At 50.9% G+C, this 131,725-nt stretch overlaps 3 protein-coding genes across 3 annotated transcripts; all 3 read left to right on the top strand.

Moving 5' to 3' along the window:
• The first annotated feature begins 6,705 nt into the window (after nucleotides 1–6,705).
• LOC144944371 (plasma membrane calcium-transporting ATPase 2-like) lies at nucleotides 6,706–36,280 on the top strand. The gene is made up of 21 exons (XM_078872481.1): nucleotides 6,706–7,131; nucleotides 11,054–11,254; nucleotides 12,313–12,567; nucleotides 15,417–15,542; nucleotides 16,562–16,690; nucleotides 19,602–19,637; nucleotides 19,776–19,994; nucleotides 20,504–20,718; nucleotides 21,339–21,461; nucleotides 21,655–21,780; nucleotides 22,855–23,096; nucleotides 23,930–24,164; nucleotides 25,307–25,486; nucleotides 26,020–26,107; nucleotides 26,722–26,828; nucleotides 27,378–27,569; nucleotides 28,335–28,548; nucleotides 29,343–29,554; nucleotides 32,135–32,242; nucleotides 32,871–33,098; nucleotides 34,522–36,280. Exons 1-21 carry the CDS (start codon nucleotides 6,930–6,932, stop codon nucleotides 34,840–34,842), a joined length of 3,759 nt encoding a protein of 1,252 aa, XP_078728607.1. The 5' UTR covers nucleotides 6,706–6,929; the 3' UTR covers nucleotides 34,843–36,280.
• Nucleotides 36,281–41,314: 5,034 nt separating this feature from the next.
• Nucleotides 41,315–111,266, top strand: LOC144944370 (laminin subunit beta-2-like). Its single transcript, XM_078872480.1, has 36 exons — nucleotides 41,315–41,605; nucleotides 52,438–52,522; nucleotides 58,513–58,691; nucleotides 67,618–67,741; nucleotides 69,291–69,364; nucleotides 70,945–71,133; nucleotides 71,555–71,618; nucleotides 72,265–72,473; nucleotides 74,008–74,128; nucleotides 75,220–75,408; nucleotides 75,945–76,127; nucleotides 77,260–77,372; nucleotides 78,423–78,502; nucleotides 79,767–79,929; nucleotides 80,454–80,531; nucleotides 81,492–81,653; nucleotides 82,184–82,305; nucleotides 82,704–82,824; nucleotides 87,020–87,206; nucleotides 90,514–90,657; nucleotides 91,821–92,052; nucleotides 94,098–94,261; nucleotides 95,196–95,420; nucleotides 96,988–97,208; nucleotides 97,577–97,673; nucleotides 98,369–98,595; nucleotides 99,324–99,460; nucleotides 100,138–100,322; nucleotides 100,633–100,889; nucleotides 101,363–101,566; nucleotides 102,553–102,697; nucleotides 103,600–103,807; nucleotides 104,352–104,493; nucleotides 105,080–105,256; nucleotides 105,592–105,748; nucleotides 106,781–111,266. Exons 2-36 carry the CDS (start codon nucleotides 52,489–52,491, stop codon nucleotides 106,918–106,920), a joined length of 5,454 nt encoding a protein of 1,817 aa, XP_078728606.1. The 5' UTR covers nucleotides 41,315–41,605; nucleotides 52,438–52,488; the 3' UTR covers nucleotides 106,921–111,266.
• Nucleotides 111,267–114,939: 3,673 nt separating this feature from the next.
• On the top strand, nucleotides 114,940–129,018 carry LOC144944369 (selenide, water dikinase 1-like). Its single transcript, XM_078872479.1, has 8 exons — nucleotides 114,940–115,679; nucleotides 119,351–119,454; nucleotides 120,495–120,602; nucleotides 121,073–121,227; nucleotides 121,647–121,737; nucleotides 122,386–122,485; nucleotides 124,683–124,895; nucleotides 127,392–129,018. Exons 1-8 carry the CDS (start codon nucleotides 115,481–115,483, stop codon nucleotides 127,619–127,621), a joined length of 1,200 nt encoding a protein of 399 aa, XP_078728605.1. The 5' UTR covers nucleotides 114,940–115,480; the 3' UTR covers nucleotides 127,622–129,018.
• Nucleotides 129,019–131,725: the final 2,707 nt, after the last annotated feature.

Raw genomic sequence — 131,725 nt, 5'->3', positions numbered from 1 at the left:
TCCTTAACTCCGGCATCTCTTCCACTTCAGTTAAGATTTTATTGCTGTGGTTGTCACACCTGATGATGATGATGATGATTGCTTGTGTTGCAATCAGAACGTCGTGATTTAATTTCTTTTTTTCACTTACGTGACTTCACCGAATAAACCAAAGAGTATAGGTTCGTATCACATTGTTGTTGTCGTTTAGTGTTTGTGCGAAGCCGCTCGTATTGAATAGCCACCACGGTCATGGTCTAAACCCGACTACTCGCGCATACGCGCTGGATTATGTGACACCGTAAATAAACACAGCATGCGGTATTTTATTCGGAAGTGCTTTCATTAGTAGAACGGAAGCCTTCGGGTAACTGTCCGGGCAAATCGCGATTGCATATTTGCAAATATAGTATTGTGCTGAAGTGCTCTTTGTTCTGGTTTAGTCTCCAAAGTTTCGCGCAAGACTTTAATCAATGTGGTCGGTGTTTTGTTCGGACCAATTCCTTATAGCAACGCAACTTTACGCTGCAGTTTAGAGCATTTTGGGTAATTTTCACTAAACCCAAACAATATTTTTACCGGGTAAGTCCCCACTGAGCAAAATGGCTTTTTTTTTTTCAAAAACGACATGGCCGTAAATGGTATCTCAACTTCGTGGCTTACGTGGAAATGTACAGCAGCCACATAGTCTAAACGCATGTTTATAAATGTGGAGGGGGGGGAAACCTGAGGACTTGGAGAAAAATCCACGCACATAGGGGAAGAACGTGCAGACTCCAAATATACAGGCGTCGGAGTCGGGATCGAACACACGACTTCCTGTATACCAGGCGTTGGAGTTAACATATTTCCACCTTGGCTCCCAACACACACAAACACAAACTGAAAAGCACAGAGAGATGATTGCTTGGCGTTGCATTCAGAGACAGCAATAAGAACGTGTGTATTTGAACTAACGACCTCCTATATACCAGGCGAAGGTGGTTAACATCTCGCCATATAAAACTTGCCCCAAACCTTGGTCTCTAGACCTGAAGGCAAAACCTCAGATCTGACAATAGACTACCCATGGCGTGGGTGGAGTCGTGAAATGGAGATTGAGCGGCTTGAGATGCAGCCACATCATCCCACATGTCTATGCCTATCATCATCAGCAGCACGAGCCATGATCTATCCACTGCCGGATGAGTGCACGCCACTTGTGGTGCTTTTTTATATTGCCCCCCCCCAATCTGGATTCAATAATCTCTATCAATATTTTCATTGTAATCATTAACCTTGTGCTTTTACCTGAGCTATATTAAATTACGATTTCCACTTTTTGCAACCGCTTGCCTGTGGTATATTTCCAATAACCCCGGTTTAGTTTCACCTGAACAGATGTATTTATACGGTAATGTAATTAAACTACTCCTTCGGATATTGTCGGGTTGATGTTGTGAAACCAGGTGAGAACACAAGAGACCAGGATCGAATCTCATTTGCAAGAGCGACCTTGGGGGTAGTCTGCCAGGGAGAGGACGATGATTGCTGCAGCTGAGTGTAGGGGCGCCACGGTGGCGAGATGTTAACTACCTCGCCTGGTATACAGGAGGTTGTGGATTCGATCCGGACCCTGGCGCCTGCTGTATATTTGGAGTTTACACGTTCTCCCCGTGGTTGCGTGAATTTTTCTCCGGGTCCTCCGGTTTTCCCCTCCACATTTTAGAAACATACATTTAGGGTATCTGGCTGCTATAAACTTCCACATAATAAGCCACTCCATTGAACTATCATTTGCGGTTGGGTCGCGTCTGAAAAAGAGCTACATAGCTCAGTGGGCCTTACCTGGTAGAAAAAATAACTAATAGTGTAAATAATCTCAATTGATTAAAGCCACGACACCCAACCATAGGTTATCCACTGCTTGATGAATTTCTCCCCACATTTTAGTTTTGACCTTTGTCCACCTTCAATGACTTGCCTCACCAAAAATGTCTAGAAACATATAAATTATATAAAAAAACACACACATTTATAAAACATGTAACAGTTTCCCTGAGATGCAATAAAATAAAAATAAAAATCTGAAGAGGAGCCAGGCAAGGAGATCGGGTCTCGCCAAACCTATACCACAGAGAGACTCGAATATAATTTCTTACAATTATATTTTAGAAATAAGGGCACACAGATAAACGTCACTAGCATGAGTAGTCCTCTCAGATTCGCTGATGGCAGCCATTATAATGAGCAATTTGTAATGAACTATGGGAAACGATTGAAGCACTTGATCGAGAAGGCTGCCTCGTGAGGCTACAGATAAAAACGACCAAAACAAGTCGTATACGAGTTGGTTGAACGAATGGGAAAAAAACTTTTGTCGGAGGGGCACAATCACTAAGCACAATTACTTTAGCTTAGTTTCCATTGACCTTGCTTATGTAACATCATCCAATGTCCTCTTGATAATTGGTGCTGAAATCTTCCTGGAAATTATTTTTTCCCTTCTGCTTTTTTGGTGTTGGAATATATTGACTTGCTTATCTTCTTAATTCTCTTATTCTGTATGATGGCAATGTGGAGGTCTGCTATGTATGTTTGTTAAACCCTTTTCGCACCGTATGTAGCCAACCGTGCTAATCAGAGGAGCGGGGAAATAACAGCTGAACACAAAACCACGACGAGAGGGCTACAGCAGAGAAAGTTCTCGTGGGTTTGCTGTTCCTCCATTGAAGGAGCGCAAACTACAAGGGGTTTAATGTTTGGGTTACATGACAGCAATCGCCTTTAATTATCCCCTTATTTCCCCATCAACTAACTGTGGCATACCGTTTATACTGCTGGGTTGACGGTGGAGGAGGTGGAGAGGATTTCAGAAACCTGTCCCCTTTTATTCACCGGTGGATCGATTTGAAGTGGCGATGCTTTTGGCTCCCCAACTCCAGAGCGCCGACTGACCATTCCACCGTGGCAGGTGTTACTAGACGTAATGCCTACGGAGGCTGGGTTGAGAGACACGTGCGCGAATGTGTGCTCTTCAGTTCGCGAGTTAATTTGTACCGAGATGCATTTTTTGTAGAGAGGGAGACCTGGCACACGGAGACCTGGGGTCTCTTGCAGCTTTGCAGGCCGGTGTCTGTTACTCATTTATTTGGCCAGGGATGAAAGTTTACGCTGAATCAGGGTGAGCAGGGGGGAGGGATTGTGGTTAGAACACAGGCTGCTCTATGGGTGAGAGAATGTGGTGGAAATAAAAGTGGGGGGGGGGGGTTGCACGGGTTCATCGGTTCATCGTGGTCGTTGCCTGCTCAGCAGATCGCTCGTGTGACTTAAATAGACGGAGCCCCGCCTGGCTTTGTTTTGATTCATTCTGGCTTGGATGTTGGCAAGGTGCAAATCGGGCAGCGGCTAACACAGTGGAGGTGACGGCACTGGCAGAGCACGGAGAGCAGAGCTGGCTTCTGCTCTGCTCGGCGTCGGTGCGACTGGTAATATACTTCGAGAATCGGGTGACGAAAATATTCCTCGCGACGCGTGTTTTTTGTGTTTTGATTTCATGTTCACCAGCGATGTGGATGAGAAACGTCAAACGTGACGGTGACTACGACTACTTGCGAAGCCCCAAAGCAAATCACGGCCGACTGATCGTAGAATCCTAAACCGGAGATCGGAGCACGAATGAGCTTGGCGAGACGAAACTAACGATTCTGAGTGAAGACTCGGACTGAGATCGTCCGGCTGAGTTCACTTATTTGACCGACCTGATAACATTGGATGTGGGGGGGGGCAAAGGTGGGGGATGAATCCCCCCACCTCCCCCCACCCACCTTGCAACAACATTAAATAACGGAGCAGACTTAATGCTTGACCGCTTTCGTCAACTAGTAAAAAAAATGACTAATCTCTCCACGTGCTGTCATCGACAAGGCACCGAAGCTCAGACCGGGCTCTTGGCCTTCATCGTAGAGCCGAGCGTCTCGTCTTTCTCGCCAGCGTTCTCATTGGTCTCGAGGGGAACATCGATCAATAAATGAGTCTGAGGCCAGTTCGTGTTTTCTCCACCACTGGCAAGCGGCGGAGGTGAGCACGGTGGTGTGGGGGTGGGGGGCAGTGGCTTGAGTTTGCGGTCACTGTGCTTGAGGGGCGGCCGAGCTGCTTGAAGGGTGATCTGCCACGTGGACCGCTCTGCTGATCGGGGTTTGGGATTGTTAACGAATTAAGTAAACCATTTCGGCGTGCAGGGAGATGCTGCCATGGTGTAACGGATGTTCCACTCGACTTGCAGTCGAGAGGTCGGCCCTGTTCCATCTGATCCCAGTGCCTCTTTCATTTTGAAGGTATAAGTCACGGCGAGTCTGGGTTTGTGCGTCCGATGGGCCATGTGGCTGACCATGGGAGGTCAATCGCTGGCCATGGCTAACATCGGTGCTAAGTGATATCTGAACCAGCCCTGTGTCTTCCTGTGGGTTGACTCGGCCTCAAATGAGTACCTGGCAGAGTGCAAATGTTGCCACTAGGGAGACAAAGGCGGCCGGCCGTGTTGCTGGCCATCTACCCTCTTGTTTGCCATGCTGACCTTCATAGGTGCTCACTAACAGCATTTACCCCAACAGTTTGTTAAGGCTATACGGGGGAATATTTCTCCTTTAGTGTGTACCTGCGTGTGTTATATCTGTGTGTAAAATAGTTTTGGAACCTGCTTTAAGTCTCCTTTCAGTTGACTCTGCCTTCATTGAGCACTTGGTATCGCGTGTGACCGTCAGCACTTGGGAGACGAAGGTGGCAAGACGTGGTTATTGGCCACGCCACCTCTCTCTCGTGTGCCATGCCAGCATGATTAGGCGCTTGCTGACAGCACTTGGCTTGGCTATGTGTCGGGGTCTGCTGGGGATTTGTGCATTTTGGGTCCAGCAAACGCAAACTCGGTCTGGAAAATGCCTGTCGCATGGACGCAACTGGGAAAAAACGCAGGAGGATGTTTGCACCTCGAGCGGTTATTGAAGCATGAATGGAGTCCAAAACGATGAGATAAAGAGGGGACTGCCAATCGTCAGGAACGGAGCTACGGAGTGGTGGCCAAACGGAGGGGGGTTAAGCACCAAAGCGGGGGGGGGGGGGAGATGCCTGTCGTGTAAATGGAACGATGAGATCGGCTCGGGTGCAGGCGCCGGGTGGATCGTTGTTGCATTGCGGGACTCGAGGATGGTGACATTGTGGAAACTTTCATCCGGGCAGTGGATTGCTCGTGGTTGTTGATGACAAATGATGACTTTGTCGCCCGAAAACGTTTGTATGTACGTTGTGCATCTCTCTGCTGCTTTGCACACGCATCGGTTTTTGTTCCATTTGCTACTTAGTTAATTGTACTTGGTTAATTGTAAATTGAGGCTAAGCATAGTGCATTTCGCCACTGTGGGCGCCACGATGGCAGGATGTTTAATACCTCGCCTGGAAAACAAGAAGTCGTGAGTTTGATCCTGACCCTGACTCCTGTATATTTGGAGTCTGCATGTTCTCCCCGTGGTTGCGTGGATTTTTTTCTTCCAGGATCACCAATTTTTCCCTCCACATTTAAAATAAACGTGCGTTTAGAGTATTTGGCTGCTATACATTTCTACATTATAAGCCACTTGGTTTAGCAATCGTTTGTGGCCAGGTCGCTTCTAAAAAAAGAGTCGTATTGCTCAGTGGGCTTTACCTGGTAAGTTATAGGTGGTTGTGTGGGCAGTGCTACAAAATAAATTGTTATACTTTATATGCTGCCTTGCCATTCCTGGCCACGGCCAACAAGAGTGGCTTGGATATCAGAAGTATCAGAACTGGACCTGGGCATTCGCCCCCACCCCCCAACCTGCACCAACTCGCATTGACCCAGCATGGTAAAATTGGGTCCAATAACCAGCACGGCGCAGAGACCCACTTGTCTAGCGTTTCATTGACAAAAGGGCTCTAGATGTACATACATACGTGTGCCTGTGTGCGTAAGGGGGAGCGGAGCGCCGGGCGGCTAAAACACAGCAAGTTGGCACGGCTTGTGCATCTGCCAGCCATCCCAGTCAGCCAACCCATGGCACCTGGGTCTGTCCCTATGACCTCCTACCAGCGGGCCTTTGACACTTCACGTGGCTTGAAAGTGCACGTCGCCTGGCACAAGCGCCCTGGTGACGTCACCGCCACTCAGTGGCGAATGGCTGTTGTTGAGAGAGCGTTAGGGGAGTGTGGTTACCACGCTGCGCTACAAACCCAGCGACTCGAGTTTGATTCCCACTCGCGGTCAACACCAGTGACAATTATCTGAACCACCCCAACCTTGGTCGACTCTGCCTCAAATGAGTACCTGGTGCAGTGTGCAAATATTGTCACTCGGGAGACAAATGCAGCCGGGCGTAGTGCTGGCCACACACCCCCTTCGTATGATGTGCCGGTCTTCATAGGTGCTCGCTCGCAACGCTTGCCTCCTACAATCTGTGATGGTTGCACGGGGGATCTTTGTCTTTGTGTGCCTGTGTCTCTCTCCTTTTGTGTCCACAGATCTTTCCCGTCGCCCAGCCTGGCTTAACTGGGAGTTGAGGAATTGACTGCAGGTCACACGGAGTTGACTCTGGGCTTTTCTCTGACACCAGACAGATGATCGCACTCCCACCAAACACAACCCAAACCTCATAGCACTTCAGGGTGCCCTATTAACACACAGGCACACAACACTATACAATACAATCGTACGCTACACCAGAGCTCGCCTAAACTCAACATTGATTCACATAGCCCAGTGTTCACATTATTTATGATCAAAGGCGCTCCAGTATAGCGATACTATATAAATACGATCAAGGTGCAGGCCTGCAATTCCTCGCTTGTGCCACTGCAGGCGGAACGGCCTCCACCAGAGGAAGTTCTGGAGAAGCCCCCCCCACCCTACCCCACCCCCCTCGAGTGTAATTAACTCTACTTGGACAATTGTAGGATCGATAATGAGTGACCCTCAGGATGGGTTCGGCTGCTCCCTGGCGGAGCTGCGCACTCTCATGGAGTTCCGCGGTGGGGACGCGGTGGGGCGCATCGTGAAGGAATACGGGCGGCACGAGGTGGGCCGCGGCGGCGGCGACGACGACGACACAGCGGTGCAGGGAGCGACGGAGCTGTGCCGACGGCTGCGGACGTCGCCCACGGACGGTGAGGTTGACGCGGGCGCGGACGGGGGGGTGGTCGCGAATGATTCCGCCACATGCTCGCCGCGATACACTCGCCACCACGAAAGACGGAGATCACCCGTGAAGCCTTTAACAGACTGTTGGGGGCAAGTGCTGTTCGTAAGGTAGCATCTATGAGAGTGCTGGCACGGTACACATGGGAGTGGGTGCCCAGAACCACGCCCGACCGCCTTTGTCTCCCGAGTTTGTCTTTTCTTGGATTTTCTGTTTGCACTTAGTCACATATTCACTTTAAAATGTTTTCTTGTTCATGTTTTTGTTTTTTGTTTGTTGCGGTTGCACCTGATTCAAGAGCTGAATGTCTCACAGGGTTATACCTAATAAATGAACTTGAACTTGAGTGGCGATGTTTACACATTGTACCAGGTAATTGATTTGAGGCGGCTGGTCGTCCTAGGGCAGGCGCAGGACCGATTCGGATAATTGTCACCGGTGTTGGCTTTGAGCAGGAATCGAACACTGGTCGGCGGGTTCGTTGCGCAGTGTGCTAACTACCGCTCACCACCACCACCACAAACACACGCGTGCACGTGTTGCTACACACATCAACACATGCACACCACCACTTTCCACTTGCGACCACACACCGAGTTTCACGCACGCACACATGCCATCGCTCTATATTCAAAAGACAAAGATCCCCCGTGTAGGTGCTTGTAAAGATGATCCCTGGAAAACCCCATCCGTGTGAGGGGGCAGCGCTCGGTCCCTTCACAGATAGGACAAACGATATTAATTCACATTTGCCGTGTCGCCCTTCTCCTGGCGAGCTAGAGTACGGCACCTCGACGGCCACATGGAGGGAGTTGGCAACATTCGTGCGATCCACCAGCCCTTGCCCCTACGGCGCTGGTTTGCGAGCGCGCGCAACCACCACCGTGTTTACTGGTCCCTCGGTCGCCATTTATTACCCTTTCGCGATTTTTTTCATTGGCACGTTGTGTTTTCCAGACTGCCAAATGGGGGCCAATATAAATTTACCGTTATCTCGGTGGCTGGGGGTAGACTGCTCAAGGCTGCGGTGGTCGGGGTACGTTATCCGGTGTGTGGACCCACCCAGCCGTTATGTTTATTTGAACAAACAAAAAAATTGTAATCGGATTGCATGTTTCATTGATGCCGTCGATAGCGAGGAGGCCCCGATGGCTCGGAGGTCGGAGCGTCAAGGCTGGCACCGCTGAGATCTTGCATTCCAATCCGGATTTTCGGCCAATTATTACTTTTTTTTTTTACACACCAGGCTTTGCAAGTGCAGTGATTTGATGTTCCCAGCCCGATCACCAATGATTGCATAGAAAAGTGTATGAACATTCTCCAACTTAATTTGGCTAAATACCGGGTAAGTGAGAAGGGAAATGATCTGATTGATGTTTTACACACCTTGGCTGTAGCAGGGTGAGTGGGGACGTACTGCCCCCCGACTGTGTGAGGACCCCAGGGGTCACTGAACACATCTCTGAGGTCGCTCTGCAGTATCCGCTTCCGTGGGCCGTTCCAACACTGCACTGCAAAGGATCGGAATGGACGCTTCGTCCCATGACATGACACCACTTGCAAAATCGGAATAACAGAAAGTTAGAAAAGAGAAAAGTGTTTTGTAAGTTTTTAAAAAATGTGCGTGATAAACACTGCTGGTGGTGCTTCCCTTCTGACGATGTCTATCCTGAAGTGTTGTTACTCCGACAACCACATGGTAATGTGGTCGTACAGAATTCCATTGTTGTGGAATCACCCCTAAGAATATCCATCCTTTATTCTAGTGACCGTTTCCTGCCCCAAGGGCACTTGTTTACAATGTTTCTCTAATCCACTCCCTATCTCTCGGGGTAATTTCAAGCACTCGCCGTCTCTCCACGCTGCTTAGTGCAGTTTTCAGCTTTCGATTTTATATTTTTCCATAACAAATCCACGTTTACTATCCGTGTGATCAGTCATTACTCTTTATGATTATGATTATTTTCTTCAATGCTTTACGAACTTTTTATTGTTGGCTGGCAGTTTGGCGATTTACTCAACTTGTGCTCGCACATCACTCCTAGCACAGTCTCTAAACTCTCTATTCTAATTTATTATAATTCTAAGGGTACCACGGTGGCGATATGTTAACTACCTGGCCTGGTATACCGGAGGTCGTGGTTTCGAATCCGACCCTTGACACCTGCTGTATATTTGGAGTTTGTATGTTCTCCGCGTGGTCGCGTGGATTTTTCTCCAGGTCCTCCCTCCATAATTAGAAACACGCATTTAGAGTTATTCGGCTGATATGAATCTCCACGTGATGAGCCACCATGTTGAGCTATCAGTTGTGGCCAGCTAAGGCCCACTGAGATGTATAGCTCGGTAAAATAAAAATAAAATATATATTTTAATTTGCATTGTGGATTACAAATCCTAAAAGTGACGTCCCGCTCAATTGAGCCTCGATGCTGGCGCTCATCTCCTCCAGGTTACAGCGTCAGTGGTCGTAAATTCCACATTTTCAATGTGGGGGCGATTCTATCCGTAGACCGCCACAACGTGTGCTCATTTTATCAACCCCAAAGGGATGTTGTCGTAACGTTCTGAGCTGCCCCGAATGGACGTCTGTGAAAAAGAGCTTCATAGCTCATCGGATTACTCCAGTATCAATAAATATTCTGATTCTGAATCACCAATCTTCACCTTGGTGAGCGGGGGGGGGGGGGTAGTGGCGAGCACCAAGTGATGCGATCTTCGGCCTTGGATTTTGCACCTTTTTCATAAAGTGTCACGTTTTCTTGGAAAATAATGCCTCGCGTGAAGATGAGAAGGAACAAAAAAACAAGTGGTTTATAAACTGGGCCATAAAAAAAACTTTATATGTTTTCCACTATCACGAGATGCGCGCAGATTGTACCGACTTCTTTAAAAAAGTTCTGTCGGCAGTTTGACTTTATTATTCTTGTTGATTGCATGAATGTTACTTTTTATCTACGCTTGTTAACCGAAAAAAACCTGTAATTATGGAGATAGTATGGGTCGGCAATTGTGTCAAAATTGCAATCTGCCTCCCTATGTGTGCGTTATAAAACTACCCCTGCTGTGATTGCTTGCTGTTTATGATTTTCTCCGGAGTTTGTATTGCTAGGCTCCCTGGCTTGCCATCTCTCTCTCTCTCTTTGTGTATGTATGATGAGAGCTCGGTAAAAAAACACAAAGGCATGGATTGAGAGCACGAAATGTGTGCTCCCCATTCGGTCTACTCACGGTGAAAACCGTCCACACGCCGATCGCGACTGCATCGATCGGCTTAAAATCGTCCCAGTTTTCTTGGAGCCCCACAGTTTAAGAAGTGTGATCTCCATCTACAACTCGGGCCCATCTATCTGCCCTCCCTCTTCCCGCTTCTGAAGAAGGGACATTGCCCAATGTACACTTGTGTGGGGAGTGGTAGTGCAGTGCTTGGCGAGCTGCACTACGAACCCGCCCAGCACTAGTGCCGGTTGTGGGCCTCCCCAAGGTCTACTCTGCCTCAAATGAATACCTGGCATGGTGTGCAAACGTCATCACTGGAGAGACAAAGGAGGCCGGGCGCGTTGCTGGCCGTTCCGGCCTTAATAGGTGCTTTCTAAGAGCACTTGCCCCAACAGTCTGTTCAGGCTTAACGGGGGAGATCTTTGTATGTACATTGAAATAATGTCACACCATACGTAGCCAACCATGCTAATTGGAGGTGTGGTGGGAACGGACGACAAACTAAACACAAAAAGCAATTTTTATTAAATGAGTTTTCCAATCTAGAATACATCAGCCCGTTGTGTACTTGTTTTGTATTAAGAGGTAGTGGTAACGGTGAGTGTGCAGAATTATTACTTTGAACTCGTTGACGAGCTACAGCCGATGACGACGATGATGATGACCGACAGGCCTTTCGGGGGATCCCGAGGACCTGGAGCGGAGGCGGACAACTTTTGGACGGAACCACATCCCGCCCAAGAAGCCAAAGTCGTTCCTGGCGCTGGTGTGGCACGCGCTGCAGGACGTGACGCTCATCATCCTGGAGGTGGCTGCGGTCGTCTCCCTCGGCCTCTCCTTCTACCGGCCACCCGAGGGCGAGAACACGGAACGTGAGAGGCCACCAAACATCTCCCGGATTGGCCACCAGCGGTCCCAAAACAGAATAGAATTTTGGGACCAATTTGCCAAGTACTCGAGCTTAGTAAACCTATACGTGATCCTCAATACACACCTGGAACGTCTGCTAAAATCTGCATAACGGCTTCGTGTCGTAAAAGGCGATCCGATTTTTGTCACTCGTCTTGTCGTTGACATTCTGTCGTTGGTTAGACTCAAAGTCGCTGGATCTAGTTGGGGGGGGGGGGGGGGGTAAATCCCCGAGTTAGCAACACCGCTCGCAAGACGGGAGAGTCAGACAACATGGCTTGGGCGTGTCCCTGGCTGTGCTGTCTGACACCGGGCGAGTCTATTTAGAGGACACTCGTAAATTTCGAGTGATTTTGAGATAAAAGCTGTTTATTTTAATATTGGGTTGCCGTTTTTTGTCCACTGGGATTGGCTAAGTAGCACGCGCACGTGTGTAGAGGATGAAGCTCGCGCGGTCGCCCACCCCTTGTTGAACGGCGACTCTCCGACTCTAATCTCCGACCCTTGACCTCGTTATATAGGTAGGGCATAAAACGTGCACAGTGATCTTGTTCTGGCTGAACTTTCCGATCCTCTAATCTCTGACCCTTGACCTCGTGGGTAGAGACTTAAGCTTGCACAACCCAACGATATCGGTTGTGACTTTCTGACCCTCTAAACTCTCAATGTTCTTTTCAACTGTGACTCTCTGATCCTGAAGGCTTACCCTTGAATCCTGCGCGAGGGACTTAAGCTCGCTTGGTTATCCTTTGTTGAATGTGACTCTCTGACCCCTGGTCTCATGTAGGTTCCTCGTACTTTTCAAAGGGCTTGACTTGACCATGCGTACTCGGTAATTTAAGCTTGCAAAGCCGTCTTGTTCAACGTGACTTCGACCCGATAATTTCTGAGCCTTGTGATGCTCCGTCATAGAGACTTAAGCTTGCAAAGCCGACCTCTTTGGACTCTGACACTTGACCTCGTGTTCCCCATCTGCCCCATGCCCTACCCCCCCCCCCCCCCGCCCACCCACACCCGCCAGTGTGCGGCGAGTCCTCGGGCAGCATCGAGGAGGCTGGTTCGGACACGGGCTGGATAGAGGGCACTGCCATCCTGCTCACAGTGGTCGTGGTGGTGCTTGTCACGGCGTTCAACGACTGGAGCAAGGAGCGCCAGTTCCGCGGCCTCCAGAGCCGCATTGAGCAGGAGCAGAAGTTCTCGGTGATCCGCAGCGGGCAGCTCGTGGAGGTGCACGTCGCTGAGCTGGTCGTGGGTGACGTGGCGCAGGTCAAGTACGGTGAGGGTTGCTCCTCTCACGCGCACACGCACGTACGCACTCTGGGGGGGAAGAGGGGGGCGGTAGGTGCCAGACATACGTCGTCACTGTTGTCGTCATCGGTAGCATCGTCATCAGCATCATTGTCGCTATTTTCATCATCATCATGGCAATGATGATGATGATGAGTTTTTTTAGACTTGCCCTCCTTTCTGCCCAAAGCGTCTCCAGAGCACTTTGCATCACATCTCATCCTCTATTTGAAAGGGCTCCCGCAATGGCAACTGTGTCCCTGTGCTATGAAATACTGTAGGTACAGTGAGGGAAAACATTTATTTGATCCCCTGCTGATTTTGTACGTTTGCCCACTGACAAAGAAATGATCAGTCTATAATTGTAATGGTAGGTTTATTTGAACAGTGAGAGACAGAATAACAACAACAAAATCCAGAAAAACGCATGTCAAAAATGTTATAAATTGATTTGCATTTTAATGAGGGAAATAAGTATTTGACTCCTCTGCAAAACATGACTTAGTACTTGGTGGCAAAACCCTTGTTGGCAATCGCAGAGGTCAGACGTTTCTTTTAGTTGGCCACCATGTTTGCACACATCTCAGGAGGGATTTTGTCCCACTCCTCTTTGCAGATCTTCTCCAAGTCATTAAGGTTTCGAGGCTGACGTTTGGCAACTTGAACCTTCAGCTCCCGCCACAGATTTTCTATGAGATTAGGGTCTGGAGACTGGCTAGGCCACTCCAGGACCTTAATGTGCTTCTTCTTGAGCCACTCCTTTGTTGCCTTGGCCGTGTGTTTTGGGTCATTGTCATGCTGGAATACCCATCCACGACCCAGGGAAGGAGGTTCTCACCTAAGATTTGATGGTACATGGCCCCGTCCATCGTCCCTTTGATGCGGTGAAGTTGTCCTGTCCCCTTAGCAGAAAAACACCCCCAAAGCATAATGTTTCCACCTCCATGTTTGACGGTGGGGATGGTGTTCTTGGGGTCATAGGCAGCATTCCTCCTCCTCCAAACACGGTGAGTTGAGTTTATGCCAAAGAGCTCCATTTTGGTCTCATTTGACCACACCACTTTCACCCAGTTGTCCTCTGAATCATTCAGATGTTCATTGGAAAACTTCAGACGGGCATGTATATGTGCTTTCTTGAGCAGGGGGTCCTTGCGGGCGCTGCAGGATTTCAGTCCTTCATGGCGTAGTGTGTTACCAACTGTTTTCTTGGTGACTATGGTCCCAGCTGCTTGAGATCATTGACAAGATCTTCCCGTGTAGTTCTGGGCTGATTCCTCGCCCTTCTCATGATCATTGCAACTCCACGAGGTGAGATCTTGCATGGAGCCCCAGGCCGAGGGAGATTGACAGTTCTTTTGTGTTTCTTCCATTTGCGAATAATCGCACCAACTATTGTCACCTTCTCACCAAGCTGCTTGGCGATGGTCTTATAGCCCATTCCAGCCTTGTGTAGGTCTACAATCTTGTCCCTGACATCCTTGGAGAGCTCTTTGGTCTTGGCCATGGTGGAGAGTTTGGAATCTGATTGATTGATTGCTTCTGTGAACAGGTGTCTTTTATACAGGTAAGGTAACAAGCTGAGATTATGAGCACTCCCTTTAAGAGTGCTCCTAATCTCCCTTTAAGAGTGCTCCTAATCTCAGCTCGTTACCTGTATAAAAGACACCTGGGAGCCAGAAATCTTTCTGATTGAGAGGGGGTAAAATACTTATTTCCCTCATTAAAATGCAAATCAATTTATAACATTTTTGACATGCGTTTTTCTGGATTTTGTTGCTGTTATTCTGTGTCTCAGTGTTCAAATAAACCTACCATTAAAATTATAGACTGATCATTTCTTTGTCAGTGGGCAAACGTACAAAATCAGCAGGATATCAAATACTTTTTTCCCTCGCTGTACATTACCCGACATGTCACCTTTTTCGAAACATATTCTTGCGTTTGAGGCAACATTGTTATTGGCGAACGTGGTGTTTTTTTCTGATCTCCTCGTAGTACACGTGTGTAATCGTGCGAGTAAGAATCAATTATTTGTTGCATTCCGTGATTTTGACATGTGTGTGAAACTGAATACGCCATCGCCACCATCCCAGCACGGATGAATACGTCCGAGGTACGCCCGCCCGACGCCGCCGCGCTATTTTACGAGCCTTATCGAGGAAAGTCCTGATTTACGGGACAAACTCTGTCTAGGCAAAACGCCACTTTGTGATACCACTGACGAACGATATCTCAAAAAGTCAGTGATTTTCTGCTCGAATGAGTATTGAGGCATTGGTGTTCACCCCCCATTGACAGCCCTATAGAGCCATAGGGGGAAATTTTACATTGCTATGGCAGGGGCGATATCTCTTTCTTATAGCATGACTGCTGCTGACATCCTCACAAAGTGGTCCTAATTTTATCGGCCCCGGAGGGATGATAACCCGAGTCAACCCCCCAACGAGGATTTGAACTCTCGACCTTCCGATTGCAAGCCGCTCGCTCGGAACGCGGAGCCACCGGGCTGGATTACAATCTGCGTAAACGCAGCGCACCTGCGGCTGGTTACGCGAGGAGTAATTAAACAAGCCACGAAAATGAGGATGTTGAATAGCCACAGTGCTCCATAAAACGCTAAAACGCTTTGCCATCTAATTATTGTGCTGTTATTGATCGATAAGATAAAATTTCCGAAATCGTGGAGGGACGCGCAGGTAAGAGCCTAACGAGGCAATCGGATGGATTGCCCCCTCTGTCGTCTGCTTCCCACAACGCAGATCGGCCTCCCAATTGGTTGGGGCGTGCATCCCCTGTGCCCAATTAAATCGATGGCCCCCTTGGTTGATCGTGCCACAGGGGATCTGCTGCCGGCGGACGGTGTGCTGCTGCAGGGGAACGAGCTGTCCGTGGACGAGAGCTCGCTCACGGGGGAGTCGGACCACTTGAGCAAGAGCCCCGACTGTGACCCCATGCTCCTGTCTGGTACGTGCCGCACACCCCATTCCGCACCGGTCGTGCTGAGTGGCTTTCCATGGGGTGTTTTTCGTTCATGTGCGTGCGTCTGTGTGTGTGCGCATCTATGTACATGTGCATGTTCAGTCCCATCGGTGAGCTCCTCCGACAGGCAAGGCTGCATTGGCTGGGTCATGTAGCCCGCATGTCCAGCCACCGCATGCACAAACCGCTTTTGTTTGGCTAAATGGCTAGAGAAGAGATGGAGGTGATGTGGCATAAGAGGATATGGAGCATGGTGGACATGCTGATGACTGAGTCCGATCTTGACACCAGCGGTTTCAGGATCGGACTCTGTAGAGGAGGCTCGTGAAGGACGCTGCTGGGCAATTGGTGGCAGTCGCCCTCCAACAACAACAAGCGCAGTGCCGGGCGGCTAAAACACAGGAAGTTGGCATAGGGGGCACAGGCAGTACATTGGCCAGTCATCTGTTGGTCAATGCATGACACCTGGGTCTGTCCCGTGATCTTCTGCCAACGAGCCTTCAAGCTTGCCACAAGCTCCATGGGGGCGTCACCGCCACTTGGTGGTGAATGGTGGTTGTTGTTGTGCCTGTTTGCATTTGTGTGGGAGCGGTCGTGCAGTAGTCAATGCACTTGCGCTGCAAATTCGGTTACCCGAGTTCAATTCCCACTCGTGACCAATAACAGTGGCAAATATTTGAACCAGACTTGGGCCTCCTGTAGGTCGACTCCATTCTAAATGGACACCTGGCACTTTGTGAAAACATCGGCACTGCGGAGACGATGAGGTTCGTGTGTGTCACGGCCACACCACCCCCTCGTGTGCCATGCCAGCCTTCACAGATGCTCGATTAGAGCACTTGCCCCAACGGTCTGTTAAAGCTATACGGATCGTTGTCTTTGTAATGTGAGAGAGTGGTAGCGCACGACACTAGAAACCCCCTGGTGATTCGCGTTCGATTTCTGCTCGCGGGCCACCAGGCAATCCTTTTTCTTGTTTTTTCTCGCATCTGCGCTGTGCCCAGGCACGCACGTGATGGAGGGATCGGGCCGTATGGTGGTGACCGCCGTGGGCATCAACTCTCAGAGCGGCATTATCTTCACACTGCTGGGGGCGACGTCCGGTGAAAGCCCCGACAAGAAGCGCAAGCGAAGTACGGCACCCACGCTTGCCTGCTCTTCCCACTCGTTCGCTCACTCGCCCGCCACACCGTCTGTGTGCGAGTGGATTTTAGCGCACGTCTTTAAGGAAAGGTCGTTCGGTGCATTTAACCGACGCTGTGCAATGGCAGTACGGTTTGTCTGGCTCTTGTATGTCTGTTGAACTTCTTTTGCACCGTACGTAACCAACTGCGCTAAGCTTAATGATAGGTTAATTATAAAACTGGGAAATATAAAGTTGGCAAATGCAGTTGTTAATTGACATGTATTGTAAAAAGTTGTCCATCTGGAGACTTTTAGTGGAACACCAATCCTCATTCTGTTCCTGAAGAAGGGCTATTGCTTGAAACATCAGCCAATTCTATACGGATCCATAATTTGTATTCGTCTTTTATCCCCCAGTTGTATCTGGGTTGTGCTACCATGTCACGTCAAGAGGCAACGTGTCCAATCGCAAAGCAACCCCCCTCCATGTCCGATAATAGCCCACTGAAGTGGTTATCACAGAGCTACCTCAGATTCTGCTGCAAGTGAGCTCTGGTCCACACAGCACTTTCCCATCCTGTTATGTCAGGGTGCATAACAATCAAACCAATATACCAAATAATTTTCATTCGCAGTTGGAATTTAGGCAAGTTAAGTGCAGAACAAAACATAATGCAATGGTTTGTTCATATGCGATCGTTTGTGACGTGGCCGACACCATCGGCGGATTACAATTTAGAGCCGGGTTTAATCGCAACTGACTGAAACCTGGATTCAAACCCAGGATCTTTGCGATGCCATATCGGTGCTCTGACCCCCCTCTGAGTCTTAAGGAACCGCAAACCACTGCCGCCCCCATTGGATGTACCCACAGTGCAATCAGACCAGGAATAAAGGACCCTGCTCTATACCCTTTGGTTCTTCGGTAAAGTCACATAGGTGCAAAATAAATAAAATCACGACGTTTTGGGCGCAACACAAGTGCCCGTCAGTTGTTTATTGCTGTGGTTTGCTTCAACCTGATGACGGGCACTTGTGTTGCGCCCGAAACGTCGTAATTTTATTTATTTTGCACCTACGTGACTTTACCGAAAGAACCAAAGAGTGTGGATTCCTGCAGTCACGAAAGCTTCAAATCTAGATTGGACCCTACTCTGTCATACCGCCACCTTGGACAGCCTGCCCTTTTCGGTATCATTCATGGCCGAAGGTGAAAAGTTTATTGTATTAGGTTGATGGATACAATTGCATCTGATTAATTGGAGTAGCAATAGGTGTATAAACACGAGTTTCTTGAATTGGAGGCTGTGTTTAGGCAAGTCGCATGGGTGGAGCAGTGGCACAGTGGTTTACGCACGACTGCACTATGAGCCAGGAAACCCGAGTTAAGTTCCAGGCCACGACAAACATCGATGGCAACTGATATCTGAACTCTGCTTGGACACAACCTTCCCCCCTGGCCACACCCCCCCCCCCCCTTCACCTACCCACACTGACCAGTGTGGTCAAATATGGTCAAACATCCCCATAACTTGCATGCCGTGAGGAGCTTCACCCAGCAATGGCGACGATATTTTTGTTGTAATTTCAGTTAACGAAATCCATAAAAAGGATACATTTTTTTATTTTACCCTATCAAAAAAACATTTACTCATCCTCGTTTGTCTTTTTTTCAAGTAAATGCGTTTTAGGACTCTGATGAAGAATAATTTTTGGTTAAAAAAATGTCTCCTGTACTACTTTGCACGGCCTGTACAACCAATTTGGATATTGGACGGTGACTATTTCCTTTGCCAGTTTCACCAAAGCTCTGACGTGACTCTAATAACCCTCCTTGTCTTTTCTCCCTTTTGCCCCATCGTTGCCGCGCGTCACCGTCACGTTGAACCCCGTGTGTAATGAACCACAAAACCCGCCTCTGGCTGTGCCCGTGGTAATTACTCTGAAACGACCCAAACCGTTTTTACCAAAATTCCTGCTCGCTCAGGAAAAAAAGCAGCCACTCCCAAGATCCCACGCACTCCCCCCAAATCTCCGCCCCCCACTTCTCCCATCCCTGGACAGGCCCCCCAAGAGATGTACGGTATGTACGCTGAAGATCTACCCCATGTCTCTGATCGTTTGAAATAGTTGCTTCAGAAACAAAATTCGAATCAGATTTCCTCCAATCTCTGACATTTGGTCCCAAATATAAATCTTATATCCATATGGTAATTTTCTTTAGAGGGCTCAAAGTGTTTGGATTTAACAAATTAAGTGTGATTATTTTGCTGGGGTCTTTGTGTTTTCATTTCATTACCTAATCGAATTAAGGTCTTTGCAAGGAAAAATTAAACATCTGTTGCCAATTTTTTTTCCTTATCCTAATGTTATTGGTTTTTTTCAAATCGGCATTATGTTTTGACTATTTACAGATAATGTTTTACACTCAATGACGTGTATTTGGTATATTGATGATTTGCTTGGTGGAGCTGTGGCGCAGTCGCTCTGTAATCGGAGGCCCGAGTTGGATTCCTAGCAACGGTGAATGTCAATGGCGAGTGATTTCTCAACCAATCCTGGGCCTCTTCTTCCCCAACCAGCATGGTGAAGTAGGATTAAACAACCCCCACGTGGCTTGGGGGGGGGGGCTTAATTTTGCAGTGGATTGACAAAGGGATGTAACTTTTTTCTATTTTTATAAAAACATTGTAATGTTAGGCTAATGGAGCGAACAAAATTGTACAAACGAGATGGGTGGGGAGGGATGAGAAACAAAATTAAACCATAAAAACAAGTCAAAGCAAATCCATCAATTAAAATCGACCGTGAATCGGGGGAGGTGAATTTCTACACGTCTGAAACTGTGATCGTTTCGGGCTGAGCAACGGCACCTGGTCCGTCGTCGTCGTGTCATTCGATCTCCGATCTTTCCCGCAGGGATGACTGGAGCCGTCGCCAACGACACCCCCCAGGGTGAGCATGTCCCGGCACCCGGAAGGTGGCGGCGGCGGCAGCGCCGGCAACTGCTCCCGACGGCAACCGTGACCACCGCCACGCTGGGGCCGGCGCTCACGTCCGCGCTGTGTCTTGTGCTGGCGCTCGTCTGCGCAGGAGCCCGGAACATTGAGATGTGGCCGCTCGCTGAAGACGGCACCGGCGCCGACGCCACCGGTGCCGGCAGAGTGGACTCGCCGCTAGGCGGAGAGAGGACCAAGATGGAGGGGGAGGAGAAGAAGGCTAAAAAGAAGAAACGAAGGAAGAAGGCGAAGAAGGAGAGGTCCCCACTGCAGGCGAAGCTCACCAAGCTGGCCGTACAGATCGGCAAGGCCGGTGCGTCCCCCGCGCCCCACGCTACCACTGCCGGCGCCCCTCTTCTGTCTCCATGGTGCCATCGCATCGCTTTCGGGGAGAAGCTTTTGTTGTTAAGTTGTGGGCGGGGGGGGGAGGCCAACTCAGACACAAGGCTCGCGCCCCGTGACGCCGATCGTTGGGGTTTATCTTCCTGACCACTGTGTCACTGCAAAAGCCACGTTAGAAAAAAATGACAACACAAATGCGTCGCTTGCATTTATTTTTTTGGTCTTTTTTTCCCCAAGATTCTATCACAATTGTGCGATCGGCACCGTGTCAGGACCCAGGATCTTGGCGATGTCGGCTCGGCATTCTGACCTCTGAGCTACCCGGCCACTCCAAAAACAATACCGGCATCTTTTTTAATCCTCACACCTGGAGTAAGATGACAAGAAGTGAAATGAGAGCTTTAAAACCTCTAACCTCTTGACCTCTCCCCCCCCCCCCCCCCCACTTGCATCCCCCTGCCGACCTCCCGGCCCCCGCAGGCCTGGTGATGTCGCTGCTGACGATGGTGATCCTGGTGCTGTACTTCGTGATCGACACGTTCGGGGTGCAGGACCGCACGTGGCTGCCGCAGTGCACCACCATCTACATGCAGTACTTTGTCAAGTACTTCATCATCGGCGTCACCGTGCTGGTGGTCGCCATGCCCGAGGGGCTGCCCCTCGCCGTCACCATCGCACTCGCCTACTCCGTCAAGGTGCGGCGCCAAACACCGTCCAACCCCCCCCCACCCTCTCGGAGGAATGTGCCAGCTGCTGATCCGTGCCTCCATCGCATTGGACCTGACAACTGGCTCCCATCCGTCCCCCGAAATCCGGCTGCCAGACTCCTCACCGGCACCCCGTAAACGAGACCACTGCATCGCCGCAACACTCCGATCGCTCCACCAGCTCCCAGTGCAGTCGGCAATCGATTTCCAAAATCGTACTTCAATATCCTTCATGGACTCACTCCTGCCTACCTCTTCTCTCTCGTATCACTCTACTCCCCACCACACACTCTCCTAACTCTCCCCCTCTCACCTTCCTCTACTCCTCTCCATGCACTCTCCTACCTCTGCCATCCCATGTCACTCGACTCCTCTCTGCCCACTCTTGGCGCCAATTGACCTGAGGGTTATTCCCTCGTGTGTGGGGTTTCTCCTTCCACGTTACAAAACGGTCGTTCATGAAATTGGCCAAATCTTCCAGTGTAGCAGCAGGACCCTCCTGAGAAACGGTCTTGACATTCGGTGAGGCTTTGCTGTGTAAATACAGACTGTTGTTATTGTTGTTGTCATCGTGGTGTTGTTGTTGAAGCGAATGCCTCTGTCTGCAGAAAATGATGAAGGACAACAATCTGGTGCGGCACCTGGACGCGTGTGAGACGATGGGCAATGCCACGGCCATCTGCTCTGACAAGACGGGCACCCTCACCACCAACCGCATGACTGTGGTGCAGGTAAACCGCTCGCCGCTGACTATGAACCACACGAGTGTTGTTGTGCGTACGAGGCTCGCCCCACAATCACATCGGCGCTGGCCATGCTTCGTGCCGTTCCCTACGTAATAGGTGCTCGCTAACAGCACTTGCCCCGGAAGCTCGTTCGTGTAGGCCGCACTGGTGATCTCTCGCTCTGTGTTGGTGGGTTCAGGTGTACGTGGGAGGGAAGCATCACAAGCTCGATGGGGGCCAGGGACCCCCCATCCTGCCACCGGCGATGCTCGTGGAGCTGTGCAACGCCATGACCATCAACTCTGCCTACACCAGCAAGATCCTGGTGCGTGCATGTGTCTTTGCTGCGTCTGTATGCGAGTGGGAATGCATGTGTAGCGACTGTAGATGAGCCGCACTTACCTGCAATGGTGGACAGGGCCCATCTACGGCGGTACCTCGTACCGCCAGGGGAGGGGCTGCATTGTCCAGCCCAAGAGCGGGGGGGAGGGGCTGCGGGGGTTCCAGGATCCCACACAACCCCCGCCCCTCGATGGGCAAGTGGCATAAAGGGGGACCTCCCCAGAAGCTCGGGGCTAGTCGCAGACAGAAGCCAGAAGACCAGGACGCTGTGCGGGCCAGTGGTGAGACTCTGGGACTCCCGGCCCAACGCCCTTGTAAGGGCGAGGTCCGAGGAAGCCAGTGGTCTGGACCCGCACCTTGGCTGGCTCGGGTCAGATAACATCCCCTAGGGTAACCGTAGCCGGAGGACCTGGGAACCGAGACGAGGCTAGGCACGCTAAGAAGATAGGCTGGGGATAAGTGGTAGACGTAGTCCGTGTGTGTATAAGTACGTGGTGTGTGGAATAAAGACGTGCCCTCTACAAGTCTCCGGAACCCATTACACGTGTGTATGTGGGAGAGGTGGTAGCGCACTGCACTACGAATCCGGCGACTCAAGTTGGGTTTCCGCTCACGGCAACCATCACCAGTGACGATTACCTAAAGCAGTTCTGGGGCCTCTTAATATCGACCTTTTAAAATAAAAAGAGTACCTGGTGTGTACCTTCAACAGAGCAATGGCTAAACTAGATGGTCTCCCTCCATGCTGAAGCCCTCTCGTTGTGGCCAATATACCTCGATATTGGCTTTTAGCTCCTGAATATATTGGCGTGCGCAAGAATAGAATAGTGTGTAAACATCACCATTGGGGAAACAAAGGTGGTCTGGCGTGGTGCGCACGCATACGTATTTGTACGCACGTGCCGTCTGCGTGCGTGCATGCATGAATCCACGTGTCCGTGCGTGCATGAATCCACGTGTCTGTGCATGCGTGCGTTTTCATTCGTGCCTGTACTCGTCACGTGCCTCGTGGGTCCATCTCCAAGCTCATCGTCTCCGACCCCCCCCACCCCCCTAGCCCCCCGAGCGGGAGGGTGGGCTGCCCCGCCAGGTGGGTAACAAGACGGAGTGCGCGCTGCTGGGCCTGGTGGAGGCGCTGGGGGGCGACTACCAGGCGGTGCGTGACGTCACTCCCGAGGAGGGGCTCCACAAGGTGTACACCTTCAACTCGACGCGCAAGTCCATGAGCACCGTGGTGCGCGCGCCGGGGGGCGGATTCCGCCTCTACAGCAAGGGCGCCTCCGAGATCCTGCTGCAGAGGTGTGCGGAGCAGCGGATGTCCTGGGCCTCTCCCGAGTCTAATTCCTCGTCGTGGCTGCATGGGGTTGGAGCTCCGCTTCTCATTCTCCACTCTGCCCTGGCTGCAGCACCCCTCCTGCCTCGGACGACCGCTCCCCTTGCCCTCCTTTGTGTCTCCGTCCTCGTTTTTGTTTCCGCCTCCTTGCCTCGCGCGTCCATCCGCAGAGCTATCCCACATTCAGGGTCCCTCTCTCTCCTTCGGGATGTGCCGTCCGTTTCTTGAAGTAATACTGCATATTCAAAGGTAAAAGTGAAGCCCCGCAATTGCTTGCTTACATTCTGGAGAGATTCATTTTGGCCAACTCTTCTTGTGTTGGTCAGAACCCTGCTTTATGCCACCACGTGTGACCTGCGGACCAACCTATGTATATGTTGAACTTATTTTGCGCCGTACATAGTAAACCGTGGTGCACCCATTCTTACTGCTGGGGTGGTAGTTACCTACACTTTACCCCACCACCACATGCGACTTGCCAATCGACAAACTGGTAGTGTACCCATATTGCTGGGGTCCACCCTCAACTGCATCCGCACAAACCATGGCAGATGCAGATACCTGCTGCACAAATGGAAAAGTTAAAAACTCTCCAGTGTGCAACTACGGTCACCCAGAACAGATACCTTACAACGACGCAATGCCCAATCCACAAATACAAAGGAGACGTCGCGGCGATGCCACTCCGCTACTCCCGCCGCAGTTATCTGCCTCGACCACCTGAATGTGACATTGTAGGTGTCTCCCCACCCGCCCTCGTCCCCACCACACGCACCCACCGTCGTCCCCCACCGTGCAGGTGCTCCCAGGTGCTGGACGCCACCGGCAGACCCGTGCCATTCCCGGCGGCGGAGCGCCAGGCCGCGGTGCGCGCGGTGATAGAGCCGATGGCGCGCGAGGGCCTGCGCACCATCTGCGTCGCAAGCCGCTCCTTCCCCCCCGGTGAGGAGCCCCCGTGGGACGAGGAGGAGAGCGTCGTGGCGCAGCTCGTGTGCATCGCTGTCGTCGGTATCGAGGACCCCGTGAGGCCCGAGGTGAGGGTGTGGGGGGTGTGACCGGTCCTGGCGGTGTCAACATCGACCTCGGTGGAGGAGGAGGCTCATGAAGGTCGCTCCTGGGCAGTTGGAGGCAGTTGCGTGCGCCAGTGACAACGAAGGGCGGAGGAGCTATGCTCACAACAACGCCGGGTGGCTGAGATGCAGCGAGTTGGCGCAGTGGGGAGCACAGGTGGTGTATCTGCTGGCCATCTCAGCAGTCGGTCAACCCATGGCACATTGGGCCTGTTCTGTGACCTCCTGCCAGTCGTTTCCTCAGAGCGCCTAGCCTGGAACGAGCATTGTGGTAATGTCACAGTCACTTAGTTTGTGGGTGAGGCTAATAGGTGCTCAGCAATCATAGTACTTGCCCCAACAGCTACTGTAGGTTCTACAGTAGCAATGATTAGGACACTTAGGTGAGCTAATGTTGAGTGAACTAGAGGCCGACTGAAATTCGGTTTCGGTTTCGGCGCCGAAAGTTGGCAAATGGCCTCTTTCGGTTTCGGCTGAAAGTGAATTTTTAACTTTTGGTCTGGTTTCGGTTTTGGCCAAAACCACAAATTCAGTTTCAGTCGGCCTCTAGAGAACTGTTGAATAACCGTTGGTGTAATATTTATTCGTACTGGAAGTTCAGCTTAGCACAAAAAACTATTCAAGAAAATTGTAAAAAGTATGATTAGCGAGTTAACATTCACTAACTGGCACAATAACACCTTACATCATGGATTGCAGAACTTGGGGAGGAATTGGTGTCGGCTAGCCACGTGGTTGCAGCCTTTCCTGACTCATCTGATTCCTTCTCTTGGCACCTCCTGAGTTGTTTTTTTCTCTTTGAGAGCGAGGAACGAAATACCGTGTGGTGCTCCCGCCGCGTTACAAGTTGAAATTGTCAGTTATTGTAATTGATATTACGATAATCGCCACATTGTGATCTTTGGAATATTGGCGTTATAAAATTCTATCGCGAAAACTATACCGTGTAAAGTCGCGATGGTGTGCCACGCTTGTGCGTGCGTACGTTCCCAGGGTAATCCATCTTCCCAGTAAACCTGCAACGTTGGGTCAATGTTGAACATGTGGCTGTAACCGTCGGCCCGACGTCAGCCCGACATTTAATGACAACTGGGTTCCCGCCGCAGGTTCCACGAGCGATCGCCCAGTGCCAACGGGCGGGCATCTCGGTGCGCATGGTGACGGGCGACAACATCAGCACGGCGCGTGCCATCGCCACAAAGTGCGGCATCCTGGTGCCTGGCAATGACTTCCTGTGCCTCGAAGGCAAGGAGTTCAACGAGAGGATTTGCGACGAGAGTGGCAAGGTGTGTGCATGCCCCCCCCCCCATACTCCTGGGGCTCGCCCCGGGTCACAACTTGGATCCTTGAGCCATAGACTCAAAAGTGGCTTGTCATTACCACCCGCACGGTGGCGAATCATGCTACCGATTTTTTTTTTTATAGAAGCGTTTTATCCAGTATACCATCGAAATACGTCTCGTAGCAAGCTCATCGCGGCAGCTTTTGTGTGAGAAAATGTTGTTAAATAAGGCCACCATGTTCGGTACAAAATATAGTTTTGGGAAGAACACCAAAGCAAATTTGAGAGGAGACATACTGAAGGTGAAAATAAATAGGACGACTGTCCATGAACAGATATGTACGTAGTAATGATTCTGTCTATGGTGGATTCCTCGTCGCATTATCACCAGGTGATATTGACTAACATCCTTAGCTCATTGGCTAACTGGCACCCTGGGTAGTCGTACATTCCCCATTTTAATGGGGCAGTGAGGTGAGCGAGTTGTACCACCCACCCTCCCGTCTCACGGTCGTCTCACGCCTGATGCCCTGGCAGGTGGATCAGGAGCGGTTCGACAAGGTGTGGCCCAGGCTGCGGGTGCTCGCCAGATCATCGCCCACCGACAAGTACACCCTGGTCAAAGGTCGCGCACGCCACGCACTCCTGGACCCGTCGCAAAACTCGCATCACGTCGCAGCTCTCCTCGCGTTTTAAAGCTGCCGAATGTCCGTCCTGGTTTCGGCAACGACTCTACTGGGTGTCCCAAAACTGCTGTGACACTGAGAATTGTCACTGGTTTAAAATGGTCTGTCCTTATGACTTTACTCGTGATACGGGCAGTGGGCAGGGCTGGCAGGGGAGTAGGTGAACCGTTAAAAGAGAAACAATTTCAGTTTGGAAATCTGTAAACTTGGTCAATGAATACATATAAGATTATCTGAGCTGGGGTGTAGCAGTGGCACTAGTGAGTGCAATGCGCAGCAAAAACCCAACGACCAGAGTTCGATTCCCAGCCGCAGCTCGCATCAGTGGTGAATGATATCTTTAGCGGTCCTGGGCTTCCTCTAGGCTGACTTAGGCTTCAAATGAGCACCCGGTGCAGTGTGTAAACACAAAATACCCTCTTGTGCACCGCTCCGGCCTTCATAGGTGCTCCCTTATCAGCACTTGCCTCAACGGTCAACAGAGGGATACCTGTGATGCAATTTAAGCGTCATGATCTTTACCTTTTTTTTTGGCTTCGCGTGCGACGTGCAGGAATAATCGAGAGCACAGCGGCAGACCGGAGGCAGGTGGTGGCCGTGACCGGGGATGGCACCAATGACGGGCCGGCACTCAAGAAGGCAGACATCGGCTTTGCCATGGTGTTTTTGCCATTTCTCTATCGCGTCTCGACACAGCCATGCCTCGACACTTCGCAGACGTAATACGGCGTGATGGTGAAAGCGGGGAGTGGGTTGGGGGTGGCAGGAGGCGGGAGGCGGGCGGTTGGGGGGAATCGAGCAGAGGGAAACGCTGCGAGCGACGAGGGAGAGCATAGCCACACCACAGCATGGAACGGGGCAACTGGGACCCGGCACCCAGAATGAATGACAACAATGAGCCCCAGAGGGGCAGCCAGGGCAGTGTGTCACCCCTCGGGCCATGTGTGGCACTCTCGTCCAGCACCAGTGACGATTATCTGAACCGCTCCTGGGCCTCCCCTAGGTCTACTCAGCCTCAAAGGAGTACCGTAGTGCAGTGTGTAAAATCATTGGCACTGGGGAGACGAAGGTGGTCGCGTGTGGTGCCGGCCACCCACCCCCTCGTGTACCGTTGCGGGCATTGTAGGTGCTCGCTTATCGCACTTGCCCTAACATGCCTGTTAAGGCTACACGGGGGATCTTTGTCTTCGTCCTCGTGTGTGCACCCAGGGCCTCGCGGGCACCGACGTGGCCAAGGAGGCGTCGGACATCATCCTGACGGACGACAACTTCAGCTCCATCGTGAAGGCGGTGATGTGGGGGCGCAACGTCTACGACAGCATTGCCAAGTTCCTGCAGTTCCAGCTCACGGTCAACGTGTCGGCCGTCATTGTGGCCTTCACGGGCGCCTGCATCACGCAGGTTCCTCCCCGGCCCCCCTGCCGTGCCCCCCCACCCCCCCCCCCCCCCCACCGTGCACCGCCTTTGTCTCATCACGTGAGACACAATGTCCTCGCCCACATGACACCGATGACGTTCCGTGTGTTCATGGTGAGCTAACGCACCCGGCATGGGTGGTGTCCCAAGGGTAAATGGACAATGTGGGTTTGTTTCGTGTTTAAATGTGACCTCCACACAAGCAGAGTTCACTGCTACATCTCCACTCTAGTGACGTGGATTGCCCAATATCGCAGGACCGTGAGAGAACAACGATGGATTGGGGACTCATTCATCCAGCAGTGGATCATCCTTGCTGATGATGATGAAATGTGACTATCTGAATTCATTGGCTGTTTGTGACCTACCTCTATTCAATAGAGGCAGAGGACAAATTACGGTATTGATCCTGATTTTGAACATTGGCAGGGAGTTTACAGCACGAATGACAGGTGGGAGGGAGCAGTAGAAGAGAGAGCGACCTTCCACTGAGTGAAGCTAGCCTGAGGATGCCGCAGCAAAGCCTTGGTTACTGGAGCAGAGAGTACGTGGAGGGGAGTGGAGAGATGAGAGGTGGGAGGGTACGCAAAGCGGAGCAGAATGAGCTGAGAAGGGAAAGGTAGGAGAGTGCGTGGAGGGGAGTAGTCAGTTGAGAGGTTGGGGGGAGGTAGGACAGCCCGTGGCAGGAAATCGAGCAAGACATCATCATCCTTGGCTCCAGCGTGTCGCCGGGTGGGTCAATGCGTGCAGGACTCCCCGCTCAAGGCCGTGCAGATGCTCTGGGTGAACCTCATCATGGACTCGTTTGCGTCACTGGCACTCGCCACGGAGCCGCCCACCCCGGCGCTGCTGCAGCGCCGGCCATACGGGCGCGACCGCCCGCTGGTGTCGCGCACCATGGCCAAGTTCATCCTGGGCCACGCCATCTACCAGCTCGCCGTCACCTTCACCATCCTCTTTGCCGGTGCGGGCGCCAGCGCCGGCTCCCCCCTTTTTTTTGTCCGCGTCTGTCCGGTGCCAATGCCGCACCGCTCCAGTTTTATCAGCAGCAGCTCCGTGCGGTTCATAGAGTGCACGATGACCACGTGGGTATTTGTAATTCTCATGAGCAGGGGCTGTGACCTCAGAATCGCAATATTTACTTCTACTTGAGGAATCCGATGAGCTATAATGCTCTTTTTCAAAGATATCCTGAAGGGTTGGTCAGAACATTACAACAACGAACAATACAAAACATGATAGAGGTGCAAAGTATAGGAAAGTTGAGAAAATAACTTAAAAGAAATATACAAATAAAACTAAGCTTTTTTTTATCGAACCAGGTAAAGCCCACTGAACGTTTAGCTTATTTTTCAGAAGCGACCTGCCCACAAATAATAGCCCTACGAAGTGGCTCATCATAATGTGTAAATTTAATGCAGCCAAATGTTTAATGCAGCGTGGTTTTTTTTTACTTGGTGTGGCATGGTGGGTTGACACGCGCTGCCCCCTATTGTGTGGACCAGAGTCACTTTTTAAAGGGCTCTCGGACTCAGCTCTGTGGATATCACAGAGCTGCAAGAGATGACAATGGATTGCTTGGCTCCTAGCACGACACCAAATATGACTCTCGGAGTAAAAAGACAAAAAAGTATTTGTTTAACATGTGTCTGTCGATCTGGTGTCTGTCCCTCCCACCTGTCCAATCGGTTGTCTGTCTGTTGAACCCAGTTGTCGTTTTAACTGTCCGTCCGTTTTGTCCCACCTGTCCCTCTGCAGGGGAGCTCCTGTTCGACATCGACAGCGGTCGCAGCGCGCTCCTGCACTCGGCGCCCACGCAGCACTACACCATCTTGTTCAACGCGTTCGTCATGATGCAGATCTTCAACGAGATCAACGCGCGCAAGGTGCACGGCGAGAGGAACGTGTTTGCGGGGATCCACCGCAACCCCGCCTTCATCGTCATCGTCGTCGGCACCGCCGCCACGCAGGTGCCCCATCGCTGTCGCTCACCTCGTCACTGGCCCGTCCATCGCTGTAGTCCGCGGCTGCCCAGTTTGATCTGACCCCCCCCCCCCACCCCAATAGGTCATCATCCTAAATCGTGGTTTTATATCGCGTTTCCAATGCAGTGCTCTTCCTCAAGGCACCAAAAACAGAGGTGGGCCCCAGAGCCGGTACCACCGAAAGAACCATTATACCCGCGTGGGGAACCCTAGACTCACGTGGGGAATCAATGACTTGTACAGAGTACGGGAACTGAGTCAATATTGGCAAGGGGCTGGGTTTAAATTAGATTCTGTGGCCTCTGATTAAATTGGGTTTATTAGGTGTATTGAGATTGTTGATGGTCTCAGCCCAGTCAAAGGTGACTCGCAAATAAATCTATTAACTTACATCGAGATCCATAGACTTACATGGGCACTATGCATACAAAATAATAATTAAAGCACAGGCCCAATATCCCAGAACATCAAGTTGTCAGCAACAAACGGCACTGCCATGGCTGTAATAGATTCGAGTTCACGTGTTTCCTGAATTGGTTGTTTTAAGTGCCTGGGGGGGGGGGAAATACGATGCGATTGAGCAAAGGGCTGAAAATGTAGATAGATATTACCGTGTCCGTGCATTGATTTACATCTCAAAGAAAATCAAATGTAGGGTTTTTATACGGAAACGCACGTTCTTTTCCCGTTTTGATCGTGCCTGAAAATTGTTGAAGCTATCATTCTAGCACTGTTTGACGACTGTGATGCTGCTTGCGGATCAGCTACTAATGAAACCCCACACAGACTAAACCCACTTTATCATTCTGCGCTTCAAATTTGCACTGGATGTACTATACAGCAACGGTCCCCAACCTTTTTGGCACCAGGGACTGGTTTTGTGGAAGGCATTTTTTTCACGGACCGGGGGGGGGGGGGGTCATAATTGGGTCTTCCCCCCTTTTCATTTTGGCTTGGGATTAGCAGCTTGTGGGCTTACCAACACTGTGACTGAGACAAGTTCGCAGTGCGGGAAAGCGGTGCGGACGGAAGTGGTAAATAAAATAATGGGGGCGGGCCACACGCGGACTCACCGCTCACTTCCTGCTGTGCGGCCCGGTTCCTAACAGGCCACGGATTGGTACCGGTCCGCGGCACGGGGGTTGGGGACCCCTGCTATACAGGACCCACCATTGTGACCTCGACTTAAACTTCAATCTCACATCACTTCATGCAAGACAAAATCTACATTCGGCCCTGTTCATCCATCAAATCCTTATTGACAAATCCGCGCTATACTTGGCGAATTCGTTAACTCCATTGTCCAACCTGAGACGTCCATCTAATTACCTCCTTGACTGCCCCAAGAACAAGAATTGGAATGGGTGACAAAGCCTTTGCCGTTGCAGCACCAGCGTTTTGGAACAACCTCAAGTTTCCATCAAAAAATATCCTGAAAGAGAAGATTGGTGCTGGATACAACCACATTTGCCAATGTGATTTGTAACTTTGATTCTTACCCGTGAATCGATAGTTCAGTTGTAATGTGCGCTGTCTTGCTGTGGTCAGCGACTTGTTGTTGTTGTTTTGATGCCTTGCCCAAGCTTGCATTTATTGTTGAAAAAATTTGCAGGAATTGATAGACTTTGGCAATTTTTTGTTATACCACTTTAACTATTTTTATTTGTTTATTTTTAGTGACTTGCTCACCTTTCCTATACTTTGCACTCCTATCGATTTTTGTTTTGTTGTTGTAGCTTCCTGACCTGCCCCTACTTGGACTTCTGTGAAAAAAAGCTTCATAGCTCATAAGATTTATCTGGTATAGATAAAGATTCTGATTCTGTCTAATTTGGGTGTTGTGCTGGTCACCCACCCCCTCGTGTGCAGTGCCGGCCTTCATAGGTGCTACTCGTTAACAGCACTTGACCCTACATCCTGTGTGGGCTACACGAGGAATCTGTCTGTCTATGCGTGATGAGCGGTTAGCGCACTGTGCTACAAATCCAGTGACCCGAGCTTTGATTCCAGGTCGCGGCCAACGTCGGTGATGCATATCTGAATGGGTTACGGGCCTCCCCTCGTTCGAATTTGTCTTACATGAATACCTGTTGCAGCTGCGTTCTGTAAACAAAATCAATATCTGTACTGAAGGAATCCAATGAGCTGTAAATCTCCTTTACAGATTTCCAGTAGGGACATGGAGTCGGAACGTTACAACATCAAACGATACAAAAAACACGATAGTAGGGTAACGTATAGAAAAGGTGATCAAAAAAATATATATACATAAAACTAAACTCTTTTTATTTTACAAGGTAAAGCCCGCTGAGCTATTGGCTTCTTTTTCAGAAGCTACCTGGCCACAAATGATCACTCGATGAAGTGGCTTAACATCACCACTGGGTAGACAAAGGCGGCCAGGTGTGGTGCTGGCCACCCACTTCCCTCATGTGCTGTGCTGTGCCGGCCTTAAATACGTGCCTCACTCGCAGCGCTTACCCCAACAGTCTCATTTTAAAGGCTACACAGAGGCGGGTCTCTTGTCGTTGTTGTTGTTGTTGTGCCGGTGTGCGCGCGTGGCAGGTGATTATCGTGCATTTCGGAGGTCAGCCGTTCAGCTGCACTCCGCTCACCATCGAGCAGTGGCTGTGGTGCGTCTTCCTGGGGCTCGGCGAGCTGCTGTGGGGGCAGGTGAGGTGCGCACGAGTGCCGCCCCCAGGGCTGTCGTGGGCGCAGGTGAAGCACGCGCGAGTGCCACCCCCAGGGCTGTCGTGGGGGCAGGTGAAGCACGCGCGAGTGCCGCCCCAGGGCAGGTACGCGGCCGCGTTCGATAGCGAGCGTAACGCCCGCCGCAAGGACCCCATGTCCACAATTGTGCAAACAGAAGTACCAAAAACTCAACTCCGCTAGGTCAACATTTTTGTTTGTTGCGTTGATTTAAGCGGTGGTGGAGTGGTTGGCGCACTGCCCTGATGATATTTGACGCGGAATTTGGGTTTTTGGCAATGGCTAACGTTAGTAGCGAGTGGCGATATGAACGGCTTCTGGGCCTCTCGCGGAAAGAACAGACCCTTAGGCTCGCACAAATGTATTTCATGTAGTTACCCACGGACTTGCCTGAAGACCCGAAACTTGCACAGACACTCATGGATTTGCACAGAAAACCATCAACTCCCATCGACTTTATGTTATCCTTCCCCACACCCTCGATGAGCACATTTGGCTACGTACGGTGCGAAAGTTCTACGTACGTACATGCAGACTCACAGACGGAGACCCATGAGTGTATTCCTCGCCTGCGCGTGCTCGTCACCAACAGCTGATCGCGAGCTTCAACATAAACCGCTTCTGCCGCAAGAAGCGCATCGCTGGTGGGGACGAGAAGCGCGGTGAGCTCGGGCCGCTCGATGACTCCGAGTTGGAGGAGTCCGACGCCGGGGACGGGAGCTCCGAGTCGTCGGAGGGGTACGATGGCGCTGGGCACGCGTCTGAGCTGCGCGCGGCACAGCTGCTCTGGATCCGCGGCTTCAACCGCATTCAGACGCAGGTGACGACGCCGACTCGCACGCCACCCCTCCCCAGCACCCCCCCCCCCCACCACGCTCTGTCTTTACCTGTGCCCCTCCCCTCCCGGCAACGCGGTGTCGTGACGGATACTGCAAGATCCGACCGTGTCCGTGCAGTGCTCGCCGAGCTGCATTGGCTTCTGGTTGGTGAACAAATACATTTTGAGGTCGCACTCATGCCACACAAAGTGCTCGCCACAAATGAACCACAATACCTTGCTGATCTCGTCAAAGAGCATTAACCATCATGTGATCTCCGGCCATCCTCGCAGCAGCGGCTTTTGACTAGTCCATTGAACAAAGACGATCAATGCATCACGCGCTTTCAGATGCGCTTCTGCAGCCATCTCGAACGCTCTTCCTTCCAATATTAGGAAGCCACTGGAGCTATGCACTTTTAAATCTAGACTGAAAACTCATTTCTTTAGAACTGCCTTTCATGTTTAGTTTGTCCTTCCCCGCACCTCCGATTTGTCTAAGAATGGATCTCCGAGGCAGCTCTGTGATATCCGCTTCCGCGGGGACGTTCTCTGAACACGGAAGGTTGCAACTGCTGCGCGAGAGATCCGCTTGGAGTACAATCGGAATAAAACCTAAAACCAAGTGGGAAAAGGATGACAGCAGTGAAAATAAGTCGGAGCACTAGCTCTGAGATGCTCAAGTGGCTCTGGGGGTTGGCGAGGTTCTTTGTAACAAGGCGGCGTGTCCTCTATACTGCAGGTGCATGCACCGTGTCCCGCGTGTGTAACCCGCGTTTTTTGTATGTATGTTGAATTTCTTGCACACCATCCATAGCCAAACGTGCTAATTGGAAGTGCGGGGGGAAGGACAACAAACTAAGCACAAAAAATCAGTTTTAATGAAATTAGTTTTCCCAATCTAGAATACATCAGCCCGTTGAGAACTTAATTTTTTATTAAGAGGCAGTGGTAACGGTGAGTGTGCCGAATTATTACTTTGAACTCGTCGGCGAGATACAGCCAACAATGAGGAAGATTGGGGGGGGTCACTCTTGAAAGCTGCGATCCAAGGTCACCGGTGCAATGTCTCTTCTCCCGACGGCGCAGTGGTTGAAACAATGAAGCAAGTTTAATCAAGTCCTCCCACTCCCCCTGCCAATCTCTACCCCCCGCTGTGTAAATGTGTTCACCACGGCAAGTCGATCGGCAAGGTCCTCGTGCGGTCCGGTTCAAGTGTGGTGCGAGAGCGAGTAATTGCAGGGTCGCACTTTGACATTTTTGACCGAGTCACACCCGCCCCTGACATGCGCCGCAGTTTTAACCGTGATCATTCGCGCACCCTCCAACGCGGGTTGCTGTCTCGGCGCCCACGTGCCTACGATCGATCCGGTCGCTTTACGAAAGCGGCGCGCGCGTTTCTTCCCCACCCCCCCTCCCCCCACAGCTGCGGGTCGTGAGCGCGTTCCGCACCTACGGCCACGACCTCTCGCTGCCCTCGTCCAGCGACGAAGAGGACGACGACGACAATGACACGGAGATGGACGACGTAGGCAGCGACAACGACGCCAATAAAAAATACGCGAGGCTCGATGACGCGCGGTCCGCAAAGCGGCAGTGCGCGCCGTCATCGCCGTCATCGCAGTCGTCACTGCCGTCGTCACCACACGAGGATGCGGCGCGCGGTGCGACGGCGCGGGAGGTGCGCGTGATACCGGCGGGGGTCACCGTCACCGACAATGGCACCAGCTTCCAGACGGCGCTGTGAGAGGGATGGAGGGGTAGGGATGGCGGCTGTGGCATCGTCGGCCTGCGGGTGGAGATGCACGCACGCGCAGGCGGGCAGCACACACGCGCACACTTCACTTGCTCCTCACAAAAACAAAGATGACGTGTTTTATTTTCGGGCTGCGGCAGAAAATGTTGTATAGCGAGCAACCATTTAAGGCTAACATGGTGTGGCCGGCACCGTTCTCCAGCCGCCTTTTTTCTCCGCAGTGCTCCCGTTTACACAGCACCAGGTACCTAATGGGGAGGGGATGTCCATGACAGGTTCAGATGCCACGCGTCGCTGATGTTACCCATGAGCGAGGAAGTGAACTTGGGTCACTGGGTTTGTTGTAGCACAGTACCGCGGCTCCACTCCATGACACTTGAGACTTATACCTACACACACACACGCGCGCGCGGGCATGCGTGAGTACATAGTGTGCTGCCCAGCATGGGACTTTCATTCTTTTCAGGTTTCCAGGCGCACGTTCAATTTGTGGGTGAGCGCCACGCCACTCCAGGCGAAAACCGAATGGAAAACCTTCGCAGGAGCTCCGAGTTTTTTCCCCCCCCTCATTTCGTTCGTCACCGTCCCCTCCTCTGCCTCTCGGTGTGGCTCGGCGGGCAACTGACTTGTCAAAAAAAAAAAACCCGGTACGGATCCCAACGGTGGGGTGGCAGTCAGGAGCGTGGCGCCAGCCCCCGATCTCGACCTCGGCTGACCCACAAGCGGACTGGCGACCTGTGCGACCGCGCCTGGTGGCCATCTCCAAGAGACACAGCGGCGCAGGCCTCGGAAGCCCCCTGCGCAGGGAAAAAATGTGGAATTATACGGAATGTTTTTGCTGCTCCGTGTGTGTGTTTACCGCTTGCGTATCTCGTTGGGCATGTCGCGATTCATTATCTCACTCCTCGCAAGTGATTCTGTGGATTGTCTAAATCCGCGCTCAGGATTCGACTTAAGAATATATATATATATATTTTTGCCGCCTTTGTATTGTTTTTCAATTTAGTTTGCATCTTCTCGTGTGTACACTTTCGTTCACTCCAATAGCTGAGATATAAAATTAGCGTATTGTTGGGAGTGTACCTTTCTTGTGTACATTATAAATAATTCCCGTACACGATATTCCATGTGTTTATCTAGACAATATATTTATTAATGAATCCGTCCGTCGCCATCCGAATTGTCTGATGCGATTCGATGAAATGTGATTTATCTTTGGTCCCGCTTTTGACAACGCTCTTGCATTGTTTCAAATGATTTCCATCTCGTAGACTCTCGTTCACTCCATGCAATTTGCAAGTCGTTTGCAAGATAATTTGCGCAAGATGTAAGTAACCGATCGCTCATGCGCACGCGAGAATTCGGCGCGATTTAATCACGACAATAAAGTTACCGTTTGAATCCATGCAATCCCCTGTTGCGATTTCACGTTGACACAATTCTGGGTCCCAGCAATTCGATTCAGGAATCTGATATTTCCTCGTTTTCACCACTTCGGTTGTATGATTTAAAAGTAATGTCTCTCGTGCTGCAAACTGTCGTCAGTCCTGATTTTGTAACATTGAAGCCGTACGGCCGTCACGTTCTGTTGAACGATCCAAGTGCCTTCATTGAGCGGTTTCAACAAGCGCAGCCACTCCTTCTCCCATGCACACTGAAACGTACAGAGCACGGCTAGCTCTAAACGATCACCTGCAGGGAGGTGATTTAGTAGTGAACCTGTTTTTGTAGATTCCGTCATAGACTGAAAGAAAATGTAGTTTGTTGTGACCTTCGAGTCAAAGGAAACCCGCACCCAAATGTGCTGAACGTTTCGTATCATTCCAAAGCCGTTCCATAATTCACAGCTACCCACCGGAGTGGTGGAATTGCACAAGTGGGTTTTTTCACAAAAAATTAACGTGCGTTTATCCTTGTGGCGTTCGCTGTTGAGTGATGGGACTTGATGCTGTGGTGCCGAGTGGATAACACCCGAAGTAAGCCCGTCGCAATTGTTTTATGTTTTATTTTATGACGTTCAGTTTGTAATGGGGTCCCCCCCCCACGTTGGATGTGTTCCCATCGCGTTAACAGGAGCTGCAGATGCTTGCTGTTGTGTGCCTTGACTGCTTTTGGTTGTCTCGCAAAAATTAAACGGCTGAGATGTATGCGTCCGTGTCGGAGCTTGAGTGCGAGGAGCGGTCCTTTGGATCTGCAAGGTGGCCAGCAGATGGCGGGTACGGTGATGGATTCTGAGATCCATCCCTGTAGATCTTTTGAGCGTTCCTGCCTCGTGTGTATGGGTGGGTTTTTTACAGGTTCTCCGGTTTTCTACCACAAGATAACGTCTTGCCAGCGTGGCGACTTTGAACAAGCGTTAACTACCTCGCCTGGTATACAGGAAGTCGTGAGTTGGAACCCGATCTTGACGCATGCTGTATAAACTTGATTTTAAGCTTTCGTGACTGCATGAATTACTCTTTGGTTCTTTCGGTAATGTCACGTAGAAAGAAAATTAATTAAATCATAGAATACGACGTTTCTATTGCAACACAAGTAGTCGTCATCAGTTAGAAATACTTTTAAGATGGACGAAATACAAACACAGACACACAGACACGGAGACAGACATCTCTCCACGTGGTCACGTGGATTTTTCTCGGGGTCCTCTGGTTTATCGCACTGCATAATAGAAACACGCATTTCGAGTATTTGTCTGCTATAAATGTCCACATAAGCCACTTGGTTGAGCTATCATATGTGGCCCGGTCGCTTCTGAGAATGGCTATATATAGCGCATTGGTCCTTCTCTGGTAAAGTAAAAAAAAGTTAACAGTTTGTAAATCGTTCAATGGCATTTGCCAAACATCCCAATGTAACGGGGCCCTCTTAAAACAAGGTTCTCGTGACCCGGTGAGGCTTCCCTGGATGAATAATGGCATGGGCCCTCTGACAAACTCACCTGGAATGCGCCAGTTCTCGGAAGTGAAGCGGGGCTTTTGGACCTGGTTAGTGCTTGTGAATAGGTGATCCCCCCCCCCCAGCCTGCGTGGCAGGTGATGGTGGCTGCGGTGCTTCGTGGTGGACGGCAGAGAGCAGTGCAGCACAACCCAAAGCTACGCTGTGCTTTCCGTGCTCCCACGTCTGCGCTCGCACGCCTTCACGGCAACGCGCACTGACCAGCGCGGTGAAGTATGGTCAAATAACTTTGACAAACCCGCACGGTTGCAGAGGCGGAGGAAGGCACTCATCCAGCAATGGGTCTACAATGGCCTCCGCGTGTAAAATATACTGTATTAAAACAAGCAGTTAATGCAAGCAGTCGATCCATACGAACGTCAGAGGGCACGTGTGACCAATTTAATGAACTGATGGAACATTTCCGCTGGTTCCCTCCTGTCCAATAACGGGGGCACAACTTTCCATGGAGGTGAAATGTTGAATTGAGTTGCATTCAACAGCCACAGGACTGACTGCGGCGATTTCCACAATGAGGGTGACCACAGTGGGGGATGATACTAAACTACTAAATCCACATTTACCAAACTTTAGCCATGATCAATCTCACTACCTCTACAAGCCGATCTCGTGATGTTTTAATACTAATGTGGTAGTCTTTCGATTTAAAGCTTTCGTGACTGCAGGGATTCATCTTCTTGGTTCTTTCGGTAAAGTCACGTAGAAGGGAAGTAATAAAATAATAATAAAAAACATAATAAAACAATTCTCACAACGTTTCGGCCACAACGCAAGCAGCCGTCCTCAGGTGAAAACCAGGTCTGTCGAAGCGACAGCGTCTGAATGAAACCGCACACGTGCTTGGAGAATATATATAAGCTGGGTTGGAAGGGGGGAAAAGAGCGCCTTGACAAAAGAATATGCATATCAAGAGGCATTTAGCATATTTATGGGAAATGCAGGTATGTGATTAGTACTACTCATGCCCGTGCATTATGCAGGATTAGCAGCATCAAAGGGAAGGGATAGGGGTAGCATTAATAAAGGGAAGGAGTGTTAATAGTATGTAGCTGCAGTAACTAAAACCACCACGTAAACAACTAAAGTATAAATTACATAGTATCATCAGTATACTAAATATACTCTACAATAAGCTGAGTTACTAACAGTAAGTAATACATTACAATTCTACGTCGTAAAAAATATATAATATGCTTCCATCTAATACATAGTGCAATATTACAATGTATAAGGTGGTTTATAGCAATACAGTATATAATTTAATGTTGGGTTGTCTATGGCAGTATATAGTACGGTGTAGACTCGTGTGATTTAAGAGAATAAAGTTTAGATGGAAGCATATTATATATTTTTACGACGTAGAATTGTAATGTATTACTTACTGTTAGTAACTCAGCTTATTGTAGAGTATATTTAGTATACTGATGATACTATGCAGTTTATACTTTAGTTGTTTACGTGGTGGTTTTAGTTACTGCAGCTACATTCTATTAACACTCCTTCCCTTTATTAATGCTACCCCTATCCCCTCCCTTTGATGCTGCTAATCCTGCATAATGCACGGGCATAAGTAGTACAATTCACATACCTGCATTTCCCATATCCCCTCCCTTTGATGTTGCTAATCCTGCATAATGCACGGGCATAAGTAGTACTAATCACATACCTGCATTTCCCATAAATATGCGAAATGCCTCTTGATATGCATATTATTTTGTCAAGGCGCCCCTTTCCCCCCCTTCCAACCCAGATTATATATATGCTCCAAGCACGTGTGCCGTTTCATTCAGACGCTGTCGCCTCGACAGACCTGGTTTTCACCTGAGGACGGCTGCTTGCGTTGTGGCCGAAACGTCGTGAGAATTGTTTTATTATGTTTTATTTTAATTATTTTATTACTTCCCTTCTACGTGACTTTACCGAAAGAACCAAGAAGAGAAAAATGTGGTAGTCGTTTTGGTAAATGGGAAAAGTGTATTTGTTTAATATTCCTGAATACACAAAATACATACGTGAATATGTTCATTGAATTCAGGATAATCAGGTGAATAACTGGCAGCAGCATTCGTAAAATACTGTATATATAATACTCTAACGCCATGTTTACCAAATATGGCAATGGGTGTTATGATTATCGGGGTGGAGTGATTAGTGCACTGCGCTATAAACCCAGTGACCTGGCTTCGGTTCGGGGTCACGACTAACATCAGTGGCGAGGGATATTTGCGGGAATCGGTCCTGGGCCTCTCTCCCCTTCACCAACTCACACTGACGATCGTGAAGTATGGTCAAACAACACCCGTGATCAAGTCGATTGAACAAGGGCTGGATGATTTTTTTTTAGTGTTCAGTGGTTTAATAATAACATTATTACTTTCCTGTTGTTTATGCCATTTATCCACTCAGGCCTCTGAGTCTCAAGGCCTTTAGAGGAGGGTCCTGCTACATTCCGTGCGGGATAATTGGCATCGATTCCCATGTTAATAACGGGTGTTTTGTATTCCGTGTGGGAGAGAAACCGGAGTAGCCCAGAGAAGGCCCAACAATCATGCCCCTCCGTTGGCAAGGCATTGTATGACTTGTGACGTATGGCTTGTGACGTACTAAAAAGATCCAGCGGCCTTTGTGCAATATGCAAAAAACAATTCGCAGCTCCTGAAGGATTTGCAGTTCGGTCCTCGCGTCTTGGGTCACGATCAAATGACGGTAACGGCGAGAGGGAGACAAAATGTAGACCAGTTTCGTCCTTTGCCAGGACTCATCAGCACGGTTGGCTTTGTCGGTCGCATTGGCCCAGGTTTATATTGATGGTGACCTACGACAAGATGACCACATTTGAATTATTCATGAACTGCAGATGTTTGTTGTTGCATAATGCACAAAGGTTGCCGAGTGACTTTTTTCACACGTGGCTCACACGTCGTTTTGAAACTCGTGGTTTTCCGGCCTGCACTAACTTTCTGTTATAATGATGATGATGGGGATTCTCTCGTCATTTACACATTTTGATGATTTCAATCATTGCGGTGGGCGGTGTTCTCGCATTAATTCCTCCACAACCCCGGGGTCACAAAAATCGGAGGAGGTCCCTACAGCGCATAACTCTCACGACGCACAAAGACAAAGATCCCCTGCATAGCCTGTAACAGACTGTTGGGGCAAGTGCCGTCGGCGAGCACCTATAAAGGCCGACACGGCACACGAGCGGGTGGGTGGCCAACACCGTACCCGGCCGCCTTCGTCTCCCTCGTGGCGATGTTTAAACACCGCACCAGGTACTCATTTGTTGCCGAGTCGACTTAGTGGTGCCCCAGGACCGGTTCAGATAATCGTCACCGGTGTTGGCCGTGAGCGGGAATCGAACCCGGTTCGCCAGGTTCGTAGCGCGCTAGCCACTACACCACCGCTCCCCACGCAGCGCACCACCACGGGAGGCGGGATGGTTGTTGAGTGGCGGTGGCGGAGTGGGATGGGCTTGGGCATGGGCGGATCGGGTGCGGTGATGATGAGAGCGAGAGAGAGAGGTGAGAGCCCAAGTCGAGTTGGAAGGGAATCTGAAAGTCGTGGGTTTCATGTGTAAGGGGTTTTGTCAGAGAGTGTCTCACGATTACCCCCTCCCCAACTACCCTAAACCAACCAGACCACACCACAACTCCACAAATTCTCAAACCAGTCCCCCCCACCCTACACCGAAACTGCGTGAGCGTCCCTGAATGGTTACCAATTAAGCGGTGGTCAATTCGAGCGTCGTGAGCGGGAAGTGAAGGCAAGCTCCCCTACTTCACTACTACACCCGGTGAGTAAGAGATGTTTGCTGTGTGTGGGGGGGTGTGTTGTGTGTGTGTCGTGTGCGTGTGTTTGTTACGAGTACGCGCATGGGGTGTAGTGTTTGTAGTGTGGGTACGTGTACCGAGTATATTGCGAAGTGGTATGCGTGTAGTTTGTGTGTCTGTGTGTGTTGTAGTGGGGAGCGGTAGTGTAGCGGTTAGCGCGCTGCGCTGTGAACCCGGCCACCCGAGTTCGATTCCCTCTCACGGCCAACACCACTGAGGATTATTTGAACCGATCCTGGGCATCCCCTAGGTCGACTCAGCCTCAAATGAGTACCCAGTGCGGTGTGTAGTAAACATCGCCAGTGGGGAGACAAAGGCGGTCGGGCGTGGTGCTAGCCAGCCACCTCCTCGTGTGCCGTTCCGGCTTTCGTAGGTGCTCGTTGACAGCACTTGCCCCAACAGTCTGTTAAAGCTACACGGGGGATCTTTGTCTTTGTGTGTGGTGTTTCGTGTGTCTGTGCGTATGTAATGTACGGATAGGGTGTGTGTGGTGTGTGTGTGTGTTGTGAGTGTGCGTGCAATGTGTGTGGAGTGTTGTGTAGGGGTGTCTGAGTGTATGTGGAATGCGTGTGTGGGTTGGGTGAGGTGTACGTGATTACTTGTAGTGTGTGTTGTGTGCTGTGTGCATACTATGTTTGTGGATTGTGTGTCGCGTAACATGCGTGCGTGTGTGTGTGTATTGTGTGTACCCTGTATAGTGTATAGCCTTCACAGTATTGTGTGTGCTTAGTATATGAGTGTGTGTGTGTGGTATGCGTGTGTATACATCGGCCTATATATAGACACTATTTGCCTATAGGTATTGTGGGTTTAATACGTGGCGTATGCGTTCGAGTCCCGGGCACCGTTCCGATCAGTGCCGATTATAGTCATCAGTTATCTGAACCGGCATATAGAACATCAGCATTGGGAAGACAAAGGCGGCCGGGGAAGACAAAGGCGGCCGGGAAATACAAAGACGGCCGGGCGTCCACACACCACCCTCCCTATCGTCAGCCGCGCCCACCAAAATAGATGTTCGCTAACAGCACTTGCCCCAAAAATATATAGAAGCTATAGGGGCATCTTTGGCAATGTTAAGTGTGTGCGTGCCTAGGTCGACTCGGCCTCAAATGAGTTACCTGGTACGGTGCGTAAACATCGGGGAGACAAAAGCACTTGCCCCGACAGTCTTGTTACAGGCTATACGGGGGCTCTTTGGTTTTGTTAAAATCGCATGGGGGGTGGGGGAACCGTTTAAAAAACCGGTTACCGGTTTGCCTCGTGGTGTAATGGTTAGAGTACAGGACTTGCTTCCACCTCCCGGCTCGGCAAGTTGTAACAGTGGCGTGAGCCGGGCGATTTGCGACACTGCAGCCTGCACCATTGTCACTGAGAAACGAGGGACAAAACAAATTATTTTGAAAACGGTAATCGATTACGAAAAGGGTAATCGATTATAAAATCGTTAATCGATTATGAAAACGATAGTCGGTTATGAAAGCGGAAATACATTATGAAGACGGCAATCGATTATTAACAACGGTAATCGATTATGAAAACGCTTACCGGTTTTTGTATAATGACCCATGTATACAATGGTTATGTGTGTATAGGTAATAATGGTATAGGGCTGTATGTATATATACACACGTGTATGGTAATCGTGGTTCAGGTATGTGTATATAGGTAAGTGGCATAGGTGTGTAGGGAATGGTGGTATAGGTGTGTAGAGGTAACACTGGAGTGGCATGGGTCTGTGCATATATAAATAAAAGCCTGTACAGGTGTGTATATGCGTGTGTAAGTGGTCTAGGTGTGTGTGTGTATGTGTGTGTGTAATAGTGGTTTAGGTGTATATATAGGTACTAGTGGTCTAGGTGTGTGTGTGTATATATATAGGTACTAGTGGTCTAGGTGTGTGTGTGTATGTGTGTGTGTGTGTAATAGTGGTCTGGGTGTGTGCGAATGGTATTTGCTCCGGGCAGGTAAGCGCTGTTTGCGGTGTCATTGAGCAGCGGTTTGAGTTTTCCATCATCATCATCAGCTCAGGCTGCTGCTGCTGCAGAGTGAAGGGCTCGGGTGGGATGATGGAGGGGAAGGGGGTCACGTAGCAGTGGTGGTCAATTCACAACCGACTGCAGAGAGCGAGCGAGTCACAGACAGACAGTGGTGTGGCCTGAACCTGTGTGTTGTGCGTGTGTGTGAGTTTAGCTTTGTGTGTGGTGCTGGCCACCCACTCCCTCGTGCGTTATGCTGGCCTTCATAGGTGCTCGCTGACAACAGCATGGCCCAACAGTCTGTTGAGACTATACGGGGGATTTTTGTATTGTTGTATAGTCTTTGTGTGTATGTGTATATGTGTGTGTGTGTCTTTAGGGTGCGGTAGTGTCGTAGTGAGCGCGCCGCGCTATAACTCCGTCCACCGGAGTTCGATTATCCAAATCGGTCCAGGGCCCTGCCCTAGGTTGACTCAGCCCCAAATGTGTATCCTGGCTACGAGGTGTAAACATCGCCACCCCCGCTCCCTCGTGCGCCGTGCCGGCCTTCATAGGTGCTCGCTAAAATGGCTTAACCCAATAGTCTGTTCACAGGCTATACGGGGGATCTTTGTCTCTATGTGTGTGTGTCTGTGTGAATTTGCAACTGTGTCTTCGTATGTGCCGGTATGTGTGTGTCTGCGTGTCTTGAGTGTACCTGACTACACGTCCCGGTTGTCCCCCCCCCAACACAGCCGCTCCCTCCACACTTTGTATCTCGGTCACCATCTTTATTTGTTTATATAACGTACAGTAAGGGATCACAGTCGGCATCTTTTTTTACAGTGGACGGCTGTCAGGACCCCCCCTACCAACCCGCTCACCTGAACCCACCCCACTCACCTGCACCCACCCCGCTCACCTGCACTGGCCCCGCTTACCTGTAACCATCGCGCTCACCTGCACTGACCCCGCTCATCTGTACTGACCCCGCTCACCTGTACCCACCGCACTCACCTGTACCCACCGCGCCCACCTGCACTGACCCCTCTCACCTGTACTGACCTCGCTCACTTACACTGACCCCTCTCACCTGTACCCACCGCGCTCACCTGCACCCACCCCTTTCACCTGCACCCACCCCTCTCACCTGTCCTGACCTCGCTCACCTGCACCCACCCCACTCACCTGCACCCACCGCGCTAACCTGCACCCACCCCGCTCACCTGCACTGGCCCCGCTCACTTGAACTGACCCTGCTCACCTGTCAGATTTTCGACATGTACAGACCTATCTCCTGTACAGCTACCCACATCACTCTTGCAAATGAGTCTCACCTTGTCTCTTGAGTTGACACCTGGTTAAATAAACGCAACGTGTTTGCTCTCACGTGTATAGCTCACTCATCTGTACAGACTTAAGTCCTGTACATATGCTATAGTCTGTATTGGTCACTCACATGTACAGACGCATCTCCTGTAACGCTCACAAGATAAACGTATCTCCTGTACAACTAATTACCTGTACAGTTCAGTGTACAGGCCACTCTAACATGTTCAGAAGCTGCTCACTTGTACAGTCGTCTTACCTGTACAGGTCACTCACATTCAGGCCCTGCTCACATGTACAGACAACACTCACCTGTACAGCTTTCTCACCTGTATATCTCATTTACACGTACAGATCATTCCACTGTAACTCTCACTCACCAACACACCCTTGGTTACCACATACCATTCCAAACGCACACAGGCGCGCACACACTCGCCCACAGGTATATCCAGGAGCATACGTTTGAACACATACGCACATATGCATACACCTTGGTACACACACATGTGCACACGGGGCAATTCACGCACACCGGCTTATACATCCAAACATAGGCAAGAGCATTCAGAGGCATACACTCACACAGGGCACATACAGGCACATATATACACACACACACCGAGACAAACATAACACCAACAGCCGTTCGCCCGTGAGTGGTGTTGACGTCACCAACGCGCTTGTGCCAGACTAGGTGTACATTGAGGTCATGTGCAGTGTCGAAAGCTCGCAAGCAGGAGAACGCGGGACAGACCCAGGTGACATGGGTTGACTTCCCGAGATGATTGGCAGATGCACCACGTGCTTTCAACTATGCCAACTTGATTCATTTTTTCCACCCGGCGCACCGCTCATTGTTGTGAGCGTCGCTCCTCTTACCCTCCGCTGTTGTTTGAAAGCCACGGCCTCCAACTGCCCAGTAGCATCCCTCTCACAAGCCTCCTCCACAGAGGCCGATCTTGACACGGCTGGTACTTACTAGCCATCAGGTAAGACCAATCAGCTCCACATCCTTCTGTACCACGTGAAAACCACGCACGCACACACAACTCGGGCACACATTCACAGGAATAATGACAAATGTCCACCATATAGCCTGAACAGACTGTTGGGGCAAGTGCTGTTCATGAGAACCTATTAAGGTCGGCACGGCAGACAAGGAGGCGGCTGGCCAACACCACACCAGACCGCCTTTGTCTCCCGAATGTTGTTGTTTACACACCGCACCAGATAATCATTTATGGCCGAGTCGACTTAGGGGAGTCCCAGGACGGTTCACATTTCCCCCACATACAGGTATACATACACACACACATATGCCCCCACAACAACCGCCACTAAGTGGCGGTGACGTCACCACGGCGCTTGTGCCAGGCTATGTGCACGTTGAGGCCACGTGAAGTGTTGAACGCCCGCCGGCTAGAGGTCACGGGGCAGACCCAGATACCACGGGTCTACTGACTGAGATGACTGGCCGATGCGCCACCTGTGCCCCCTACTGTGCCAACTTGCTGTGTATTAGCCGCCCAGCGTGCCGCTTGTTGTGAACGTCGCTCTTCTGCCCTCCGTTGTTGGAGGGCGACTGCCTCCAACTGCCCAGCATCGTCCTTCATGAGCCTCCTCCACAGAGGCCGATCTTGACACCGCTGGTACAAGTCATCAGCAAGTCCACTCAGCTGCACATCCTATTGTACCACGTCACTCCATCTCTTTTATAGCCCATGCCGCACCCGTTTAGCCCCCTCTATCCAGCCAAACAAAATATGGTTAGACATGTGGTGGCTGGGCATCCGGGCTACATGACCCAGCCTACGCAGCCTTTCCTGCTGGAGGAGCTCACCGATGGGACTTTGTCCAGATCTTTCAAGGATTTGTGAGCTGCTCACACAATCCAGCCTGGTTATACCCAGGATGGATCGTAGGCAGGTAAGCCTAAATGGTTCTAACCGGCAAAGATGTTCCATTAGGGGGGTCCACGTTACACAAGCGTAGAGAAGGGAGGGCATGACTGTAGCCGATAAGACCTGAAGCTTCATGCGGAGTGACAGACCAGGTAGCTTCCACAGCGTTATGCAACCGATAAAAATATAATTCTGCTTGACTGATTTGGGGTGAGACTTCTACTGCCAAATCGGAGCCGGTCATGAGCACACTGCCCAGGTATGGGAAACTCTCCACTCTCACCACAACTGCCACACCAATTGGGAGTTGTGGGGGTGGAGTGTTCGTTGGTACAAAATACCCAGGCAGGTGCTTAGTTTTGGTTGAGCTGATGGTAAGGCCCCACCTCTTAGTGCCACGCTCCAGGTTCAGTAGCAGCACCTCCAACTCCTCCTCTGAGTGAGCAGCAATTACCAGATCATTGGCATACGTAACATGGTTGACCAATAGGGAGCCATCCCTTGACTGCACCCGGGTATCTATCAGCCTCCCATTATATCTGTACCAAATGGAAATTCCTCCGGTACAGCCATGGAAGGCTTCACGAGCTACATGGTCTAAATAGATATTAAATAATGTGGGAGCCAGAGGACATCCCTGTCGCACCCAAAGGTGAACAGGGAATGGCTCCGACTCCCGGCCACGTAGTTTTAACTGGGCCCGCTTACCATCATGAATGTCCTTTATGATCCTGAGCCGAGAGTCAGAGACTCCGAAAGTATGAAGAACAACCCAGAACCCAGGCCTACCGATGGTATCATAGGCCTTGACCAGGTCAATAAAGCAGAGGTGTAGGTCTTGTTGGAATTCCCTACACCTCTGCTGCAGCAGACAGACAGAACTATGGCATCTCCTGCAGGACCACCCTTTCCTGAAACCACACTCAGCGTGCATGACAAGGTGATGTTGAATAATCCTTGCCAGGACCTTTCCCGGCCCACTGAGGAGAGAGATGCCCCTGTAGTTGCGGTTTGTGCGGTCCCCCTTCCACCAGGGTATCCCTCCAATCCTGCAGAACCCAACCATTGGTTCAGACTGTTATTATGATGTCATGTAGGGCAGTCTGTGCTAAAACGCCACCCACCCTCAGCATTTAGCTTGGGAGATCATCTCTGCCTGGTGCCTTTCCTGGACTCTGGATCGCCTTCAGTACTTCCTCAACAGATGGCACCTCAGCCAGCCACTCACAGGAGGTGACGACTTCGTCCAATATTTGAGGCATCGCAGCCTCAGCAGGGTCATCCCTACTTTGCCCCATGATGTTTTCCAGGCTGAGGAATTTCACCCTCCCCCAAGACCTCACATAAATGCTCAGCAAATCTGCAAACCTGTTCCTGGGGGTCGGAGATTGGATCACCGTTCTTTCCCCTAACGATGGTAATAGGTGTGGCGTTGCAAGTTTTTTTCATTGAATTAAAGAGCGATTTGTGATCGCGGGCCAGTGATGCAGATTCCATCTCCTCAGCAAGCCGTGACCACCACCCATCTTTGCAGCGCCTCACGGCTCTCCGAACCTCCGAGCGAAGGCTGCGGTAAGCCGCCTCATTTTCTGACGTGGGATGCTGTAGACGAAGAGAGTGGACCTGTGGCTTTTTCTCAGCCAGCCTGAACACCTCTGTCAGGCTGGGTCTCTGGGGAGGTCTGGACCGTGTACCCAACGCATTCATTGCAGCTGCATGAGCCACAGTCCTATACCTCACCCATTTCCCCTCGACATCAGGAGGAGTGGGGGACGATGCCAATCCCAGCTGCAAGCAATGATGAAATTCTCGCTTGCAACTTTCATCAGCGAGCTTAGACCAGGCCGCTATGGGTTTGCACAGGGTCCTGGGTGTACACCCACCACCGGAGTGGTAGAATGGCAGGCGCATCTTACAGATGACAAGTCGATGGTCAGTAGGCAGATCAGCTCCATGGTAGGACATGGGCCCGCATCCGCTGTTCCATCACTATATAGTCCAGAAGATGTTTCTGCTTGTACCTGGCATGTATCCATGATGTTGTGTAGATGCGCTGATGTCGGAACAACGTGTTGGTAAATACAAGCCCATGGGCTGCACAAAAGTCTAGCAGCCTCCTTCCGTTGTTATTGAGCTGATCTGGCCCCGTGCCTTTCAATCACTCCAAACCAGGTGCCAGCATCATGACTACCTCGGGCATTAAAGTCACCCAACAGGATGACTCTATCACGAGGGGCCACATTAGCTAACACCTGTGACAGGAGGTCAGACGGTACCGGTCCAGTTCCCGACAGAGGAGTGGCAGCCTCTCCTCCGTAGTGAGCGTTTGAACATTCCACGTGGCCACCCGCAGTGGCTTTTGCTGCTTCTCGAGGAACCCCGAGGGTAAGGATTCAGTCTCCTGGCTCTGCCAAATGGGGTTTGGCCAGGAGACGTCATAGACGCCTGTCCCCTCTGTGTGTATGGTCCCGCACCCACGGTAACACAGGCACACACACCTGCTAGGGCTGTATACTTTGCGGCTGGCATACCTGGGAATTTGCCCAATCTTTATTTCTGTACACACATTCAAGTGGATTCTAGATATACATAACTCTGCTACATTCCCGAACGTAACATTGAATACTCGGGTACAATATTTACGCGAGCTGTTCTTTTGGCTGTCATCGTCGTGACCCAACATCTCAAGTACGAAAACTGTGACGAAAAAGATTAGTAAAATAGTAAAATATGATACTCCATAATGGTCGCGAAAGCCTACGTGTTAAACCAAATGTAATACTGTTATACATCCCTACGTCAATCCCCAGATTGAGGAAGTCCTCCCCACACCACGCTACTCGTGGAGGTAGGGGGGGTTGTTTGACCATACTTCACCGTGTTAGTGCTGGCTGGTGAAGGGAGCGCGCCCAGGTACAAGCCAAGCGGGTTCGCTTTTTGCGATTTCGCAGCTAACCTGTGGCCACCCAAAATTCACTCTATGCGGTTTGAATTCACTCGTATGCAGCTGTGCGGTCGGACGTGGGACAACATTGTGTGTGTGCACTGTGTGTATGTACTGCGTGTGTACTGTATGTATGTACTATGTGTACTGTGTGTGCACTTTATATGTACTGTATGTACTGTGTATGTACTGTGTTTGTGTACTGTATGCATGTACTGTGTGTGTACTGTGTGTACTGTGCATGTACTGTGTGTACTACGTGTACTGTGTGTGTACTGTATATGTACTGTGTGTACTGTGTGTATGTACTGTGTGTGTACTGTGTGTGCACTGTGTATATGTACTGTGTGTACTGTATATGTACTGTGTGTACTGTGTGTGTACTGTGCATGCACTGTGTGTGTACTACGTGTACTGTGTGTGCACTGTGTATATGTACTGTGTGTACTGTATATGTACTGTGTGTATGTACTGTGTGTGCACTGTGTATATGTACTGTGTGTACTGTATGTGTACTGTACAGGTTACTCGGCAGGCAACTGTCTCCTCGTGCGGTTTCGCTTTGTGCGCCCCTCTTTTTTGGAACTCATCTACTACTACTACCACCACCACTGCACACAGCGAGGGAAACCTGTACGCACACACATCAGTCGCCACTGATGTTAGGCATGGCCGGGAATTGAACTCTGCTCGGGTCTGGAGATTAACAGGGCAGTGCGCTAATCACTGCTCTACCACTCAACAGGCTGCGCGTTAATGAATCCGTTAATGTATTTATGTATTGCATGTGAAAGTGTACAACCATTTTGGCAATCCACTGCTGGATGAGCGCCTCCCCCACACCGCGTAGCTGGCGGGGGTTATGCGACCAGGCACACATATAACAATGATATAACGGCTGTAATGTATCACGTATATATTGTTTGGCTCTTGCTGTTATTCGTTTATTGTATGTCATGCTGTTGTTCTGTTCGAGTTCATGTGCGGCTCGACGACCGTGAACAAAGAACTTCACAGCTCATCGGGCTCTTCCAGCTGAGAGCAAATGTCTGTGTATGTTTATGTCCACGCAAAAACGGGTGTGCAGCAACACCGTAAAACAATTGCAAATTTACCGCAAATGCCAAACCCCATAAATGCACACCGCTTACGCCGCACAGTGTATCGGTTTCTTGTTTCACAATGGAAAATATTGACACTGATTATATGTGTATTTTAAAAATTTAATAAAGAGTAGATAACATGACGGGCAATTATTAAGCGTATTTACATTAAGACGGTTCTGGCAACAAATCCAAGTTTATCCAGATAGTCTGATTAAGGGGGAGTGGTCCTTGAATGTAATACGCATGTGGCATTGTTTGACGTTGACATCGTGGAGAGGTATAAGATGTTTGTATGTTGAACTTCTTTCGCGCCGCATGTAGCCAACCGTGCTAATCGGAGATGCGATGTAAATTCAACAGAGCACCTGTACGCACATAAGTACGCACATAAATTCAAGTCTTGTGCGTGACAGCGATATGTTCAGAAGCACAATGCCATTGTTTGAGGTCTTCTGGCCATGACGAGAGGGCTCCAGCAGAGATTTCGTGTGGTTTTGCTGTTCATCCTCCATCGAATGACCGCAGACCACGGTGGCTTACTTACATGGTCCACAGTTTTGGATGCATGCCCACATTCGCACTCCTGTGGCCATGCCTTTCATTTCCCATTGAGGAGGAGCAGGTGCAGCACAGCAATGGTGTCCCTGCAGTATGCTGTGGTAATAGAGGCGAAAGAGCAACCCTGCAGGCACCTGCTCGTGCCACTGCTGGCGGAAGGGCCTCCACTTTAGAGTGGTAGCTCTGGAGATAAAAGCATCTCTTTACAAGAGGGGGACATTTTAGCCTACTTTTCCATACTTGGCCATACGTCTTCGAAGAGTTTGGCAGTGTCCACGATTTTTACACAATTTATACGACTGGGTGGACAGAGGCAGTCGTGCAGCTGTAGGCATAAGTACACCAAAGCAAAAGCGCGTGGCTCCAAAAAAGTCAAAGGGACGCAGATTCACTTAAAACAGCCAATCCATGTCTCTGTTCTCTCATTTCATTGACATCTCTATTTTGGTCTGCATTTCTCACATATCACTCAATCCATTTCTCTTGTCTATATCTCTTCCGTCATCTCACTAGGATTTCGTGGATTCATATAGGGGCCCCCAAAATAAGTTATACTCGGGGCACCCCCCCCCCCCCCCCCATTTCTTTTCGGCACTGAGCGGACGCCCCATTGGCCACTCGTTGCCGAGGTTCATGGTTCGAATCCAGCGGCCGCCCCGGTCATTGCTGCAGTTGTGTAATAACCGTGACGACACCGCTACGTGCGTCGTCTGCTTCACTCAACGACGTCATTCGCAAGAGGAAGGCCACTGTGCGTGCCGGCGTCAGGTTCCATATTTTGGCAAATTGCTCAAATGGGATTATAAGCGCACAGCAGAAGTAATCATTGGCAGCCTAATGCCCAATACCCCTGGTCAGAGACTCAACATGGCCTCCTGAGTTCAGATATTGCAATAAACCACCCCTGCGATGTTACATGCCCCATGTGATTCCCCATTGTCTCTCGTCGGCGTGTCTCACGTCCCTCGCCCCGTGTCTCCCGTGTCTCGTGCTCAGAGCCGTCTGCTGCCCTGGCTCGGCTGTTGGCAGCTCCAGGCGTCGTCGGACATGACGCGCACCCTCACCGCCGCTCTCCTGCTGTGTGAGTAACGCCCCCACCACCCTTCCCCGCCCCTTCCACCACCCCCCCCCCCAGGCCGCACCTCCTCGTAGCGCGTTGTGCAGACTCCTCCACCACCCCGTTATCTCAGGTAAACAGGCGTCTGGATGTCACCACATCTGAAGTCGTTGTGCAAATATTTGGACATGCCGTATTGACTTGACTTTCCGGGGGATGATTTCAGAGGTGGGGGGGGGGGTCACAGGGAAGAGAGGGAGAGGAGACCGCAATATGAATGAAATGCAAATAAAGATTTATCATCAAGAAGGAACAGTGAGTCATTTCCCCCGACCAAATTATCTGGAATGTGCCCGATCTTGCAGGATCTCACAAGTTTAGCAGGATCGAGCCTGAAAAGTACTTTGACAGGAGACTGCCTCCTATCAATATCAGATGTTATAGGCTTAGGCTGTGAAGTGGCCAGAAGATGGAAGCCAAGAGCACGGGTAGCTGAAGCGAGTTCCAGAGGTAGGATAGTACGTAGAAGGGAGTAGAGTGACATGAGAGGGGAGAGAAAGGAGAGTGTCCGAAAGGGAGTAGAATGAGATGAGAGAGGAGTGGTAAGAGAGTGCATGGAGGGGAGTAGAGTGAGATGAGAGGGGCAGGGACGAGTCCGTAGAGGATCTTGAAGACTGAGTGCAATCATTCAGAAGCATACAAGGACGTTTTATTTCTAAATATGTAAATTAAACTTCTTCTAGAATGAGATTGCATTATTGTTGAATTAATCACGCGGAATTCATTGGATGATAATTTCAATTGAGATTGTTCATCCCCCCCCCCCCCGCATATCTTCTGTCCCACTCACGCCCACCCTGCTATCACGTCCACCTCCTCCACGTGATTGTCCCGTGCGTCCGGGCTGCCGCAGCAGGCATGGAATGTTTGACTTAGCCCCAGGATCCTGGCCCCGGTGCCTGGCACCTCGTTGCGCTCGAAGCTTAGCCCTCCGGTCGTTTCGTCTTGGTGATTCATGAACAAATAGCGCGGCTCTACTCCAAGCCTCACCTTTGCACCACCCCCCCAACCCCCCAACCCCTGCACCCACCCTCTATGGAGAATTCAGGTGCTCGAGTGAGTGACTGTGGGTTCAAGTTAAGTATTTTTTTTCATCTTCCAAGTTTCTTGAGGACCTGGAAACCTCTCTGAATTGTCAGCTGCTGTCGAGATGTAAGGACACATTTGAGAAAGCAAGCGGGTGTGGAACCGCGCCATCAATGCTGATGCAGGGCAATGGCGGAGCCAGGATTTTCAGGTAGGGGGGCAACCCCTCCAGCAATGAAAAATTATATGAGTTGTTAGTAAGTAAGGACTTGTCCCTTGCTTTTATTCGATGCGTGTGCGGCGATGGCGGAGCCATCAATTGAGGGTCGAATTCGAACCGTGTGTGATCGGCATCGCGCTCGCTGAAGGTGTTTACCTTCAGGGAAGTCGTGTACTGTATAACTGCTTTGCCGTTACTTATTGCAAATTATGGACTCAGACCAATGTCCTGTCATCTCATAGAGTCCCTGGTACGTAATAATATGCTACACAGTGGCAGTGGGGGTCGCAAAATGCCGATTTATTACTAATAAACCCCAATGATCCGATCGAAATTAGGGATTTCGATCGCATCATTGGGGGGGGCACGTGCCACCCCACCACCCCACTGGCTCCGTCAGTGATGCCGGGGGGGAAGAGAGTTGGCTGCTGATCGCAGAGCGCGAAGCGCAGCCTTGGAGACTGGGAATCCCCCGCAACTTTTGAGAAAGAGGCGAGGGGGCGGCAGCTGAGAAGGAAACGTCTTGCTGCCACCTGCTGCTGCTGCTACTACTGCTGCTGCTAATGCTCCTATAGCTGCTGCTGCTGCTGCTTTTGCTGCTACTGTCACCTGCTGCTGCTGCTGCACGCGCCCAACGCAGTTGCGGTGGGCGAGCGCGGCCGAGCCAGGGCCCGGGCCTCGTGAGCCACCCCTCGGACTCGTCGACACGGGAGCGAGCAGTGAGCTTCATGTCCGCCCGTCGCGCCCGCGATCAGTGCTGGAATCTCTATCTGCGATGCTGGAGTGGTCGTCGTACTCGGATACGAGGGGGATTGCCGAGAGAGAGAAGACGAGGGACCGCCCTGCGGTGGCACGGATCGAGAATGTGGACATTGGCTGAGAAAATGGAACGAAATCTGTCAAAGCGCGCAAAGGTGGAAAGGTGCACGCTCGGAATTTCACTGAGTGACAGATAGAGGAACGCACTTTGTGTTGAGTGATGAAAAGCAAGTGAGCTTTTGCAGGACATGTCGCTAGAAGGGATGGTGGGCCTTCATTGCGTCTGACGATGGAATTGCAGCCAAAAACTAAACTAAAACGTTTTATTTTACCAGGTAAGGCCCACTGACCTGTATAGCTCTTTATTCAGAAGCAACCTGGCCACAAATGATAGCTCAACGGAGTGGCTTATCAGGTGTAAATGTATAGCCGTCAAATACTCTCGAGGGAAAAAACTAGAGGACCCGGAGAAATATCCACGTGACCACAAGGAGAACATGCAACCTCCAAATATACAGGCATCATCATGTTTGGGATTAAACCCACGACCTCCTGTATACCAGGCGAGGTAGTTAACATCTCGCCACCGTGGTGAGATGTTAACATCTCAAAGGAGGGAACATGCGTGCAAGTTCGCGTTGAGTTTTTGTTTAATTTGTGCTCGTGCACCGCTGCCAACTCAGTATTTCAACAACAAAAAAATGTGGTTTCCAATGTTTGGGGGCTAAAGAACCACATCATTTCTCTGGCTGGCACGGGGTCACGGTGGCAGCAGCAATAATAATCTGAGATTACGCGCGTGACAAGGGTTACGGACGGACAGACACAACGGCGTTGTTGTTTCCGTCATAATCGGACATTGCTGTGTGCGGCAGGCGGTACAAGACGGCCCCCCCACAACTGGTGTGTGCAGCTCAAGGCTGGGCTCTGAGTAAAGGGTCAGGAAGAGGGTCAGAGTTCGGGGTCATAATTAGGGCCCAAGTTGGGATCACGGGGATCGAGTCAGATTGTGTTTATTTGGCAAGCGAGCCGGTGATTAAACCCCGAGTATCGCACCACACTCTTGGTGAGCAGAGACGAGAGGCTTCATGCAGCCTGTGATTTGTCAGATTATTTGCTCGTTCATTAAAGCCTTACAAGCCGACTCGTGAACCTATGAGCAAACATTTGCACGAGCCTCCACCCTCCGTAGGAATTTACGAGGCGCTTTACTCGATTCCCCGGGATACCTGCCGCGGTGTGATCTTGGCACACCAGGCTTGCAATCCAGAAATCGTGGGGAAGTTTCTTAAATCCTTCCACTCGCGGTGTAAATGATGCACCAGATTTTGATCGGCAGGTCGAGCGGAGTGGGGTAAATTGTGGGTACTCTCACGAATTCCACGACGTCTGGCCAGCGTGGAAGAGTAGGCCAAAACTACCCTATCTGAAGGGACTCTCCAATGCTACCTCCAGTGGAGGCACTTCCACCAGCTCTGGCATGAGCAAGGAATTGCAGGGCTGAGCCTTTATAATTTACCCGATGCGTTGTGAGCATGGGATGGAACGTGCACACAAACACATCGGCTGAACAACCTCCCCGACAACACAGTGTAATAAATACACAAATACCGCGCCGCATGTTTTGGCAACACAACATTAAACACGAGCCAGGCCAAAGCTCGGCAACTACGACCATTCACGTCTTGGCGTAGCCACCCTTGCGGCATTGATCACTGCAGGCACCTGGTGGATAAAGCAAAATCACATCTCTGGGAGTTGTTATCCGAAGGCAGGCACCTGTGTCCGTGCGTAGATAAGAAGGGAGGTGCGGTGCTACGTGGGGAGATATGCGGCGGCGATGTCTGCTTGAGATCAAACCCCGGGAGCGCTGGGCTGTGAACAAATCTGGCCGCAGCAGAGGCGGCTGAAGCCAGAACCCGATATCGGAGACTGGTTCAAGGAGCGAGAGGTGCCAGGCTTGTGGACAAGTGCAATTTGCACTTACAGATAGGCAGATGGCCGGGTAGCTCAGAGGTCAGAGCTCTGAGCCGTTACCGCTGAGATCCTAGTTTCGAATTCTGTGATCTAACCAGGTTCTCAAGTGTAGTACATTTCGATGGTCTTGAGCTTGAGCCACCAAAGACTGCACAAAACATCTACAATAAAATGTGGTTTTGCGCTTAACTTGGCTATGAATTCCAGCTCTGAGAATGAAAAATGTCAATCTTTACTGTCTTGTGACGAACAGTCTCATGGCAGAGTGTGTGGGAAAGTGCGACTCTAGTGTGTAAAGGACATAAATGGCACTCGTAATGTTTATAAGTCCATAACATTTTAGTCTAAAAATGATGATGCTCCTTTCCAGCTCTGAGAAATAAAATATCAGTTTTGTCAGGCGTGACGAACGTTACCCTCACATGGTAGAGCGGGAGGGGAAAATATGGAACTCTCCTGTATCTACCAGAGGTCACCTGAAGGCATCACAGAGGTAACTCTGTGGTATCCACTTCCTGGGCCCTTCTCAATAACACGAAAGGTCCGAACGGCTTCGTCATCTCGCGACGCCGATTGCGCAATCGGGATACAACTCGCAAAAAGTGACAAAACATTTCCCCCCCCCTCCCCCACCAGCAAAAAAAATGACAATTACAGCAGCGGCATTGTTAGAGGAAATTACAATTACATTGAGACTGCAATTCATTACGAACGACGCAATCACAATGGTACATGACCCCAGGTCCGGCGAGGTGCTGTGAGTGTACGAGCCGGTCTCTTTGTGCTCAGCTCGGCTTTGTCTGCGTCGCGACCGAGAGGAGAAGCTGGCGGACTCTCGTGATCGGTGAATAGGGGGGGGGGGGGGGGGTCGGGGGCGCAGGAGACATGCGGGCAAGCGGAAAGCGGAAGGTGGAGGGAGGCCCGCTGGTGATCATGTCGACGTACGGGTGGACGGAATGCATAGACGGATGTACGGACGGATGGATGGACAGGCAGATGGACAAACGTGGACGGAGAAGGACCAGATCCACAGACGCGACAGACTGGCAGGCAGAGTGACAGAGTGACAAGGTGAAGAACATGACACAGGACAGGCAGATACAGATGGACAGATGGATATGCATGCCAATTGATTGACGGACAAAGAGACGACAAATGGACAGGCAGAATAATTGACTAACAAATGGGTGGATAGACAGGACAGATCGAGACGGGACAGATGTAAACAGACGGACCAATTGACCGAGAAACAGTACAGACGTAGGTAGCGTAGACAGGACAGGCAGAGAGAAGGAGGAGAGGGAGAGGAAGAGGGAGATGAGACAGATGAACTAAAGGCATGGGCTTGTAAGAGGTGGGGAGAGGAGAGGATCTGACAATGGGGAGAGACTGCGAGTGAGCGAGCGAGCCCGGGATACTTGGAGCTGCGCTCGTGGTTGCCTGGAGAGTCGAGGGCACAGCCACCGTCTCGAGGGGGAGCGCATTGTCCGAGCGACCGAGCAAAGGACGGAACTTGACGTGACACAAGCGGCGCTTTCTCACGCTCCCGCCCCTCGCTCCGCCCCTCGCTCCCCACCTCCCCGAAGCCGCATTGAAGGGCTCTGAAGTAAACTTTTTTCTTTTTGCACTGGAAGTACGGCAGAGCACAAAGCTGGTGCGGACAAACAAAACGACAACTGTGAAATGCGACCACAGTAGTTTGCGGGAAGCTAGATTACCGCGGTCGTTGTCGCATCGTGAACATTTATATTTTGCAGGTGGAAAATTTCGAATTTTTATTACTTCAGCGTGAAAAATCACGTAGAATTATAGCGGACGGACCGTGGAAAATTATATCGCGCGACGAAAGATTCTGTCGCGTCATTGTATTGTGTAAAATGACATCGCACCATCGTACCATAAGAATTTCTATCGCGGCAATCGTAATGCTATCTCCTATTTTCAATGAATACATGTGTACATATGCACGCAGGGGCAGGCATGTGTAGCCTGGCGCAGGGGCAGCAACCAGACCTACCCACGAGCTGCACGGAGGGCAGCTGCCACCCGGCGACGGGCGACCTTCTCCTGGGCCGCGAGGACCGCCTCTCCGCCACGTCCACGTGCGGCATGACCTCGCCACAGCAGTACTGCATCATCAGCCACCTCATGGTCAGGGCCCGCGTCGCACAACCGCGCTCGCATCACTGCACCCGCACCGTCGCACTCGCACAACGATCCCGCATGCCCAGCTACCTTCAAGCAATGGCAGAGCAAGATGTGTGAAAAGCCACTTAGCCGCTTTGATATTGCATGGGGGAGGGGGGGATTAAGAGGGCTATCTCATAGCACATAAACCGGCCAGGTGGCTCAGCGGTAGAGCGAGCATCTAACAACCAGGAAGGTCACAAAGTTCAAATACTCGTTGAGGCTTGACTCAACCCATTCATCCTCTGAGAGACAGGGAGACGAACACGTGTGTTAGAGAATATACGCAAGCTAGAGACTCCATTGTGACCATCAAAACAAAATAGGTGGGCTCGGGCCGGGACGCATGGCATGGAGGAGATGTGGACGGTGTTCGAGCGAGACGAAGGACGCGGTGGCAGCCCAAGGAGGGAACTCGCCAGAGAGATAATCCACAATGGAGACCGAGCGGTGAAATCATCTCGCGACGGATCATCGCATCTGAAGACCGTGAACAATGGCAGCGGACTGCGGAGGCCTTCTTCCAGTAGCGGATAGATCATGGCAGAGGTGTGGACTCGAGTCATGTGACTTGGACTCGAGTCAGACTCGAGTCATGAATTTGATGACTTGCGACTCGACTTGGACTTGCATAACAATGACTTTGTCCCACCTCTGGATCATGGACGATGATGACGATGTGTCAGAGTGTCTCCATGCTGAGCCCATTGATGGAACTCGGGGCGGGAGCTTGGCTTGTATCTCTACATACGACGGCCACTGCCGACTTCCCACAAAGTGGACGGCCGTTCACGACGTCGACGCTGACGTCGACGCCGTTGGCAATCGTCGTATGAGAGCGCGGCCTGTAGGTTAGTCAGACGCGACTGAGCCGAGCTCCTGGAGGCAGCTGTCGGTGCGAGGTTGCGAACACGAGGGACCTCGTCCACCCACAGGCACCCCCGGCTGCCCCGTGTCGCTTCACTGCCGCCACGACGAGCCGAGCTAATGCAGTAAATTGCTCCATGTTTCATTTTTTTCCCCGCCCTCCTTTCTTCCCATTGTTCCCTTTGTCGCCGTGCTCTCTTCATTATGCCGGGCAGCTCCATTGAGCTGCATGGAGCTCATTAGTAAGGGTTCCGCGTGCTCGCTTTGCTGCTCGCACGGATGAGTTGAGGTGGTGGGGGCGTGGGGGGTGGGAGCGGGGGTGGGGATTGGTGCCTGCCTCTAGCGGAGAGGGGTTTGTGGGTCGCTCGGTGATTGGGGGAGCTGTGATGGCTTTGGTCTCCGATCGCCACCGAAGGTTGAAAGTATTTTTCTGTCCGTCCATTGGTCTGAAAAGTGGGGGTCACAGTCACTCTCGTAAGGATGAACCAATGGGAACGTTTCTATGTTGGTGCAGTCACGGTATGGAATCGACCTGTAGGAAGCAAGCCACATTGATCAAAATGACTCTCAAATCTTTGAGGCACAAATCAACGCCAACTGACTTGGCGCTTCCTCCTAACTTGGCGCAAGTGCCACCATTATCATCACTAATTCAAGGCTTCCGAGGACAAGCGCACGCTGGGAAGCGTTAAAGAATCCAGGCGTATGCGTGATCGTGCTCTTGGCGTCATGGTTACTTCACCGCGAGGTGGAGAATCCACGGGGAAGTCGAGCGGGGCTGCGTAACCCTTGGTGTTGGAGGACGCTCCGTGAAAGCAGATTTGCCTCTCAGTGACCTCTGGTCCACACATTGGAGGGCCGCACTTTCGCACCCGCACTGCCATACGACAGTAACTGGTTAATTGCTTGACGTTGAAACTAATATTTTACATTCTCAGAGCTGAAGTTAAGCTAAAGCCCTTCCCCGTTCCGAGACATCTGCAAGTTGCAGGGTGGGATCCCGTTCATCGCTGAATCTCGGAAAGCGGGTTTAGCGTTCTTGTTATTTAGAGAGGCATAGCGCCGTTGTTTTTAAAGACATTGTACTCACCACAGAGAACCGTAGCGCCAAACTGTGCCCCCCACCTTTGATTAGCACGGTTGGCTACGTACTGTGCGAAATAATTTCAACATACATACATACGTGCCATACGCCCTGCCCACATGGCCTTGTAGGAGCCTCGGTACCGATAAGTCAACTTTTTTTTTTAATTCCTTTTTCATTTTCATGATGTACACGTACGTCATCGGAGCTGGAAAGGGTTGAACCAATGTGGTGGGATTTTTTTGTTTGTACAGTCACCGGTGACCGGGGTCGAGACCATCGATTCACTGCACTTGCGAACCCGGTTTAATCACGGGCGGTTGAAACCCAGATTTGAACCCAGGCTCGGTGCTCTGACCCCTGAGGAACCCGGCGACCTCGGCAGGGTTCTTTAGCTGGAGTAGAGCAGCGGCCATCATCCCCACGCACTTCACAACACGGTCATATTTCTCTTGCCCAGCATGGCCCACGCAACCCATACATACAAACGTACATACACGTACAACTCCTATGTTGATCCACTGCTGCGTGAGGACCTCCCCACGCCGTGTGGTTTGCAGGGGGCTCCTCGACCATACTTCACCATGCCGGTCAGTGCGGCTAGGGGAAGGCGGGGGGAGCATTGACAATGGAATGGATTTTACCACTCTGCCCTCTGCTGATAACGTAGCCTCGCAGCAGCCTATAACACCCGTTACGCGCCGCGATCATCCACCCAAGTACTTTTTAGGCTCAAGCCTGCTTAACCCCTGCATACTTCCGAGCACCCAGCGCAGGGATAAAACCCAGGCCCTCTCCCCTCTCGGACCGCCCTGCCTTGCCCCGGGACTCAACCTCAGGGAGCACAAGGGGGTAGCTTTTGGGGTTGGGGGGGGGGGTCACCGGCCTGCGATCGTGGTTTGGGCCTCCAGTGAGCGGCACACATGCCGGGATGACAGCGTTAATATTTAAACACATTCTTGGAAGAATTTTTCTGGGCTTGTTTTTTGTCGTGGCAATATATTCTCTCTTAGCGCGTTAATCTTTGACCCAGAGTGTCTTTAGAACATCTGAGTGTGTTCTGTGTAAACAGCGTGTTCACCTTGAAGCCGGATTTCTTAACGCTTCTGTATGTTGAGGTCTTTTTTTTTAAAGCTAGCACGAAGCCAACGACGCATCACTGAAACAGCGGCGGGACGGTTCCTGCAAAAACAAACACTCGTTAGAATAAAAACGCGTAAGCAAACTCGTGCCCGCATTCCTACCAGAACGGTGAGACAAAGATTACCGTTAGCGAGCACCTGCTACTGTCAGCGAGCACCTATTTAATGGATGCGGTGGCCGGGCGTGGTGCTGGCCACACCGTGGATGCTGGGAGGGGAGGGAGGGCGGGAGGAGGAGGGGGGGCCTTTGGCGGTTGTCCCCCCATGCCAACCGAGCTTCCCGTATTTCAGTTCTTTTGAATCGATGCGAAGTTAGGGAAAAAGTCGTGCGTACACGCCTGGACTATGTAACTCTTTTCACCGTGAGTTTGTTCAGTGTTTAATCAGCGGTACAGGAGCTGATGGAGAGATGTTGGGGCGAAACATATTTGTCATATTTGCCATAATTCCTTTTTTGCTCTGGTTTGAGTCTCCAAGTTTTAGGAAACCCTTTGATCAGTGTGTCCAGTTTTATCTCGGGTAAGTCCCTATTAGCAACACAACATGGGGTGATAGTGGGCCCTAACCCCACCCCAGGCCCTTACGGGCAGAGTTAATACAACCAGTCTTTTTAAACCAATTTTTTAATCGTTAAACATCACAGTGGATAAGTCAAGATTAGAGCAATACCCAAGGGCCCCACATTGCCACAGGTGCCCTGGGCGTACGTAGCAAACGTAGCCACGTAGCCACGTAGCCTCATAGCCGCGCAGGTACAGAAGCAAGCAGGTACACGTGACCCAAGGTGTGGGAAACCCTTGGATGGACGCAGACGGTTTTCATTCCGCTAAATCACCGATGGATAAAAACGCAACTTTATACCGCAAACGTTCGTTCATCTTGGACCAAGTTTACGATAATTATTCTGCACCCCCCACCCCCCTCGCCTACCCCCCCCCCCTCGTTATGGACGGACGTTGCAGTGCTATAATGCACGAACGCGTTCGACGTTCATTTGGAAAGGCGTGTGAAAAAAAAAAAGACCCCGACACATAATAGCGCGTGCGTCAAGATGAGACCGATACCCTGAGCACGGCGAGGGCGCCCTGGGTGCACATAGCAGTGGCAAGGGAGTCGCTCCGCCTGTCCTGGCCCGACAGGTAGCAGGAGCAGGAGGAATGCACGGGTGGGGGAGGGGAGAGGAGCGTCTGGTGTGCTCCAGTTCACCCATGGCTCCCTCGTGTGTGTGCGTGCACACCTCTGCACGCCTTGCGCACTTTCGCTGCAGGAATTTGCCCGCGGCCGCATCGCTCGTTCCACTCTGCACACCCGCCGATCAATCCGTCGGCTTGCGTGCGTGTCTGTGCGTGTGCGCGTACGTGTGTGTTCTCCGTGTGTGCGTGTGTATCTGTGGGGAGCGGTAGTGTAGCGGTTAGTGCGACGCGCTTCTCATTTTGCGGACCAAGTTCGATTCTCGCTCACGGCCACCAACACCAGTAATGATTATCTCAACCAGTCGTGGGCCTCCCCGAGGTCGACTCGGCCTCAGATGAGTACTGGGTGCAGTGGGTAAACATCAGTATTGTGGAGACAAATAGGCGGTGCTCTCACGACCATTATTTGAATTCATAATTAGTTTATTTTAGGTTAGATCATAGTGTAGGTATCACGCAAATTGTAACTCTAACCCTCCACCACCCGATAGAGCCATTCAAATCAAGTTGTCACGTGGGAAAATATGCCAATCGATTCGGTTTATTAGCCTGATCGGTCGCGTCAGACAGGGCACGACTTTTTCTATCGTCGGTTGCCTCCTCGCCGGGTCTCTCTGTGCTTCTCTGTCTGTCGCTGCGGCCCAGAGTTTGACAAGTGGCGTCGAGTCCAATCGCGGTCTCCCTCCCCCCCCCCCCCCCCGAGCACCTTCCACTACTGCTTCCATCACATTGACCCCCGGGCCACGTCTCCGTAATGTCGGCGGTTGCCGTGCTTGATCCGACTCGGTGGCCCTGATTCTTAACCACGGTAACTGACACCGAGCACACACGTGGGACGTGCCTAGCGAAGCCACCCCTTAATTTGCAAGATGCTTTGCGTTCAGAGTCTTGAGCTGATTGGCTGAGCGGCGGCGATACACGACTGCGTCCAGTACGGCGAGAGCAAAAGCAAACGGGCAGCTCACATTTGAAATGCACCCGTGGAAAACAACATCTCAGCGTGCAAGAAATACACAGCAGGAAACGGGTGGGCATGGGAGGGAGGCGAGCAAGCAAGGGAAGAGATGAAAAGAAGCAATTAAGGGGGTTTGAAGGCTCGGAGTTGGAGAGGAAGGTTTTGAAGAGGGAGGCGGTGGAGGGGGGCACGCAGGTGGATTTCCAGAGGGTGGGGCCATGGTGGATTCAAGTGTGGCCACCCACCGGTGGGGCAGTGGCTCTTTGGAGAAAGAAGGGGGCCAGGGTCCGTGGAGCCGAAGGAGTGCGGGGAGAGGGCCGTGACATCAGGCGGTGGAGAAACGTTGCAGAGGGCGGGAGGAGAGGCAGTGCCGACGACGCGGTGTGAACGCAAGGACGAGGATCTTGCAGCTCACGCACCCTTCCCGGGGCTGAATCCATGCCCGGCCCCCTTCGAAGCCACCTCTCGGAGGCGGCTTGAACCCTGCTCCCTGCTCCCCCTGTCGCGACCCGCACCCTCCCCCGCCCGCCACGTGGCCCTTGGACCCGCGGATGTTGGAGACGGCGATCGCTCCGCGGGAGGGGCCGGGTTTGAGTTGTGCCGAGGACCCCAAGGGGTGCGGCCGCGCGTGTTCGCCCCTCGCGCACGCCGCGGGTGTGACAACAACCGTGCGCGCGCGCGCGTGTGTTTGTGATATGTCGCGGGGGAGCGGTGGCGCAGTGATTAGCGCAGCGCGCCACGAACCCACTCATCCGAGCTCGAATACCGCTCACGGTCAACGTCGGTGACGATTATCTGAACCGTTCCTGGGCATCCCCCTCTGTCGATTGGGCCTCAACAGAGTAACTGGTGCCGTGCGTAAACATCTCCACTGGGCACACAAAGGTGGCCGGGCGTGATGCTGGCCACCCACCCCCTTGCTTGTTGCGTCAGACATCAAAGGTTCTTGCGAACAGAACTTGCCCCCAAAGTCTCTTAAGGCGGTAGTGTAACGGTTTACACACCATGCTGTGAACTCGGTGGACCATGTTCGATTCCCAGCCATGGATACCACCAGTGGCGAGTGGCATCTGAACCTGCTCCGGGTCTCCCCTGGGTCAACTCGGCCTCGAAATGAGTGCCCAACGCGGCGTGTGAAACATCGCCTCCAGAGAGACAAAGGATGCTGCTCTCATGATTACGCCACCACTTGCTCCATCATGGTGGCTTTTATAGGTGCTCACTAACGGCACTTGCCTCCGCTGTCTGAGTGACTAAGCGGGGATGTTGTGTGGGTGTGCACGTGGTGTCGTCTGTGGGAGTGATGCAATCCTCGTTCAGTTATTAGCTGTGCACAACACGAGTGGCGCTGTCGCCGGAGCTTGGTCATGGCCTTACGGGTGTGTGTGAGAGTGTGTGAGAGAGTGTGTGTGAGTGTGTGAGAGAGTGCGTCTGTGCGTGGGGAGCGGTAGTGCAGCGGTTAGCACGCTGCGCTATGAACCCGGTGACACGGGTTCGATTCCCGCTCACGGCCAACACTGGTGACGATTATCTGAACCGGTCTTGGACCTCCCCTAGGTCGACTCAGCCTCAAATGAGTACCTGGTGCGATGTGTAAACATCGCCACGAGGGAGACAAAGACGGCCGGGCGTGGTGTTGTCCACCCACCCCCTCGTGTGCCGTGCCGGCCTTTATAGGTGCTCGCTAACAGCACTTGCCCCTACAGTCGGTTAAGGCTATACGGGGGATCTTTGTCTTTGTGAGTGGGGAGCAGTAGCAGAGCGGTTAGTGCGCTGCACTATGAACCCAACTCCCGGGTTCGATTCCCACTCACTGCTAGCAACACCAGTGACTTTTTTCTGAACCGGTTCTGGGCCTCCACTAAACGAATGCAATGTGTAAAACATCAGCACTGGGGAAACAAACACGGCCGGGAGTGGTGCTGGCCATCCACCCCTTCGTACACCGTGCTGGACTTCATAGCACTTGTCCCAAGAGTCTGTTAAAGGCTATACGGGGGATCTTTGGTGTTTGTGTGTGAGAGTTTTTGCGTCTTTGTATCTGATGTGGTGCTGTGGTCGGCATCAACGCTGTGCACCCAAGGAAGCTTGGGGGTGTTTGTGGCTGGCCGCAACATCACCCCGCGTGCCATGTGCCGTTTTAATTAGCTGTTGCTCGCTAACTGCGCTTGTTCCTACAGTCTGCAGAAATAGGTGACGGGCGGGGGTCTTGGTCTGTTTTGTCCGCATGCAGTAGCCGTGCGTCTGGGTGTCGCCTTTGTGCGCGTGTCTCTGGTGTTGGCGTGTCGATGTGGGGGTGTGTGCTTGTGGGTAATTTGAGCAGTTTGTGTGTTCGGCCGTGCGGAGAGGAGCGGTGGTGTAGTGGTTGGCGCGCTGCGCCTCGAACCCGTCGACCCGAGTTCGATTTCCGCTCACGACCGACGTCGGTGACAGATATCTGAAGCGGTTCTGGGCCTCCCCTAGGTTTACACAGCCTCAAATGGGTACCTGGTGCGGTGTTGAAAGATAGCCACCGAGGAGACAACGGCAGTGGGCATGGCCTTGCCACACCACCCCCTCTGCACCGTGCCGGCCTTTATAGTTGCCTACGAACGACACTTGCCCCAACAGTCTGTATGGCTATATGGGGAATCTTTGTCTTTGTGTGTGGTATGGGGGAGCAGAACTGCTGTTATCCACACAGTGCCCTATGAACCTCGTGACATGGGTTCAATTCCGAGCCAAGTGACATTTAAAACTGTTCACAGCCTCTCCTAGGTCGACTCAGACGAGTACCTGACGTGGTGGTTGTGTACAGTGGGGAGACAAAGGTGGTCAGGTGTGGGGTGGACACATCACCACTTCGTTGGCCATGCTAGCTAGCCTCGGGGACAGAAAGAGGAACAAACGGATGAGAGAATGTGAGCAAGTTATAGACATATTGTGGGCATAATAAAAGTCAGTGGGCTTGGGCAGGATGTGTCGCTATAAGGGGTCAATTCTTCTTTCGTACGGCTGATAATGCAGATGCAGAGCAATAACTAGAATTTAATATTCAGGTGGTCAAGCCAGAAAGCCGCGTCAGGAGCAGAGGAGTGTACCGCCGTGATGTCCACCTTCATATTTGTGGATCGGGCATTGCGTCGTTACACGTTGTACGGTCTGTTCTGGATGACCGCAGTCGCACACTCCTGGAGAGTTTCAAATTTTCCATTTGTGAAACCGGTATCCGCATCTGCCATGGTTTGTGCAGATGTGGGTTAGGGTGGACCATGAGCTTCGGGGAAAATCAAACCCAGGGATTTTCTGCGTTGGGTCTTTCACAACTAGGTGTTTATTTGTGAGTTCTTTTGAACTCCATTCAGCTGTCCAGGCTTCATCGGTTTTGAATTCACATTGTTTAAGGGAAAGACACAGCCGGGAGTAGGACCACCGTGGAAATGGAGCAATGAAATCGGTCGGCGTGCAGGTGTGAGGGTGGGCACCGTGGAGATGGAACAACGAAATCGGTCGGCGTGCAGGTGTGAGGGTGGGCACCGTCGCGGGGAGAGACTTCGTCCAGCAGTTGCATAACGCTCCTGCTGATGGCGGCGATGTTGGTGAACGGTCACCACTGCGGGTGTTGGAGGCTAATCGGCGGGGCGGGCGTGATCTCCGTCTGTGTGTGCAGGAGGACGACAAGTGCTTCGTGTGCGACTCGCGGCAGCGCCAGGGCCCCAACAGTCACCGCGTCCAAAACGTCGTCATGAACTTCGACCCCGCGCGCAAGAGCGCGTGGTGGCAGTCGGAGAACGGTACCTGCGTGTGTGTGCTCGCGTGTGTGTGTGCTTGTCAATTATGGGGAGCGATAGTGTAGTGGTTAGCGCACTGCACTGTGAAACCGGAGACCCGAGTTCGTTTCCCGCTCACGGCCAACACCAGTGACGATTATTTGAACCGGTCCTGGGCTTCCCCTAGGTCGTCTCAGCCTCAAATGAGTATCTGGTGCAATGTGTAAATATCGCCACTGGGGAGACAAAGGCGGTCGGGCATGGTGCTGACCACCCACTCCCTCGTGTACCGTTCTGGCCTTCATAGGTGCTCGCTAACAGCACTTGCCCCAACAGTCTGTAAGGCTACACGGGGGATCTTTGTCTTTGTGCTTGTCTATGTGCATGCGATCGTGTATTCTCTGCCCTTTTGAGAGACGTGTCTTTTGCGTGCACACGTGCCCCGTGCGTGTATGTGCATGTGTTCTGCGGATCCGGTGTAATTGCCCGCGCACCGTGCTCATGATTAGTAGCATTGACACACATATAAGAAGCAGTTGAATCGGCCTTCAGTGAGTGCCTGATGAGGTGTGTGAACATCGACATTCGGGAGACAAAGGCGGCCGGGTGTTGTGTTGGTCGCCCTCACCCGCTCGTGTGCCGTGCCAGCCTTCATCGGTGCTACTCGCTAACGGCACTTGCCCAAACAGTCTGCTAAAAGGCTATATGGGGGGGTCTTTGTCTTTGTGCATGTGTGTGCACGTTCAAGTTTCAAATTCATTTTGTTTAAGCAGGTGAGAACTCAAGAGACCAAGATTTTCTGTGTATTCTCTGGCTTGGTCTGCCTGATGGTTGTACAATTTTATAGCTTGGCAAATTTGGAACCTGACACCTACACACAATGGGCAACTCTTGCGAATGAACTTCAAGGGATCTTTAACATCCACTGTGAGCAAAGCGGATGGCGCGTAATATTATTACGATTGTTACATAACCGCGGTAATAATCGGGGCGGCCAATGGATTCAAACTACGAACGTCCGCACCAAGCGGCGATCTCGCTACCGCTGGGCCACGTCAGTGCCCACACTGCACGAGTGCGTTTGACTCGACAGTCTGTTAGAGGCTGTACGGGGGGATCTTTGTCTTCGTGTAGGCGTGCTTGTGTGCAGGTATGGAGTGTGCGTGCGACTGTCTTGCGTGCGCACGCGTGTGTGTGTGCGCGTGCGTGTGTGTGTGTACGCACGCGCATGTCCACGCACGCCCTTATCCCACTCCCTGTTTTCATTTGACTTTTCGGAAATATTTTCTAAGAAGAAGATTTGATAACATTCCTGTCCATTAAAGCGCCCCACGTATGATGCCTTGCCAGGTTTTTTTTTTGTTGCCAAATAAAAAAAGAACCCGCCACAGCGAGCGCCTTTGTTGACAAACGCACGCACGCACATTTGCGTGCGAGCGGACGCACGTACGCGCGCATCGCGGGCGCGTGCCGGCGACGCGAGTGAAAACGTTGGCTCGGTAACTGTGACGAGGCCCTCCCCGGCCGCCCCCTTTGCCATGCCGACGTCCGTTTGTCTCTGGGACCCCCGCAGGCCTGGAGAGGGTGAGCTTGCGGTTGGACCTCGAGGCGGAGTTCCACTTCACGCACCTCATTTTCACGTTCAAGGTGCGAGCACGCGTGCGTGCACGTGTGCGCATATATGTGTGTGTATGCGTGTGTGCGGGGAGCGGTCGTGTAGAGGTTAGCGCGCTGCACTATGAACCCGGCGACCCGAGTTCGATTCCTGGTCACGGCCATTTGTTCAACATTGAGGTGAATATAGCAGCCAGCCATGGCTGCATAGGTCATGCGTGCCCACTATATACAACATGTATGAAGCACCAAGCAACGCTTGTCGTACGTGCCGATTGATCTTGATTGCATAATTGTTGTTGTTAGGCAATAGGCAATAGACTATTCACTGCCCCGTGTGATGCAATGAAGCGTCACGATTTGCATTCACAATTACATTAAATGTTTTTTTTTTTAATCGTTCCAAGAGGGAGTAACTCTGCACAGATAGCTTTGAGTATGCATTGCTGGACTGCCATCACCTGGCCACCTCACAGGCTAAGCCTACGAGACCTTATCAAGCCTACATTTTATCCAAATACTCAACGGGCTTAACTCCTGGTTGGTTTTCGAGATCTGCCCAGACTGGGTGCGTTGGGGGCGAATATTCTTATTCCCTTAACAATAAAACTTGACGCGTTTAGAGAGGGCGCAAGCCTTGCGACGAGGCTCCCGGCAGGCAGCGACTTATCTGGTCCCGGCCAGGTGCTCGCGTTCGCAACGCGTAACCATCGCGCGATCAACCGGGGCGGCGTACCGACTCGCTCCGCGGTTTGACCTCCGGCCCCAACTTTTAACCCGGCTTCCCGCGTGCTTCAGGCGCAGCCGCCACCATTTGCGCGCCCCGTCCAGATCCATCGCTTTTGCGAGCGGACGCGGCACCCCCCTCCCCCGCCCGCCGCTGCCGCCGCCGTCTCTCGATTTGGCGAAACCTGAAAATCCGCGCGCCCCTTCGGTGAGGCAGGCGCGTGCCCTATCAGGGCCGGCAGCCGCGGTGGCGGCCGTTTGTGTTTGAACAACGCCGCTTACGTTTGTTTAACCTGCGGGTGGCGAAGAGGCGTCGGCAAAATCTTCGCCGAAAAATCCTCGTTCATTTTCGAGTCAGTAGCCAGTAGGTGCACGGGTTTAACGTGGTTGCAGTCCGGTCGGGCTCCTCTTATCCGTGAAGAAGAAGTGTTGGGGGGGGGCGAACTTCGCAGGTCTCCTGTAATGTACCTGGTAACCACCGGGGAGCATTTGCGATTCAAGACAGCCGCGACGTCCGCAGTGTGGTTCTCCCTGCACATCTCCCCGCTCCAGCAGCCAAGGCTGTCCGTCGATGCAACCAGTCGGCATTTGCTCGCCAGGAGGTCGCTCATTCTCTTCTACTGTCCCCAAACTTCGGAACGCCGTTTCCTCCCCGTGGAAAGCGCGGCCGCTCCCCCTGATTCCACGATGGGGGTCGTTGGCAGGGGTTGAGGAGGGGGAGGGGTGGGGGTCGGGTGGGGGGAAAGGAGAGGAGCCCAGTACACCTGCCGCCGTGCGGAGCACCTGCTGCGTGTGAACCCTACAACCGACCTTGTGACCCTTGCACCCCCACCCTCTGCTCTCCCTCCCCCGCCCTCCCCCGACCCCACTGTCCCTCCACCGCCCAGACATTCCGCCCAGCGGCCATGCTGGTGGAGCGTTCGTCCAACTTCGGGCGGACGTGGCGGCCGTACCGCTACTTCGCGCAGGACTGCCGCTCCGCCTTCCCCGGCGTGCGGGAGGGGCCCTTGCAGCGTGCCGGCGACGTCGTGTGCGACTCCCGCTACTCCGACATCGAGCCCAGCACGGGCGGGGAGGTGCGCCGCTCGCCGCTCGTCCCGGAGGCTCGGCCCGCGTCGCCGATGCTGACGAAACCCAAAACGCTCGAAACTGCGTAATCCGATGCGTGTGGGTGTGTGTGCGCCCGTGTGCATCCCCCTTTTGGTTAGCGCACAGGGCTGAGAACCCTGGCGACCCGGGTTCGAATCTCGGCCACGGTGACGGCGGTGGCGAGTGACGTCTGCGCTGGTTGGTCCAGTCCTGAATGAGTACCTGGTGCGGTGTGTAAACCTCAGCACTGGGGAGACAAAGGCGGTCGGGCGTGGTGCTGACCAACACGACCCTTGTGTGTGCCTTGCCAGCCTTCGTAGGTGCTACTCCCCAACAGCACTTGCCCGAAAAGTCTGCGTGAGCAATCGTAGGATCTTTGTATCTCCCTTTGCTTATCCCTCTCTGCAGGTCATCTTCAAGGTGCTTGATCCGTCCATCCCTGTTCCTGACCCCTACAGCCCTGAGATCCAAGGTGACCCCTCACGGCCACCGGGGCAGCGCCATGCAGATGATAATTACATTTGTTCACGATGAGTAATGAGCTGTCATTGTTTGTGCAGCTGCTCTTGCTGTGTTTTCTCATTCACCATTGTCTCGTACCGCTTTGTCCATTTCACTCCGTTGTCCCATACTCCCCCGTCCGCCCCCCCTCGCACTGCCCACGTCCCCTCGTGTGTCCCACGTTCATCTCCTCGTGTCCCAAATTTTCGATTCCTCCCCTTGCGTCACCATGTCTCCCTTTGTATCCTCATCCCCCCTCCCCCTCTTCATCCACTCCTCATCCCCTCCTCGTGTTCGTCTGTGAAAAAGAGCCTCACAGCTCATCGGATTTCACCATGACAAATAAAGACTCTGATTCTGACCTTTCATATCATCACGTGACACCAGTTACCTCACCTGTCCTCCCACGTCCCCCGTCGTGCTTTCCGCGCCGCGTGTCCCAATGTCCCCCCCCCCCCCCACCCATGGGGTCCTCTGCTCGTCCCTCTCGTAGCCCGGCACCCTTCTCATACCCTACCTACGTCTGCCCACGTACCCTCACGTCCCTCCGCATCCTCCCCCCCCCCCCCCCCCCCCGCTGTGATCCCGCTGTCTCGCCCGCGCGACCCGGAGAGCAGACCTGCTGCGCGTGACGAACCTGCGCGTGAACTTCACGGCGCTGCACACCCTCGGGGATGAGCGCCTGGACTTCAGCCCCGACGCGCGCCGCAAGTACTACTACAGCGTGTACGACATGGTGGTGCGGGGCAGCTGCTCCTGCAACGGCCACGCCGAGTCGTGCGTCCCCACCGGGAGGGGCGACGCCGGCGCTTCCACCGAGGGCATGGTGAGCGAGCGGCCGCGGTGTGGCGACGCGGCGGCACGGCGGCTTAACGGCCCGGCGGGAAAGCGCGTTTTTTTGTCGCACGTTGCAGAGGCTCGCGGTTCGAGAACCGCGGCTGACCCTGGGGTGGAGCTTTCGTCCTTGTCGTAGTCATCATCGTTGTCGTCATCGTCATGGTGATCATCGTGATCATCGTCGTGGTCATCATCATTGTTGTTATCATTGTCGTCGTTATCGTCATCGTCATGGTGATCATCATCGTCATCATCGTCGTGGTCATCATTGTTGTTGTTATCGTTATTGTCGTCATTGTCATGGTGATCATCATCATCGTCATGGTCATCATCGTTGTTGTTATTGTTGTCGTCGTGGTCATCATCGTCATGGTGATCATCTTCATTGTCGTCATCGTCATGGTGATCATCATGATTGTCGTCATCATCATGGTTAATTCACTGCCGGGATGCAGGCCTCAGCAGGCCGCCGTCACCACCGATCATGATTCTGCAATGTGACAAATCCACCTGCTTGTCCCTGAACATGGAACTGATTACTTTATTACTTTATTGCGCCATCTCCTCAGGGGACATGTCCTTAGCAAATATGTTCACCGTGGGCGCCATGGTGGTGAGATGTTAACTACCTCGCCTGGTATACAGAAGGTCGTGGGTTCAAGTCCAACCCTGACGCCTGCTGTATATTTGGAGTTTGCATGTTCTGCCCGTGGACGTGTGGATTTTTCTCCGCGTCCTCCGATTTTTCCCTGCACATTTAGAATCAACACGCGTTTAGAGTAATTAGCTGCTATACATTTCTACACAATGAGCCATTTCATTGAGCTATCATTTGTGGCGAGGTTGCTTCTCAACAAGAGCTATATAGCTCAGTGGACCTTACCTGGTAAAATAGTTTTATATATCAATCGATTGGGTTATTCTGCAAAAAACGGATCATTGAACAGCTGACAATTTGGCTAAAATGTTGCCCGCATGACAACTTGATTTGATTCGCTCTGTTAGGTGATGGAGGGTTACGTGACATTATACCCGGTTGTGAAAGTAGACGTATAAAACTAACGGTTTCTGTACCGCTAAATAATTAGTGCCGAATGCAAATGCGCGTGGGAAGGTATCACGTAATCCATGTGTATGCATGATTTTCTTACCTTGTCCGTTTAAGCATTCTGGCTAGTGTTAGCACCCTTTAGTGTCCACAAGAGGGCACGTGACAGAATTACGGGGCAAATGATTGCAACGCTCTTATGCCACGATTGATGATGAACAATGATGAGAAGTGGTGATGACGATGACAACGACGATGATGATGATTTTATTTCATTTAGCGCGTACCGTTGACACCGATCCAGCTGCCGCGAAATGCGGCGTCATCGTCCATCTCGCACCACAGTTCGGGTTGTCGTGAGCCCCACCTGCTGCTCGCAGGCCTCGGCCACTTCGGAATGATGATTATGCTGATAATTATTTACGATAATAAGTGACGACGATAAGTTATTATGATGATGATGGTTGTGCTGCAGGTGCACGGGCGCTGTCTGTGCAAGCACAACACGGTGGGACTCAACTGCGACGAGTGCGACGACTTCTACCAGGACCATCCCTGGAGGCCGGCGCAGGGGCGACGCACGCACGCGTGTAAACGTACGTGAGCACGCACGCAGGGGAGGCTCACGCACGTGCGTAAATGTACGCACACACGCGTGCAAACTCACGCATGCGCGCACGCAGAGTCCACGCACGCACGAGTGTAAATGTACACATGCAGGGGCGGCGCACGCGCGCAAACGTACGCACGAACGTGCTCACGCACCAAAGGCAAAGATCCCCAGCGTAGCCTGCCCGCATAGACCGGCGAGGGAAAGTGCTGTCAATGAGCATCTACTGATGCCTGCACGGCACGTAAAGGGGGTCGGTGTGGGGGTGTGGCGAGCACCGCCCCAGGGCCGCCTTTGTCTCCCCAATGTTCGTGTTTGTACACTGCACCAAGTATTCATTTAAGGCTGAGTCCACCTAGGGGAGGTGCACAACCGGTACAGATGTACGCCAGCGATGTTGGCCTTGGTTAAGAATTGGACTCGTGTCGCCAGGTTTGTATCACCGTTCACCAAACACCACCACACTACAGCGCCCATACACAACAACAATAGCTGCCATTTGCCACGAAGTGGCAGCGGCATCGCGAAAGCACTTGTACCAGGCTGGGTGAACTTTGAGGCCACGTGTAGTGTGGAAGACTCGCTGCTGGCAGGAGGTCACAGGACAGACCTCGGGTTGTTTTGGTAACGGCAGGTGCTGCATTTGGCACGCACACACAAAGACAAACACGCACACGTGCGTACATACGCGCACACACTCATGCACACGTTTGCATTCAAAAAGCAGCATTGTACAAACACACATTCGCGTGGCGGTGACACTGTCGTTAATAACGCTTAGTGGTGGTGCTGCTGGTGGTGGTGGCCATGAACCAGTGATGGCGGGATTGCTGGTGCAAGTTTTGCCATCAACCCTTCGCTCACGATGAAGTGGCCTGCGATGATGAGGTTGCCGGCAATATAACGAGATTCATGAGGTTGCTGGCGATATGACGAGGTTCAGAGTAATGGCGAGGTTATTGATCAGGTTGCTGCCAATATTACGATTTTTATCGGTATGTGACGAGGTTATTGATGAGGTTGCTGGTGATACAACGAGGTTATCTCCGGGTCGTGACGATGTTGCCCTGTGCCCAGGCTGCGAGTGTAACGGCCACGCCACGCGCTGCCACTTCGACCTCGCCGCCTACGTCGCCAGCGGCAACGTGAGCGGCGGGGTGTGCGACGGTTGCCGCGACAACACGGCGGGGCGGCAGTGCGAGACGTGCGCGCCCTTCCACTACCGCCACGCGCGGAGGGACGCACGCGCCCCCGACTCCTGCGTCCGTACGTCGCACGCAGATGCACGCAGACGCACGCATACATACGTGCAAATGCACGTACACGCACGCAACGAACGCAGATGTGCTCATGCAGACATACGTACGCACGCAGACAAATAATCGCTGATGCGCATGGCCTCATTGATGATTCCGACCATTGTAACATTGACGCGGTCACAGCAAGGGGACGTATCCTCAGGGTTCATGCTGTGATCAGCCCTTGCCATCAATTTAATGTCGAGTTCAACACTGAACTCTGAACATTGTCCATGACTCCTGCTGCTGCCCCCCCCCCGCCAACTCTTCCCATGTCACCGTCTCTCTCACCTCTCCCCCCCATCTCACCTCTCCCCCAGCCTGTCTTCTGACTCTCTCCCCTCTCTTTTCTCCTCCCATCTGTCTCCCATCTCACCATCTCTTGCTCTCTCCTCTCTTCCCCATCTCTCTCTTCTCCCCACGTTTCGCCCCTCTCCCCATCTGTCTCTCCTCTCCCTTCTCCCCCCATCTGCCTCCGTTCCCCCACCCCTCCCCACACCCCAGCGTGCGACTGTGACCCGGCCGGCTCGCAGGAGGGCGGTGCGTGCGACGCGACCTCCGACCCCCGTACGGGTACCGTGGCGGGGCAGTGTCGCTGCAAGCCTGGCGTTGGAGGGGTGCGATGCGACGAGTGTTTGCCCGGGTTTGCGGGCACGCCCTCCCGCGACAACCCCAACGGCTGCCAGCGTGAGTCTCCGCTCCTCCTCACCATGTCCCCCTCGCCATGGACGATGAGCCTGTGTGGGAGGGCTGGAGTTTGAGAAATTCTGCTCTTGACAATAGCAGAGTGTGTGTGTAATTGGTAGGCTCGCCACGAGACTGTGATACATCGTACGGTATAGGATCCGGGATAAATCGTAACGTCCGTTTAGTTAAAATATTGCCATGTCGTGATTATAGTTGTACATTTTACCATTTAAAAATATTTAAATTCTTCATAATAAATTCTTGACAGAATATTTACGTGATGTAAATATTTCAAAATAGTTCACGGTAATCATTACAATTATAAATATATATGTTAACCGTGTTTTGTAAAGTGCGTTCTGGATAAATCGATGGCATGCAGTTTAAATTACATCATAACCGACCAAAGTGTGAGTTATAAGCGATGAGAAGACATGCGGCAGGTTTAAGGAGTGGATCGCAGTTGAAGGACTTTGTAAGCGATCGTTATTCCTACTTTCAGCTAAGCGTATCAGATAGCAAACACACAGTGCTGTAGACTCGTGGAAGTGAATATCGTTTTTGTATCTTCAAGAATTATTTTGGTGATGTGATCCAGCGGTAGCACAATCTCCACTTGTTGCAGAGGTTCACTGTTTGAAATCAGTGGCCGCCCTGGTTATTTCCTTCCGAGTGTATTGACCGTAAAAAATACTATGCGCGTCTGCTTTCACAGCGGACGTTACATTTTCCGTGACATTTTCCGTGCTCCAAATTTGAAAGATGACACAGCAAATTACTCTGCTGTGTTTACATTAGCAATCATCGCCCCCTGCTGTGAAGAATTGACAGGCCACTCCTGAAAGAGAGTCATGAGACTGAGCATGAGGATTTCCTGGGTAAAGAAGCATCATAATAACAATAACTACCGGTATTATATCGCAGCGAACCTATATGGCACACACGGGACACCGTCCAGAACACAGGTCCCATCCGGAACATGTGCCACGTCCGGAACACGTGCCCCGTCCAGAACATAGGACTCAGTCCGAAACGCGGGCCACAGTCCGGAACGCGGGCCACAGTCCGCCACCACGCATCATGACACCCTCGTGCCTGGCACGGCCGTGCGCGTGTTGTCTCCGGCGATCAGCGTGCAGGTGCAACGTGATGGGGACCGTCATGAACATGGGCAAGTGCGATCCCGCCACGGGCGCCTGCATCTGCAAGGACTACGTGGGCGGCAGGAACTGCGAGCGGTGCCTGGTACGGACGATGGGACGCAATTCGGATTCATCATCTTCTCGAAAGATATTTTCTGCCTCCCGGTCACACGACGTCATTCCCGTCCTGGGCCATCGTCTCCATGTCCACTCCACATTCCTTCGTATTCTGCTTCACTGCTTGGGGCCACCTCTTTCTAAGCCGACTCGGTCTCCGCCCTGGGGCCTGCGCGTTCATCACCTTTTTCCTCCGATGTGGTTGTCCTCTCTCGCCTTATCCACCCGGTCCACCCAGCGACCCGGGCCATCTGAGTCGACTTTCAGCTGGTCCGAGGCGAGCACCATCATGAACCCCTAACCCCAGCCGACCTGTCCTCTCTTCCTTTCTTCGTCATCGCTTAACTTCGGGTTTACAAAGCTCGGCCCGAAGCCCAGTTGCAAACGAGGGAGGGTTGGCGTCTGGATTTGGTCGAAGGCCATATAAAAAAAACGATGACAAGCCCACGCTGCCTGCTAGCGGTGGATTTATACAGCGACCTCCAAATGAGATCTCATCTCAAGACGCTGCGCAAAAAAAAGAAAAAGAGCGGCGGGCTAGTTTATTTTATAGAGGCGGTCAGTCATAGATGACAGGGGCAATGAAAAAAATTACAATCTTGAGCGCTGGACTTTAACAGGGGCAGGGAGTCGGCAGCGTGGATGGGGGAACTCCAGATTATGGGAATCGGAGGAGGGGGTTAAAGGAGGCCTTGGCTGTTGGAGTAGATGGCGCGTGGAGGTGAGCGGAGCGAGATGAGGGTAGCGGTGAGGCATGGGTGAGTCCCTGCCAACTCTCACACTCCCGGCGCCGACTTCGAGTTGTTCTACTGCCCCCTGGCGGTTTGGGCCGTGCCGTGATCCGTGTGTGTGTGCCCCCCGTGTGTGTGCGCCCCGTGTGTGTGTGCCCCCCGTGTGTGTGTGTGCCGTGTGTGTGTGTGCCCCCCGTGTGTGTGTGCCCCGTGTGTGTGTGCCCCGTGTGTGTGTGTGTGTGTGCCCCCCGTGTGTGTGTGTCCCGTGTGTGTGTCCCGTGTGTGTGCTCCGTGCGGTTGTTCAGGCCGGCTACTGGGGGCTCAGCGAGTCGGCCGGCGGCTGCCAGCCGTGCGACTGCGACTTCGGGGGCTCCGTGGACGAGACGTGAGGACGCACGAGCGCACGGGCACGCGCGGTCACGAGCGGTCACGAAGCCGCGACGATTCGTGGGCCAAGCCGATTAATCGCCGGTGTAGATGCCCGAGTGCCGGGGCTGATGATTCTCAAATAATCGCCGAATTATTGCGTCAACGCGTGCTTGATCACATTGGTGGCAGAGAAGCGCAACGTGGTACCCTATTATTTTTACTTTGCTTGATTAGGAGTATATAAAGAAATTTAAATTGATGAATTGATACATGTTTGCCTAAATATGCCTTATATGACAATTAATCAATTCAAGCATCATCTTGTTTTTACTCTCTGCATTTATTCTCATTGTATAATCGGTCTAGTTTATTCTGTCTCGTCTGCTGCGTCTTGTTTGTATCGCCCGTTTAATCATCTATGTTCTGTTCCTTCTGCCCCCTTTGTCCAATTATTCTTGGGAACAGAATCGCGTCATTTGCATATAATCCTCATACAACGTAGATCATTGATTCTCACAGGCATGATACGGCGCGTGTATCCTGTGAGTATTCTAATTTCATTGATTAATCAATACTCGCTTTGTATCCACACAGCTCCTACAATTAACCAAACATCTCCCAATTATCCACACTCCAATTATCCAGATCTCAATGATTTTACTTAAGTGGCCTATGTTGCGGCTACTGCTGTGGTTACATGGCCAGCCTCTCGCTAGGAGGAGGCCCGTGGCTCAAACCTAAATTGCCCCTTCCGTTTGTTGTGGTAACGTAAGGGGCCGTCCATAAATGACGTCACGCGATTTTGGACAATTTTTGACCCCCCCCCCCCTAGTCACACGGCGTCACAAAAAGTCAGACCCCCCCCCCCCTCAAATATGACGTCACAAAACTCTGCCCACCCCCCCAAAAAAATTTAAACATGCTTCAAATTGCTTTAAACTATTGTCGTTGTAGTGCGTATTTAATGTGGCGCTGCACTCTGATGTTGTAGGAGAAAGAAAACATTTATAAAAAAAGTTTATTTAATTAAGTAGAGCATGTTGTCTATATTTATTTAAAGTTGCGAATTTTTACGTGACGTCAAATTTCTCAAACCCCCCCCCCCCACCTCCTTTGTCACACATCGTCACAAATGTCTAACCCCCCCCCCCCCCCCAGGTGCTTGACGTCATTCATGGACGGCCCCTAACTCCTGCTCCATTCACTACCCCACCCGTCCCACCCACCCACCCAACCCGTACCACCCTTCCACACACCTTTGTCTCTTCCGGTCCCGGCAGGTGCTCCGCGGAGGACGGGCAGTGCCAGTGCCGCCCCCACATGCTGGGGCGCCGCTGCGAGGAGGTGCAGCCTGGGTACTACTGCATGCCCCTTGACCTGTACGCCTACGAGGCCGAGGACGCCACGTTCCTGCCCGTGCAGCCGCTGCATGGAGGCTCTGTCGTGAGTGTGGGAACGATCCAGGCCAACCACCACCACCGTGACGACAACCACACCACCACCATGACCACCACCATGACCACCACTTTCCGACCTGCCCCTACTGGTCACCTGTGAAAAGAGCTTCAAAGCTCATCGGATTCGTCCAGTCTAAAACAAACATTCTGATCATGACGAAAACCACACCAACAACAACAACCGCCGTCCACAGTGACGTCACCACGGCGGCTGTGCCAGGCTTGGTTCACTTCGAGGCTGCGTGACGTGTCGAAGGCTAGCTGCAAGTAGTTCACGGGACAGACCCAGGTGCCATGGGCTGACTGACTGAGATGACTGCCCAGTAGCGACCTTCACAAGCCTCCTCCTCCACGGCCACGCCTCCACCACCATGACCACCACCACCCCAGCCACAACCACTAGCCTGACTACAACTACCACTACAACCACCACCACCATCAGCTCCACCGCAACCGCCACAGCCACCGGGTGGTCACGCCGTGTCGCCGCGCGGTGGTGCTGTGTTGCAGGGGAACACGTCGGACTGTGACGAGTTCATGCAGGTCCCGGGCCACAACAGTCCGGGCGGTCCCGGCTCCAGCGCCAAAGTGAGTCACTGAAAACTACACCTGGCGCTACCGCTGCTGCTGGTGCAACTGGCTGCTGCTGATGCTACTGATGCTGCTGCTGCTGGTGCTACTGGCTGCTGGTGCTACTAATGCAATTGGCTGCTGCTGATGGTACTGATGCTGCTGGTGCTACTGATGCTGCTGGTGCAACTGGCTGCTGCTGCTACTGATGCAATTGGCTGCTGCTGGTGCTACTGATGCTGCTGGTGCTACTGATGCAATTGGCTGCTGCTGGTGCTACTGATGCTGCTGGTGCAACTGGCTGCTGCTGGTGCTACTGATGCAATTGGCTGCTGCTGGTGCTACTGATGCTGCTGGTGCAATTGGCTGCTGCTGGTGCTACTGATGCAATTGGCTGCTGCTGGTGCTACTGATGCTGCTGGTGCAACTGGCTGCTGCTGGTGCTACTGATGCAATTGGCTGCTGCTGGTGCTACTGATGCTGCTGGTGCAATTGGCTGCTGCTGGTGCTACTGATGCTACTGATGCTGCTGGTGCTACTGATGTTGCTGGTGCAACTGGCTGCTGCTGCTGGTGCTACTGATGCAACTGGCAGCTGCTGGTGCTACTGGCTGCTGGTGCTACTGATGCAATTGGCTTCTGCTGGTGCTATTGATACTGCTGGTGCTACTGGTCACTGCAGGTGGTGCTGGTGGTGCTATGGCTGCTGCTGGTGCTACTGATGCAATTGGCTTCTGCTGGTGCTATTGATACTGCTGTTGCTACTGGTCACTGCAGGTGGTGCTGGTGGTGCTATGGCTGCTGCTGGTGCTACCGGCCACTGCTGCTGCTGCTATTCCTAGTCTATCGTTGTTGGTGTCACCGTAGCTCTCAGGGCAACTACAGCCACTGGTGCAGCCACGCGGGTGGCGGAGCCGTGCGTAAACACCGTGCGTGCGTGCATGTACCTGCGTGCGTGTGCCTGCGTGCGTGTGCGCAGCTCCCGGTGGTGGTGGTGGCCGGGAATGCCGCGCCCGGCACGCTCGTCACGTGGACGGGGTCCGGCTACGCACGCATTCGCGACGGCGCCGGCCTTGAGTTCACCGTCAGCAACATTCCCTACTCGGGCGAATACACGGTGGCCATCCGCTACAAGCCGGAGGTGCGAACCCGTTCTCACCCACGCCGGTACTCGGCCGGGTGCAGGGCAACGCGCGGTGCGATTCCTGCGGTTTCCACGGACAGGCGGCCGGGCGGCGCAGGGGTCAGAGACGCCGAACCCTTGCCGCACCAAGCACAGCGATTAAACTTGGTTTTTCCAGTGTAGATAGCTGATTTTCTCAGCTCCGTCACCATTGAATCACAGAGGGATCCGTAAACTCGAATAGAGGTTCACATAGCCCAGTGAATATCTGAAACGCTGCCGGCGTTACTGCGTGGTCCGTCATTTGAGATCGGTGACTCCAGTCGCATTGGCGGAAGAAATGGCCACTTCTGCGATGTGACGACGTTCAAATGCAGTACCAACAGCGTTGTGAGTAATGTTAGCGAATTATCGTGATTTTTAATGGACGCATCTGCCGTCTTGTCGCTTAACTCTTTGCACTTCCGAGTCTCACTCTGACGTCGAGTCTTTATGCAAAATGTGCGCGTTGTTCATTGTTTAGTCGTTGTTGGTGTTTTTGTCCGCAGCTGAACGAACCGTGGGAGGCGCAGGTCCAGGTGCTGTCCCAATCGTTGCCCACGCAGAGCCGCTGTGCCAACATGCTCCCGTCCGACGAGATGCAGATCGTGCCTCTCAACCCCACGCAGAGGTGAGCAAGCACGGCTCGCAGCCACGGACAGCGTGAGAGGCATACTGGATGTGGTGTGCCGGGCGCAGTGATATTTCCGGGTCACCGGTGGACTGGAGTAGCAAGGCGACTTAGAAGTAATCGTAAACGACCTCACGAGCAACCGCAACCATAGCGAGGGGTATACTGGATGTGGTGTGCCGGATGCAGGAAAATATTTTCTGGGTCCTCAATACAGCCAAAATTAAACTGTGGGTGAGCACCCCCTCTGATGTAAGTGTGGATCCTGGCCGGGTCTCTCACTTTGAAATGTAGCAGAAGTTGCCTGGCCCTCTTCTCCCCCACACATGCGTGCATGTCTGTACGTGTGTACGTGCGTGCAATCGTGCATGTGTGGGTGCGTGCGTGCATGTTCCTAGCGTGGCGTCGATGCCCGTGGCCGTGTGTCTGGAGACGGGCGTGCGGTACGTGGTGCGGGTGGTGGTGCAGCGGGCACGGTCCACGCGCAGGCACCCCAACGCGCACATGCTCGTCGACTCGGTGAGACAGCGCACGCACAAACACGTGCACACGCTCACACATACGCGCCGAGCTCTGCGCTTTGGTGCCGCCATCATCGGCATTGTGGTCGTTGTCGTTTATGCGTGAGGCCGTCTCTCTCTGGGTTACATCGCGTGTCGTGCGGCACAATGTACGACGTTTCGCTCCACGTGCCGGGAGCTTCTTCAGAAACTGGATTTCGGTTTTTGTTCCACGTCGGGCATTGTGCCGATCGACCCAAAAAATCTTTGGGGAGCTGCGACCCGTTGATGTGATAAGAATCGGCTTCACCCTTTCTGGCAATAATTAAACAGGTGTAACAATACTCTTTAGTTCTTTCGGTAAAGTCACGTAGGTAGAAAAAAAAAATAGATCACAACGCCACACAAGCAACCCATCTTCAGGTGAGAGAAAGGTGTAACGATGTTCAAACACCAAATGGGATACTAACTGCAAGGCATCAAAGTCTGCATTAACCACACATGCAAAGAAACACGCGCCGATACAATATGCATTGCCTTTGAAACTGATTGACCTACACCAAAGACGGCCTTATTTGATGGCCTTGTGTCACCACCAGCGTTCGACCAGAGAATGCCTAAAGACGAACAGCACAAAGGCAATGTGAGTATCAGAGTATGAATAACTGTGGTCGAGCAGTTATATCTATGGGACCGTTTTTTTACCAGTATCAAAATGTAAAAAAAAATAAGGATAGGCTTTACCATACTCTTTGGTTCTTTCGGTAAAGTCACGTAGGTTTAAAATAAATTAAATCACGATGTTTCGGGCACAACACAAGTGTCCATCATCAGGTGGTTTTCCCACCTGATTATGATTGCTTATGTTGCGCCCGAAACGTCGTGATTTAATTTATTTTATTTTCTATCTACGTGACTTTACCGAAAGAACCAAAGAGTATGGATCCCTGCAGTCACGAAAGCTTCAAATATAGATTGATAGGCTGTACCCTTTCTGGCAGTAAAACACGTGTTGAGATGATCTTTGTCGTCACCATTTTCGCCACCATCATCACCGTCACAATTGCTTGCACTTGATAACGATTATAATTGTGGTAATTATAGTTTTTTCGCCAATTGTTGGCATCGCCATCATCATTGCTACCACTGCATCATTATTATTGTCCCCACATTATTATCCTCAACATCATCATGATTGATAATTGTTTTTTTGTTTGCATTATGACTGCAGGTATTGTGGTCTATGCAAACATGACTCCTTGTAAAAAAGGTGTCAGTTTTGTTGCAAGATAGAAGGGTAAAAAAACAATTATCATATTTTTTACTGGCAAATGAGGTTCCAATGGTGTAAATGCTTTGCCCGAGTTCTCATACTCTGATGGTGCATTGTCTTTGAGTTGTGCACCTTTAGGCGTCATCTGGTCCAACCCATGTGAGACTAGGCTCTAAGGAAGCTGTCTCGGGTGTGGACCAATCAACTTCAAGGACAGTGCATAGATTATCAGAGTTATTTCTAGATTTGAAGCTTTCGTGACTGCAAGGAATCATATTCTTAGGTTTTTTCGGTAAAGTCACGTAGGTAAAACATCAAAGTTAATGAAAATAAAATAAAACAAAAATCACGACGTTTCGGAGGCAACACAAGTCTCCGTCATCAGGTGGGACCGTCACAGCCAGATTAGCTGCATCAAGTGAGGCAATGATTCAAGATGTAATCCCTTATAAGCAAGTTGGAGGGGGGAGGAGAGGGGGGGGAGCTCATCAGAATGTGGTAGCCAATGAATGGAACGTATCGGGAGGGAGGGGGGCGGGAGGGGGAGGGGCCAAAAAAAATGGACGACGGCTTGGACGCGGTTGCTGCACACGCCAACACAATGGACAGAGAGGGGGAGGGGAGGTCTGATACACATGATAGAACAAAGGAACGAAAATGCCCATGTTTATACCAATGCTGGCTGAACAATGAAGAGAGTACTGTTAAAAAATAACTGGGGATGTTAACACTCGGTAAAGTAAAGTAAAATAGTGCCTGTCAGATAAGATGGTCCAAAAAAGTGTAATTAAGTCTTTTTTGCGTGGTTGATAACATCTTTCCAATGATTACTAAGTTTGTACCCATCATCACGGTTGAAATTATGTCTGTGTTTGTATATTTGTATGGCTTCGTGTACAAACCTTTGATGGTAGCCGGGAGGTTTGCAGAGAACCTTGGTCTCGGAAAAGACAATTTCATGAGAGCCCACCGAGTTGTAGCAATGATCGGCAACGGCAGAAGAATCAGTTCTGCCGTGTTTCAGATCTGACTTGTGCTCGCGGACACGATCAGAAACATGACGTTTCGTTTCTCCAATGTAGCAATCACCACAAATGCAACTCAATTTGTAGACTCCAGGATACTGTAAGTCAGGAACGACATCCTTCACAGATAGAATCAGATCACGGATTTTATGCACTGTACTGAATTGGACTTGGATCTTATGTTTGTTTAGAATTTTGGAGATCTTTTTGGTCACGCCTGCTATGTATGGTAACGTGATGGTTTTGGTCGGAGTTTCATGTGGCTGTTTCTGTGTGGTGGGGGAGACAGCTTGGCGGATAGTACGGTCAGAGTATCCGTTCATCCTGAGGGCCCGATGTACATGTCTTAATTCACCTTTGTTCTATCATGTGTATCAGACCTCTATCATGTGTATCAGACCTCCCCTCCCCCTCTCTGTCCATTGTGTTGGCGTGTGCAGCAACCGCGTCCAAGCCGTCGTCCATTTTTTTGCCCCTCCCCCTCCCGCCCCCCTCCCTCCCGATACGTTCCATTCATTGGCTACCACATTCTGATGAGCCCCCCCCCCTCTCCTCCCCCCTCCAACTTGCTTATAAGGGATTACATCTTGAATCATTGCCTCACTTGATGCAGCTAATCTGGCTGTGACGGTCCCACCTGATGACGGAGACTTGTGTTGCCTCCGAAACGTCGTGATTTTTGTTTTATTTTATTTTCATTAACTTTGATGTTTTACCTACGTGACTTTACCGAAAAAACCTAAGAATATCAGAGTTATGTTTTTTGTTTGCATTATAACTGCAGGTATGGTGGTCTATGCAAACATGACTCCTTGTAAAAAAGGTGTCAGTTTTCTTGCCAGATAGAAGGGTAAAAAAACAATTATCATATTTTTTACTGGCAAATGAGGTTCCAATGGTGTAAATGCTTACCCCGAGCTCTTATACTCTGATGGTGCATTGTCTTTGAGTTGTGCACCTTTTGGCGTCATCTGGTCCAACCCATGTGAGACTAGGCTCTAAGGAAAGCTGTCTTAGGTGTGGACCAATCAACTTCAAAGACAGTGCATACATTATCAGAGTTATGTTTTTTGTTTGCATTATGACTGCAGGTATTGTGGTCTATGCAAACATGACTCCTTGTAAAAAAAGGTGTCAGTTTTGTTGGCAGATAGAAGGGTAAAAAAAACAATTATCATATTTTTTACTGGCAAATGAGGTTCCAATGGTGTATCATCATGATTATAAAGATCACATTTATGACCATTACCATCACCGCATTGTAGTAATCACCAACACTTTACCATCATCACCATCATCGTTGAAGACCCTCCTTTTCGCCTCTGCCTGTAAGACTGTCTACCTCTCTCCGCTGTACTGTTTCCGTATAGCGGTTTGAGATGCGGTCGCATTTACAACAAAGACAACGACAAAGATCCCTTGTGTAGCCTTAACAGACTGTTGGGGCAACTGCTGTTAGCGAGCACTGATGAAAGCCGGAACAGGATACGAGGGGGTGACTGGCCAGTACCATGCCTGGCCGCCTTTGTCTCCCCAGTGGTGATGTTCACACATTGCAAGAGGTACTCATTTGAGGCTGAGTTGACCTAGGGGCAGCCCAGGACCGGTTCAGATGATAATTGTCACTGGTGTTGGTGCTGGCCGTGAGCGGGAATCGAACTCTGGCCAGTGAGTTCGTAGCGCAGCACGCTGACCGCTACAATACCACTCCCCACATACAGACAGGTATAGCCACACACAACAATAAAAAAACAGTCACCATTCACAGCTTGGGTCCTACTGCATGTCCCTTGACTGCTAACCGCTGCGCCACTGCTCCCCGCGACGCATTTGCCATCCACACGAATATCCCACGGTGCCTCGTGTTCACTCCGCCCTTCCTCCCGCCGGCACCACCGCCACCCGGCACCGCGCAGCTGGTGCTGTTCCCGTACGTCCCATCGCTGCCCGGATTCTCGGGCAGCGCCGGTCAGAAGCGGCGCGAGGAGCTGGAGCGCTACATGTGCCTGGACGCGTACCGCGACGCCACGCGGCCCATGTTGGCCGAAGCTTGCCGCCCCCTCGTGTGCGCCATCTCCAGCATCCTGCACAACGGGCCCCTGCGTGAGTGACCGCCCGACCCCCAACACCTGATCTGACCCCCCCCCCCCCGCACTCTACCCAATGTGCCGTGAGAAACAGGGCCATTGCCCGAAACGTCACCTTTTGTACATTTTTCTCTTTGAAGGCTGCACAATGTTATTGACGATTGTATTATTTGATTATTTCTCCTGCCCAATTGTGGCGCTGCTCAGTCATGTCGCGTGGTTCACATTGGCCTTGGTGCAAGGAATAACATGGGGGGAGGGGTGGGCCCAGGGGGGGGGGGGCCCACCTCTGTACAATTTTTCGCCTCCCCCTTAGGCCCCTCCTTTCCCTCAGGGGGAGCCTTAACCTGGCTTCATGAGCCTCAGCAATTGACACTGAACCCAGCGGTGAAGCGTGGTCGGCCTCGGCCCTGGTGCACGATTTCCTCCTCCCCCTTCGTAGCCCAGTGCCTGGACCCCCTCTGGCCGGCGGGCCGTGGTGCAGTTGCACCGCCTGTACACTCTCGAGCTACTTCACTGGGCACTGACGGCACCTTGCGGGCACCAAAATACCAAACGTGAAAAGGGGACGACAACAACAAAAAACACGGCCGGCCCCAAGTGGTCGATTTAGCAGCAGCGCTGTGGCGAGTACTCTCGGCTGCGTGGCGAGCACTCACAAGTGGAGGTTCATCTTCTTGGTTCTTTCGGTAAAGTCACGTAGAAGGGAAGTAATAAAATAATAAAAATAAAACATAATAAAATGAAATAATTCTCACGACGTTTCGGCTACAACGCAAGCAGCCGTCTTCAGGTGAAGAATGAGACACTACCAAGCTAGGAGCTTATATATAAACTGGGTTGGAGGTGGAAGAGCGCCTTAACAAAAAAGAATGTGCATATGAAGAGGAATTTAGCATATTCATGGAAAATGCGTAGGAGGTGGGCGGGGGGGGGTTTCAAAGGCATATTATGCCCATGCATTATGCAGGATCAACAGCACCAAGGGGGGGTGCAGGGAGTAGCATTAACAAAGGAAAGGAATGTTATTGATATGTAGCTGCAGTTACTAAAAAACCACGTAGAAAACTAAAGTATAAACTACATAAAAAACTAAAGTATAAACTGCATAGCACCATCAGTATACTTACTATACTCTACAATAAGCTGAGTTACTAACAGCAAGTAATACATTACAATTCTACGTCGTAAAAATTATATAATATGCTTCCATCTAAACTTTATTCTCTTACATCACACGAGCATATACCGTACTATATACTGCCATAGATAAACCCAACATTAAATTATATACTGTATTACTATAAACCACCCTATACCTTATACATTTCAACATAACACTATGTATTATTCTACCCACCCTAATGTGTATCGAAATGGTTTATTACGTCCTTCCAATGATTGCTAAGCCAGAATCCATCTTCTCGGTTAAAATTGTCTCTGTGTTTGTATATGTGGATCGCCTCATGAACGAATCTCTCATGATAGCCAGATACACATTAGGGTGGGTAGAATAATACATAGTGTTATGTTGAAATGTATAAGGTATAGGGTGGTTTATAGTAATACAGTATATAATTTAATGTTGGGTTTATCTATGGCAGTATATAGTACGGTATATGCTCGTGTGATGTAAGAGAATAAAGTTTAGATGGAAGCATATTATATAATTTTTACGACGTAGAATTGTAATGTATTACTTGCTGTTAGTAACTCAGCTTATTGTAGAGTATAGTAAGTATACTGATGGTGCTATGCAGTTTATACTTTAGTTTTTTATGTAGTTTATACTTTAGTTTTCTACGTGGTTTTTTAGTAACTGCAGCTACATATCAATAACATGCCTTTCCTTTGTTAATGCTACTCCCTGCACCCCCCCTTGGTGCTGTTGATCCTGCATAATGCATGGGCATAATATGCCTTTGAACCCCCCCCCCCCGCCCACCTCCTACGCATTTTCCATGAATATGCTAAATTCCTCTTCATATGCACATTCTTTTTTGTTAAGGCGCTCTTCCATCTCCAACCCAGTTTATATATAAGCTCCTAGCTTGGTAGTGTCTCATTCTTCACCTGAAGACGGCTGCTTGCGTTGTAGCCGAAACGTCGTGAGAATTATTTCATTTTATTATGTTTTATTTTTATTATTTTATTACTTCCCTTCTACGTGACTTTACCGAAAGAACCAAGAAGATGAATCCCTGCAGTCACGAAAGCTTTAAATCGAAAAGTGGAGGTTCGTCCACCTGCTGTTGTACTGCCCTCTGCTGGCGAGCCAGGGTATACGGCTCCTCCTCGACGCCCACGGGATAGGGGGCTTCACAAAGTCGTCGACGATCCACCAATCCTCGCTGCCAACCCCCACCGTGCTGGATTGGAGGCCACGGCCATGTGCACTCCCCCCCCCGTCCCAGCGTGCGAGTGTCACCCCCAGAGTGTGACGAGCTCCGTGTGCCCCCCCCCGTCCCAGCGTGCGAGTGTAACCCCCAGGGTGTGACGACCTCCGTGTGCCCCCCCCCCGTCCCAGCGTGCGAGTGTCACCCCCAGGGTGTGACGACCTCCGTGTGCCCCCCCCCCCGTCCCAGCGTGCGAGTGTCACCCCCAGGGTGTGACGACCTCCGTGTGCCCCCCCCCCGTCCCAGCGTGCGAGTGTAACCCCCAGGGTGTGACGACCTCCGTGTGCCCCCCCCCCCCCCGTCTCAGCGTGCGAGTGTAACCCCCAGGGTGTGACGACCTCCGTGTGCCCCCCCCCCGTCCCAGCGTGCGAGTGTCACCCCCAGGGTGTGACGACCTCCGTGTGCCCCCCCCGTCCTAGCGTGCGAGTGTAACCCCCAGGGTGTGACGACCTCCGTGTGCCCCCCCCCCGTCCCAGCGTGCGAGTGTAACCCCCAGGGTGTGACGACCTCCGTGTGCCCCCCCCAGTCCCAGCGTGCGAGTGTCACCCCCAGGGTGTGACGACCTCCGTGTGCCCCCCCCGTCCCAGCGTGCGAGTGTAACCCCCAGGGTGTGACGACCTCCGTGTGCCCCCCCCCCCGTCCCAGCATGCGAGTGTAACCCCCAGGGTGTGACGACCTCCGTGTGCCCCCCCCCGTCCCAGCATGTGAGTGTAACCCCCAGGGTGTGACGACCTCCGTGTGCCCCCCCCCCGTCCCAGCGTGCGAGTGTAACCCCCAGGGTGTGACGACCTCCGTGTGCCCCCCCCCGTCCCAGCGTGCGAGTGTAACCCCCAGGGTGTGACGACCTCCGTGTCCCCCCCCCCCGTCCCAGCATGTGAGTGTAACCCCCAGGGTGTGACGACCTCCGTGTGCCCCCCCCCGTCCCAGCGTGTGAGTGTAACCCCCAGGGTGTGACGACCTCCGTGTGCGAGGTGCTCGGCGGCCACTGTCTGTGCCGCCCCAACGTCATCGGCCGGCGCTGCGACGCCTGCAGCCCGGGGACCTTCGGCTTCGGGCCGGAGGGCTGCCAACGTACGAGCGCGCACACGCACACACACGCGCATATATATACAACAACAACAATTGTCGTTCGACATTAATTGGCGATGTAACCACAGCGATTGTGCCAGGCTAGGTGCACTGTGAGGCCATGTGAAGTTGTCGAAGGCTCACTGACAGGAGGTCACGGGACAGACCCAGATGTGATGGGTTAATGCCTGAAATGGCTGGCAGATGCACCACCTGTGCTCCCCATCTATGCACGTGCACGCGCGTGCACGCACGTGTTACATAATGACTCTGTGAGCGTGATGTCATATCGACGATGTTCACCACCCCACACCGAGCGGCATGGTGAGATTTGCTTGAATAACTCCCATGACCCACATGTGAGGAGGCCTATCGTCATGTATGTACGTCAAACTTCTTTCACGCCGTACGTAGCCAACCATCATCTCAACTTCCCCCTTTCCCTTCCCTGCCACCCCTCCTCACCCCCTTTCTCGTAGCAGGCATTTATTTAACCTGATATTTTTTACTGCTTTACATCCATTCTTAAAATGTAACTAGTTCATCAGTGATGTTTTTAATGGCTTGTACAGCACTCTTGAGAGGCCCTGGTGTGGAGGGCGCTCAATCGAAAGTGAATAACGATGTTCATATTGTTGTTACCGTTATCATCGTCATCGCCATCCGAACGGCGCTAACATTATTAGGTCACACTTATTACACCAAAAGTGCTTGCCACAAATGAACTACAATATTTTGCTGATTTCGTTAAGGAGCTTAAACCATCAAGCGAATTCCGGTCATCCTCGCAGCAGCTTGTGGCGCGCCATCGAACAATGACAGTCACTGCATCGCGCGCTTTCAGACCCGCTTCTGCGGCCGTTTGGAACGCTCTTCCTTCTGATATTCGGACGCTTAATCTAGATTGAAAATTTATTTCTTTAGAACTGCTTTTTGTGTTTCGTTTTTTGTTCTTCCTCCCTCACCTCCGACTAGCACGGTTGGCTACATACGGCGTGAAAGAAGTTCAACACACGCACATATATCCATAAACATTTTCGCGAATTTTATGGATGATATTGGTCGGATGATATTGGTCGCGAAAGCCGACGTGTTAAAACACACATACGTACGTATACACGCAACACACATCAACGTGCGGGTCGCTGCGTGTGCACGCGTTGCAGGCTGCGCGTGCGACCCCGCCGGCACCACGGGGGGCTCGTGCGACGCCGCAAGCGGCCAGTGCCTGTGCCTGCCGGGCGTGGCGGGGCGCGAGTGCGCGCGCTGCGACTCGGGCCGCTTCGGCTTCCCGCGCTGCACCCCCTGCCAGTGCAACGGCCGTGCCAGGGACTGCGACCCCGAGAGCGGTCGCTGCCACGAGTGCCTGGAGCATTCCACCGGAGAGAACTGTGACAGGTGATGGGTCCCGTGATGGAAAAGGGCTTCTTCACGCCTGTGGAATCCTTAGACCACTGCCCCCACCCCCACCCCTCCGTAAGAGGTTTTTTTTCGGGTTAGATTATAAAAAGCAACTTAATGGATAATATTGGTCGTGTTAAACTCTTTAGACACCCCCCCCGCCCCCCCACCCCCCCCCCGTTGGTCAATCACGCAGCATCTTGCCGCAGTGGCGAGATGTCGTCTCCCTTGCTTGGTATGCAGGAGGTCGTGGAAGATGTTAACTGCCTCGCCTGGTATGGAGGAGGTGGTGGGTTAGATCTCGATCCTGACGCTTGCAAATTTGGAGGTGTGATTTAAGCAGTACTTCGCCGTGCTGGTCAGTGCGTGTTGGTGAAGTTGGACACAAGTGGAGCCATAGAAGCGTGAGGGTTTTTCTCCGGTTTTTCCCTCCACGTTTAGAAACGCGCATTTAGAGCGGCCGCGATAAATTTCCACGTGATGAGAAGCCACTTTGTTGAGCTGTCATTTGTGGCCAGGTCACTTCTGAAGAAGAGCTACGTAGCTCAGTGGGGCCCTGCTTGGTCAATGAAATGGGACATTGAAAGAAAATGATGCGGCGTGCATTCGTACGGCGGTGGCTAAACGCGACCGCAGGTCCAGACGCGGAACAGAAAAAAGTGGGAATATTTATTTTTTTACGGAGAAAGGAAGTTGGTCCTCGGCAGAGGAGAAGGGCGAAGGTCGTGAACGAAGGCAGAGAATCGACAGCCCGGACAGCTCAGGGAAATGAGTTCCAGACTGGAGGCAGCAAAGGAGAATGAGCGACCCCCCCCCCCGCCACTGAGCGAAGGAAAGGCTTAGTTGGTAGGGTGGAGAGTGCGCGGAGGGGAGTCGAGTGACATGAAATGGGAGAGAGGTAGGCAAGGGGTGAGGGAAGCATAATTGTGAACCGACACGAGGCTTTGCACTGTGCAGTGTGAGAACTACAAATGGAAGAGGCATCATCTCATGGAAAGGCGTGACATTGCAGTCTTCTTCTTCCTTCGTATGGCTGATGCAGATATAGAGCAAGAACTAGATTTTCACATTCAGAATCAAAATGTTTATTGATACTGGAGGAGTCTGATTAAATATTAAGATCTTTTTGACAGCTGTCCAGTAGTTTTCACAGATGGTCAAGCTGGACAAGCACGTCAGGTGCAGCGGGGAGTAGTGTATCGCTGTGACGTCTCCTTCCTATTTGTGGATTGGGCATTGCCTTATTAAATGTTATGCGGTCTGCATTGGATGACCACAGTCGCACACTCCTGGAGAGTTTTTAATTTTCCATTTTTATTTTCCATCAGCTATCTGCATCTACTGCCATGGTCCATGCAGTGGATGCGATTTAGGGTGGACCATGAGCTTCGTGGAAGAACAAACCCATTGATCTTCTGTATTGGGTCTTTCACAACGTGTTTGTTTGTGAGTTCTTTTGAACTCCATTCAGCTTGCCAAGCTCCATCGGGGTTGAATTCACATTGTTTAAGGTTAAGCGCATGAGTCCAAAAGGGCTTGCATGACTTCAAGCGATGAAGAGGAATGCTATTGAGTTCCTGCTGAATGGGAAGGCGACCGTTTTCCTCGCAAGGCTTTCCAGAGGGTTGCAGCGTTGCGGCGAATTGGTGGGGAGAGAGATTCGTGACAGCACTGGCAGCCAGGGTGTTGGGATCGACTTGAGCGTTCCAGTAATACACCGCTTTGCGGTGTTCAGTTGGCCATCGACAAGTCGAGTGCGACGACTTCTGGTCCACACTGGTGCACAGTACTCGGCTACAGAGTCCACAATGGCCATCCTTGATATCCGTAGCAGTTTCTGGACCATATTGACCCTTGTTCTAGTCTCGGCGGCTACCTTTGTCAGGCGTTTATGGAAGGTTGTTCGCGTAGTGTAATTGGAAAGCCAAATTCGTTCAAAGTTGGAAGGAAGGGAGTGCACTCGCATGACGACACCTTGCCACTTCCCCCCTCTGTCACCACCCCCCTCCCTCCCCTCCTCGCTACCCCCCCCCCCCCCGCAGGTGCGAGCCCGGTTACTACGGCGACCCGCGCCTGGGCTCTGGCGGGCGGTGCCGGCCGTGCCCGTGCCCCGGCGAGCCGGGTGGTGGCCGCTTCTTCGCGACGACGTGCAGCACGGACCCCGCGACGCGCGGCGCGGTGTGCCAGTGCCTCCCGGGGTACACGGGTGAGCACGGTGCCGTGGCAACGGCGGTCGTGACCCCCCTCCCCCTACCGGTGGTGGAGAGAAGCGAGATTGTAGTGACACTCCTTCTCTGTTCCTATGTTGCAATGGGCCCGGCCATCCGGGTCGCACCCCTCCACTTATGTTTGTGGGGGTCCTTCCCCCTGCGCCCCTCCCATCATTCTACACCCCCCCCCCCTCTTGTTGTCACTCTCATGTCCCTCTTCGTGTTCCCCTTCCACCGCATCTTCGCTGCCTCTCCTCCCTCTGCTCTCCGCGTTGAACACTCTGACCGTGATGCTTCCCTCCTCGCTGTGCACCACACGGCCGCACCGTGGTCGCACTTCCCTCGCTTGGTCGGCACGACCTCCTGCTAGCTCCGCGCACCGCTGTGACTGTATGCGGAGCGCCGTGTGTTCTCCCGAGGTGCTGCGATTGATGTCAACGGAATGGGCAGGCCTTCATTCTACAGGCGGATATTTCTGTTCCATTCTTGATGAATGGCCAATAGCGACATCTGCTCGCTACGAGAGGGCTTCAGGAGAGAGCTCGTGTAGTTTTGCTATCCCCTCCTCCGCTGAAGGAGCGCACACTGCAATGGTTTACTGCTTGGTTCACAGTTTGAGTTGCATGGCCACAAACGCGCTCCTGTTGCTCTTCTTTAATTTTCCACTCATGAAGGAGTTGTGTGCATTGGCCCATTGATGTTCTGATGCAATTGATGAGGAGGACTGCCGAAGCCCGGATGCATGCGATGTTTGGGTCTCACACGAGATGTTTATACAGATAAATCACAAGCGATGAAGAAGACGACGACGACGCCAAATCTTTTGTTGCGCATACCGACGAGGTGCTGTCACCTCTGAGCTGCCGAGTGAACTTGTGACGCCGGCCCTTCGGTGGAGTAAACGGCCAGGGCTTGTTGCGGCGCGCGCAGGGACGCGGTGCGAGGCCTGCGCCCCGGGCTTCAGCGGCGACCCGTCCGTGGCCGGGCGGCCGTGCTCGTCGTGCGACTGCAGCGGCAACGTGGACCCGCGCGACCCCAAGGCATGCGACCCCGTGAGCGGCCGCTGCCAGCGCTGCCTGCACAATACGCACGGCGAGCGCTGCGAGAAGTGCCGCACCGGCTTCTACGGCGACGCCTTGCGGCAGGACTGCAAGCGTGAGCGGCTCCCCCACGCGTGCGCCCTCCCAGTTCGCCGCGCTACGCTGGGCCATTGTTGGCGATGTCATTGGAATTGCTAGCCGCAACGTTGGCCCTGACTTTAGCTCCGACGTTGGCCCTGACGTTGGCGCCAATGTTGCTCCAATGTTGGCTCAACGTTGCCCCAATGTTACCTCAATGTTGCCCCAATGTTGGGTCCAACGTTGCCCCAATGTTGGGTCCAACGTTGACCCAATCTTGCCTCAACGTTGCCCCAATGTTGGCTCCAACATTGGCTCCAACGTTGCCCCAACATTGGCCCGACATTCATTATATATTGGGCTCTTGCTCCTCCTGCCAGGCCTTGCAGTGTGCCCGATGGAGATCAGTTGTGTGTTGTAGATGCGAATGATGAGTCATAGGTGTAATGAAATTGCGTGTGTAAATTTAATTACTGCGCATCTTTGCGGTCGGGGTCGTCCCATCCGAATCGTGATGATAAACCGAGCGTGAGCGACGGCCGTAATCCCTAACCCAGACTCTAACACAGTATCCATTATACTGGGCAAGGTCACCGCTTTCATGCCATTGTTAATTCTTAACCCAGACCCTAAAACAAGCGCAAATAATAAAGGCAACGCTAACCGCGATGTGAACACCTAATAATATCTTTAATCATAATTTTTACTCTGAACCCACCAACAATAACCATAGCCTGAGCCCTAATATTGAGTGTATCCTTATTCCCAACCCGAGTCTAATCATATTCTCACCCTGAAGCAAAATCCTAATATGACCGAGAAAAATTATTGTACAGCTCAGGCATACGATATCTAAATATCCTCATAAATAATAATGTCCATAACCCGAATAATTACCCAAACACTATCACCACAAAGCTGTATTTGCGGTGCAGCCTTGACCAGGTGCTCACTAACAGTGCATGCCCCCCACCCCTCCATTGCGGTTGCTGCCTCTGAATTACAACAGCAAAAAATCCCGGGACATGTCAGGGGAAGAGAAATATCTCTCACGCCCCGTGAGAGGGGGAGCACGACGTGTCGTCTTGAGCGGTGCATCGTGGTTATTATTACGCACCTGAAAATAAATCAAACGGAATTTTTGATGTCCGGGGAAGATGGACAGGTTTCTCAGGACGGCAGACGGGTTTGCCACCTGTCCTGGGAAAACCAGGGGCAGGTGGTAAGATGTTAATTACCTCGCCTGGTATACAGGAGGTCGTGGGTTCTATCCCGACCTTGACGTCTGTATATTTTGAGTTTTGCATGTCCCTCTCCCCGTGGTCACGTGGATTTTTGCCCGGGTCTTCCAGGTTTTCCCTCCACACTTAGAGTCAACATGCATTTTTAGTATTTGGCTGCTATAAATTTCCACATGATGATAAGCCACTTCGTTGAGCTATCATTTGTGGCTTCTGAAAAAAGATGTACATAGCTCCGTGGGCCTTACCTAGTAAAATAAAATAAAAAAGTAATAGTTTAGTTTGTCTGTGCTGGACCCTACGTGTGCACGATCGTTGCTGCTTGGCCCGTACCCTAACCCGCGCACGTTTGACTCTGCTCAGCCTGCAGCTGTATTGAGGCCGGCACGGAGCCCGCCAGCTGCCCTGGCGGTTCGCAGCCGTGCCGCTGCGACGCTCGCACCGGGCAGTGCCGGTGCCGGGCCGGCGTCGAGGGCAGCTCGTGCGACCGCTGCGCGCCGGGACACTGGGGCCTGGGGAGCAGCGGCGGCTGCCAACCGTGCGCCTGCAACCCGGCGAGGGCTCGCGGCCAGACCTGCAACCAGGTGAGGTGACCACGCCTGGGCCCACAGGACTCTTTAGCGATGATCGGCATGCCATGGGAATGCATACTTTCCGTCACTTGTTAAGGGCCGTCTACAGAGACGAGCGTTTCCACATTGCTCGTTGGGGCAGCAGCTGTGGGGGGATGAACGAGCGATTGAGTGATTGCGTGAGTGATCGAGTGAGTGATCAAATTGGTGAGTGATTGGTTGAGCGATTGCACGAGCGAATGCGTGAGCGAACGAGCGAGTGACTGAATTTGAGTGAGCGATTGAACAAGTGAGTAAATGTCTGAGCGATTGAGCGAATGAGGTGTGCGCGTAACTCACACCAAGTGGCCCCCCCGGTGTGTCCCTCCTCCCCATCCCAGGTGACCGGGCAGTGTGAGTGTCGCCCAGGGTTTGGAGGTCGCACGTGCGACGATTGTGGCCCCAACCACTGGGGGTCTCCCGATAAGGGATGCAAGCGTGAGTATCAGGGCCGCACAACCGGCTCCTCCTCCTCCCTCCCCCCACCCCCTATCCTCCTCCCTCCCTTGTCCGTAACCTGTTAAGGCCGTGACGCACTTGGGTGGCACTATCGTGTTTTTCTATATTTTGAAGAGCTTAAGCCACACTGGGAATTCACCAATGCCTCTTCGACCATTAAGCACTGAGCGATTTCAAATTTGCGCACTGTGCAAATTATTTTAGAAAATTATTCCCAATGCCGCCGTGGAATGTGTGAAAGGCTCTCTGCACCATTCATTCAAAACTCTATTCGAGAAAAAGAGTAAGCCATATGTGCCAGCGTCATGGTCCGAGTTCTGAGAAGGGGACTGAATGCTGGTGATCGAGCGAAAGTGACTGTAGTGAGTGCTGGTTCGTCGCTTCTATCAAGTGTCCGTCCGTGCGTTTGTGCAGCGTGTGACTTTGGGGAGTGGTAGTCTAGCCGAGTCTGATTCCTGCTCAAAGCCACCAACACCAGTGATGATTATCTGAACCGGTTCTGGGCCTCTTCTCGGAGGTCGACTCGGCCTCCAAGGAGTAGAGTGAGACAAAGGCGGCCGGGTGTGGTGCTGGCCACACAGCCCCTCATGGCCTTCATGCGCGCTCGCTTAACAGCACCTGCCCCGACAGTCCGTTAAAGGCTATACGGGTGATCTTCATCTTTGCCTTTGCAGCGTGCGACTGCCACCCCCAGGGCGGCACGTGCGACGCCGCGAGCGGGCGCTGCGTGTGCCGCGACGGCGTGACGGGCGCACGCTGCGACGCGTGCTCCCGCGGCGCGGCCGGCGACTTCCCGGCCTGCAAGCCGTGCCACGCGTGCTTCTCGTGGTGGGCGCGCAAGATCGAGGCCCTCTGCGCCCGCGCCACCGCCCTGCGGGACCGCGCCGAGAAGCTCGCCGACGTGAGAGCTTCCCACCCCTGCCCTCCACACGTCAAAACCAACCACCAATGAAACTTCGCGTGGAGACGTGTATTAAGAGACGGAATGACAACAACAACAAGATTTCCGGCTCCAAGGAGAATTGAGACGGTGCTTAGCTCCCATTTACAATCCTGAACCATTTGGGGAAATTCGACATTCCCATGACAGGGTCAGGTACGGGCGTAGGACAACCACTGTTGACTTCCCCCACAAAATGGTTTCTCATTTTATTGACCCCGGAGAGGTGATGGGCTGAGTCAATTCCTAAGCCAAGATTTGAATTTGCAGCAACCTTCCAATTGCTGAGTCAGTAAGAGTGACTGGGTCAGTCAGACTGACTGTGTCAGTCAGTCACAGCGCTCAGTTGAGTAATTTTCATTGTAGAGAGACAACAATTTTAGTACTCATTCTGACACCAGAAGGAACCAGGGGACCTATGGTGTCAACGATGAATTATATGCAACCTATTAAAAAATATACTTAGAAACATGCGTTGGAGAGTATTTGGCTGCAATACATTTCCACATGACAAGCCACTTGGCCACAAATGAGCTATCATATAGCTCGGTGGGCCTCACCTGGGAAATTAAAATTAGTTTAATATTTTTTTTTGCATTCGACAATCTCGGGGGCTACGTGCTCGCATGCACATCCATCGCACGTCTCACCCCCTCCCCCCCCCACAACCCCGTCTTGTCATGGACCAGACGGGGATCTCCGGCACCTACGACGGCCGATTTGAGGAGCTGGAGAAGAAGCTGAAGGAGGCGCAGGACATCATCGCCAAAGGCAACGAGCGGCCCAGCGACGTTGCGCGCCTCGAGATGTTGCGCGACAACATCAGGTCAGAGGTCGCGCAGCAGAGGCGTGGTGCGCCGGGGAGCCGCTGGGCGAAAACCAGCGGCTCCTCCGAATTAGCACCGTTAGCTACGTACGGTCCAAAATAAGTTCAACATACAAACGTAGCTATCGAGTTTGCAGGTGGTGCAACTGCACCGGAGCACCGTGGGGCCGGAAGAGGAGCCCAGGTTTTACAGTACGAAGAAGGAGGAAGGGAATTTGGACAGGAGGAGGGTAGCTTAATTTAGTTCCTTACGCCAGGTCCCATGCTACTGAGTTAATTGTGATTTACTCGGCTCTTTAGGGCTCAGTGTTAATTAAGGAAGCTACAGAGTGGGCAGGCAGTGCACCTGTACTGGGGCACCATGGGGCCAAAGAGGACCAGGTGCTCACCTATGGCAAGTGGGGGAGACATTGGACCCGGGGGTGTTGGGTTTGCACCTCACAGCCAACCCACCCACACGTCTCCTCTCCTTGTCTGTCTCCTCGTGTCCTCCTCTCCTCCACCTTCCCATCTCCTCTTCCCCCCTCCTCTCCCCATCCCCTCCTCCCTTCATCTCCAGCATCTCTTTCACTCCCTGTCTCTCTATCTCTCCGCCTTCCTGCCTCCGTGTCTACTCCTCTGTGCATCTCCCCCGTCTCCCTATCTCCCCGTCTCATCTCAACCGTCCCGCTGCGCAGGCGGCAGCTGGATCGTCTGACGCAGCTCGTCTCGGTGGCCGAGGCATCCGTGAAGTCTCTGCAGGGTCAGCGCGACCGCACCGACCTCGACCTGGACGCTCTGGAGCGCGACGCCCTGCGGCTGAACGCGTCGGCTGCCCTGGCCTACTCCAGGCTGCAGGGCATCCTCAACTCTGACTTCAGCGGTGAGCAAAGGGGCTCCTGCACCTCGCCCTGGCTCACACAAGCACACACGCACATACGCACACAGGCAAAGATAGAGATTCCCGCATCGTGAATCGAACACAAGGCTCGATATTTTAAACTAGCGACGAAATCCCAATACCTTTGGTGGGGGGGTGGGGGGGTGGGGGGATGGGGTGGGTACACCGGGACAGCCTTGCCCAAATTGCCCGGACAGTCGTGACCAAACCGGGACGTTTGGTGGCTTTGCCCACCATGCTGCGCAAGCCCCTCCGGTCCTTGCCTCCGCCCCGTCCACCGTCATGCACACAGGCGACTTCGACAGCATCCGGCGCTCGTGGCAAGACTCTCGCAACGCCCAGAAGCAGGCGGAGACGGCGGCCGGGGGACCGTCGGGGCCCGTGCGTGCCTCCCAGAAGGCCCGGCGGCGAGCGGAGGACCTGATGCGGCACGGCGGCGGCGCCCCCGGCGACCCGTCGCTGGCCGAGCGTCTCGCCAACAGCAAGAGGAGCCTGGACGAGCTGGACCGCGAGGTGGCGGCGCTGAGCGTCAAGCGCATCAACGAGAAGGTGCGGAGTGCCGTGGCGCGCGGCCCCCTGTGGCCAGAGGGGACCTGCCAGCGTGGATAACATTGTCGCTCTTTTATTGTTGCTACGACAGTGATTGATTGTTCAGGTGCTTCCTTGCCACTCGTTTATTTCTACTACCGCGGTGATCGATCTGTCACGCTCTTGTCACTTTTATTGCTGCTACTGCTCTGATTCCTGTCTGCAGCAATGGATGTTGCTGCTCTGCCCTTTGCTACCCACTGTGTAGGCCCTCGGCCAATAATACCTCTCATGCAAAGTAGTATTCAGGCTCAACCTTGCTCATCTTCCCAGATGGGTGATTTTAATCAGAGGCCATGTAAGGACTTTATGTGGTCCTCCACGTGCATAGTCACAGGTGCTTGTGCAGGTTGTAGGAGTTGTTTGACCATACTTCACCACGCTGGTCATGACGATCTCTCTCAACCGAATCGTCTCTCCCTCGCGCCCCACAGACGTGCGGCGCCCCCGGCGACCTGCCATGCTCCGAGTCGCGCTGCGGGGGCGGCGGCTGCCGGGACAGCGCGGGCCGGCCAGCGTGCGGGGGCCCCGGCTGCGGCGGGTCCCTGACGCTGGCGCAGGACTCGCTGGCGCGCGCCCACAACGCCGAGCTCGAGGTCAAGAGGGCGTCGGCAGAGCTCGACAAGATGGCCACTAAGGTGAGGCCCGTAAACTCCGGGGGACCCTGGTGCCCTTGTGTTTCCGGCGAATGTTTCTGTTTCCAGTAAAAAAAATTCCGCATGTTTGCTGTCGACGTCGCGTTGCATGACGAACAATCTATTCGGATCTGTCACAGAGCGGCGCGGCCTTTTGTGTCGGGGAATGGCCGAAGGAGTTGCACTGCCCTGCGAGAGTTCTGAGTCGATAATTCGTGTCGTGACGTGCAGCTGACAGGCACGATGAGGATGAAATTGGTGCGGGGAGGGGGTCTTACCATCTTTATTTTATTTTATTCTCAATCAGCCCTCAGAACTAAACACCAAGGGAATTTGGTCCTAAGGCGGCATGGCCCCGCTGTTTGTGAATGGCACACATGAGCAAAATAGACTCTTGCCCTAACCCTAACCTGGTGAAACCAGTCAACCAGCTTGTTACACTCTCCTTGACATGAACAAAATGATCAACCAGCACCGAGTATCAACCGTTGTTTACTTTTTTGCTTGGCACCATACTCACTTGTATAAGTCACAGATGATAACACTTGGGATAGTCCGTAAGAATGAAAACTATTTGATAGAGATACCCTGGAGGTACAGCAACAACACAGCGCAGCCTTGTTGTCGTTCTCACCGCGACTCCATGCCAAACATCATCCCCAAAAACGTGGGAATGTACCTCCATGCTCGCGAACACGACTCGGGCTGTGTCCGTTTTTCTACACACGAGTCAACCAGGCCTTTGCACTAGCCCCTGGCAGGCATCCTGATTGCGTGGCGCTGGCCTCACCACACCTCCGTGTGCAGTGCTGGCCTCCAATAGTTGCCCCGTGAACAGTACTCGCCCGATCCCTGCGTAGGGGATGAAGGTGACCGTCTCCCTCTCTCGCTCTCTCTCCATCTCTGATTAGCACGGTTGGCTACGTACAGTGCAAAAGAAGTTCAACATACATACTGCGCGTGTCTGTGCCCACCCGCGTGGGGGGCAGGTGGCTGACGTGAAGCGCGAGGCGAGCGACATGCGCGACAAGGCGCAGCGCTCGCTCGACCGGGCACAGCAGAGCAAAGCCGGGATGGAGCACGCCGTGGCCGAGCTGCGGGACCTCATCGCCCGGATCAAGGAATTCCTCAACGGTTGGCATCGCCCACAATCCACCCGCACCCACCATCCCCAACTCTTCTCCCCCCCGATGCACTGAGACTTGGACCAGCTCACACCACTCTGTTGCAGAGCCCATATTTATCACCAAATCACCTGAATTGCCTCCAATTTGTATGTACTGTATTTTGAACTATTTTCGCACCGCACGTAGCCAACCGTGCTAATTGGAGGTGTGGGGAAGAACAACAAATTAAATGCAAAATTCAGTTCTAAACAGATGAGTTTTCCATCTAGATTTAAAAGTGCATAGCTCCGGTGGCTTCTTAATATTGGAAGAAAGAGCATTCCAGACTGCTGCATTGCGTGTATCTGAATGCACGCAATCTTTGTTCGATGGCTAGTCAAAAGCCGCTGCTGCGAGGATGACCGGAGTTCCCGTGATGATTTATGCTTCTTGACGAGATCAGCAAGGTATTGCGGTTCATTTATGGCAAGCACTTTTGTGTGTAATGAGTGCGCAATGTTGCTTGGATGGGCAACCCGCGGCGAGTGGCGTGGGCCCTGTCAGTCAGTGGCGCACACCCAGCTTAACGCTTTGGAGGGAACAGATCGTGTTGGGAGATAAAATGTATTGCATATAAAATACATGTCGTTATGTCATATTAAATTTATGTAAACTGAAACAAACGTCATTAATTATCAATTACTTACTTCCAAATTAATTTCTGAAAGTCTCAAAAATGGTCCATGATGTTCTCCAGCCATGACAAAAAAAATAATCCTGAGTGGCATGAATGAAATGGGAATTGCTGTCCCGATTTTCCACCCTCTTCATCGCCAACGAATCGTGGGCCTCGGTCCAATTGCACCACCAGCACACTGAATAGCAATGTCACTAACGGGGGTGGGGTGGCGGTGTTTTACGGTTGCGCAGAGGAGGGCGCGGACCCGGAGAGCATCATGCTGGTGGCGAACAACGTCCTGAAGCTGGGGCTGCCCGTGACGCCCGGGGAGGCCGAAGCGCTGGCTCAGCAGATTCGCGACAGCGTGGCACGCCTCTCCGACGTCGACGCCATCCTGGCGCAGACGGCCAAGAACATGACCCTCGCCCAGCGCCTGCTCGCCGAAGCCAAAAAAGCCAAGTAAGATGCGTGATCTAACGTCGGTGGCGATTTTTTATTTTCTAATCCAAACCAAGTCCTGGGCCTCACCCCCCCTAAGTCCACTCGAGCGCCTAGTCCAGTGTGTAAGCATCAGTACTGGGGAGGCCAAGGCAGCTGGACGCGGTGTCTGACGCCACCACCCCATCGTGTGCCATGGCTGCCTTAATGGCTCATTGCTAACAGCACTTGCCTCGACAGCCTGCGGAGGTTATAAAGGGGATCTTTGTATTTGTGGGGTGGGGGAGCGTAGTGGTTAGCGCACTGTGCTACGAAGCTGGGTGACCCCGGTTCCATTTCCTCCATCGGGCTAAGATCAGTGGCAATTATCTCAACAGGTCCTGGGCCTCCCCTATGTTGACTCAGCCCCAATAATGAGTGACTAATGTAAATAAATCTACATTGGGGAGTCATAGACAGCTGGTTCTGGCCACATATCCACATCTTGCTTGCTCACAGGAATTACCCCAACAGTCTACAGAGGCTACACGGAGCGGGATTGTTCTTTGTCTCTGTGCTTGCACAGGGCGGATGCTGAGGCGGTGAAGCAGAAGACCGAGGAAGTCGTGCAAGCACTGCAGGAGGCCAACGACGCTCAGAGCGCGGCTCAGGCGGCCATCAACAACGCCCAACGCGACATTGACTCGGCAAAGGACCGCATTGATGAGGTGACGGGGGGGGGGGGGGGCGGAGGGGGGGCAGTGGGTGGGGGAGGGAGGCACGGCATAGCATGGGGTACGTGGCCAGGATTGCTTCAGCCTGGTGACCACCTTCGGCTGGTGTCGGCTGATCCAAGGCCAAATATCAGTGACATAAAAATGTCTTGAGTGTAATGTAAATTGGCGTGACATACAGGGATATTTCACTTCAGGGGCGTTATGCAACTGGCCTCTGACACTCACGGTAGACATTTCATTTGTGTAGTGTTCGGTTTGTTTTACACCCCGAATTTAATGCTGCTGAAGGCTCATCCTCCCTACTAACTTCTTCCAGTCTTTTCTATTATAGCTTCAAAAGTGCTGCTTTTTGCTGGCTGCTTGGCATTTTGGACCTTTGTTTGGGCCTGTGCTCAGCAACCGTGACATTCAACAAAACTCTTCCACGGGCCGTTCTCTAGAGCGGGGTGATGCAGCGCTTTGTGAGAGTAGCGGCCAACTCCAAGTGACTTGAACAGTCGCTTCCGACATCGTCATCGTCATTGTTATTGCTGAACAACGATGACCGAGGGTGGCCATCCCCCCATGTCCCTTGCAGGCAGGGAAGAAGGCTGGGGACGCGGGAGCGATATTGATGGATGCCATGGATCGTCTCACCAAGATGGCCGCCGACGTCCAAGTGCTCAAGGAGAAGGCCGCAGCCAATCAGCTGGCGGCCAAGGATGCCGCGACGCAGGCCGCCCAGGCGCGCGTCAACGCCGACGTCGCCGCAGATGTGTGTGACGAATGCGCAAACTTACCCCTGCCTAAGTTCCCATGGACGAAGTAAAAATAGTGTTGGGACGGTGTATTGCATAAGGACTGGTGTGAGAGCTAGAGCGAAATGTACAATAGGCAAACGCAGATCGTGTGTGGCTCGTTCTGTTCAGCGCTTCACTCGTGTTTTAGGGTTCGTTTCACCAGGCTCAGTATTTCAAGAAATTCTGTTGCTCTGCTACAGAGCAGCAACCTCGCCTCGTGATGAACCACAGCCGTAGAACCAGTATCACCTTGCACCCCGGTAATGGTCTACTCATCGTCACTTGTGCGTGCATGCATGCGCGTGTGCAGGAGCTGCAAGAAGTGAAGGATAAATTTAAAGAAATGCAAGGGCTGATGAATTCGCGGTACAATGGCAGCGACAAGGCCAGGGAGCGCGCCGAGAAGCTGCACGACCAGGCATCTCAGCTGCTCCAGGACGTGCAGGACAAGATGAAGCGGCTTAATGGTAAACACACGAGTACATTCACACAAAGGCAAAAATCCCTCGTATAGCCTTTATCAAACTGTTGGGGCAAGTGCACACGATGGGGTGAGTGGCCAGCACCATGCCCGGCGACCTTTGTCTCCCTCGTGGCAATGTTTCTCAACATCTTACAAGGTACTCAATTGAGCTTGAGTCACCCTAAATGAGGCCCAGGACACTGGTGTTGGCCATGAACGGGAATTTAACTTGGTTCGTCGCGGAGAGCGCTAACCATTACACTACCGCTCCCCACACCATCACCATGACAACCAATGTGACTACAACCACACCAACAACAACAACCGTCGTATGCCACTAAGTGGTGGTGGCATCACCACAACGCCAGTGCCAGGCCAGGTGCATTTTGAGGCCATGTGAAATGTCAAAGGCTTGCTGACAGGTCATGGGACAGATCCATTATATCATGGGTTGACTGACTGAGATGACTGGAAGATGCACCACCGGTGCTCCCTTTCGTATTTTCGCCGCCTGATGCTCCACTCGCTGTTGTGAGCGTCGCTCCTCTGCCCTCTATTGTTGTTAGAGGGCGACTGCTTCCAACTGTCCAGTAGCGTCCTTCACTCACCTCTTCCTCCCACAATCCAGCCTGGTTAAACCCAGGATGGGTCATAGGTAGGCCAGCTTGATCAAGTCAAACCGGCACAGATGTTCCATTAGAGGAGTCCAGGTTTCGCACGTGTATAGAAGGAAGGGCATAATTTTGGCCGAGAAGACCCAAGATGTCATGTGGAGCGCAGGCCAGGTAGCTTCCACACCTCGGAGCTGAAGAAAATATATTGCTGCTCGACTAATACAGAGTTAAACCTCTTCTGCCAACCTGGAGCTGGCCATAAGTATACTGCGCAGGTATGGAAACGTCTGCACTCTCTCCACAGCTGCCCCATCTGCCTCATGGGATTTGGCCAGGGGATGAAATAGATGGCCTGTCCCCCTATAAGGAGCAAACACACACTCATGCCCTCATCTCACTCCGTGCCCTCCCTCTCTCTGCAGACTTGGAGAAGCTGCTGGAATCGCAGGCTGACAAACTGGTGGATGCCACCGGCAAGCTGGATGGCCTAGAGGAAAGGGCCTCCAAACTGCAGAAGGAAATCAGCAAAAGGGTGCAGCACTACTTTGCGTGCCAGAACTGAGTGCGCAAGTCCAATGACAACGACATCACCACTCCTGGTTCTCTCAAAGTAAGGGAGACAGGAGAGAGGAGAACCACCCCCACCCCTCCTTCAGCTGTGCGTGTCACGCCATGAGGCCCGTGGGCTTGCAAAATTACATTCAGCACTTAGGTCGGAGTTTGGACTCTTCCATCCTTTCAACACCCAAAGAGAGTGGTGTAGTGTGGTTGGCATAGGCCCTGATTCAAGGAATGAAATGGACTCACTCCCGTCTGTAAAAATGTTACCCCCCTCTGTTCATAACCCGGCAACTGGGCCTCTCTGGCCCGTGAATCCTGGTGCTCTTGCACCACCTGCACACTCGATAGCTAGAACCGCTAGTCTCTGGGTCTCCACGTAAATATTTGGGTCTCTGTGTAATCTGTGGATTTATCTGTGAGTCGGTGATGGCCGAGCTGAAACCATTAACTCGCAATGCCTGAGAATATGGCTTAATCACAACTCAAGCTATGCGTGTCTGTGGATGTCCGTGCGAGTCTTCATGGCAGTGCAAGGAATTAAAATGTGGGCGCTGCCCCAGCTGGAAAATTGCCACCTGTCTCTTCACCTGGGCTCCATTTGGTCTGTTGGCCCGACGCAGCTGCACCCCCTGCGCACTCTGTAGCTCCGCTGCTGTTTGTTTAGTTTTGCCTTATCGCTGTGATACGCTCTTTGTTACAGTTACCAGGTTTCCAATTCCATTTTTTCTTCTACGAATAAGTGTCAATTGTTATTCTCAGAAAGGATGTTTGGAAAATCGATACGGTGAATACAAATGTACACGTCCTTCCCAAACATGTGTCCTACTCACAGACGGGGGGAATTATGTTCACGTAACTGATCTTTTTTTTCACAAACGCATTTAGGATGCATTCAATGAGTGTTGTGGTGCACTCCAGGTGATTTGGCCCACGGAATTCATAATATAATGGTGATACACACCGAGTAACCAACATAACAAGAAAACAATTCACATTTTAAGCCACTTCATCATAAATGCATTTATTCAAATTTGCTTTATTTCCATATATATTTGTGTTAATATGTTTCAAACAACATGTAAAAACGTGTCAAAAAATTACTTGGCCCTAAAACAAGAGGACCACAATGCAGTCATTCAGGAACTGATGACGGATTTTGCATGATGCACAAAAGCGGAGTTCTTTTTCTAATCGTTTCTGTGCGTTGTTTGAAACTCATGGTTTTCCATCATATACTATATTTCTGTTATGATGGGTTTTTCATCATTTACAGATTTGGTTAATCTCTACGCTCATCTTCAGTGGGATATTTTTTTGAGGAGGACAATAATAATACCCAAGAAGTATTCATTGAGTATCAAGACTCTTTTCCGTAAGAGTCCTGCATTGGGATGTATGACCGATACAGTTGTTAATGTTTGGCCATTATCATGATTACAAATAAGTATCTGACATGTGTGAGAAAACGTATCAATTTTCCTGACTATTTTATACTGAAATAAAGAGCACTTATCTCAACAAGAAATTGAAATGAAAACCCAGTGATAGCCATGCTGTCGTCCGCTTTTGGATATCTTACCACTTATTCAATCGTGTTTGTTAACCTGACATTTGGAAGTACCTACAGTTCACTCTCAATTATCCGTGGGCAGATTATCCAGGTTGAGGTTTGAAGCTTGCTATTTTCAATTACACTCTGGTTTAAGTATTAACTTCCCCCTCACTCATCCCAGGGTCAGTGACTAAGTGCTCAATTGTGACCGCAAAAATGTTGCCAAGTAAACTACTGACTTTAAGATGCAATAAAAAAGAGGACACGAAGCACTCCTTCACCCCTATCTTGCATATGGCCCAGCCATAGCACGGTTGCCGTTTGTTACAGAGGTTCAAGATTCGAATCCAGCGGCCGCCCTGATTATTACTGCGGTGGGTAATGACGATAATAATACTACGCGCCGTCTGCTTCGCTCGCAGTGCATGTTAAAGATCACCCAACGTCATTAGCAAGAGTAGGCCATTGTGTAGACTGTTGTGTGCTGTCAGGCATGGCATTTGAAACAAATGACAAGTTTTAGATTTGAAGCTTTCGTGACTGCAATGATTCATATTCTTAGGTTTTTTCGGTAAAGTCACATAGGTTTTTACCTACGTGACTTTACCGAAAAAACCTAAGAATAGAAATGACAAGTTTATTAAATCCACCTCTTCCCACCTCGGTTCACCAAACAGTATAAATTGGTTCACGACAGTTAGTTTATCGGCAGGTCACATGTGGTGGGGTAAAGTGTGTGTGGGTACGTCCGCCTTTTCCAAAACATCTGGAGAGCATGGAACAGTAGGCCAAATACCCCCGAGAGGGGCACTCTGGAGCTCTCTCTCCTATTACCCCGGATAATCGAGAGTTAACACTACAGAACGTCAGAGTTAAGATGAAAGCTTTCCGCCAGACCCACTTTCCCAGAAACGTTGTGAGCGGTGGTGCTGAATCTGTAATGGCGCTTACGTTCTTACCTTGGTGCTCCCATAAACACGGGCCTCCCAATAAACATGCATCTTCGAGCCAACGTTTGCATGTTTACTGGGCTGTATGCTTAAGTACAGAAATGCATAGGAAGTTAGTACACTTTCCTAACATTGCCACTTCATTAGAGTTAAATATGCAAGAAGGGCTATTTCAGAAGAGATTTCCATCTTATGAGTGCGTTTTGTACCGGTAAGGCAGTTTGTCATTCCCAAAATGGATCAGGCCTTGCTGTTAAGGCTGTAGATGTGCACTAATCTTTGCGATTGTGTAAAATTCACTGCGTGTCAGGAAATCGACGTCAAAATCCACTGGGTCCCACTTTGAATTGTGGAATGTCAGGCCAAGACACGGCTGCCCAGATGTTGCCCAATGTCAGGCCCTGTAATATCACTGTTTTGTAAACAGTAATACAGTTATAGATTACCTATAAACCATGTATCCAATTTATTATGATTGAAAACAAGTATTGGGAGACTAATTTGTCTAAAACTGAATTGTTACTTTTTAAAATTATTTAGCCGAGTCTTAACACCCTTTTTCACGAGGGTCCTGCTACATTGGAGTGGTTGACCCATTCTATTTAAAATGTTTGCCTTTGTGTGCGAGGAAACCGGCGAAAACCCAGAGAAAACCCATGTATACCAGAGGGTGACACTCAATGCTGCCTTCTTTTGGCCACCTCACAGCCCAATCTCTCCAACAGCTGGCAAGAACTGATGTCACTCATTCATGCATCCAAAATCTGACATGAACGGGCACATTTAGGGTGATTTGGTCTTAGACAACCACACTAGAGTACTTGGGCATAATCTGCAGCTGCTGAGAAATGGCCATTGTTTTTTAATGACTGTACCCTACCATGATAGTATAACTACGTCTATGGATCCAAAACCATTTACAAAGTGACCCTGTACCACCAAGTTTCCGAGATGCTACTGGACATCTGTGAAAAAGAGCTTTATAGCTCATAAGATTCCTCCAGTATAAATAAATACACTGTATTATGATTCTGATTCCTCCTAACCCACTACGTTTGTTTAATCTTCTGCATTCAAATTAAGTTGTTACACACTGCAAGCACCTGCTTGTTTGTAAACAATTTCCCACATAACGTAGAGAGTGCTGATTAAAATCCAGATAATTTCTAATTAAAAATTATTCACATCCTTTTATCATTCTACGGCTGGATGAACGGTTCCCCATGCCATGTTGGTCATGGAGGGTTTTTTGTTATTAAATACTAAACTCCACCAGGCCGGTCGTCGCGGGTTTGTGAATGTGGGTGCCCAGTGCCGATTTGGATAACAATCGCCCGCGCTGTTAGTCATGGTCAGAAATCAAACTCAGGTCGTCAGGTTCACAGTGCAGTGCGTAAAATTTTGAAATATCCCCCCCCCCCCTCCTCTCACCCAATGAAGATTGATGATCTTAATTTGAATCTGTGGTTTCTACTCGTTTACCAGCGAAATGCGTTTACCAATCATCAGGTATGTGCAGCGTGAAACAGTTTGTGTTTAAGCAGCACATTTGATTTTGAGTTGGGGGAAAAGCTGCCTTATTATTAGCTCGTCAGAATGACTGCTTTTGAACGTTTCCGGTGATTCTGTAATGACTGAAGTGCAGTCGTTGTTTTTGTTTGATCCTTCGACAAGTACACACAAGTACCTGCAATGCGCAGGTGGGTGTCCATGGTGACGGTACTAATGTATGTATGCATGCATCAACCCTCGCACTGTGTGGCGTTATTGGTGATATATAGCACTGGGATTACAGTCTGTTATAAAGGCTAAAGTTTAATAAATGTAATAAAACTTTTGTTTTATGTTTCATAAAATACTTCATGTGCAGGTGATGCTTTTATATGTTTTCAAATTGTGTGCATCTTGGATGAGTTGAGGAAAATGTCAATTGTACAGATTTGTGCACCATAAACCAACCATCATCTCTCACAGCCACGGTCAATCCACTGATGGATGAAGCCCTTGCTAAACAAGCCACCATCTCGTGATCCTGCGATGTGTAATAATTGATATTCTGCTCAAGAGTTGATTTAATCGCTCCGTCTCTTCAGTGGACATTCTCTCGGATACATTCCTCTCGTTCGCCAGCCTCCGCTGGGTCATTATTCTTGACCATCAGCCATCATCGATTCAAGCGATGCGTCCCACCCAAGCCCACATACGTTTCTTTAAAGTCAATAGAAGTTCTTAAATTGTATATATAATGTGCATTCCATTAGAAAATCCTATTATCCATGCCCAGCCGCAAAAAAATACTGATATCCATTCAGTTATTCCATGGATCGATGCGAATGATGAATTTGCCTGCCACTTCCGGGTCACTCATGATATTTTGGAAGGGGGGAAAACATGAATCCATCGGTGTACCGAGTTTTTCGCAGATTAGGGCCATGGAAAATCTGAGACGTGCATAGGCACCCACGAACAATTGGAGTTTCACTCCCGATGACTACAGTATTCATGAAGCCAAGTCAGATGTTAACTTTTGGAATGACTGGATACGTATCCCAGTAAGCATGCAACTTTGACCCAACGTTGGTCTAATGCTCAACCAACATTTGCCCAATGTCAAACAAACGTTGGCTCAACGACTGCATGTTTCCTAGAATCTTGTAAACTCAGGACATTACAATGCACATTGTACTACTTAAAGTGTCTATAAAAAGAGGACTTTAAGCCGAAACGGGCCCTCGCCTGATCATCTTATCTATCATTTGTAGCCATATTCTATCCACTGCTGGATTGAAGTCTACTATCACCATAACGATACGTATAATGGCATTGTCTGTCAACAATGTTAAACCCAAATGCCTGCGGGTGTTCTTTAAAATGTTTTGCAGCATAAAGCGCGTAGAGTACTGCATTATGAATTACATAAAGATGCACTTCATCGTCCGTACGGCTGTGGTAGACGCAGAGCAACACCTACAATATCACATTCAGGTGGTGAAGCCCCAGAGTGCATCGCCGTAATGTCTCCTTCGTATTTGTGGATCAGCCAGTCGTTGAGCCAATGTTGTTACGGCCTGTTCTGGATGAACACAGTCGCACACTCCTGGAGAGTTGGTTTTATTTTCCCATTTGGGCATCTGTTATGGTTTTTGCAGATGCGGTTTAAGGTGGACCATGAGCTTCGTGAAAGATCAAAGATGCACTCATGTCCTGCAATACATTCTTTCAGTCTTATGGTGGCTACGAATGTTGGGTTCATGGGTCACGCTTTTTTTAAGTTGCGGTGTGTTTTTTGGGTGGAATGTTTCATCTGTATAATCCCACGGTCAACAATACATTTGGTTGTGGAAATTACAACTTAACCCATTGTTTTTATCGTCAGCTGCTATTTATCCACTGCTGGATGGTTGCCCCACACCCGCCTTTGCCAGTCTATACATCCACCGCAATTGGTAACATTCCTATCAACCCATACTACGGATTACCCGTATTCTTGTACAGGGAAATTGAGTTTTCAGGTCCATACGGCGTACAGCCGTTTCCATACGGGTAGAAATATAAAAAAAATATATCTATTTGCGTTTCTCCCTCGTGATGGGACTTTGTAGGGTGAACGTTGAGATTTATAAGGGGCACGGGGTGACCAATAAGGTCTGAATTGGTCTGTAATAAGGTAGGGCACTAATAAGGGGTTGACAGGAATGTTTTAAAATATGGTGACGTCGCGGGCGATTTATATGCTAGAGGACCAATACCCGAAACGTCGCCTTATATATTTCATGGTATAGTTGCTGGCGTTTTTATGCGGTAAAATATTAAGGTGAATATTTCTATCCACAAATATGGTGTCTTGGTTGTGCAATGTCATTTATTTTTTGCGGGCACGTAATTTTAGAATAATGGAGAGTTTAGACGGCGAAGTGACGGCTGGATATTTAATATAATTACTGTACAGCATTGCCGAGGGAGGGGGCGTTGTATAAGAGGTGCAATTATAATATGCAATCTATTTGTAAGGCGCTTGTGTGAACGGTGACTTTCATATCGTGGGAATTTGTGATTTTATTTCGCGAGAATCTCGGCAGTGGCGCCTTCAGATCCCTGCAAAATGGCGGCCTCACCCATTCACAACCCCCGCGCACTGGCGGCGAGATCGCGCCTCGCGGTGGCCGCAAAAGCCACGGGCCGCCGTCACTCGTGGCTCTCGGCGTGTGCCATTTAATGCGCAAATGTTGCGCCGCGTTGTTCTGCATCGCTCGGAGCGGATATTTTTTTTTGTCGCACAGAAGCGCAAATCCGAGGTCGCCTTTTTCACGGCTTCTCAATTTGGCGGGAAAATGCGCAAACGATGTGGAAGGGGTCCTACTTCGGGGGCTTACGGCACCAAAAAAAATAGTCGGCCCGTGTTCTGCGCTTTTAAATACGCGATCAAATAAAAAAAAATGGCCTGCCGCGCCTCCGAAACGTCGGCAATTTATTTCGCATGCCCAACGCGTTCAGATTCGCGTCTCTCCGCCAACGCGACGCGGTAACAATTTAATCGCTTTTCTGCGCAGGCGGCAACGGACACCCCCCCCCTCCAGGTCCCCCTCCCTCCCCCCAAGACCCCCCCAAGCCCCCCTCCTCCCCACCTCACTACCCCCCCCGAGCCCCCCTCCTCCCCCCCCCGAGCCCCCCCCAAATCCCCCCTCCCCAATTCCCCCCCCAATCCCCCCTCCCCAAATCCCCCTCCCCCCAAGCCCCCCCCCCAATTCCCCCCCCCAATTCCCCCTCCCCTCCCTCCTCCTCTCCCGAGCCCCCCCCGGCGCGCCCCCCCTGCCCCCCCCCCCCACGCTCGCCCCCCCCCCGCGCGCCCCCCCCGATTCCCACTCCTCCTCCCCCCCTCCACCCCCCCGCCACCCCCCCCGCCACCCCCCCCCTCCCCCCCCCTCCACCCCCCCCCCTACACCCCCCCCTCCCCCCCCTCCACCCCCCCTCCCCCCCCTCCACCCCTCCACCCCCCCCTCCCCCCCTCCACCCCCCCTCCACGCCCTCTCCCCCCTCCACCCCCCCTCCACGTCCCCTCCACCCCCCTCCACCCCCCCTCCACCCCCCTCCACCCCCCCTCCTCCCCCCCTCCTCCCCCCTCCACCCCTCCACACCCCCTCCACCCCCCCCTCCCCCCCTCCACCGCCCCCTCCCCCCCTCCACCGCCCCCTCCCCCCCTCCACCGCCCCCTCCCCCCCTCCACCGCCCCCTCCCCCCCTCCACCCCCCCCTCCCCCCCTCCACCCCCCCCTCCCCCCCTCCACCCCCCCTCCCCCCCTCCACCCCCCCTCCATCCCCCTCCACTCCCCCTCCCCCCCTCAAAACCCCCTCCTCCCCCCCCCCAACGAAGCCGGGCGCCTTTTTTGAAAATCGTAGCGCCGATACGCGCGCGCGTGCGTGCGGGCGGGGCCGCTCCCGCGCCTCCCATTGGCGCCTGAGTCGCCGGCGTCCTCTGCCGATGGGGGCGGCCCGCGGAGCCCCCGAGCGCAAGCGCGCTGGGAAATACAATCGCGTTTGGCGTCGCGCGTTGGTCGGCGCCGCCATTTTGCTCGGCCGTCTCTTAAGGGGCTCCCGCGTTAAAGACTCCTCTCCTCCTCCGCCTCTCTTCCCTTAGCACCGGCGCGCCGTCTTTGTCTCGCCGCCCTCGGCCTCATCACTCAAGCTCATTTCTCCCCCCCCTCGCCGCTTCTTTATAATTGTGTTAAACGTCCAGCGGCGTCTTCGAGTTTGTCGCTCGCTCGCTCGGTTTTTTCGGCGCGGCCTTGGGGGTTGTGCAGATCGGCAACTCGCTGGCTGCTCGCGGTTCTTGAGTGTGCAGGGTTTGTAGAACGCCAGCTGTGAAAGACGCGAATGGTAATTCCGTCGTGTAGAAATTAAAAGCGCAATTTTATTTTGTAACATTTAAAACTGCAGGCGTCAGTCAGCGCTGCGGTATAAAGTAGTTAAGGAGGCGAACGCGGCGCCGTAAGCCTTTACAAGTTCGTCGAGGTGGAGGAGCTGAAGGAGGTGGAGGCGGCGGCGGCTGCAGCAGCAGCAGCCATGTCTGTGCACCGCTACTTCGACCCCGAGGATCATGACCTGGACAAGAGTTTCCGACTGACCAAGTTCTCCGAGCTCAAGGGATGAGGGTGCAAGGTCCCTCAGGAGACATTGCTCAAACTCCTGGAGGGACTGGAGCAGGACGGGCCGTACCAGGACGAACACCAACAGTTCATGGGGGCCGTCATGCCTCGTCTTGGTAAAATGAGCCGCTCGTGGTTGAGAAGTCAATCACCCATCACGTTCATCATTCACCTGGCGTTAGCAATGATGCACAGACGTGCCCTCGGCAGGCATATCGCCGCGATCACAATCATCAACAACATCGGGCAACGCTATCACTAACCAGTCGTTGCTATATCACCTGGCACCATGATTGCTATTACGTTTTTTAAAATCTTTAATTGTGGAATGCGTTGATGTCTGCCGGTCGAGTCGCCCTTGGAACCAAGAGGTTCTTAGCAATGGGCTTTAGTCGGGAAATACACTTCTGATCTCTTGGCCATTCATAATCACTAGCCACACCTCACTGGCCCTGAAACCAGAGGTTATCACATGTTTTACTTTGAGGCTCAAGCTTCCATTGAAATATAACTATAAATAACCTGATAGGGCTCGTTCCGGGTGATGTACAGTATGTATTACAGACACGCACAAACCGGCGGACAGCACATGCACACCACTTTTGCTAAGCAGGTTTGAATTTGGATAATGCTTGGATGTGCCTTACCTGGTATACCTTTTTTAAATGTTTCATTTAGTATGGGCGATCACCCTGTATAACAGGTGTTGAGGGCAGCGAGCCAAAAATGTGGGCATTGCAGAAAAATCAATCAATTGCACTTATTGTGTGGCCAAGTCCATGGTCCGGGGTTGGTGAATTATGGCCAAATAAATTCCACAAGCGCACGGCGTGGGAGGCCATCATCCAGCGGTAGACGAATTAAGAGGGCTGTACATGTAAATACGTATTACCAGAAACCACCACCAGTCGCGAAAATCGCCACCGTGCACCATCATCACTATTAGGTGTTTTTCACTAGAATATATTACAGTACTACCAATCGCAAGGCACAGTCGTCGCCAATTTATCGCGCCAAGAACCGTCAACCACGTGGCTGGCGCTTTCCACCGCTTGCACGCGCATCCTTAAATCACTTTCCTTCGCTAGTTTTGATGGGTTTTACACGTGTTGTGTGCGAGTATCCGCTGGCTTCTGGTAGACGCTGCAGCCAACTAATCGATATTGATTATGCAGGGGATATATATGTGCGCCTTGCTTTGCATCTTGCGTCGTGGCTTCAGGGATAATACTGTAATTGGCCGTGTGTGTTCGTTGTCGTGTGGTGGGAGACCACGTGCGTGGCCGTTTTGTATCGTCATTGTGCGATGCTACTGTACTCGGAAGGGCGGCTGAGACCTCCCTGTAGTTCATGTGTGCGCATGCAATTGAATTTAATTATAACTGTAGGCTTTTGAGTGTAGTTTCGATGGTGCCTTCGTGAACTGCTGGGTGTGTATACAATAAATCCTTGAAAAAAAATAAAAGGGGTCACCAGGTAAAAAAAAACCCATTGATCCTAAATATCTTAGGTAGCCATACCTAGATGCATACATTTGGGGGTACACATATACTCTATGAGCGGTTCACACGCACTCGTCCCCGCCTGTTATCAAGTCACCCGGGATAAAGCAAGTTGAACTATGATGCCACGAGAATGATACCCACCGTGCACACACACAGGTCACCACACTGCTTTGCCTGCTACGTGGTAGTGGGCTTTATAGGGCAATGGGGCATCCATTGTTTTCGCTGTACATTAGTACGGTGTATATAATAATTTACATTTATCAGTAAGGCACCTTCCACTAATATGCTTCTCGACTTCATGAACACACTGATTGAATTATGGTTAAATTAGACCCCTCCCCACGATCCTCATCTTGCAGTCGTTCGACAAAATGGACTGTCCACATTGCGTCTGTTTTTGAGTGAACTCTCCCACTGTCTGTTGCAAGTGATGTGTGTGCTTTTCTATTGTGTATGGTACAGTGTTTCAATGTCCACGAGCTCTATAGTATTTTGTTAAGGCCCGGACACGGTTTGGTGTACGTCGGTTTACTCTGTGTTGTGTGTGCTGCGGTATATTGTATGTTCAGTATACTGTACTGTTATTTATACCTTGGTGAATGTGTTCTGGGGATGGAATGGTGGCGCCTTGGATAACACTGTAAACTGAGTCTAATACCCGGCCACGGCTAATATCAGTGGCAATTGATACTAATCCTATGACCTTTTTTCTTGGAGTGGATTGAAAAGGTCTGTTTTAGATGTATGTGTTCTGGTATGTTAAATTGTCTATCCCCAGTCTACTGTATTGTGTTTTGTATACATTTGCTGTGCTGTGTGCGCCGCGTGTGTGTGCTGGTTTATTGTATCTGGTTTATTACTGTGAAATATGCGTGCGAGCACATTATGTCTTGTCACCGTGTGATGGTCAAACATTTTACGAAACGGGGCCCATGGACTTCGTAACCTAATTCCAGCTTTATCAGCGCGTGGTGTGTGTGCGCGGAGTGTGTAACCTCGTGCGTTAGTGCTAGGGCGGGCGCTTTAAGAGGGCCTTTGCTGCGTGTGGGAGCTGCCAGAGCTGATGATGCATTGCAGATGCGGGCGCTATTGCTCTGGTGCTGCTCTGTGAGAGGCCCCTACATCTCAAAAGAACAAATGCTCCCAGGGCAAATAGCTTATTCCCCTAAGGCGCGCTTTAGCAAACAACATTACCCATTTACTGCGTAGAAGTCGCAATAAATTCGCCCAAGCGCATTGCAAAAAACGATTCGGCTATTAGTCGTACAGTTCTCGCACGAAGGATATCTGCCAGCAGCCCCTTGGTAGCATATACAGACCGCATCTTGAAGAGGACGTTAAAGATGTATGTTCATTAACATGAAAGGCTATATAATACTGGCCCTTGAGAGCGTAGCTTGTACAGTCCTTTTTCAATTCAGTGCTGGATAATGGCCTACCCACATCATGAGGGTTTGTTGGAAGTTATTTGACCATATTTCACCATGCTGGTCAGTCAATTTCGGTGATGGCAAGGAGTAAGGGAGTGCTACAACAATGCATTTTGCTCTTCAGCCGTGCTGACCACCACGTAGTAAAGCCTGCAGTCTGCTATGACAACCTAGTGTGCAAGGTGGTGATGGTCATCGATGGTAGCAATATCTAAGCTCGACAATGCTTAGCTTGTTGGATATGACCAGATCACGCACATTTTGTCTGTGCTCTAAGGCTTTTGTAATATATATGAAAATATAATTATTCTGGTTGATTTGGTTATATTCAGCTCGTATCAACACAATGAGTTCCATATAAACAAGTGAATATCCTGACTTTTAAAACGCTATCAGTGCAGTTTTAATAATTGTTTACCTTTAAATCAAACTGTCAATTTACCAATGACTCAGCATTGCGCAAATGTGGGATAAACCAGTAGGACTACTGATCTAAAAATAGTAAGACCTGTTGCTGAACTGAGAGATGGCAATGACTTGGGGGAAGCCTTCAGCCAGGCCTGAATTGATCATGGCTGATCAGGAACTATTGACCTTTTTACCAACCACTTCACAAAAATTGTGCTTTTCTGATTTTCAAATCACGTCCTTTACCCACCATACTTTTGCACTCGTCAAAGGAGCGAATACCTCTAGCTCGCTGTAGCCAAGTCCACCATTTAATGTTTCACTTGTTCATCTTGGTTAGTCAGCTGTGCATGTGAGTGAATGGTTTTCTTCACAAGAGTGGATTTGGTGGCCGTAGTTACATCGCACTTATATTCCTGTCGTGTATGTGTGTATGGACAGGAATCGGCATGGATGCGTGTGTGATTCCATTGAGGCATGGCGGCCTCTCGCTCGTCCAGACGACGGACTTCTTCTACCCACTTGTGGACGACCCCTACATGATGGTATGACCCTCACCCCAAGCACGGTTATATTAACGGACAGTGTGTAATTATAGCGCTGGCGTAACGCTAATCGATCTTTCTCGCATTGCCCCTGGGGATTATTTTGGCCCCCTGAAAGAACAGCACCTAACCTAAGAAAGCATTCAGTGGGGAGCTTTTAGTAATTGAGCAGTCTTGGTCGCTTATCCAGTTCCGTCTTAAACATTGCCACGCGATTGTGTTATCATTAAAAGGCATTATTGCGGGGCAAGGTTCACCCCTTGATGTCACGATTGCATGCGCTGATCTGAGCCATCTAATTTCTCTCTTCTTTTCATATGCAAATGTATTTCCATTTATGAGATGAGAACCAATGTTTAGTGCATATGTTGAATGGTTAAGGATTGATGTGTTATATGATATTTTTTTCTTAAATAAGGAAGCATAGTGGCCAAGTAATGATTTATGAAAATATATTGTCACATGCACTACACTTGCACCTAATGGTACGTGTAAAGTAATTGAAAAAGTTAGCACATTATGTGCAATGTTACCATTAGGTTAATGGAACGAACAAGACGGGACAAAACGTGAGATGTAATACAAAAAAAAAAACTTTGAATTGAATCATCAACCAGAATCGTTATAATCACAGGAATGAGAGTTGGTAACAGCAAGATAAACACATGGATCTGAGAACGTATGCATGTTTACTATTAAGCAAAACAAGTGGACTTGGGCAAGACATTGCCAGAGGGGTGATGACCAGTAGTCAATGCTAACGATAGAGTGGCAACCAAAGAAGGGAGCATGGAGCAACGAAATCAGTTTGTATGTAGATGCGAAGATGGATTGTTATATCCTAGGACCATGAGGAATGGCAACAGCTTGGAAAGGTCATCATCCAGCATGGATTGATCATAGCTGAGGATGATTGTGCACAGTGATGTCGTCTGCATATGTATGTTAAATCATAGATTTGGAGCACTGCTTGCTCGTGATTTAATCAAGTAGTGGCAGAAAACTCATGAACATCATGTGTGTACGTGTGTTTGTGGTAGGGGAAGATCGCTTGCGCTAACGTGCTGAGTGACCTGTACGCCATGGGGGTGACGGAGTGTGACAACATGCTCATGCTGCTCGCCATCAGCCAGAAGTTATCAGAGAAGGTTTGTCCATCCGTTACATATTTTTCACATAGATTCAAGAAAACTCATGTAACAGACGCACTGGCAGGAATCTGCCAAATGGAAGTGGATGCACAGGGGCTCTGTGGCATAAGTGCAGACTTATTAAACAGGCTTCAAAGCTAAATAGTAATTGTAAATTCTGGGCAAGGCTGCAGTTAGATTTTGAGTTTCACGTACAAGCAAGACAGTGTTTTTTTATTGTGTTTAAGTCACCCTTATTCATAACTTGCGGATCTTGCTAAATTTTTTAATACAAAAATATTCTCAATCTTTAACGTAATTTTCTGCATCTACTTGCAAGCAGTGATTTGCAATAAGCGGATAAAACCCAACGGTAATGTGAAATGTTCATTATCATCATTCAGTGCCAGCGTTGCCCAAGGCCGGTGGCGTTAGGGCAGTCATTCCCCTTCAAAGATTGCTGTTGCATTGCGATGTTCATGTGTCAGGAGCGAGACAAAGTGATACCGCTCATGATTCGGGGGTTCAAAGACGCAGCGGAGGAGGCGGGAACCACGGTGACAGGAGGGCAGACAGTGGTCAACCCCTGGATCGTCATCGGGGGCGTCGCCACCACCGTGTGTCAACCCAACGAGTTCATCATGTGAGCCACCAGCCCTGCGTGCGTGTTCGTTATTAGTTGTTTGTGCCAATGGGTGTTGGCTTAAAAGACAATGAGGAATTGATGGAATTGATCTGAGCCTCGGATACTTCTTGCTTCTATTGCTGTTATTGCTTTCGTTAGACATGAAGTGTGCACAGCTTGTTTAAATTCCTCGGGCACGGCCGTTTTCTGTTTCGCTTCATCAACTTTGTAGTTATTCCTTGCGAAGGCTGTTGTAGGTATCACTGCAAAGAAATTTACCTATTCTAATTGATCAACATCTGCACCATATTCGCATCGGGCAGAATGCTGTAGTTTTAAGTACAAAAGATCAATCTGCTTTTGCATCGTGTCATTTGATTTTGTCTGCTGATTAAAATTATAATGTTGTCTTGTGCTTGTATGTGGGTGTGCTCAAGGCCCGATAACGCGGTGCCAGGGGATGTGCTCGTGCTGACAAAACCGCTGGGAACCCAGGTGGCCGTCAATGCACATCAGTGGCTTGACATGGTAAGTGATGGAAGGCAGCGCTCAAGGGACAGCCTGAGTAACTGGTTGCCAAGTGCTGACCCCTCCTGAATGCTTCATGCTTTTAATGTTATAAGTGGTGTGGTGCCTTGCTGTCAATCATAATGGGGAGTTTCCTGGCTTTAATGTAGAAAATCATCTCGGTTGGGAGGGGGGATGGACAAAACAGGCTTGAATCTCCAATAAGTGAAGATTCAAAGCCTGTGAGTTGGTATAAATTTAGCATTCATCATTATTAAACCACTTTTGGATGATGGCCTCATTCATTGCTATATATTCCACAGTCTTGCCATGTAATAATCAACCTAGCACTTGCTGTTTCTTCACTCGGGTGTGTTTCCTCCCTTTGCTGTCACATTGTTGGACTCGCCCACCGGCCACCATCCCTTCTAGGGACATTTCCTACCCAATCCGCGTTGTGTATTTAACCTGTATATGTTCTATAATCTTACATTAATATCTGGTGCACTGATAAGCATCAGCACTGGGGAGACAAAGGCAGATGATTATATTTCTAGCCACACTTCCCCCACATGTGCCTTGTTGCCCTTAATATGTATTTGCTAAATTACTTGACCCAATAGACTAGTAAAGGCAACATGGAGGATCTTTTTCTTTCTGTGTGCACAGCCTGAGAAGTGGAATAAAATCAAGCTGGTGGTTACACAAGAGGATGTGGAGCTGGCTTACCAGGAGGCTATGTTCAACATGGCACGCCTCAACCGCACAGGTCAGTAGGAAAAATGCTGCATCTGCCTATGACAAGATTTATGGGTGTGTCTGCTGTGATGCATGAACAATCTGCACTTGTTATTATTTAATGTTTGTATTATGTGCACAAGCAGGGCCATAGTTTTCATTTTTACGTCACAAACTTGTTGGCTTGATCATCTTTTAGAGAAATAAATATAACTGGGCGTGGTGGCCCATGCCTGTAATACAGAGGCAAGGATTTGTTCAACTGTAATTTGAGCTACAGTGTGGCTAAGAGCTGGTAGTACAGCAAATTTGTTTGTGAAATGAACTCTGGGATCTTTTAAGTGTTAAACGTGGGTTTTCTCGAAATATTACAGTTGCCTCCCACATTCTTAAACGCTCGCCACGGTGGCGACATTTTAGCTTCCTCACCTGATATGCAGGAGGTTGTGGGTTAAATCTCGACCCTGAAGCCTGTATATTTGGAGTTTTGCGTGTTCTCCCCGTGGTCGCATGGATTGTTCTCCGGGTCCTCCGGTTTTTCCCTATACATTTAGAATCAACATGCGTTTAGAGTATTTGGCTGCTATGAATTTGCACGTGATGAGCAACTTCGTTGAATTATCATTTGAAGCCGGATCACTTCTGAAAAATATCTATAAAGCTCAGTGGGCCTTACCTGGTAAAAAAAATGTAAACCTTTTGTTTTGGTTAGAATTGGTCAAATGTCTCAAAGCAGGGACCCTCCTAATAAATGGCTTGGGTTTTATTAGCTTTTCTTGATAAAGAATGATGTTATTGCACTTTTAAGCTGGGATTGTGTATCACACACCGATCATTGTACCCTGTTGTGTTTATACTAACACATTGTTGTATTTAGACGAAACACAATTTGTTGTGTAACAACAGTGCCGTTGATTGTCAAGTTAAAATTATTAGACAACTTGAGGCAGGCTTATGTTGAGTAAAATGTAGGTGAAGAACTTTTAGGTCATCTTTATTCATACTGGTAGTAGAGAAAAGCCTAACACTTAAAATTATATGATTCCAAAGTATGGCTCCAAAGTAATCGTCACATGATATCACAGTAATCATTGGCATTGTGAATATTTTTCGATTGCAAAAAATGATATTGCAGTAATATTGGTAAAAAGTAAACCCGTAAAAACAAAGTTTTTCACTATAAATCCTTTATATGCGTGGCGGCTAGAGTCCTCTCGTCCTCTGGCTTGAGATGGCTGCCACTTATGGGTCAGATGATTGTCTGCCACCATTAAGCAATTGGTAATTAAATATTTAATTTGTTTTCCCTAAACAGTGTAAAATTTTGGAATTTTTTTTTCACGAAAATTAATCGTCACACACAACGAGTCTGTGTGGAAAATGTCAGCTTGTTTGGATCACGGGAAGTGGGATAAAAAACGAGCGAAAGATTTGCACGGTCCTAAGCAAGCAAGCGAACTTAATATAAAGAATTTAAAAATATATTCGCCTGTGGAAGACGCGGGGGTTGATCCCGCGACCTTTGGCATGGGAAGCGAGGGCGCTACCAACTGCGCTACTCCGCCACGGCCTGTGGAGGGGTTACGCTCTGGGCTCTTACACTGTGACGTTCAGCCAAAGCCATGAATGAGTTCTATTTGAATATATGTAAAATAAAAAAATTTTGCCTAAAAAGTGTAAAATTTTGGGAATTTTTTTTCACGAACATGAATTGTCTCGCACAACGAGTCTGTGTGGAAAATGTCAGCTCGATTGGATCACGGGAAGTAGGGTAAAAAACGACCGAAAGATTTGCACGGTCGTAAGCAAGCAAGCACGCAAGCAAGCACGCAAGCAAGCAAGCGAACTTAATATAAAGGATTTAAAAATGGTGGTGCCATGGTAACACATGTGCCTGATAACATGTGTATGTTGAACTTCTTTGGCACCGTACATAGCCATCTGTGCTAAGAAGGAGGGTCTGGGTTCAATTCCCGACTAGGATGCCTTTCTGTGTATTCTGGTTCTCTGCTTTTTTCCCATTGCTCAAAAAACATAGGATGTAACATCATATTGCTGCATAATTACGTGCACATTACTCAACTGGCATTACACATAGCAACATTGCCTACTTCCTGTAAAATGTTGGCAGTACTCCTGAAAAAGAGTGGTACTTATTGAGGCTTTCCTGGCTAAACAAGCGTAATCATAAATTAATAATGCGCTGATGCCATCTCCAACTCCCACAGCTGCTGGACTGATGCACACGTTCAACGCACATGCGGCAACGGACATCACGGGCTTCGGCATCCTCGGTCACGCGCAGAACCTGGCCAAGCAGCAGCGCAACGAGGTGTCCTTTGTCATCCACAACCTCCCCGTCATCGCCAAGATGGCCGCCATCAGCAAGGCCTGTGGAAATCTCTTCGGCCTCCTACAGGGCACATCTGCCGAGACGTCAGGTAAGTGTCTAGACAGAGCGCGCACCCAGATGCTGATATTTTTGTACGTGTTTTTTTCTCTCCTTTACATTTTTGGTTTTTGGTCAGTCGTGATCATCGGCAACCTGAACTTTAAACTCGGATCTCACCGGTTCAATTCGATCTCCCAGCATGGTAGTTGAACCCATGCACAAGTTTCTTACATTTTAACTACTTCTGACCACCCAGCAGCATAAATGTGTACATCACAGTTGATCGGCAGGTCACTTTTTTGTGAGATGTCTGGACAGTGTGACAGAGTAGGCTACATGCGCTCTATCAGGTTTTCTCGCATTTCCTCTGGTAGAAATCTTTCCATCAGCCGCGGCGTGCGAAAGCAATTGCAGGGCTACACATTTTACTTCTCATTTGGTGTAAAATGGTTCATACACTGCTATGAACCCGGAGACCTGCATTCCAATCCCAGCCATTGGTAACATCACTGAAGAGTGATATCTGAACTGATTGTGGGCCCCTCTTCACCAACCTTAGACATCTATCAAAAATATTTTTATATATTCTTTGGTTCTTTCGGTAAAGTCACGTAGAAAAAAAAAGTGACTAAAATAATAATAAACACTAATGTAGACTGTCGCCTGGTTCTTAATCTGAGTGAGTGTACTGGCAATCGATAATGTGGACTGTAGCCTGGTTATTAAGTTTGGTGAGTGTACTGGCAGTCTATAATGTAGGCTGTAGCCTGGTTCTTAACCTCGGTGAGCGTACTGGCAGTCTATAATGTAGACTACATTATAGACTGCCAGTACGCTCAGACTGGCAGTACGCTCACCGAGGTTAAGAACCAGGCTACAGTCTACATTATAGACTGCCAGTACGCTCACTCAGTTTATTAACCATTTCTACAGTCTACATTATAGACTGCCAGTACACTCACCAAACTTAATAACCAGGCTACAGTCCACATAGATTGCCAGTACACTCACTCCGATTAAGAACAAGCCTACAGTCATAATTGGTGTTTTTATTATTTTCATTTTATTATTTTTATTCACTTTTTTATTATTTTTCTATCTATATGACTTTACTGAAAGAACCTAAGAATAAGAATTCCTGTAGTCACGAAATTTTTAAGTCAAAATTTAAGAGCTTTATAGCTCATCGGATTCCTCCAATATAAATAAAATATTTGGAACCTTCACTCAACAGTGTGGTTAAGTATGGTCAACCATCCCTCATGACTAACAGCTCGAGGGAGGCCTTCCTTCAGTAGTGGATTGACAAACTACATATTTTGTTTGTGCTACTGGCATCATGTCATGAGATTAAATGTTTATTTTGAGCTCTCAGCTTTTGTGCATCATCCTATGTTGGAAAAAGACCCCTGAAGGTGGCATCACAGATGCCTTCTGAATTCACTTCAATAAGCTTCCTTATCCACACGAACAGCACATGATTTATATTCCGTGCGCAGGGTTGTCCCGTGAATGCCGATAAAACACATGTTTAATCCTTAAGTGAAGCACCTGATTTAATATGATTTTTGTGCACAGACAAGCAGGCTGAGTCCATCAGCTCTATGCAATTGAAAACTCGGTTTAATCATGTATGCGTTTGTATGTTTAAATAAACGCCAGCAGTTTGTAACTTTTCATGAATCAATGAAAAATGTGGTCCAGTGGTAGCTTTGAGTTTTTGCGGTCAATAAAATACTTCCAACAAGTATAGGCAATTTAGTCAACAAGTGTACAACACATCTTTTCAATTGTCAGCCCAAGACGATATAAACTACTGAAGATTAAATGAACTGCTTGAAAGAAAAGCACTTTGTAATCATCCTGAATACAACTGAGCATCCATAGGCCTTTTCGTAATTACTTTTTGCTTCACAAAGTGACTTAAGCAGTTATGAGCTATTGGGTAAAATGCCTATCCTTAAGCACAAGCCGTGATCATCTTTGGAGGTCCCCCTGACTGACAGTTGATCGAATTTTCAATTAATATAAAAAATATGTTGATAATTGTTCCTTTTTAGACTAAATGTTATTAATGTAGATTTGCTGTATATGGCTTGCTTTGACGTGGTAGCAACAATTTTGCTTGGATATTGGCTTAAAGTAAAACTAAATTTTTACGTCTGATGTGTAAAAATACATTTGGTTTTCAAACATTAGGTAAATGTAGCAATATAAAGGGAGACAATACTGAGAGGTGGTCTGAGTGTTCAGCAGAGACATGTAAGATGCAATAAGAAAGCCTTTGGAGATATTGGTCCAGGGCAGAAGCAGTAGAGGGAGACTGGGTGAGATGAAAGGATGTGGAGGGACTGGGTGTGACCACAAAGAAGGGTCATAGAATACAAAGTGCATCTATGGAAATAAAATGCGAGCTGCCGATCCCATGCAATAATGGAAATTTCCAGCTTAGAAGGAGATAAATAATGCACACATTTTATTTGGTTACATGCTGTGTCTACTTTAGATGCTGACATTGTTCGCTTCCTGTTTTATTGCTCGCCAGGTGGGCTGCTGATTTGCCTGCCACGCGAACAGGCCGCGCGGTTCTGTGCCGAAATCAAATCGCCAAAGTACGGCGAGGGTCACCAGGCGTGGATCATCGGCATCGTGGAGAAGGGTGGCCGCACAGCCCGCATAATCGACAAGCCCCGCATCATTGAGGTGGCGCCGCGTGGGGCTAGCCCCACCGGCGTGGCCTCTCCCGACACGCCCACCGGCCCCCCGCTCACATAGAGACGCGCGTACGCGGGGATGGGGTGGGGCACACCACCGCACACAGGCACCGCCAACTGACGCACAAGCACCACACGCACGCTCGGCCCTCCTGGGCACCACGGAGATGGTTTTTCGTGGCACAAGCGCGGGGCTGGGTGTCTTGCAGTGTCCCGGTTAACAAACACCAGCTACAGACCCCTGAACGGATGCGTCTTGCTCCGCATGCACTCACGATCGACCGTGCACGCCATCGCACACTGGGTGCACTCGACGCATCCCACTCTAGCCCGCAGCGCGCCTGGCGTTGTAGCCCGGTGCACGCATGCACGCACGCACATATACCTTCACCCCATGACTACCTTGCCGCCTCCCCGCGACGCTTGACAACAACCCCATTGCTGACAGTTCATTTCTCGGCGAAAAGCAAACACTAATGTTCTGCTAGGACAGCAGCATTCTGCCGATTTAAGAACGGAGCCTTTATGGCTGGGCGCAGACAGAAACCCCGTCATGTGATTTATCGGTGCACATCATCTACTTTTCAGAATTAAGAATGAATATTTTAGACGGCTACATCTCTGCCGCAGTTGAAAGCGATCTACCGAAAGATGTAATTGTCCATCAGTGTTGCAATTTGTCCCTTTTTAACGTCGAGCTGCAGTCTCAAATTGAGGATTAGCCTCGACTATGACCGCGAGAGGTCATGTTTTGCAAAATACTTCCATGGCTTCAGCGGCGGCTTGCTCATCAGACATTATTTTTGTAAGGCACATGCCCTTTAACTGTACCTTAAATTGCCTTGATTTTACATACGCAAACGTTAACGTTATGATCGATTGCATTGTCCTCGTACGCGTTTAGCTTCTTAACAATAGGGGCCACTAAGGCCACGGCGCGCTGGTGCCTGCCCCCTACCCAACCTGTGCGCCCGTGAGATTTGAGCAGCTCATGGGAGTGCGGTTGGAGGGAGCAGACTGAGAGTTGTCAAAATGTGAAAACCTATTTTCTTTTAGGTGTTTAACATTTTTACAAGCTCGTCACCACTCGCTGCCGATTGTCCGTTAGCCGGTTTCGCATCCGCCCCCTGAATTTGATGCTCTTCCCTCAAAAGGCGAAAGAGGGTTCTCTGAAGCCCGAGGGAGAGGCGGAAACCTGCCACAGGGGACGGGGGTGCATAACGGGGCTCGGACAATGGGGCCTTATGATTCCTTCATTGGTTGTTTGTGTTCTCCTTTAAAATATTTTTTTTTAAACACTGGCGTTCTGTCTCATTTATGAAATGATACATTGGCGTAGATGTTAACAAATAACGATACTGTAACAGTGACCTTGGTGATTGATTCGGAGACACCCTCCTTGTAGTACCGCATACCAACACCAATAAAGTGGAAACACACAACCATGGATTTCTTATACACGATGTGTTGGGTCTGTTCTTTGCTGTATTTGTGTCCAAAGTGGTAATTTTTGGGATTGGGGTACTATTGGAAAGGGGATATGGAGTGTATCAAATCTAAGACCTACATTACATTTAATGAACCACATTCAATCAGCATCAAATAGAGTAGTCCTCGGTTATGCCTTTTTGATGTTTGTTGGAACTAAGTGGGAAACTGGTCATATTTACTCTTGCCGAGGTCAGGTCTGCATGAGCATTACTGGTGTTTGTAAAATTTGCAGCATCTGGTGTGAATCCAACTGCAATAGTAGCAACATCACTTGATGTGATTACAATTACTCAGCTGTCTCACGTAAGCTACAGTGCAGGTGATGTGTCTCCTGAATAATATACAATGCAGGCGTTTCACTTCAAGAGTGAGATACGATCTGCGAAAATTTCTCGAGCGAAAACTCGTTAAACGATCATCGTTTTCTCATTTATTCCCCATGTTAAAAGCTCAGTCTCAACATTTTCCACTCTTGAACAACTTTTTTACATGACATACAAACCTTAATTTTTGTAATAAAACATCAAATCTTACACCCCACATGATGAATCACAGTGCTTGCAGGTGCCAAGCATGTTATTTGAAGGGTAGATGTTAGTGGAGGCAGCAGCGGTGCCCATGCAGGACCTCTGCTTCAAATATCACTCGCCACTGATGTTAGCCGTGGCTTCGAATCGAATCAGGGTTGCTGGGTTCATAGCCACGATGTGAGATGGAGCAAGACTTCCTGTCCTCGGCATCTGCAATTAATTAGCCCCCCACCCATTACAGTGCCACCATAAGGCCCCTTCCCCCACATGACACAGCACAGCTGGTTAACGGCTTCGGTCGTCGTGCACCCCCTGCCCTCACGTCAGGATGCACGTTGAATGATCCGTCTCCGCTCACTAAGCGAACATTTTGCTCGTTTTGGGAATAAACTTGTCTCCATTCAAATTGCTCGTTACAGCGAATTCTTGACTAAAGAACGTTCGTTAATCGAGACTAGCCTGGATTCAGCCAATCATGGCGCGTGGAACATCTCTCGAGATGTGTGCACCTCGTTGTAAATGAGCTAAAAACAAAGGGAAGTAACGTTCTATCATCTGGCTACGATCCATTGCTCCATTTTGGCTTCAAAGTTGAAGGCAGCAATCGGCCAAGATGTCACATTTAGGCCATCCAATCCCATCGTAATTGGGCTGATGTCTTTTTGAAGCATGCGTTATATATGTTGTGACCTTCAGCATATATGATGAGGAATGTCAAACTGCACACGTGTCGCCGACCGATCCATTTCATTTATTCTTACAGAAAAATCTTTGTTTATTGCGATTTATTCGAGGGAAAATATAATGTCCTTAATCCAGGAAAGCCTTGCTAAGTTTAAAGATTTTCAGGAGCGTCCTGCAAATGTGTTTTATCCAATTCCATTAACAAGCGTTGGGCATAAATAGCATGTGAAGATTTGCACGGGTTTATGAACCCGGCTGCTGTACTTCTATCGCTTAGTTACCTTGCAGGTCAATGGGTTTGGGAGTTTCACACGTCTGCATGATTGGCCATCGTCCCTTTGCCTCAAAAATGCTGGATCACAGGCGTGCGCTTTCACGCCTGGCTAGACAATGGACAACGATACATTACACAGTGGTATCTGATATAGTCGTAACGTGTGAATGGAGACATCCAAAGGGGAAATGTAACTGCCCTAACCCTGGTTTCTCCCACTTCAGTAAAAATGTCCTTGCTGTGGTTGTCACACCTGATCATGATTGCTTGTGTTGCAATCGAAACGTCGTGATTAATTTATTTCTATTTTTTATTTATTAATTTTCACCTACGTGACTTTACCGAAAGTCATGAAAACTTCAAATCTAGAAGGGAAATTCATAATTTTAACAATTTGTTGTAGTTTGCTGAATGAAAAATCTCATTGCTGATTATTTTTAATTGATATCGTTATCTTCGGTGGAGCGGTGGTGATGTTGTTTACTGTTTAAATCCATTCGGCAACATGACTTCGATTCCTGACCAACATCAGTAGCGAGTGATGCCAAGGTCTGGGAAGCTCTTCATCCGGGAGTGGATTGGAAAAGGCTGTCTGTACATGATGTTCCTTATTTGATCTAAATGGTCTTGTATTAGTAGTCTGGCAGAAGTTCTGGACGAGCGACTTCAATTACTGAAATTATTCTGCACTTGCACAGTTGCATACCTATACTTTTATTCAAGGCTGTAGCCATGGAGTCCGCATTGGGGGGGGGGGCAAATCTTCCAGGGGGTCTGGGGGTCCACCCCCCAAAAAAAAATATCTAAATTTGGAAACGAATTTCCTTCCTAAAATATAAAAAAATGCACTAACACATAGGATGGACTTTTTTTTAAATTATTTTTTATGTCTAATCGTGTATTGTATTACATTGCTCTGTTTTTTCTTTCATCTTTTCTTGTTTCATTGTATGTAATGGCAGAGATTAGGGATTAATAAAGTATAACCACAATCATATAAACAGAAATCTATTAGCAATATATATGGAAGGGGGGGCATTTTGAGCATATTTGAATATTGGGGGGGGGGGGTGTCCCCTCCAATATATATTATAATTAAGGCCTTGCTTTTATTGAACCAGACACGGGCCTACTGACGGCGTGTCAATTTCTCGGCGAGAACCCACAACGGATCGGATGTGGTGAT

This window comes from Lampetra fluviatilis, chromosome 34 (assembly GCF_964198595.1).
Source record: "Lampetra fluviatilis chromosome 34, kcLamFluv1.1, whole genome shotgun sequence".
Lineage (NCBI taxonomy): Eukaryota > Metazoa > Chordata > Hyperoartia > Petromyzontiformes > Petromyzontidae > Lampetra > Lampetra fluviatilis.
The sequence above is the reverse complement of the archived record's forward strand: the minus strand, read 5'-3'. Positions and strand labels throughout refer to the sequence as shown.

Excerpts from the sequence above, each read along its gene's own strand:
- LOC144944371 (XM_078872481.1), top strand. The coding sequence starts at position 6,930 with ATGAGTGACCCTCAGGATGGGTTCGGCTGCTCCCTGGCGGAGCTGCGC. Across the intron at positions 11,255-12,312 it reads CGAGGGCGAGAACACGGAAC|TGTGCGGCGAGTCCTCGGGC; the intron begins GTGAGAGGCCAC and ends CACACCCGCCAG. Across the intron at positions 29,555-32,134 it reads TCGGCACCGCCGCCACGCAG|GTGATTATCGTGCATTTCGG; the intron begins GTGCCCCATCGC and ends CGCGCGTGGCAG.
- LOC144944370 (XM_078872480.1), top strand. The coding sequence starts at position 52,489 with ATGACGCGCACCCTCACCGCCGCTCTCCTGCTGT. Across the intron at positions 75,409-75,944 it reads CGCCCCCGACTCCTGCGTCC|CGTGCGACTGTGACCCGGCC; the intron begins GTACGTCGCACG and ends CCCACACCCCAG. Across the intron at positions 81,654-82,183 it reads CCATCCGCTACAAGCCGGAG|CTGAACGAACCGTGGGAGGC; the intron begins GTGCGAACCCGT and ends TTTTGTCCGCAG.